The sequence below is a fragment of the Rhinolophus sinicus genome, chromosome 1 (genome assembly GCF_057876585.1).
Source record: "Rhinolophus sinicus isolate RSI-liver-muscle chromosome 1, RSI-T2T, whole genome shotgun sequence".
Classification (NCBI taxonomy): Eukaryota; Metazoa; Chordata; class Mammalia; order Chiroptera; family Rhinolophidae; genus Rhinolophus; species Rhinolophus sinicus.
This window is the reverse complement of record NC_142501.1, coordinates 127,249,414-127,393,592: the sequence shown is the minus strand read 5'-3', so window position 1 is coordinate 127,393,592 and position 144,179 is coordinate 127,249,414. Positions and strand designations below refer to the sequence as shown.

Genomic DNA, 144,179 nt, shown 5'->3' with positions numbered 1-144,179 from the left:
TTAGTGTTTGTATGGTATATCTTTTTCCCCCTGTATTTTTCCATTTCCTGTGTCCTTTTAAAGTCTCTTGTAAACAGCATTCTAGTTAAAGTGTGTCTCTTGTAAACAGCATATAATCAGTCCTTTAAAAAAAAAAATTGGCAAATGAGCTCCACAAAGAAAATAGGTGATAATTGCCAGATAACCTCAAAACTGGAATTCCAACTCATCTATTTCTCTTTGTTTCCACAACTCTCCTATATCTTTAAATATATAATTTTGTAAAATTTCAGGATTTTTCTGGTTATCGCAGTGAGAATACTGGATTACTCTGACCTACTACATCCTGCCATGAAGTGCAAGTCTCTGAGTCTTTGTCATTTCATAGCAAGTTTAACTATTTACAGTTAATGTGATGACTCTTTTATGTGTTCTAACTTCTTATCTCTTATTGAAGATTTATTGCTTTGTGGATATTTTTCACTTTACTTTTTGATAGATTTATCTTTTTAATGTAGACACTGTTTGCCCCAGGTGTCACATGGCTCCTTGATACCTTGAAACCAAACCAAACCAATGACCCTCTCTACTACATTCAATGAGAAATGTAACGTCCTCTCCAAGATTTTGGCAAATTGATAGGCATTTAATAGTGAATATTAATAGTGAATTTTGCTTCTGATTGTGTCTTCTGCCCTCAGTATCTCTTGAGGTACTTCCTATAGCTGTGCGATCCACCACAGCTTTACTTTGGCCCAGGTGTGTTCTCTGTTCCATTTTCTTTTATTTCCTTTCAACCTCCACATCACTCCAAACCTTATACTAAGCTTTTAAGTACGTCCAAACCTTCTGCAAAGTTTTCACTGAAGACTTGAGGTGATGAAGGGATGAAGAATTATGGCAGCACAAGAAACGTAACATGGAATGAGGCAAATCTTTTCTTAAAAGTTCTTTGATCACCCTGACATTAGAGATTTCTTATGAGCCACGTTTATCCACAGGTGACTATTCTCTCACCATGTAAAGTTGACTTCTTTCTCTCTTTGGGCCTTTACCTTTACATATGTAACATTTTAGCACTTCACTCCTATTCAAGTCTATTTACCTTTATAGATCCCAAAACTCATTAACATACTATGCTAGAAAAGGGGCTTATTTCCAGACCTTTTGCTTACCAGCTCCAAAGTATTTGTATGTGATTTTAAAGTTCAGTCTTTCCTTCAAACTTTCTCTATATGTTGAAAGGGCCAATGTAAAGACTTTTTCCCCCTTTTGACATAACTTAGGCTATAAATATTTTTATCTCTTTATATTCCTATGTTTGTTCTATAGGAGGTTGCCTTTCAATAATATTTTAGCTTAAATTCTTGATCACAATCAAACAAGAAATCACATCTATTTATTGTCCTTCCTTCATGTAAAACAAGATATTTAACAGCCTTTTACTTCATATCCCTCAGCTCCAAATTAGTGTTAAAGTAAGCTAAGCTTTTAGATCCAAATTGCCAATATTATTTTTTTACATTGTGTTTATTACCTTACAAGTTACATTTATCAGTCTTCCCAGGAGTAGCAGCCTAAAAATATTAGGATCAACCCTCTCTTCTCCCACTGCTCTTTTATAATTGTCAAACTTTATTTTGTAGAAAGCAGTTAAATATTGATATAGATTTCTCTGTTGTGTATTTATTTGGTTATTTCAACAGGAATTTGAAAGGGGAGGGGTAATTACCTGCATGCTTAAAAGCAGAAGTTACCTACATCCTGAACTAGAGATCCGTTCATTTACTTTTACAGAGGCAAGGTTTCCTATTGAAATGCATTCCTGAAATAATTTCATGTCAAAATTTTAAATATAAGTCCGTGCTCTCTCCTTTAATCCTACCTAATTTACTTCTTGAACTTTCTCTCCCCAACACTGACTTTCCCATTACACTCGTAGGCCACCATCCCAATACTTGCCTAGTAAGAGTTTATTCAGGGAATGCAAATTTATTTTAATATTCACCCCAGTCTGTTTTCTATTTAAAAATGCCTACTACATTCCCATTGTATACCATAGAATTTATTCCTAAAGTTCTGTTTAAAATTAATTGTTTTTGTAAATGAAATGCACCAGTAGAGCTGTTATTTATATTTAAGGGAAGCTTTCAGTGAACCATTTTGCAAAGTAAAGAATTTTTATGCAATGTGAATAAACTCCTATCCCAACCCATTTTCACCTCCTTGTCCCACTAACAACAAAAAAAAATCTGTTTTATAAATTTGGATTTCTGAATAGCAAACAGGGCTTACCATATTTCATTTAAAAATCAAATATACACATTTACAGACTGTACCATGGTACTCTCATCCGTATAAATAATTATGCATTCTCTCTAGTTGAGAACTTACTATTTCTTTTCACTGCTTTCACTTTCTCTTTTCTTTATTTTTTTCCCCCAGACTGTACAGATGCTTAAGGGGAGTTGAAATGAGAGACAAGAAAGATTAAAGAGAAATAATGTTCTTTCTCTGTAAATGTTACAAACCTCTTAAGTTTTCTTCCTGGACTCAAAGCTCCTTTAACTTTGTTCTGTCATTAGTATTTGCCTCTCAGAGATAAAACAAATGTGTTAAGTAGCCTGTACAGATTTTTATGTTTGTTGCTTTCTCTCGGCAATGAAGCCAGCAGCCTAGGAAAATCAATTTATTTGCTGGAGTTTAACTTTCTGGCAAAAACCACCACTCCAACACGAATGTCCATTCCTATTTCAGGAATTTCTTTGCATGGTACTTTTCCTAGCACTGCACTCTTGATATAGTTAGTAATGATGACTGTTATGGGGACGAAGTTTCCAAAAATGAGAAAAACTTGCAGTGAAAGATAAGCTTTTGCAGTTGTCCAAGAAACACAATAAAGTGGTGTTATTGAGCCGTGGTGCTTGCTAATAAGACCTGCTTCTGATGATTAAGGGAGAGTGTTCAGTAAGCTTCATGCTGAAGTAATTAGCGGAATTTTTGATTATATTCTGACAAGTTCAATACAGAGTTGTTTGGTTACTTTCTACAGTCTCAACACACATGGAAAACACATGTGGCATGGATTGGAGTTTGTTCTACTTCAGAGGTGTTGATAAAATATTTTTTAAAATGTAATTCACAAGCCTGTAACATTCCTCAACCCTATACGATGTCAACCCACCTCCTAGTCTAAGGGTGAAGTCTTTGCAGACTTCAGAACCCCATTGCTACCAGGCTGTCTGTGCCACCCCAAACCAATACCACCCTGCCCCAGGCCTGACCTTGGCCTCAACCCAGGCTATGCTGGGACCTGGCTCAGCAAAGGAAAGCTCTGCATTCCAGAGAGAGAAGACTCCAGGCTGGGGCCCACTCGTTCTCTTCTGCTTCTAGCTTTCCCAAAGGTTCTGTGATCCTAGAACCCAAACACCAGGCTGCCAGCAGAATTCAGTTTTAAATCTGAGAAGGCAGCACATACACGACTATTGAACATAGAGTAAATAAAATTACCGTGTCCTTGTGATTCCTCCCTCTCAATATTTCTCACATGTCTTGTACGCAACCATTATCACTATCAATCTCTTAACCTTAGCCCCCATCATCTCTACCTTGGATTAATGCAATAATCTTCTAGAACATCTTTTGCCTCCAGTATTTGTTTCTTCAAAACATTCTTCTACTGCAGCCAAAGTAATATTTCTGAAAGGCAAATGTGATCCTTTTCTTCCTTCCTCAAAGACCTTCACTGGCTCTTTGGGTCTTCAACATTCCAATCAAATTCTTTGGCATGGCTTGAATGGGATGACCATAGCATTTTTTTTTCTTTCTCCAAACCATTACTGTTGAGAGTGAAGGAGGGGAGAGGGTGAGGGCTATGCTGAGACAGCAGGTGTAAATAGAGACTATCCAAGGTAAATTGGGACATAGGGTCTCCCAGAGCACAGAGAACATTCATGAGCCAATCCCTGTTCATCTCTCCTACCTCACCTCCCACCCCTTCCCCGTTTTTGTACATGCTGTTCTCACTGCTTTGAATTCTCCTTTCCACACACGCCTTCGCCTGGATGGCTCTGATTGTTCCTCTAGGTCTCTGCTTAGAATCCTCTTCTTCTAGGAACCATCCCTCAACCTCTTAAGACCACGTTAAGTGCTCCATTTTGGGCACTCTCTCTTCCCTTGTGCTGACTATAGCCTTAGCAGCGACCATGCCCTATGGTTTACTTGTTTTTCTCCCTCCATAGATTGCTAAACTCCTTGCAAACGGAGATCTTAGTGTTGGTTGGCTTTCAATATGTATGGTATGGAGTGAATGTTTGTGTCCCCCCCAAATTCATATGTTGAAATCCTAACCCCCAAGGTGATGGCATTAGCAGGTGGGGACTTTAAGGTCATGAGAGTGAAGTCCTCGTGAATGGGATTAGTGCCCTTATAATGGAGACCTCGTTCACTTCTTCCACCATGTGAGGAAACGAAGACAATTGTCTATGAACCTGGAATCAGGTCCTCACCAGACACCAAATATGCTGGTGCCTCAATCTTGGACTACTCAGCCTCTAGAACTGTGAAAAACATTTTTTTTTCCTGTGTTTACAAGCCTAACCTCACCCCGATCCATGGTATCCTGTTATAGCAGCATGACTGGACTAAAACATAGAAGATGAGTGAATTTATGAACTCCGAGGGCCCCTGGAACTGAGGAGGTGGAGCTCTGGAGAGGTTTGGGGAGATGGCATTTGAACTGGACTCTGAAGCCTGAGGGAAGTGGAGGCACAGCCGGAGTGCCTGAGAAGGGCTCCTGGGTACACAGCACACCCCTGACTTGGGATAACTTTGCTCTGAAGTTCTGGCACAAGATAAATCATTATCTTTAGTGGCTGAAAGAAAAATGTAATTTAAAATGCAATGAATAAGGGGGAGAGAGCAGTGCCTGGAAGGGAGCTGAGTGGAGCTTCTGGGGTGTTGCTGATATTCTTTTCTGTGAGCTAGGTGCTGATGACACAGATGTGTTCAGTTTGAGAAAATTCATTGAACTGAGAGAAGCACTTCTCTGCACGCATATTATTAAAAAGTTCAAAAATAAGAGGAATACATTCTCTCTAAATCCCTTTTCCAAACTTGGGAATCGCAGGGTGTTAAGCACAAGAAGTCCAGCCCTCATCCTGCCCCCACCTCAGCCACAGCATGAATCTGGAAAGCCTTCCATAGGGCTAAATGTATCCACCACCACAGTATTAGATTTTGGTGATGTGGGCCCCACAACTGAGTAAATCAAAATGAACCCGCTTGCTAATTGCTTAGGTGCAAGTTCAATGTTTCTAAGATATGCCTTCGTTTCTGTTAATTGCGCATGTGTTTCCAATGAAAATTCCAAATGTGTATTTGAGCGCTCCACCCTTTTGGGGATGTTCACAAACATGCTCCAATATACCCTGTGTGTGTGTGTTAACATTCAATTTGAAACACACACTGCCCAGACATGCATATTTATGGCTGGGCCTCTCTCTTCAGTCTGCCTGGGCCCCCCTTGTATCCCCCATTTTTGTTTTCCTGGAGGCAGCCTTGTCTAGGGATGCCTGGGATTTTCGTTGGCTCATCCCTGTGGTCCTAAAATGACACCGGCTGCTGACATCCAGTGGCTGCCTGGCTTCATTACAGATGTGTATTCTGTCTTGTGATGCTGGACTTGATCCTTTCTAAAGGAAGCCCTGCCTGGAGCTGCATAAACGACCCTACCACAGACAGAGAGTAATAGCTGCTTCTTTGTCGTGAGTGTAGGTTCTGCCAGGCCTTGATGGTTTCATCCTGCCAGACATAGAGGAACAAGTGGAAGCCTGCAGACCCCAGCCTGATTCAGGGCAGAGGACAGAGCACATCCCTTAAATGCTGCCTTCTAGGTATCCCTCCCCTTCCCCCTCTCCCTTCCTGCCCCCTCCGCCTCACCTCTCCCTTCCTCCACCTTAAAGGCCTAATGGGTAATCATTTCCTGACAGAAAACTCAACTTGAATTGTGAAACAGAAGCCATTTTAAAAGAAATCGGCTCCACATTTTATTATTTTTCCAGGGAAAACAGGTTTTGCCTTTCCCCAGGCCTCCATGCCCTGGTAGGATATGAGTTGTGACAGGCCTGAAACACATTCAGAACAGTAAACGTGAACCCCGGCCGCAGCACCCTAATTTAAACCGGGGGCATTCTAGGCAGGCAGTGTTTACCGCTACTCTGAGCACAAGTGGCTTCGTTTCTGAGGAAATCATTCCTTTTGAATCCGAGACTGAGAGAGGGAGAAAGAAAATATAAGAAGGAAAAAAGTTTGGTTTCAATATGTGAAATTGGTTCCCCTGGGGGGAACTTTAATTCTTGTCAAATGTTTAGGGAGAATGCAGAAAGGAAATTTTCCACATTTGCAGATGCATTCCATCAGGCTCCAACTCCAAGTGTCTGTGTAAAAACTCTCACTCCCGTTCGAGGTGCTTCTGAAGAGAAAGAGCTCTGTGGTCCTGGGAAAGGGGAATAAAGGGACCCCTGGCAAAATGACCAAGTGGCTGTGCAGCCACAGCCAGCAAGATGAGCCTTTTCCTGTTAGGAGGAGGGGACTGAGGTGGGCCCAAGATGGGGCAGAGGCTGGCACTCAAGAGAGGAGCGGCCCCATCCCAAGACAGACTCGGCTGAGAAAACTCTTCCCGTAAAATTGCCTTCACCTTCATTCTGGCTGCGCAGACTCTAAGGTCTCGGGGGCCCATGCGCCAGGAGGTGGGCCAGACAGGAGACCTTGACACCCTCAGAAAAGGGGGTCAGAATGCAGTGTCCTCCCCTGATCCAGCTGGGCCATATAGACAGAGCCATGGTTATTGCCATCAAAAACACATTTCCCAACCTTGTTTCTAAAATCCATTGTCCTTGGGCTAGAACAGTCAGGAATTCTAATTCTAACAGGCAACTGCAGGCACTTCTGAGCATAGCTGGTGTTTTGAAGAGGAAGGGGAGACTTGGTGGGGAGAGCTGGCGACTCCGCCAATGAGATGGAAGTGCTACAGACATTCCCTCTACAAAAATAAATCACCCCACCGGTAGGTAAATATTTTGTAGATAAACAAAGGCTGTGACAGCCCCAGAGTTTAAATTGAGATGGGCTAAGAAGCGAGATTCTATTAGATCCCTTTTCCACAATACAGACGGGCCCTCAACTTTGGAGGAGCTCAAAGAGTTTTGTGGGCCACAACTCTGGGCATGGTCTCCAGGGAGAGCTGGCTTCTCTTAGGCTTTTAGGTGCACTCAGGTGATCACCCTGCCTATTTTACCTCTCACGTCATTGCCTTGACCTCTAGACTGAGGTATGACCCTGTCCTTCCCATATACCTGTCTCTATAAACTGTTGTTTATATGTTTAAAGCCTATCTTTCAAGTTGTACTGGCAACTCCCGAGAGCAGGGTTTGCTCACCTCTGAACCCCCAGTGCCTATCTCGGACTGGTACATAATAGGTGCTTAAAGACTCCTTGCTGAATGAATGAATGAGTAAATGAGCCCTCCTGCTTGCTGCTAATGAAGAAGAGTGTTGGGAAAATAAATGAGAAAAAAGAAGAGGTAGAGGTTTTTAAAACCCCTATTGGTATAAGTTGGCTTAGCATGGTTTAGAAAAGAGCTTTAAAGACAAAACTCCCATGAGGCCATTTTCAATACTGGCTAAAAGAAGTCTGGCCTGGAGGATTCCCTTTGAGTAACAGGATGTCTGTCCGCCATGTTGGGGTGTGAAGTTTGGGGAGTTGGTTGCATGAGGAAAGTTGCCAGAGTCAGAGACAAGGAGAATGTGAGAAGCTTTAGAGACTAAGCAACATCCCAGGAGATGTGATTACACCAGTTATTGGTATTGCCACAAATTCCCCTTCCTCACTCTTTTGGGTGGAGATGCAGAGGGCTGCCATTAAAATGCAGGTTTAGCTTTGAAGAACACCTAGCAGAAACTTAGGGGATGGGTCAGATAAATTATTTGATGGTCAACAAAAGGCATCTTGGTATCTGAACAAAGAAGAAAAAGGTCCCAAAAGGGAAAGCAAAGAGGATGCCATCAGCAAAGGCAACAAAGCAGATAGATTCGTGAGAAGGGTATTTAGAAAAGAAAGCTGTCACTGCACTGCCAACAGACATTTCTACATGAGATTTAGTTCTATTTTTTATAGCATCTCCAGATTGATATTTGTGGAAACCACAGTGGACACTCTATGCAATGATTTCAGCAAAACATATGAGGTCTGACAATTAAGTTCACGAACTTGCCACTGTGCACTTATATTGGTAACACTGTACAAACAGCTCAGTAAGGTTTCATAACCTTGGTATATCAGTGTCTCACAGCTGTGTTCGTGTCGACGTGTGGTGGTGTCTTGCTGAGTGGCGTTCATTATTGTTGTTGCATGTTTTTGTGTGCTGTCGTGAGAATGTCTGAGCTTGAATTCGAGCAATGAATAAACATTTAAATTTCCTGTTAAACTTGGCAAGAGTGGAAGTGAAATCAGGGATATGTTAGCCCAAATCTATGGGAATAATGCCATGAAGAAAGCGGCAGTGTATAAATGGATTAAACATTTTTCTGAGGGGAGAGAAGGCGTCACTGATGAAGAGAGGTCAGGGCAGCCAGTAATGAGCAGAACTGATGAAAACATTGCAAAAATTCATCGAATTCTGCATCAAAACTGTCGGTTGACTGAGAAGCATAGCAGACCAAGCAAACATCGATAGAGAAACAGTTAAGAGAATCTTAACTGAAAATCTTGGCATGAGAAAGGTGTGTGCAAAAATGGTCCCAAAGGAGCTCACCGATGAACAAAAGCAAAGGAGAGTCAAAGTTTGCCAAGACATTTTGGACAGGCAAGATGATGTTGGGGCCATATTATCACTGGTGATGAAACATGGGTGTACCAATACGACCCTGAAACAAAGCATCAAAGTGCACAATGGAAATCAGCCAATTCTCCATGACCAAAAAAGTTCCGTCAGTCCAAATTAAGACTCAAAATGATGTTGCTAACCTTTTTTTGACATCAGAGGGATTTTTCATTATGAATTTGTACCAACTGGACAAACCGTTAACCAAGTTTACCATCTGCAGCTGCTGAAAAGTCTGCATGAAAAAGTTAGATGAAAACGACCTGAACTTTTCGCCAACAATTCATGGCTCTTGTATTACAATTATTACCAGCTCACATGGCACTGTCTGGCAGGGAGTTTTTAGCCAGTAAACAAATAACTGTATTGGATCACCCTCCCTACTCACCTGATCTGGCCCCAGTGACTTCTTTCTTTACCCCAAGATAAAGGAAATATGAAAGGAAGACATTTTGATGACATTCAGGACATCAAGTGTAATACGATGACAGCTCTGATGGTCATTCCAGAAAAAGAGTTCCAAAATTGCTTTGAAGGGTGGACTAGGTGCTGGTGTAGGTGCATAGCTTCCCAAGGGGAGTTTTTCAAAGGTTATCTTAGTGGTATACAGCAATGAGGTATGTAGGTAGCACTTCTTCCTAGGATGAGTTCGCAAACTTAATTGTCACACCTCGAATGACAAAACATCCAATAATATTTTATAGAAAGTATGGTGAAATAGGGGCTGGGTGATAACAAGGCTAGCTGGATTTGATATTGGTGAACAATTGAACTTGAAGTGGATTAATGGTCTGATAACATCTAGAAAGTTGTTTCTAAACTTAACTTTTATATCGATGACTTTTATGAAGACAGTAAATGTTAACGATTCAAGAGAAAAAAAAATCAAGAGAGATAGCTAGTGCCATGGGTTATAGGCTAAATATTCAAAATGTCATCAACAACCTCAAATATTGGCTAAATCTTGATGGGCTAAACCTTAACACAGAAAAAAAGTAGTCTTACATTTAGTCTCCTAAAAATAACTCACAGAACATCATGGAAGAGACTTAGGTTGGTATAAATTCATAAGAAAAAGATCGGAGAATTCAGAATAACTAAAAGGTAAGCAGAAGAGGAAGGCTGATTAAAGAGAGTTCCAAAAAACATAAGAAATGACTGAAAAAATAGGATGTGTTGCTTGGAAAAGAAAGTTTGGGGAAATGTGAGTGTTCTCTTCAAATATTTAAAGAACTGTCTATCAAGAAGAAGGAGTTGGTGCAGAAGTAAGTCAGCAGTGACAGGGAGAGAGACTTTTGCAGCAAGAGAATGAAAAACTTCCTAGTCTACTGTGAAAGGTTCTTGGTGGTAAGGTAGCCTAACATCTTCAATGACTTCCAAAGTTCCTGTCAGCCTTTTGATTCTGGGTCACTTTTTTTTTAATCCCTTTCCCTGCCTCAGTCTTGGCGAGGACACACATCATTAGGTCGTTGAGTTTTCTTTGTGAATCACTCATAGAACAAGCAGTTGCTCTGCCATGTCATAAAATATTTTTCCACTTAAGGACACAAAAGAATTTGTTGTGAACACAGAGAATCCTGACGTGCTGTCCTCTTGCCAGCAGTCCCAGAAATTGTCTGAAAGAAAAAGAGTCAGAGGAGGGAGGAGAGAGAGGGTTGTTTCCATACCCTTCACACACAGGGCTGCTCTGGGCAGGTCTTATTCAATCCGTCTGGCTGGTCTCATGAAATATTCTATTTTGTACCTTCTGGGGCTGTTGAAGAGGCAGAGTGGAGATTTATAACAACAGTTGTTCATTCCAGCCCAACTGGTTTGGCACAGGGAGGAGCTATGTTTTTCAGAACAGCTTTTCAACATTCCTACATGAGCTGAAATGCATGAAAATTTCAGTTTTGAAACAACCAGATGTTTTTGTCAGGGAAGAAATAGATGACCTAAAGGAGAAGGGGGAAGATAAACTTGGGGGTCTGGGAAGAAAATGGTATGGCAGGGAGTCCATGTCTCTCACAAGTCCTACCAGGCACTCACCATGATTAACCTACTTGTACAAAAGCCAGAACCCACTCAGCATTTTCCATCCCAAAGTTCCCATTTGGGCTACAATACTGCTAAAGGTCTGGGAGTTAAAGAAGTTCACCATCTTCCACTGCAGACACTGAGAAGAGGGAAGGTAGATGGCCGGATGCAGAACCCCTCATGGCAGAGCTGGCCCAGATGCTGCAGATACACAGCAAGCTGCAGAAAGTAGTAGAAATAACACTCAACATAGAAATCAGGGCCCTGGGTTTCTCAGCCATGAATTTGTCATCTCCTTGAGCCCTAGTCACATGATTTGTAAAACAAGGGGCTTCGAACAGGTGATCCCTAATGTCTTTTTAGCCCCTGGATTCAATGTATCTCTGAATCTTCTCTTCCTTAAACATAGATAATACATTTAAATTGATCATAAGAAAATAACTTTTCCATTACCAGTTATAAGATAAAAAAAAAAAAAAAAGGAAAATGTTCTTGTCAATAAAGGTGGCATTTCCTAATTTGAAAAGCATAATTACTTTGGTAGAGTCATTGAATTAAATCTTCGTTATTGTGACCATAGTCACAGATTTTTTGAAATTGTCTTGATTTCGGATATTCTGACCGGCTATCACACCATGAGTTCTGGTTTTCAGTTAAGAAAATTTTGGTCAGATACTTATAAATACTGGTGGGGAAAAGGAGAGAGTCTGGAGAGCATAGAGTTTCTATTTCATATGACTATTTTTATCCTGAGCATAAGGTTATCTTTTCAGTTCTTCACAAATTTCTGGATGAGACTTTTTTAAAGTTCTTGAGCAGGAGAAGCCCAGGAGTCACACATCTCCTCCCCTCTGGTCTCCAGAAGTTCTGACTCCTCATCAGCGTGTTTAAGACGCTGAGATACACCAAGTATTTATCTGCTGCTACAGCCAAGAGCCAAGAGCTCCGGGCATCCTCACTGACGTTCCTTGGTGGTCTGGCACCTGCTACTATTTCTACTCTTGCTACCTCTTTCCTGTGCTTTACAAAATCCTGCCTGGTTATAAGAGGAAAAAAGACTTTGAAAAGTGGGTGAAGCTGTGAATGATTTGGACAGAGAGCACTGAAAATGTCTATCTTCATTTGTACCAGCCGTCTGCCCTCCTGGTTTGACTTCTAGAGCCACACATCAAACTCCAGTACTGCCCTTTGCCTGACGAGCCCCGGCTCCTATGCTTTCCAAGTGCTACCAATACCTGGGTGATTTGTTTAACATTACTCTTGTAAAGTTACTGCCTCTCCTAGAGCCGCGTCAGCATGCCTCCCTCTTCTTCAGAGACAGCCAAGAGAAACTATTAAAATTGTGTTTGAAATTACACATTCTCCGCTCTCCTTGACAGAGGAGCTTTGCAAAGCTCGTTAAGAGAGCTGGAGAAAATTCCACAGCACATTTCTGGGTTTATGGTTATTATTTTGCATGTGCCGCTGAGCTAATAGAATGTGACTTTGGACATCCATGATCCAAGGGAAAATGGCTGCCTAAGTCTGGAGGCTTTACTACCAGAACAGCAATGATGGCTACCATTTTGGCTATTCACTCCCATCTGTTCTACTTGCAGACTCCTTGAAAGAGATGAGAGCCAAGTAGACAAAGAGAAAGAGGAAAGGAATAAATTAGGCAGATTTTGGAATGAGTCCTTTTTCTTCCCTGCGCCTTTGTTCCTTCCCCCCTCCCCAGTCCCTTGCCCTTTCAAATGTTGGATGGGCTGATTTAAGCTTATTTTACAGCTTTTCTCTGACTCTGAAACTGAGCTCTACCAGAGCCGGACTCTGAGACTAGTAAATAATCTCCCAGAGAAATCTCGCTAAGTGGAAGCAGCCTGTTTAGTTCCATTTTCTCCTCCAGTTACCATCGATGACCTCCAGACATCTCAATTTCTTACATAACCCTTGAGCAAGCAAAGCCACCACTCCATTGCCTCTATTGGAAAGAATGTTGCGCTTGACCTTCTCCCTTGCTGGTGTGTGAGCATGACAACGTGTGAACCAGCTCAGCTCAGATCAAGAACCACCATATTAAAAGTTCACATACAGACCTCATGTTTTCATATGTTCTCCAGAAGATTTGAATGCCTGGTGAATGTATTGCTAAACAGACACATTAGAAGTGAAGTTCTCTACCACCTCACTGAAACTGATCTTTTACTATAAAAACAATGGAGCCCAGTGACGTTTGCATCAAGCAAAATGTGAAAAAACTCCATTTGACCTTAGGCCATGTAAATAACTTTAACAAGTGAAAGCTAAAACATACTAAGTCCATCTAACAAGAAACATATATTGAGAAATCCAGCATGTGGGAGGACTTCAGTAGAATTTTAAAAATTTGTTTAAAATGGGAACTAAACAGCTCAGAAGTACATAATTTCCAGTGTCATATACATTTGTAAAGCAAAAAATGGAAGACTTATACCTAGTGCTATGAATGTAACTTCATCTTGAAAGAAGAGTTTAGAGAACACATGTCATTCTTTTCTTCCTATTTATCTGTGCCCTCAGTTCTTGACTTGAGATACCATTGTGAATTAGCCAGCTGTCCCCAGAAGGATGAACGCCATAGTTTTCTTTTCATTCAGGTTGAATTCAGATTCTCTCAATCTAAAGAAGGTGGAAGAGAAAGAAAATAGTCTTATCCTATTAGATGAATATATCTATTGATAAAATAAATGCTAAATTCTTAACAGGACAGTATATAACCAACACCAAAAGGATTCTTTATTCTTCAAAAATTTAAGCACAATTTCAGGTCACAGAGTTAAAAAACAATTTCCAAAAGACAATTTCAAAACTACATCCATCTGTCTGAAAAGACCTCATTTCCAAAACCCTGTTGTAAGCTTTTTTGTTTCCCTGGATATGTTTTTCTTTCTGTTTCAACTTTTACCTAAAGCAAGGACCAATCTTCACTCACAAGAATAGCTCAGGGAAATTTTTCATATCAGAGTATTTTCTCTTCTGGATTTCTAAGCACCTTTACTCACAAAACGGGAGTTTTTGCTTGTGATAATCACTGCCTACAGAAATATGACCCTTTTACCTGAAACTGTGTGCTTTTCAGATTAACATTAACTTTATATTCAATTAATTGTTCAAAGTTCACAGGGTTTGAACAATCCTCTTCATTTATCCATTGCTACCAAGGAGAAGGAAGCCCCGAGCATTGCAACCCCATAACCCCTAAAAGGGACATTGTTCTTTGTATTTAAGAGGCCCGTGGGACACTTGGTGTCCTGAGAGTTTGGGAGCATCTGATACATGGCACACAGCACAATACTCAGATGCAATACTCAGATACTCTAGTGGACTATCCTCTGTCCAACTGGAGGACGGCAATTGGCTCAAGAGGAGCTCATGGATCATTCTTGCAGCTGGAACGTGAACTACTGGTTCAGAGAACTAGCATTTTCTCACTGGCCAAAACTGAAGTCTCTTTCTGATTCAGAACAAGAAATCCTTTCCTCGAAACGTACAGGTGATCAGGGCGTGGAGGACAGGATTGGGTCCCCTCAGTGCTTCATTCACTAAGAGACAGAGACAGCTGAAAATAAGGCCCGCCCACACATTACCAGAGCCCTGAGAATGAGGAACAATTTTCCCAGTTGGGAGCATCTGAAACCTCAAGCAACTCTTCAATCTCTAGGCTCCATTTAAGTTTGCTTTCCATATGGCCCCGCTCTGAAAGCTAAAAAGGGGCAGAGAAACTTGCTGAGCTTCAAAGGGCTCTTACAACCACCACTGTCAGGGGCTGATTTAAATAAAGAGGAAACTCACAGAAGAAATTTCCTTTGAAGTGCATACAGGATGTAAAGAGAAACAAAAAACGTACCTGGCAGAGTCTGGCTGGGTTCTGATTTGTCTGTTTCTTTTTGAAAAGCACGCGGCTCAGGAAGGAGCTGGCCGCGCCCCACGTCCCTGCTCCCCATTACAGATACTGGGGGTCACTGTGCCCTCCAGCCTGTCATGAGGCCTGTGTGTGGCAGGGGCAGGTGTGGGGGTGGGGGGTGCAGAAAGGACACAGTGCTGAGTTCCACTTCAATCACACATGCATACCCCTCTGACAAATAGAAAAGAACAAAAGTGTAGGAAAGGACATTTTTTAAGTATTGGTGCTGGAAACAAACAATTGGAGGGGCAGGGGGAACAAATGTAGGTTGGAAAAAAATAAGCTTATTTGGTGAGGACAGTTTCTTAATGCTTTTCAAAAAGGAGAGAGAGAAGGAAAGAAAGGGCAAAAGTCAGTGAATTCAAGTATGACGGGTGAAACTGAAGTGCGCTGGGCTTGGAAAATCTCGGCAGCTATTCTGGGCCACTCACTCCCATATGATTTCCCTGCTCTCACTATGTTATCTTCTTAGAGCCAGGATCATTACCAAATTAACACCAAATTGTCAAGTGGAAAACTCTCCCACGCTTCAGATGATATCTACAAATTCCATGTCACCAGGGAAGACCCCCTGGATTTCTCCACTAGACCAGTCTCCTGTTAAAATCTGTCCACCAATTTTCTGTAGCCCCATGGAAGAAGGGGGTGTCCGCTACTGTTGATCCTTCGCCAGCACAGTGCTCTGGCACACTCCTTCACTCATTCGACGAATGTTCACTATGCTCCTTCTATGTAATGGGATCTGTGCCAGGCACTGGGATACTGTGGGGCACAAGACAGAAAAAGCCTTCTTTGCTCTACAGCATTTGATTTTAGGGGTGGATGGACAACGTGGCGAAAGGTGGTCAAAAGGCACAAACTTCCTCTTATAAAATAAGTCATGGGGATGTAACGTCTAGCATGGCGGCTATAGTTAATAATACCGTATTGCATATCTGAAAGATGCTAAGAGAGCAGATCTGAAAAGTCCTCATCACAAGACGTAAAAAGGAAAAAAATTGTTCACTGTATGGTGATGGATGTTAACTACACTTATTGTAATCATTGCATAAATGTATACGAATATTGAATCATGTTGACACCTAAAACTAATATAGGGTTATATGTCCATTATCCTTCAGTTAATAAATAAATAAATTCAATGATAGAGATAGGGATGGGAGAAAAAAAGACAATATGTAAGTAAACAATTAAATGAACAAGAGAACTTCAGATACTGTTAAGTTCCATGAAGAAAATAAAAGAGGGTGATATGCTTCTGAACTTCTGAATGCAGCCCTGGGTGAGAGGGTGGGGGTAGGAGGCCATCGGATGGAGTTGTCGGAGAGGTGATGTTTGAGCAGAGACGAGAGTGGCAGGATGTGGCCAGATCAGCAAAGATCTTGGTGATAGAAGATTCCACACAGTATATATTTCCTTAAATAACAGTGAGTTGGGCATGTTCATGGAAGAGAAAGAAAATTACTATGGCTGAAACTTAGTGGAATCTGAGAAGAGAAGCAGGAGATGGGGTGGGAAGAAAGGTATGGAAGATTGTGTGGGATATGTAGGTCCATGACAAGGAATCTGAGTCTTGTTATGAGCTCATGGGAAATCACCAGAGAGCTTAAACGGAGCAAGATATCGGCATAATTTTAAAGGCTTTTTTCCCCCTAATCACTGACTTGTATAAGGGGTTTATGGACAGTGTAATAAAAAATAGGGACATCCTAGTTCATGGATTGAAAAATCACAACATCAAGGGCCGTTGTGTGGTTAGTAGGGGATCTTCATGGCAACCACTTCATTTGAGGGATTTTTGGAGCAAGTTAGGCAGAAATCCTGATGGTTAGAGCGATCCTACTGATGTAGGATATTTCTTTGTACCCAGGTCGTACTCTTGTGAAGCTGAAGAATGGATACACGGACCAGGGAGAGTCAACGAGTTGCAAGAGAGGATAGTTTACTGAAGCAAGAGAAAAGTTCCAGCTCCCGAGCGGAAGAGGGTACCCGAAGCTGGGATGCCCACTAGCTAAGGCAAAAGCTTTTACTTTTATATTTCTATTTCTACCCGGGAGGGGAATATTGGAATGCTGGTGCCTACCAGTATGATGTTTATCAGATCCGCTCTGCTGCTCCAGCCTGGGGAGACTTTTGAAATGTTCTGATTGCCCCAAAGCATGATTAAGGTTTTTGCCCTGTAGGAACAGGTTATCTTGAGGCTTGGAAGATATGGTCAGTTCAGTTTCTGCTCAGTCTACCAGGGAATTCCTAACTACCTGATGTCATACTAACTAACCTGTCTCATTACAGGAACCTGGAGTCCAGATTTAGTGACTCTGGCCCAGCCATTTGAGGGTATCCCCACTGCAGCTTGACTGTAACTTAAAACAGAAAATGGTGGGGAGAAGGAGGAGGAAGAAGTGGTTTCTTTAGTTGCAATTATTTGATTTGCTCCCTACCTGCAAGGCTGAATTTGCCAATTAAATTTGGTTATTTTCTTCAGCAAGGAAATTTATTTCAATCCTGGTTCACCTAGCAGGATTGTGTGTAGAGGGGGCAGCTATAGTTAGTGTTATACACCATTGCTTCTCAATGTGTTACCCCCAAAGTACGTCAGCACCCATGGATCCGTGAAGGAGATCCCTAGGAAAGCAGCCTGTCCATTGGAGGCTAAGGCTATGTTAAATATTATGTCGATTTATCTTCTTATTCCATAATATACCTAGGTTTGGTCTCAAATTTAGAGATGATCATGTTTTAAAATATTTTATCAATTAAATGATTTTACTTTTCACTCATAATTTTCTAGTTAACAATAACAACAAAATCCAACCCTCCAGGAGGTCTTAGGTGACCTGACACATCGTTAGTGACCCCGAGGTGCCTGCTGTCCAGTGTGAAAGGTGAGGTCCAGCACCACTCCCTCACGCCCTCCTCAGGCCCCAAGAATTAGGTCCATATACCAAAAAGGTAGTACATGGAGGCTGGGCCTGAGAGGGGGATGTGGGAAGGGAGGAGCTAAGAATCCCACCCAGGTTCCAGAATATGCCTGGATTTTAAGCTAGTGCTCAAGTCCTGTGTGACATATGTCTCTCAAGGGTTAACCCCTAAACTTCCTGCAGGACACTTGGGGCCCGGACTAATTCCAAGTCTTATAACTACTCCTAAACCCATCAGACTGACCTCTCTCCTTGCTTACTTCTGATGAAATGCCGTGAGCTAAGTGTTAGAAGAAGAAAACCAAAGTATCCCACACCTTCTTATGTTGATTTGGATGAATGGTCCATGAAGTTCACATCGGTTTTTCTGTTTTGCAAAATCAATGCAATTTCTCACTTGCCGAGCCAATGCCACCATCCCAGCCAAATCAGCCATCAACTGTTATCTTTTCTCAGCTTCAAATAATGAAGTAATCTTGTTTTCCTGAAATGTCTTGAAAAGGTTATTTCCAGGCTGACACTCTGCTTGCCAGCTTTTATTTAGAAACACATTTTTTATGTATTCACTTCAATTCTCTGGAACAGAAAAGGGCCAAGAAAGAGTCAGTAAAGCAGCGGCTGAGGTTACTACTCATCCGTTAATCCCTGGGCCCTGATTAAACCAGAGCCATGCAAACACAGCCTTTGTAGGCCCTGCCACTGGCCAGACCCTCTTTTCAAAAGGGACCTTGTTGCCCTGGAGGGTTTAGAGTTGAAAAGGAAAGCTTTTCAAAGCCATCAGAAAATGAAAATCAATCTAAGTGCATCCATGGAGCACAAGAGTGTCAGAATTCATAATTAGGGGTCATAAATCTTTTTGCAATGGAGCAAAAATAAATAAGCTTGTGGGAGCACAAATCTAAAGGCAACGGGCGTATACACACTCCAAATGTCAGCTTGAATTTATTTCTCCACTTGGAAAGGGGAGACTTTGAAAGCTGGCTGCCAGTCTGGAGGGAGCCTCCTCGACTCTTCTTCTGGCCCAGACAAAGGTTTGAATGTTGTAGGGAGAAACCCAAAGAATAACACAGGAAGCTTTTGACTTCTTACATTGAAAAAAAGTTCTTTGGGAGGGAGAAGGGGAGGAGAAAAAAGAGAAAGAGAACAAATCTCTTCTATAGTAATCTCTTTTGTATAATAACCCAAAATGTTTGGCGCATTAAAACCAAATTGCAAAAAAACAAAAGTCTGATTTACAGTATGTTTTTTGACACATCTGGAGAAGGTTTAGCAAAGACATTCACAAACCATTTTAACTGCATTGAGAACCTTGCTAGGACAACAAAGATATGTATATAAGTATGCACATATGTATTCACACAACTCAGAGTGCAGAAGTCTGAGTACATAATCATCTCCCTCGTGAATGGAAACATCATTATAGCATTCAAATTGGAGGGGATCAATAGTAATGGAATTTCCTGCGAGTTCCACATGGAAAAAGGGTCACCGAAAACAGTACCTGTGGAACTGATTACTTGTCATTAGACTCAGCAGCATGAAAATAAACTTTTCCCCTCTCTTCTGCTGTCACTCACTTTCAGGCATCCAAACAGAAAACTTCAGATTAGCAAAGTAAAAGGGCCACTCCAGGCAAATGCCCGCGCTCTGAAAAGACGTCTTCTGTGGCAGTCTTTCAGCAGGAGAGCCAGGGTTAGACATTCATGAGCTGAGTCACCTTCGCACATCGAAGCAACCCATCTGTTGGGTTATACAGGAAGCTTGCTGCGGGTTAGTCACCTAAGGCTCAGTCACTCAGGCCCCTGCGATCACCTCTGAGCTTTTGTGACTCAGTTTCCCTCATCTATAAAATAAGACCTTTCCTTCCTACCGAATCATATTTTTTTATGTTTAAGATAAAATCGTTAAGATATTGAGAGCACTTTTAAAGCATAAAGTGCCTTAAATATACAATAAATGTATTGTTCCCAAGTTATTGTAGACAGCCTGAGCAGAGGGGGGAGGGTAGAGGGCAGGTAACTGCCTGAACAGAATAGTAAGCTTTTTCAGTTTCTCGAGGCCAATATGAGATGGAAAGTGGTATGTGGAGGAAGGAACAGGTGATCTGCTCTGGATTTCATGCCACCAGCTGGGGGTGGGGGTGGAGTTTGGGGGCATCTGCAAGCTTGCCTGATAGCATCCTGCTTCTTCCCTGTAGGAAACTCAGAAGAAACCTGACTTGCCAGATTTGCAACTTCACTTTTCAGAGCCATCTGTCTCCCACTGACAACAAAAGCTAAGAAGTTGACTGGCATTTGGAATTATTCTTTGGGGAGGAAAATACCTGAGCCTTTTGCTATACTTTCTATCATTTCAGAAGACAGAGCCCATCAACTTAATACAGAACCACATATATGCTATTTTTTCCTATGCATACATACATTTTCCCTTAAAGGAAGCACTTTACAACTTCTCTTTGGCATATTAAATTGCCAGCATCACTACTCTTATGCTTTGGGGCCATTATTAAGTAAAATAAGGGTGACGTGAACACCGGCACTGTGATACCATGACAGTCAATCTAATAACTGAGATGGCTACTAAGTCACTCATGGATGGGAACATCTACAGTGTGGAGACGCTGACAGAGGGAAGGATTTATGTCACGGGCATGATGGAGCGGGGCAGCAAGATTGAAAACTTATGAATTGTTTACTTCTGGAATTTTCCATTCAATATTTTTGGACTGCAACTGAATGCGGGCAACTGAAACTGCAGAAAGCAAAAGAACGGATAAGGGGAGAGTACTGTATTAACAGCATGGTACAAGCAGAGGCTTGCCCTCTTGAGCCTGTGTCATGAGAAGAACAAGGGTGGTTCAACAATCCCAGGAAAATGGGAAACACCTGGAATACACTGAGCCACTGAAATCATCAGAACGGCCTCAGCTGACCAGCTAACCAGCAGATGCGTGATCCAGAACAACAATTTACTTCTTTATGTCACCCTATGTTGGGATGGCACGTTATGCAGCATTTTAGCCCCTTGACTGATATTAGTCCCCATAGAAAGTAGAACAGGTTATAAATTACGAGTGGGAGCCTGATGTTTGGTGTGTAATACAGGATATTTTAAAGCTTCGAAATTTGGAAATTGTATTTTATCAGCGTGACTTGATTGATCCTCAATGACATTCAGTTGTCATCCCAGATTCCCTCAATAACTGAGACACTAAGTGTAAACCGGAGAGAAGAAAACTAGGGTGCCAAAACAATGTATACACATTTTAAGAAAGGAAAACTGTATTAAAACTGTAATACTCAATATATACCAATAACAAAAGATGAACACAAGTCACGTTTGATTTCTGCAATTACAAGAGGGGCTCAAAGTGGTTACCATCAGTATCCAGACACTTCTGATTACAGCGAACTACTGCTTGAGCAACGTTGACCTAAATGTCCAGTTGTATGCATTTTTGGGGCACCACCAGTATTTTTTTGAATTCCCACCATTTTTACTACAGAAATGTTCATACCCAAAAGAAAGATTAATGAACCCTCATAAACCATTACCCAGCTTCAACATTCATCAGCATTTTACAAAATTTTTTGCTGCTACCCTACCCACTGTTTCCTTGAAAATTCAATCTATTAAATTCCAGGTCCACTGGGATCTATCTTTGGTGAGTTCCTAGAGTCAATTAGAGTAGGAAAGATTCTCTTTCTAGCAAAGGTTCTTAAATTTGAGTTCAAGGAGTCATGTATCTTCAAAAATTTATGTACAATTTGTGTATGTACATATTGTGTGGAGGAAGTCCATGGTTTCCATCAGATTCAGAAGGTACGTTCTACTTTTCTGTACAAAAAACATCAGCCATGTTTGCCTGTTCTCTCCCGACCTTGCCAGATGCCAGCATCTCTCACCCTCTACAGGCAACAACAGAAAGCATATCCATATGAGGGATCAAATCACCTCAGCCCAAGGAGAACCGCAGACTCTCCAGATGGGCAGATCAGTGACTTGCTTATGTAGGCACAGAAATAAGAAGTGTCAGCTTTAATTTTACAGTACTAGAAGTCACAATCCTTTAAATGGTCAAGAAGAACAACTCTGCCTTTCAGTGAAAATGTCTTGGGTGGCTTAAGGGTTCAATTTCTAAATCTCGCCTGTCTAACAACTTCAGATGCCCCTGCAAGCCCGCTTCATCAGCAGAGAAGTACCTCAGGTAGATAGACTGAGCCTGGGCCAGTGGCTCTTCCATTTTAGAGAATATTCGAATCACCTAGAAGACTTTCAAATTAATATTCCTGGGTCTCATTCCATACTTACTGAATTGGCACCTCTGAAATCTGCATTTTTAACAAGGTCCGCAGACCGTACACCAAGAAACACTGGCTGAGGATCGCCCAGGTCTAGAGCAACTATCTGAAGCTGAAAGTAAGTCTTTTCTTGAATTCATATTTCCTTTCAGTCTGTAAATGGGGGTGGATTTTTTAAAAAGCCTTTAAACTCTCCACCAGCCTAGAAAGCTGTGATTTCTAAGATTTCCAATTTCCTTTAGGGCCTGTGCACCTTTACTAATTTGTAGGACTGCTGTTCCACTGGGCTGGTTTGAAAGGTTTAGGAGAATTCTCATCAACCCAAACTGAGGAGACCCAGTCAGAGTCAGGGGCGCCCAAAAGTTATTCAGGCTACACAGGTGGCAGTGGCAGGCATGGAACAGTCAAGCATATTTGAATTTCTAAACCAGTTCTTCCCAGGAGAAATGTCACATAAGTACTGGGAGCTCCAGAAGTTCTCTTCAAGTACAAAAGGGAACAAGAATGTAATGAGAATCACAGAGCCAAAGGACAGTAAATACAGCCACCCTCCCCCTCCATGTTCAACATCAAGGCCACTGGTGCAATGTGGGTTTCATTAATGGCTCAAAGACAATATTTCTCAGAGTTATAAGTTCAAGATGTTATTGAAAAACCCATATTGTGTTTTTTATTCCCACCTACCACCTCCCCCAGGGTTTTCTTAAATCATTAAAAAAAACAAAAAAACTTTTTAACATGGTTCCACCCAAGTGGTCATATTTCTAAGGGTCTGGGGCAATCCTCACTGGGGCCAGTGAAACTCAAAACGGTTTGGTAGAAGGATGATGCTATTTCCTCTGCCTCTCAGGGGGAGAGGGGGAAAAGCTGTGAAACCGTTAAGTATATAAGCAGGATCGTGTGGGTGGCCCCAGAGAGGGACACCTGTTTTGCTACTAAATGCGAGATTACAAACACAATTTTTCCATAATACTATCCTGCCCGAAGCTCAGCCAGCACTACAAAGCCAAGGGGATTTCTAGAGAAATTTAGAGCAAGATCCCACAAGGTCTGGATGGCAGGTTGGCTCAGTGGTTGGAGCGCAGGGCTCATAACACCAAGGTCGCCAGTTGGATTCCCACATAGGCCAGTGCGCTGCGCCCTCCATAACTAGATTGAAGACACTGACTTGACATGGAGCGGATGGGTCCTGGAAAAACACACTGTTCCTCAATATTCCCCATTAAAATTAAAAAAAAAAAAAAAAAAAAAAGATCCCCCAAGGTCCTAATGGTGCAATTGCAGGAAAGAGCCACTGCATTGAAAGAAAAAGTCTATGGACATTCTTTTTCATAGATGCAGACTATTCTATGAGATGGCTATACTGGTTATTGGTGGACATTTAAGTGTTTCCATTTTTTCTCTATTATAAATAATGTCACAATAGATAAATAAATATATGAGGCTGGACAACTAAGTCCGCGAACTTTCCACTGTGCACTTACATGGTGGAAAGATCTCGAAATTAATTGTCTGACCTCATGTTAATATATACTACAACCATGCTTTGATTTCTGGAGAACGGATTTCTACAATGGATTAAGAGTACTTACAAGCCTGGACATTGAACATTTCATAAATACTGCCATGTTCTTTTCAAAAATGATACTAACAAGTCTTATTCCCATCAGAAGTAGATACAAGTGCCTGTTTTCTCACACTTCTGTGATCAGAGTTGCTTCTTTTCAGCCCCACTGTGATGAGCATAAAATGATTGTTTACATTTTTGTGAGTCAGGTTGAGCGTACTGTATATATTTATTGGTCATCTCATAAGTATTTTCTCTTCCATGAATGCCTTTGTCATAGTAAATTCTTTTTCTTATGAATTTGTAGAAGCTGAATTACATTTACACTTGGTCTTGCACATATGTTAATAATGTTTTTCTCCCAGACTTGTTTGTCTTTTAACTTTGTTCTTAATCTTGTCCTTAGACAGACACAGATTTTTAATTTTTAGGTAGTCAACTCTTTATAGATTCTGCATTTCCTAAAGGCTTACCCCCCCAACGTTATAAAATATATATCTTAAATTTTATCCTAAAATATTTACAGCTTAAAAGATCAAGAACTTTAACTCATCCATCTTAAATTTATTTTTGTGTCTATTATGTGAAGTTCAGGCCTCATTTTAGATACTTCTGATATACAAAGCCAATCACAACAATGACATCTAGAAAACATCACCCTACTCTCTGGTGAATGCCATGTGGTCACATATTACATCCCCATGAACCTGTTTCTGAACTCTCTATTTTTTTTTTTCAATTTCTATGACTGTGCTATGCTTTTATTATATTTTCATACTAAATTTTAATATTCTCTATTTTTCCTATAATTTTGGGGCAACTCTTGCATATCTATTTTTACACAAAAACTTTACTTTGTCTATTAAAAAAAAAACTATCCACTGGAATTCTGATTGGAATTGCATCTTATGTAGTAATTTAAACCTTCCCATCAAGAAACATGGTAGGTCTTTCCATTTATTCAATTGGCCGTTGCCCTTTGACAACACTATTGTCTATTGCCCTTTAACACTATTTTATATATCTTCATTTGGGTTCTTAGTCCACAATCAGAACTACGTTGTTAATATGAATGAAATTTTGTCATGCAGGCAATCATAGTTATTCGCAGATTCTATATTTGCAAATACACCTACTTGCTAAAATGTATTTGTAACTTGCTGCACTTTCAGAGACATGTGCAAGGTGGCAACACCGTTGAGTCACCTGATGTTCAAATTGCAGCTGAGGTTGACTAAGGCAATGCTCTGCCTTTTTGTTTCAGCTTTCACAGTGTAAACGAGGGTCTCTTGCGTGGTATATTTGGTGCCATGTTGTTTGTATTTTTGTGCTTTTGGTTGGTGATTTTACTGTTTAAAATGGCCCCCAAGCATAGTGCTGAAGTGCTGCCCACTGTGCCTAGGTGTAAAAAGAACGTGATGTGCCTTAGGGAGAAAACATGTGAATTAGAAAAGCTTTATTCAGGCATGAGTTGGCTGTGAGTTCAATGTTAGTGAATCAACAATATATATTAAACAAGGCATCTCTAAGCAGAAACACACATAAAACAAGATTATGTATTGACTGTGTGATGAAAACATTATGACCAGATGCTTGCAGGAACCTAACCTATCCGCGATCTTTATATCGCATTTTGATAGTAAGATTATGCTAATGTCATTAAATTAAGTAGTAACCTTTGCATCCTTTATATGGTCTGGGATAATTTAAATACATGAATTCCTTTCTTTGGGACAATCTGTAGTCAAGGCTGAACATTCACTCTATTCTATTTTCCAACCCAATTACATCCAGCCATATTATCAGAGGTTCTTCAACATTAAGATATTCCAATAATGTGTTTGTAGTAAATCTTTCATTATTTAAATTAAATAATAAATTTCCAATAATATAAAATTGCTTCAAATTTGCATATAAAACCTCTCCCATTGTGAATTTCCTCCTGAGATAGTAAAATTTGAAGATTAAATCCCAGAGATCAAAATTCTTAAATTACAGTCCAAAATATTTAATATCCCCAAACTTTCACCTTTGTGAGTTAAAAATCCAAAGAAATTGAAGTTTAATATTCCTCTTCCGCCCTAATGTCTGATTTTGCTCAGCATCACTAGACGGTCCTCGATGTTTGTGTAGAGTGAGTGTTGCTCATCGCGGCACACTGGGCTGCCCGCTGGGAGAGTGTAGTTCACTGCGGACCACAGAAGTTAAACTAGCCTCTCAGACACTCTACCTTTAAAAAGTCCAGTGTGTTCAAAGAAAGGTAGGAACATCACAACGTTGGCTTTACAGCTACGAAATTTAGGGAGCAAGCCAATGTGCAGACCCTAAGTGCAATTATCCTAGATAAAATTATGTTCTCAGAACCCCATACTTACTGTTGCCAAAGTCTAAATGAAAAACTCATTGGTGTCTGAAAGGAGGAGATAATGGAGAACACCTTGATTCAATTCCCCAGGATACTGCTTAGTCTATATCAATTGTCCACAACCTGGGAATTTAAACTTCATCAGAAGAAATCTTCCATTAAGAGGTTAAATTTAGGACCATGCATTAACATATCTAGGGGGAAAAGCTACTATGTCTACTTGGTCCCCTTTCAGAAAGTGGCCTTTTTGAAAATGCTGTTTTTACTAATGTTTCTACAGTGATGCAGTTCCAGGCACTAAGTTTTATTTGAAGAGCTTTCATTTCCCATCTGGCATAGTCAGTCATCTTAATTCCTCATTTTCCTTTGGGTAACCCGGTGTTGTGATGAACACGGCGCTGTCCAGGACGTATTTGGCCTTCTTGTGTGAACGGGCATTTTCAAGGCTGTGTTATAGTAGCTCCTCTATGGAAGCCTGGGAAAATTGCCTGTCAGGGATGGTTTCTCTTTCACTCCCCATGTCTGTTTCAACTAAAAGACCAAAGCCACTTTTGACAACTGTGTTTGGTCTCCTAGAGCCCTAGTGAAGACCATTCTTCTACATGGGCTGCTTCTCAATACCATATACTGTGCAATTTGGATGCTGGGCATCTAAAGCTATGTTAAAAGCATATGTGTTTGATCCACCTGCTATAGGATAGCCAGATAAAACTCAACACGCTCAGGTAAATATGAATTTAAAATCAACAAGAGATACTTTTTAGTATACCCCCCAAATTGCATGGGATAAAACCTAAATATTAAAAAAATTAGTTTTGCTTATTTGAAATTCAAATTTAATGAGCATCCTATAGTTTTATTTGCCTAATCTAGAACTAATTGGAAACCACATGGTGAGGGTGACTCTTCTTCCTGAAGACAAACACTTAAATTCAGAATTGGCCCCTCCACACTTTCCTTCTTGGCCCTGAATGGAAAAAGACATTTGAAGCCACTGACAGCCTGGTAGCCACTTTAACCTAGAACTTCACTAGTGGTCTGTAGAGTAGGCAGAACTCAGCTCCCTCACAGTTTAAGAGCAGAAAATATTGTTCTAACCACCCATGCCTGAGGAGTTCTAATTCCACCTCAATGTTTCCTGAAGACTTTGGTTCCAGTGAGAATCAAGGTCATGTTGCCACAGACTTACTGTTAAATCCTCCTTTTACCACAGCCTCAATACACCTGCTGTCTGGCTCACATACCAATGGCACTAGGTAAACTCAGCCTTGAAAGAAATTGTACAACTGCTTGTCTGCATAAAAAGTGCCCCATGTCTGTGAATAAAACCACTCAAAGTGCAGTAATCTGCCACAGGATAATGTCACATGACAGTCTCTTGAAAAACTTGAGCTTTTAATATCCCACCCAGTCTGTGCTAACACTGACTTAATGGGACTTCCAGAGTAAGAACTAAAAGGTGGGAGAAGAAAAAGTATCTATTCATTACAAAAGAAATAAAAGTTAAAGAAGTTCAATACATATATGTAAAAATACTCAATTTCATTTATAATTTTTTTTTCAAACTAAAGAAAGGAGTGTTTGGGGCCTATATATTTGGCAAAAATTTTAAAGATTTTATAGCACCTGGTATTATCAAGAGTGTGAGAAAATGGCTACTGACATATAGTCTTGGTGAGTATAAATTTGTATGGCCTTGTTGGACAGTAAAAACTGCATAAAAGAGGTATGTTTATAATAAAAATTAGATTTTGCTAAATGCCAACTAATAAGGACTAATAATTATGGCACTGTCTTTTGATAAGCAGAATGAGAGAGATTGTATACAATTATGAGGAAATGTCTGTGATACCTTAAGCTAAAAAAAAGGAAAATTGCAGAATAGAGTGTATAGTATGTTCCCATTTCATTTCTTTAAATTATCTGCATTGATAGACTTGATAGACAGATACACGCGTACCGAGGAAATGAGGACAGGTAAAGGTACTTTTTCTCAAATTTGAAGCAAATGTATGTCCCAATTAATTGCAGCCTTTCAAGACAATTTCTTATGATAACATAGACAATGTGTGGGGGGGCCACCTAGCCCATTTTAATCTCCAACCTTGGTCTTCCTTGAGTTGTCATAAGGAACAATTCACTCAGAGTCTGAACAATTTCCCTCAGGAGAGGACGTAACCAGGTTTTATGGGGCCTAAGTATATATAATTTGAGGGTCCCCTTTAATTTAAAAAATGTTAAAATACCTTACTGGTACAAATGTTGAAAATCATTTGACCATGTACACACACTGTGAGGGCACCTCCCATGGCCAAGGCTGTAGGAGGCCCAGAGCTCAATCTCATCCCCAATCTCAGCAGGGTATGGCTGGTGCTTAGTCTAAGGGGAAGGGTGAAGTGGGAAGCCTCATCTTGTTGCACACTCCAAGTGCACGGCTAGGCAAGGGTGGTTGGTGGCTAGCCATCAAATTCACTGCCCCTCCTGGAGAAAGGGAGAGGTTGTCGCCCCACCACAAGCCAGGTGATGGTAGCTGCATGGAGAAACACTCAAAGAGATCAGGGGTGTCGGCACCCAGCTGGAAGATTCTGAGGGCAGGAGGCATTCTGCATCACCTACATGACACACAGAGCACAGAGGCTTCAGGGGGCAGCAGACCAGTAGTCTACACTTTCACTCTTTGGGGTAGGTTAGTAAGAATGAGTCCCGTGGGCGAAGGGGTGCTGTGGCAGCAGCTGCGCATGAGAGAGCTTGAAAGGACTCCACCCAAGGGGGTTTCCAAGCTGGATGAGGATACTAAAGAAAGAAGTAGGGGGTGTCACGCCAGGAAAGCAGGAAATAGGGTGAAGATGGAAGGGGCTAGCCAGAGAGTATCATAGTGTGGGGCAGAGGTCCCCACAGACCGCCTAATATGCCCCCCAAAGAGCCAGCATTTGGAGGTCTACATGACAGAGGGCAATTTGACATTGCAGACAGAGAACTATACACAGTACTGTCTATGCGTTTGCACACAGAGCTTTGCTCCTTTTACTCTCATCCCCTCTCCCCATTCCTTGTCCCACCTCCACTCAGGAATACATTTGTGATGGGGAAATGGGAGATCAAGATGGAGTGTGAATGAAAGCACAGACCCCACTGCAGACTCCTGAACCAGGCCTCGTGGGGGAAGAGGAAGGAGAAGAGAAGCTGGGGACTGGAGACGAGGTTGAAGTTTGCTGTTACACTGGACTGGACTTTCAATATCTGAAAATGGGACAGTTCTCACAGCCCAAAGTGAACTGAAGGCCATGGAATTTGCCAGAATTTCCATCAATGAGCAAGGAAAGGGAGATCAGAAAGAGCTTGTTTAAAGGCAGTGGTGAAACAAAACTAATGCTGATTGTACCCCCACTCCATTCAATGTGTTAAATAAGTCAGTTACTCAGGATATATTTCTCATTTGATTTTTTTTTTACTTTGTAAGACTGTTACAATGGAGGACCTACCTACTTCATCATTAGTAACACCATGCACTAAGATGGTGATTCATAATAGAATTTGCAATTCACAAACATGACACGTGATCCCCTTGACTCACATTCAGAGTTCTGAAAACCATCAACACAACTTTTTAAAAGTTCCCTTTCATTCTATCCCTTGATTTCTATCCCTTCCGTCTCTTCCTAATAGAAACAACCAAATATGTAATCATAATTGACACTGATTTCTTTCTGGTTTGCTTTCAGCTGAATGACGTGGAAGCCTGAGCATCTCTAGGGCAATAAACGTATGATTGAACTTTAGTGCTAGCCAAAACTTCCGTATAAAAGTCTCAAAAGTCACACAATTTCCAAATATCTATAAACAATATTTAAAATTTATGAATAAATTATCTCTTCCTTTTAGCCGAGTTTACATAAACTTTCCTGTTTAGTAATAATATGCCTTGACTCTCTTAAAAATTTCTTACCATTTTACTTTTCATATCAATGTGACACTATTTCACCAGTCACGCAATCGATGCTGTTTTCACAAGCTGACATATTTGTCCCCTTCAGTGCCACCCTCAAAACATCTAAATGCATCACTACTCCCCCACCAAGATACTTTCATTCAGCAAACAATTGTTTGCACAATTATTTAAGGCAAGTATAGACATTGGGGATATAACAGCAAACAAGAGCAAGTCCTTAGCTTTACGGGACTTCCATTATATGGGGAGTTAGTCAACAATAAAATGAGAGATATAATTGTCAGGATTCTCCAGAGAAAGAGAACCCATAGAATAAATAGATACATACATACATACATACATACATACATATACATACATACATATATACTTACATAGAATTATAAGAAATTGGCTCACACAATTATGGAGATTGGCAAATCCAAAATCTGCAGAGCCAATGTTCCCCCAGTTTGAGTCTGAAGACAGTAGGCTGCTGTAGAACAATGAAGAGCCAATGTTCCAATTTGAAGGCCATCAGGCAGGAGATTTCGCTCTTAATTGGGCGATGGTCAGGCTTTTGTTCTAGTCAGGCCTTCCACTGACTAGATGAGGGCCACCCAAGTTATGCAGAACAGTGTTCTTTACTCAGTCTACCACTGTAGATGTTAATCTCATCCCAAAACACCCAGAATAATGTTTGACCAAATATATGAGCACCTCATGGCCCAGTCAAGTTAACACATAAAATTAACCATCACAAGAAATAAATAAACAAGTTGAAAAATAAATAAGATGTTTTAAATGCTGTTAAACAACAGAGAACATAAACCTAGCAGTCTTATCGCAGAGTGATATGAGAGAAAGTGGCCTGGGAAAGAAAGAGGTTAGTATAGACATGTATTTAAGTTATAATACTTTCTCAAACTAAATATCAGTATCCAAATGCCATCTTGTGGCTGATTATTCACATTAGGTTTCATTTATCTGGTGCCATTCATCTTCACATCTGTTAAAATATGTTAAAATGTTGTTTGGAGTTAATGGAATTGCCTTCTTAAGGCTTCAGGGTTTTTGCTCCTATTTCACTTGTATTATTAGCAGCAATTTCATGCTTGATGGGTTCAGGATACTAGCTGCCATGCAGTTTCACTCCAAGTTCAAATGCCTTGTTTGCTTGTAGTATATTTAATTCAAGTACACCGTAAAATAAAATATTCATGGTCAGTGTACATAAGGATACCATAACAGAAATATTTATACATTTAAACTAACATATACAATCATTTTACAACCCCTATGTTTAGTGCAACAATAACATCATTACATAGAATAAACAGGACTCAATCATTTCCCAAAATCCAGGTCTCTATAAATAGTTTGCATTCTTGGCCCAATGTTATAGTCTTTGCTTGGTATTTATGTAGTCTAATAAAAGACTTGTTATAAAAAGGCCTTGGGCATGGCCCATAACCCATGGTTTAGCATGAAGACATATTTTCATTATTGTGTAGATCAAATCTTCACATTCTTTTCACACACACACACACACACACACACACACCGCTGTTTCTATGTGCATTGTTCAGAAGACCCACTGAAATCAAGAAAATTAATTGCTGGCTTTCTCTTTAATAAACAAATGTATCAAATCAACACCTGGTACATCTTAAACTTATACAATGTTATATGTCAATTATATCTCAATAAAATAAAAATTTAAAAAATTCTACAAAGCAGAAATGTTTATTAAAAATGAAATTACACTAAAGACCATTTATAACATATGTAAAAGGTCCAGCTACTACAATGTAAATACTCATGCATATTAGTTTTCTGTTGCTCCACAGCACAGTACTACAAACTTAGACGCTTAAAATGACACCCCTTTATTAGTTCACAGTTCTGTATGTCGGAAGTCTGGCATGGTGAGACAGGGTTCTCTGCTGAGGTTATCACAAGGCTGAAATCAAGGTATCAGCCAGGCTGAATTCTCAGAGGAGGCTCTGGGGAAGAATCAGTGTCCAAGCTCATTCTTATTGTGAGCAGAATTTAGTTCATTGCAGTTGGAGGATTTAAATGGCACGTCAGTCAAATCCTTTAAATGGCATGTCAGTCAAATCCTTTGATTCTCTGAAGACTTGGATTACTGTAACAAGCTGGAGAAAGCATTTCTGCTGTTAGAGAGTTCATATGATCAAATTGGGCCCACCCAGACAAATCACTCTTTCGATTAACTCAAAATCAACTGATTATTAACCTTAATTATATCTGTAAAATCCCTTTTGCAACATTAAGTGACATAATCACAGGTGTAACACCAGGGGACAGAGATAATTAGGGCCATCTTATACTTCTTACCACACATTGTGTCCAGCACCCAAGTAACAAGATGGAAATAATACCAATCCTGTGTGGGTACTTGCCTGATCTCATCCCCTTGCTACTATCCTGAATTCTGGGCCTAGCCTCCGTTGCTTTCCTTTATCCTTTGCCACATGTACATGTAACACTAAGCAATATAGCATTCCATAGTCCATGATTTCAAACTAGGTCTAGATGAAATAATATGAAAATAACCTTAATGGTAAAGAATGATTTTTTTCCCAACAATCATGCTAGAATTACTGAATATCCACATGCAAAAAAAAAAAAAAAAAAAAATTTGTCCCATACCTTGTACAATATACAAAAATTAATTCAAAATGGAACAGAGATCTAAATGTAAAGCCTAAAATTATAAAACTTTTAGAAAAAAAAATATAAAAGGAAATGTACATGGCCTTAGGTTAAGATTTCTTAAACATGGTACCAAAAGTACAGTCCACATAAATACAAATTGATAAATTAGGCTTCATCAAAACTGAAAACTTCTGCTCTTCAAAAACACTTTCAAGAGCATAAAAAGACATGCTACAGACTAGGAAAAATATATTTGCAAATCATCTATCTGATAAAGGACTTATACCTAGAATGTATAAAGAAGTACCAAAACAATAATAATTTCTAAAAATCTCAAAATCTCAAAAGAAATTTCAACAGACACTTCACCAAAGAAGATATATAGATGGCAACTAGACACATGAAAAGATGCTTATCCTCATTAGTTAATAGGGATACCATTACTCACCTACTAAAATGGCTAAACTTAAAAAGTTGAATAAAAAAAATTGTGATATTTCCATGCAATGGAATACTATCTGCCAAAGAAAGAAATGGCCTATTGATTCATGCAACAACATGAATGAATCTCAAAATAATTATGCTGAATGAAAGAAGCCAGACAACAAAAGTACATAGCATGATTCCATTTGTATAAATCTCTAGACAATGCAATCTAATTTATTGGGACAGACAGCAGATCGGTGGTTGCTTACGTGAATGGATACACAACATGTGATGTATACACCCAGTGGAGTATTATTCAGCCTTGAGAGAGAAGGAAATTGGGACACATATTACAGCATGAATGAATCCTGAGGACATTAATGGTAGGTGAAATAAACCAGTCCCAGAAAGAGACACACTGTATGGTTCCACTTACAAGAGGTATCTAATGTAGTCAAATTCATAGAAACAGAAAGTAGTAGGATGATTACCAGTGACTGTGGGGAGGAGGACAAAAGGAGTTAGTTAGTGGGTATAGATTTTCAGATTTGCAAGATGAAAATGTTCTGGAGATCCGTGTCACAACAATGCTAATACACATAACTACTGAACTATATATACATTTAAAAATTTTATATTATGTGTTATTACCATATAAACCATTTACTAAATAAATGTTTAAAAGGGTATCATGCTAAACGTAGCCTTTTCTTGCTGACATTACTCAATAATTATTCATAACGTTATCTGTAACTGTAGTTATATTCACTGTTGCAAAATATTATTTCCTTTCTTTCTACTTTCTTTGGTCTATTTTCACAGTTCATTTTGCCTGACATTAATTTTCAGCATTTATTTTTTAAATTTATGCATTAATGGCTATAAGTTTTCCTCAATATATGTTTTAATGTGGTAAAGACAATATACCATCCATATGTTTTAAAATGAAGTAGTTCTTTGTTGTTTAAAACATTTTCTAATTTTCATTATGACTTTTTCTTTGACCCATGGGTTCCTCAAAAGTATAATTTTAAAATTCCAATTACATTATTATTTTTCTAGTTACTTTTTTGTTTAGTATGTTCAGCTTAATTCTTTGTGTTCAGAGAACCACAATATATGGGTCATTTAAAAAGTGTTCGTGTAATTGAAAAGAATGTCATTCATTTTTGAGTACTTTCAAATTTTATTCCTGATTTCATATTAAGCCATGAGTTTTTTAGAAGTGTAGATTGTTTAACTCTCCAATAATGGAAAATTTTAATACTTTCTTTTTGTCATTAAATTCTAATAAAATTATATTTTGGTCAGTATAATACCTATTCTATAAAATGTTGAGATTTGCTTTATGACTTAGAAAATGATGAATTTTTATAACTGCTAAATGTGTCCATTCAATCAAGCTTCTTGCCTCATTCAAATCTGTATTTTTGACTGATAATTTTTGTTTTTAACATCTCAACAATTAGATGTTTGCTAAATTCCCTACTATAACATTTGGATTTTTCAATTTCTTCCTGTAATTTTATCAATTTTTATATATTCAAATTAATTTATTAGGTATACACGTTTAGAATTTTCAAGTAATTTTTATATCTTCTTGGTGAATTGAACATTTATCATTATATAATAAACCTCTATATCCCTAATGATGCTTTTTATTTTAAAATACACATTTTATATTTTTTTATATTAATTTAATATTAATTAATAAGCAATGCCAGCTTTCTTTTAATTAGCATTTACCTAATATATATTTTACATCATCTTACTTTCTACTTCTATATAGCCTTCTGTGTTAAGGTTGTCTTATGCTTCAGCACATAACTGGATTTTTTAAAATCCATTCCATTAATCTCTATTTTTGCACTGATAGTTTTTAGTTCATTTATATTGATCATGGTTACTGATATGTTTGGACTTGTTTTAATCATCTTTTTACATCCAATTTTCTTGCTTTTTCTATATTCTTTTTCATTTCTTATTTTTTTTAAACTTGGTCTCTGTAACTTCCTCTGTATTAGTTTCCTAGGGCTGTTATAACAAAGTACCACAAACTGGATGGCTTAAAACAACAGAAAAACACAGTTTCACTGTCCTGGAGGCTAGAAGTCTGAAACCAATGTGTTGGCAGGGCCATGTTCCTTCTGGAGGCTCTGAGGGACAATCTGTTCCATGCCTCTTCTGGCTTTGGTGGTAGCTGGTAATGGAGTTCCTTGGAACTATAGCTGCATCACTCCCATCTCTGCCTCGTTTTCACATGGCCTTCTTCCTTGTACGTCTGTGCACCCAAATCTCCCCTTCTTATAAAGACACCAGTCGTTGGATTTAGGTCCCACCCTCATCTAGTAAGACTTCATCTGAATCCGATTACAGCCACAAAGAGCCTATTTCCAAATAAGATCATATTCACTGTGGGGTACTGGGGGTTAGAACTTGACCATATGTTTTGAGGGGGTACAGTTCAACCCACAACACCCCCTTACAAGATTAGAACTTTAACACACTTTTGTGTTCCTTTCTCTCCCTTCATATGTTGTCATTTTGATATTGTGATCTCTTAGAATTTGAATCCTTGGATAGTATGTATATACTTTATTTTGCTTATACTTTTTTATTTTCTGTTTTATTGTGCAGTGTTTATTTTTACAGTTATTTGATCATTCTAACTTTCCATATTTATTTGTAGCATCTCCTAGATTTGTTCCTCTTCATATTTGAGTACTTTCTCTAAAACTCTGGATTTTTGTGTAATGATCCTACTGAGGCTTTGTGTGTCTGAGATTGTTTCATTAAGGTCTGACACATAAATGGAAATTCAGCAGGATATAAAATTCTGAATTCAAAGTTTTGTCCTTAAGTGAATCGAAACATTACTGTCTTTTTATATCTATGTTAGTAATATAAGCATATGAAACAGAAGCACAAAAACAATAGTATTTGTTTGAAGGTTACCTGTTTTTCTTTGTGAGATGTCAAAATTGTATTTGGTTTTGGTGTTCTTAAATTACACTGTCCTATGTCTAGGCTTTTTGTTTTCTCTCTGATATTTACGGACACTTTGTAATCTGAAGTTTTTCATATTTCTTAATTCTGGGGAAAGTTTCGCATTGCTTTTCCAAATATGTTTTCATTATTATTTCTCTCTCCTTTTAGAATCATTTTTTCTGTAGAAGTTGGCACATCTACTTCTATCTTCCACATATCTTAATTTTTCCATTTTCTTTCTTTTCCTCTCCTATTTTCTTCTTTAGAGAGTTTCTCAATATGTTCTAACTCATCAGTTGGTTCTCCAAGCTATATCCGTTCTACGATTTATACTATCTATTATGTTTATTTCAATTATTTTCTTTTTCACACCTAATATTTATACTAGATTTATGTTTTTGTGCTTTTGTTTCATATGCTTATATTGTCCATTTGTGTCTTTTAATATAAGTTCATTTAAATATCTTGGGCCATTTGGTTCGAATACTTCCAGGGATCTCTGGTTTATTGTTTTTCATTTGAGATTATTGCACTGCATAATTATTATTCTGGCTAATGAAATCATATTACCCCAGGGGTATCTTATAATGGATGTTAGACAAGGGCTGAAAACCCTGCAGAAGCCCACACCCTGGATCTATCATCACAAGTTTTTTTGTTTGTTTGTTTTTTAAAGATTTTATTGGGGAAGGGGCACAGGAATTTATTGGGGAACAGTGTGTATTTTTCACAGTGTGTATTTTTCCAGGATTTTTTCCAAGTTGTTGTCCTTTCAATCTTAGTTGTGGAGGGTGCCGTTCAACTTCAAGTTGTTGTCAAGTTGTTGTCCTTTCAGTCTTAGTTGTGGAGGGCGCAGCTCAGCTCCAGGTCCAGTTGCTGTTGCTAGTTGTAGGGGGCACAGCCCACCATCACTTGCGGGAAATCGAACTGGCAACCTTGTGGTTGAGAGCCCACTGGCCCATGTGGGAATTGAACCGGCAGACTTTGGAATTAGGAGCACAGAGCTCCAACCGCCTGAGCCACCGGGCCGGCCCTATCATCACAAGTTTTGAGTGCAAGGAGTGAGCAGGGATGAGCCTTAGGGTGGAAAGTCCCAGGCATCATAAAACTAAAGTTAGTTACCCTCCTTTGTCACCATGTGACACCTTCAGGTCAGGTCAGGCCTTTTGCATGTTAAAATCACTTGGTAAGGTCTGAAAATGCTGATGCCCAGCCCAACATCCCAGACCAATTAAATCAAAATCCCTGGGGATCTTAAGATCGGGAGACTAACCCATTTCAGACTTCTGGCACCCAGAACTGTAAAGAATAAATCTGGGTTATTTTAAGCTGCTAAATTTGTGGTTATATTTGTTACAACAGCAATAGGAAACTAATACAGTTTGGCTTTCACCTTTTACTTTGATCACTCCTCTACATTTGTTACAAGAAGCGCATTGTAATTTTTGTAGTTAAAAAATAGTAACGAGGAAAAAGGATTATTTCTGATGTTTAAAATGATCTTTGTACCTTATTTTTTAACATGTATATGTATTCCATGTTCAAAAATAAAATATTTATATTTTAAAAACAAGCAGAAAAATGCAGATTTGTGTTGTTAGCCTGGGACCATTCAGCAGTCGGAAGTATATACCTAGGAGTCACATGGGTATTGTGGGCCAAACAGCCCAGGAACTTTGCCTTCAGTAACGTTGTTTTTAATGTTATTGTTTTTCATTTGTTCGGTACCATGTTCCTGGGGGCAGTATAGCATCCTAGTGGTGTATAAAGGCCTACTAAGGAGACAGGGCTGGGATTTCAATTTGTTTCTCTGCAGCAGTGCTAACCAGAAATTTAATGATGAAAAAAAATTAGCATTGGCTTCCTGTTTAGTGAGGATATTTGTAGCTTCCTTTCTACTCTTCCCTTTGCCACTATTGATCCAAAACTGTGGAAATAACCCCAAGTGAATTTGACCTGGTTTCTTCCCTGGTCTATTTTTTATCTTAAGAACTCAGCTCCTAAAGATTAGGGAAATCCCAGGTGAGACCACACCTTTTGAAGAAGCCACTGGATGATAGGAACATAGTGGGAGGAACCACATGATTTTCCTTCCATCCCCACCATTTATAGACTCTAACAACTCCTTGATCTGCAGCATGAAGATGCGACTAGGGTGCCAGCCTCTCCAATGTTCCACCAATGCTTCCAGACCTGGCCCTTAGTGTTGTTCCCACCCCCAGCCCCACCTGAATGTCCTTTTCTTACTCCCAAAATACTGCACAGCTATCTCAGAAAAGGAAAAGACCTATGACTCTCCACATCTTTCTTCACGTGATAAAAACTGTAATGTATGTAGCAGAACACCATGACATTTGTATAAGGTAGTTGACATTTTCCTAAATTCAAGACTTCTCTTATTTTACCCCCCAAATCTTATATTTTCAGTCTTTCTTTAGAGAGTGGTTTGGGAGTCAAGAATTTGAATCAGTAATATGTAATCTTGCTCTTACATGTTCCTATTCCTGGCTTATCTACATTTTCTAATTTTCCTAAAATGACTTTAAACTGTTTGTGCTATTTAAGTATAAATTTCACCTGTTCACTTAAAAATAAATGTCATTAAATTTAATCCTAGTACTTTCCAATCAGTCAATTCTTGCAACAAATATTTGAGCTTATAAAATGTTCTAGGGTGACATTAACTCAGTTATAATTGTCTGTTTAAATAGAGCCTCTTTTGTTTCTTTTACTTAATTAGTATGACAATTATAGGGCCAACCAGAATGCACTTCTGCTCAGGAGAATATAGGTGAAAATGATACAATTAATAAGTTTTGATTTTACTCTGAGGCATTCTCTTTGAGTCTTTTCAATCCAAAGCTATTATAACCAGGATGAAAACATCAGCATTTAGATTAACAGCTGGATTTTGTTTTAAATATTTCCTTGATTATAATCTATTTAATTTTTTTGCAGTTTAAGGGATTTTTGTGATTATTATTGGTCTCCAGAGAAAAATCCCTTACTTGTGTTTCTTATAAGACAATCTTGTGTTTCTGGGATGCAAAGCTGAAAAATATGGTGGCATTGCTCTGGAAAGCTGCCTTCTTATTTTGCTCTTCTTAAATTTTGCACCCAAGCAATCCCTCTCTTTTAGGAATAGGTCTTCAACAACAACAATAAAAATGTCAAATCTCACTAAATCATGCAGAAACAGAAGTCGTCAAAACTGGACGAAGCCCAGTGAATCTTGGGGGAAATATTAAAAAAAAAAAAGGCAAGTAAATTCTGTTAGGGTGTTTACCTCCTCTTGAAACTTAGAAAGATCTTAGTCCTTAGCAATATGAGAACTACATGAACCCTAGATGTTGATTTTTCTTACTGTTCTGCTTTTTGAGAGACTGTGGAAACAAAGCCCACTTATAACCAGCATAGCAACAGCTCTCAGAGAGCCAAGGGGGAGCTTTATCATTTTCTTCTTCCTCTCTCTCTCTCTCTCTCTCTCTCTCTCTCTCTCTCTCTCTTTCTTTTTTCTTTTTTTTATTTTAATTAAAGCTTATTGGGGTAAAAATGGTTGGAGCTTTCAATAGAGACCAATTCTGACTTTAGGACTCCATATACAACTCAGACCAAACCCTTCAAACTGTAGAGACTCAGAAAAGTATCCTGGACCTAGCCCCATTTTGACCAAAAGAAAAAGAAAAAAGCAACTATAATATCAAGGTATGATGCCAATGATAAGGTGACTCTGGGTGTCCATGTAATGTAAATGAAAAAAAGGAAGTAGAAAAAAGGAACCAGTCGCTATATGCTGAAATTAGGTCATCCTGGGATGATGCTACGGTCATATCCATATATTTGCTCCTTTCTGTATCTGTTCTTTTGCTTATGTGCCCTTTCTTGGGAGCACAATGCTGTGGAAAGAACACTGGCCAGATCCACAATAAACACAAAAAAACCTCTGCTTTCAATGCAGAGAATGGATAGATAGCATCCTTTGCTAATAAGTGTTTAATTCTATCAACAGCTCGTTATTAAATATGGGCTCTATCATCAGATTTCACTGTTTCAGAAAGATGCATCTGTTATATACACAGACAAGCAGGCCACCCATCCAACACGAAAGCTATACCGTACGCATTGTGCAGGCAGAGAGCCTACCCCATTCTACAGCTAAATGGCAAAACTCTGCCATGTGGTTCTCATCAAAGACCTCAAAAGTGCATTTCACATCATAATCTAAAGAGACGACCCTAGATTAAATGCAGGCCCAACACATATACATTTCAGGATTCGGTAGAGGTATTTCAATTGTATAACATGTGTAGTCATTTCTGGTACATAAATTGGATTTTTACAGGCTCTCACAGAATCCATAAAGAAGCCTACCTACATTTTATATTCTGACAATACTTTGTATAAATGTTGACATTTATCCTTTGAATTGTGTTAATTTGGTGGTACAGCTTCTGCATCCCTGTAGGATAACTTTGAGATATTAGTGTTGAGGAGCATCAGGGAGCAAGGAAAGGAGGGATAGTGGGAGTGGTGGGAGTGTGGAGGTGGAGGAAGTGGAAAGACCAACAGCAAAGGGCAGAGAGACAACTAGAACATCGACCTCAAACCGAAGATGCTTCCTCCTTAACTGCTCCCGAGTCCACTCAGTGCTGTGCCTCACCAGCTCAGAAGCAGACACCTCTTAGCCTCCTAAGGGAGGCAGAATAATGATCCCCCAAAAGTGTCCACATTTTATTTCTCAGAACCAGTGAATATGTCACCTTACATGGCAAAAGGGACTTGCAGAATTGACTTAGTTAAGGGTCTCGAGGTGGAGAGATAATCCTAGCTTATCTGAGTGGGCGCAATGTAATCCCAAGGGTCCTTGTAAGAGAAGGGAAGGGGGTCAGACTCAGAGAAGGAGATGTTAAGACAGAAGCAAAGGTCAGAGAGAGAGAAAGATTTGAAGACACTGCACTCTTGGCTCTGAAGATGGAGTAAAGGGCCATGAACTAAGGAATGCAGGCAACCTTTAGAAACCAGAAAAAAACCAAGGAAATGGATTCTACCCAGAGCCTCAATGGAAATGGATTCTACCCAGAGCTTCAATGGAAATGGATTCTACCCAGGGCCTCACTGGAAATGGATTCTACCCTGGGCCTCAATGGAACTGGATTCTACCCAAAGCCTCAATGGAAATGGATTCTACCCAGAGCCTCCAGAAGGAACATGGCCTAGTTGACACCTTGATTTTAGGATGTCTGACCTCCAGAACAATAAGAGAATACATCTGCATTGTTGTAACTAAGTTTTTGGTAATTTGCTACTGCAGCAATAGGAAACTAATATGTCTCTCTACCCCAGTGAAACGTTACTGATTTATAACTCCTTTCCTTCAAATCTTGATAGCCCTTCTAGACTTCAAAGTGTGTGTGTGTGTGTGTGTGTGTGTCTGTGTGTGTGTGTCTGTGTGTGTGTGTTTAATATGCTGAAAGTATATTCCTCTAAATAAATTATTAGTTCTGGTATGAAAGATACTCAGGGCTAAAAACACTGGAGCCTCAGAAATGGGGCAGTATTCTACACATATTTCAGCTAATAAGGATGGGTGACCTCCATCCACAAGATAACCACTTACAGTCAGAAAAGCCCACATTCATGTACATCCTCCTTGTCTTTTCTGCACAATCTTGAGAATCAATATTCACTTCTAGGAAAACAAGAATTCTCAACTTGCTGAAGAAATACTTTTCACCTAAAAGCACTGAAATAGAAATCCCTCCTCATAAATATAAACATATATCCAAAACCCACCAAGTACCTGAGGAAAATCAAAGTGAAAAAGAACTAACACTTGAGGTAACAGAATTTACAAAGAAGACCGACCAAAGGAAACTACAAACTAATCATTAGTAGTACCCTCAGAGAGATGAGAGGATATCACAACAACAAAAAATTGGTATGAAAAAGTGATCAGAGTGGTTGGACAACAGAAACAATTCCCCAACTCCACACAAAAAGATCTCAGTATATGAGTTGAATTGCATAATGCAAGTTAGTGAAGATTAAATTGTAACCTAGAAATGCAGTTGAGGGAGTCTTCTGGAATACAGTGCAGAACAAAAAAGTAATGAATTATGAGAAAAATGTTAAGGGACAAAGAAAATAGATATGAGTCCACTGAAAATCTAGCAGTTGTCAGGGAAAGGCATATCATATATATCTAATTGAAATTTTTGACAAGGGTAAAGTTACTTTGATGTCTAAGAAGAAATAAAGGAAAAAAGAAAAATAAAGGAAGAAGGGAGGGGGAAGAGAGGGAGATAGAGAGAGAAAGAGGAAGGAAAAAGTTCAGAACATGCTAGCTGCAAAAATATTTAAGTAGACCAGCATATGACTACACATACGCAGGAATTCCACATGGCAATATTATCTCTGTAGTAAAATAATTTTAAACTTAGAATTCCAATACAAAACTAAACCATCAAGTTATTTTGAAGGCAAAGAAATACATATTTTCCAATTACAAAGATTCTGAAAGTTCACTAGACTATGTACGTCACTAACAGCAAAAAAAAAAAATGTTATTGTGGAATTCAGGAAATAAGGAAAAGTGAAGAAATGGGTAAAATCATTAAATTTTTATTCTAATGGTTTTGAAGCATAATACAACTTCAGAAACCATTTCTCTAAAAGTAGAGGAACCATGGTTTTACAACAATAAAAATCTGAAACTACAATTTCACGTTTTTCAGAAAGTAAATTCAATGGGTAGACAATGAGGGGTAATGAAATATACCAAAATCCCTGACAGTTGAGGTTATGAGAGGCAGGTAAAAAAGATGGATTGTCAATGTTGATAGAAAAATAAAGTGTTACCAATTTAAAGAAGAATAATAAGATGTGTAACTTTCAAACAATGGCATTTTTTTACAGAAATAGAAAAAAACAATCTTAAAATGTATATGGAACCACAAAAGATTCTGAATAGCAAAAGCAATCCTAAGAAAGAAGAACAAAGCAGGAGGCATCACACTTCCTGAGTTCAAGCTATATTATAAGGCATTAGTAATCAAAATAGTGTGGTACTGACATAAAAACAGGCATATCGGCCAATGGAACAGAATAAAGAGCCCAGAAATAAGCTGAAGCATATACAGTCAACTAACATATTACAAGGGAGCCAAGAACACTCAATGGAGAAGACAGTCTCTTTAAAAAATGGTGTTGGGAAAACGGAACAGCCACATTTTACAGAATGAAACTAGATCCCTATCTTACGCCACTCACAAAAATGGACTCAATATTGATTAATGATTAAAATATAAAACTCCTAGATGAAAACATCAAGAGTAAGCTTTGATGGGTCTTGGTGATGGTTTTCTGGATTTGATACCAAAAGCACAATTAACTAAACAAAACATAAGTAGCACTATGTCAAACTAAAAAGCTTCTGCACAGCAAAAGAAACCATCAACAAAATGAAAAGGCAAACTACAGAAAGGAAAAAATTATTTGCAAACCATACATCTGATAAGAGGTTAATATCTAAAATATGCAAAGAATTCATACAACTCAATTGTAAAAAAAAAGAAAAAGAAAAAATCTAATTTAAAAATGGACAAACGATCTGAACACTGTTCTGAAAAAGATATATGAATGGCCAATAGGTACATGAAAAACTGCTCACTATCACTAATCATTAGAGAAATACAAATCAAAGCCTCAATGAGATATCACCCCAGGCCTATTAGAATGGCCATCATCAAAAAGTCAAGATTACAAATGCTTGCAAGGATGTGGACAAAAACAGAACCCTTGGGCACTGTTAGTAGGAATGTAAAGTAGTACAGCTACTATGGAAAAACAGCATGGAGATTCCTCAAAATTTTTGAAATAGGACTACCACATCATCCAGCAGTTCCACTTATGAGTACATATTTAAAGGAAACAACACAAACTTCAAAAGATAGTTGCACCCCCATGTTTATTGCAGCATTATGTGCAATAGCCAAGACATGGAAATAACGTAAGTGTCCATCGATGGATGAATAAATACATTATTTATTCATTCATCCATCAATGGACACGTTTTTTCTATGTTTTGTCTATTATACATAATTCAATGATAACAAAGAAGGAAATCCTGCAATTTGCAACAACATAGATGGACTTTGAAAGTATTATGCTAAGTGAAATAAGTCATACAAAGAAAGATAAATATTACATCATCTCACTTACATGTGAAATCTGAAAAACAGAACAGATTGGTGGTTGCCAGAACTGGGGGTCCAGGAATTGGGTGAAGGTGGTTAAAAGGTACAAACCCAGTTATAAGTAAATTCTGGGGCTGTAATGTGCAGCATGGTGACTATAGCTAACAATATTATATTGTATGCTTGAAAGTTACTAAGAGTAGATCTTAAAAGTTCTCATCACAGGAAAAAACATTGCAACTCTGTGAGGTGATAAATGTTAACTAAAATTTAATGTGCAATACACATTTTGCAATATACAAATATCAAATCATTATGTTGTACACCTTAAATACATGCTACATGTCAATTATATCTCAATAAAACTGTGAGTAGGGAGGGACAAAATTGTTTTCAAAGTGGTTGTAAAAATCTTACATTCTCAAATTTGCCCCAGAAGTAGTAAGCCCTTATTATTCTTATAATCTCTGCAGAATCTGGAGATGCTCCCTTTCATTCCTAATATTAATGTTCTCCATTTTTTTTTTTTGTTATCAGTCTTGCTAAGGGTTTACCAAATTTATTCATCTTTTTCAAGTTTCATTCTAAGAATGAAATATAGTATTTGATAATTTTCTCTAGATTTGTCTGTTTCCTATTTCATTTATCTTTTTCTTATTATTATTGCTTCCCTTCTACTTAGTATTAATTCATTCCTTTTTCTAATTTAAAGTGGAAGGTTAGATTGCTGATTTCAAACATTCCTTATTTATTATTCATTTAAAGCTAAACATTTCTCTCTAAGCTACATGAGGTAACATCCCACAAATCTTAATATATTGTGTTTTCATTATCTTTCAGTTTGAAGTATTTTCCAATTTTTTTCTTGTAATTTCTTTTTTGACTCATGGGCTCTATAGAAGCTGGAAATTTTCTAGTTACAGATTTCTGCTTTTATTCTATTGAGGTCTAAGAACATTTCATTCTTTTGAAATGTATTGAGACTTGTTTCATGGCCCCGCATATCATCTATTTTTGTGAATATTCCATGTTTTTTCTGCAGTTCTTGAGACAGTGTTTTATAAAAGGGGTTGCTACTGCTGTTCAATTTTTTAATGCCACTCTGATATACTTTAAAAAATCAATTTCTGAGAGAGGGTGTTAAAATCTCTCGATATGGTTGTACATTTATGTAGTTCTCCCCTTGGTTTTGTTAGTCTTAGCTTCATATATTTGGAAGCTCTGTTTTAGATGCATACACATTTATGATTCTTATGGTTTCCTAACTGGCCTTATCATTATTAAGCAGTCCTCTTTATCTTTTTTATTTATATTCTTTGTTTTGAAGTCTACATTTTTATTTAATATAGATCACTTGCTTCTTTACCTCAGCATTTAATGGCATATGGTTTACGTTCAACAAATATAAAGATTGTTAATTTATCCAGTCTGATTACCACTGCTTTTTAATTAGTGCTTAGTTTCTTTATTTTGAAAGTAATTTTCAGTATGATTAGGTTTGGGTCTATTACATTGTGAATTGTTTTCTGGTTTTGCATCTTGTTGTTGTTTTTCTCTTCCTCCTTTTAGGTTAATCTGATATTTTGAATATTCTATTTTAATTCCTCTGTTGCCTTCTTAGTTCTACCTATTTGTACTATTGATTTCAATTTTATGAGATACAAAGAGTTATGGAGATGAATGGTGGTGGTTGCACAACATTATAAATGTACTAAATACCACCGAACTGTAACTTAAAAATACTTAAGATGGTAAATTTTGTTATATGTCTTTCATCACAATCAAAAAAATTATAAAAAGAGAAGAGATGCTCAACTTTTCTTATAATCAAATAAAAAAACAAAAAGCTAGAGATAAAAAACACTATAATAGAAATTAATAATGACTCTGATGTGCTCATTAGTAGAATGGATATGGCTGACAAAATAATCACTAGGTTTCAGGATATGTCAACAGAATCTTCCTAAACACAAGAGCAAAGAGAAAAAAGATTGAAAAAAAAAAAAGAAACAATATTCAAGAACTGTGGAACAAACACAAAAGTTATAACATACACATAATGGAACTACTAGAAGGCAAAGAGAGGAAGGTACAGAAGAAATATTTGAAACAATAATAACTGAGAATATCCCCCAAATTAAAGTAAAACACCAAACCACAAGACCAGGAAGCTCAGAAAACACAAAGCAGGATTAATGCAAACAAAACAAAACAAAAAACCTACACCTATCATTTTTGCATTTTCAAACTGCAAAAAAATCAAAGATACAATCTTGAAAGGTGCCAGAATAAAAATAAACTTACCTGTAAAGGAGCAAAGATAAGAATTACATCAAACTTCTCCTCAGCAACAATACAAGCAAGAAGAGAGGGAAATAAAAATTTTTAAATGTTGAGAGAAGAAGAAAAAAAACAATCCTTAAGTCTGTTTCCTGTGAAAGTATCCTTTAAAAGTGAAGGAGAAACAGACTTTCCCAGACAAACAAAAATTGAGGGAATTTGTTGCAAGTAAACCTGCCATGCAAGAAATGTTAAAAGAAGTTCTTTAGACAGAAGGAAAACAATATAGGTCTAAAACTCAGACGGAAATGAAGAGCGAGCACTGGAGAATGAATTAAGATAAAATAAAAGCTTTTGTTATTCTTTTCTTTCAACAATGCATTTGATTATGTATGCTTTTGTGTATGATTATGTATTGCTTATATATAAGTGCAATGAATCACATCAGTGATAGAAGGCATGAAGGGGAAGAATTAGGAATATTTTGTTTTTATAAGGAACTTGTACCACCTATTAAGCAGTATAGTGTTATTCAAAAGTGGACTTGGATTAGTAGTAATTGTGTATTGCAAAATCTAGGGCAACCACTAAAAAAAGTTTAAAAAGAAGTATAATTGATAAGCTAAGAAAGACAATGGAATCATGTAAAATGCTTAATTAAACCCACAAAAGAAAGAAAAAGAGTGGAAGACAAAAAAAAAGAAAGAAAGAACAAGGGCAACAAATAGAAAATAGTAGCAAATATAGTAGATATTAATCAAACTATATCAATAACCACTTTGAACATCAATGATCTAAATGTCCCAATTAATAAACAGAGATTGTCATAGCGGATAAAAAATAAGACCCAACTATAAGTTGCCTTCAAGTAACCCTCTTTAAAGACACATATAGATTGAAAGTGAAGGAATGGAGAAATACAAACCATGTTAATGCTAATCAAAAGCAAGAGTAGGTATATTAATTTCATACAGAGCAGACATCAGAGCAAGGAGAATTATCATGGATAAACAGGGGCATTAGATAATGATAAAGGGATGAATTCTCTAAGACATAACAACTCCAATGTGCATGCATCAAAATGCATAAGGCAAAAACTGATAGAACTGCAAGGAGAAATAGATGAATCTATCCACGATTATAGTTTGAGATTTCAATATCCCTGTGTCAAATATGGACAGACCCAGTGGGCAGAAAATCAGGAAGGACATAGTTGAACTCAACAGCACCATCAAACAACTGGATATAATTGATATCTATAGACAACTTCATCCAACAACAGCAGAACATATATTCTTCTCAAATTTACCTACATTCACCAAAATACATTCCAGGCCATAAAACATATCATAACGAATTTGAAAGAACAGAAATCATGCATGTTCTCAGACAACACTGGAATTAAACTAGACATCAATAATAGAAAAAATAGCTGGTGTGGGATGATGATAGTGGGGGTTGTGCAGATGTGGGGTAGGGGTTATATGTGAACTCTGTTCTTTTTCCTCAATCTTCCTAATCTTGAACCTTCCAATCTTGCAATCTTGAACCTAATGCTGCTACAAAAAATGAAGTCTATTAAAAAAGTAAAAGATGATATAGGAACATTTGTGACAATATGGATGGACCTTGAGAGTATAATGCTAAATGAAATAAGTCAGACAGAAAAAGCAGAGAACCATATGATTTCACTGATATGTGGTATATAAACCAAAAACAACAAAAGAACAAGACAAACAAATGAGAAACAAAAACTCATAGACAAAAACAATAGTTTAGTGGTTACCAGACGGTAAGGGGGGAGGGGGGTGGGAGATGAGGGTAAGGGGCAACAAATATATGGTGATGGAAGAACTGACTCTGGGTGGTGCACACACAATGGGATTTATAGATGATGTAATACAGAATTGTACACCTGAAATCTATGTAATTTTACTAACAATCGTCACCCCAATAAACTTAAAAAAAAAAAAAAAAAGCACTGTCAGTAACCACAAGATTGCCATGGGGTTATTAAAGTTAATTTGGGGAATATAATCAATAATGTTGTAAAGATTTTGTAGGGTATCCAATGGACACTTGTCTTGTTAGGGAGACCACCTCAGGGAAGATGTAGATGCCTGATCACTGCACTGTACACCTGAAGCTGAAGAATAATGAATGTCAACTAGTGTGTGTGTGTGTATATATATATATATATATATATATATATACACACACATACATACACATATATGTGTATATATATAAACTTATATATATGTATATATATACATGTATATATATACATACATATATATGTATGCATATGTATGTGTGTGTATATATATATATGTTATTTATATAGTTACAAAAAGCGGAGTACAGCATTAGGAATAGAGCAGTGGAAATGTAATGGCTGTGTGCGATGTCAGAGGGATAGCGGATGTGGGGAGGGAGGGTTGACAGTGTGAGGGATATAAATGATAAATGTCTATTACATTGTTTTGTGCATCTGAAACTAATAAAAAAAAGAAGTTAAATAAATTCAGTCCCATTTGTAAAAAAAATTATTGAAAATATAAATAAAAACAGGATCAGTATTAAAAAAAAGGGAAATAAATCAATATAGAAGCAAAAATTAAACACATAGAACATTACCAAAAAAATGAACGTTATCGAAAAAATATTTTTAAAGTGGGACGTATGATCAAGAACATTAGCTGAAAAGACTTTCTGAACCTTCTAAAAATGACTCTAACATTATAAACATATATTTATATCAAGCATGTCTGTCATTACTCAGTCCAGAAATAGTGTCATTTAAGCAAAATAAGCAGAGAAAGAGAGGCAGTGCCAGATTCTGATGAAGAATACAATGACAGGATTGTCTTATAATTTGAAACATTTGGAGAAGAAAACCTATTAGAATTAAATGTATTCAATATACTGGAGTCAAAATCATCGAACAATTTAGTTTTAAAAGTTTGGTGGAAAATGAAGTGCAATTTTAAATCCTTTAACTGAGTGTTTCCAGAAAACAGTTCTCTCCTCAAAAAGGAAGCCTAATATAATCTCATCTTTAAGCTCTAACATGATTTTAAAGCAAAAATATAAAAGTAAATAAATCACTTTAAAGCCTTAAATTAACCCAGTTGTACAAAATATCGGTTGCATCCTTATTATATCTGTAATGGCTCTATTCAATCCCCTGAAACTTCTCTTTAAAAAGATAAAGGCATATCATAGGAAGGAAGAAATCCTGTCCTGTAAAATGCAAGTTCACTTATGCTTCCATTGTCTCCACATTCAGCCAAGTGAATCTCAGTGGATGCTCAAGTCTGTTGACTTCAGCATAAGTAGGCCCTTTCAGAACAAAAAGACTTGAGTCTAATAAAAAATGTGACCCCTGACTGAACTTGGCCAGTAAAAAAAGACAAAGGAGAGAAAGAGAGAGAGGTGGAGAGGGAGAAAGATAGACCAACAGAAAGAGAAGAAAGGTGGGACACACACAAAATCACATCCTGTAAAAATTCTCAGTTGGACCGGTTCTAAGGCTTTGAACACCACTTTCACTGTAGGATTTCTCAGATAACTGAAGAGCTGCTGCCACCTCATGGAGAAATGAAAGATCTTGTTTAGAAGTATTGATTGTTCAATCACATTTATATCCTGCCTTTTCTCTTTTATTGGACTATGAAAATTACAAACATTTCTAATAGAAAATGCTCATTCTTTTTGATATACAATTTTACCTTAAAAATAACTAAAATTCCATTTTTGATGACCATCGTATTATACAGCACATGCATATGAAAGGAATAAAATATAGAACCTCACTTTACTATTACGTGGATTTAGATATACTATCACTCAAATTGTCCCCCAAACCCGACTGTGCAGAGAAATAGTCTGACATGACAGGCGACAATTCTGCCCTGAACATACACTTTACAAATCTAATAAGGAAATTTCAAAATCTGGAGAATAGCAAGGTTGAAGTTGGTCTTGATGCTCCATGTCCAGCTTCCCTGTAACATCCTGACTGAAAAAAATAAAAAATCTGGTATTTTTTGTATTGCTGTCTTTCCAGTTTCAGGTCTCATCTCAAGCCATGTAATCCCAGCAATTGAAACGGGGAAACTCAAGGCCCTTTCAGAATAGAACAAATTCTCTTCCAAGGAACATTCTTATCTTAATGGCAGAAAACAACCTTTTTCTGCAGAATATTCTATAATGTGAATTTTGATCCAGAAAAAAATAACCACAATGTCTAAATGTAATTTTTTATGGTCTGTCTCATCCCACTAGGATATAAATTCCATGCAAGTTGGGAATTTATCTGCCTAGTTCTAGATTGTAGACAATTACAAATATTTCTGTGAATGAGAAAATTAACATTGGCTTACATAGTGACTATTTTTTTTCACTAGCAACTGTATCTTCATTGCATTTCCATGTTTATGAAAACATCTGATGCCATATGGAGGGAAATTTCCCTACACATCCACAAAATAAGATTGGTTTTCTTTTCAATTTAAATCAAAGAGGATCTAAAATTCAATAAAGTTTTAGAAATTACTGAATTTATTTCAATCTGTTTTCAAATACTAATCTAGGAACCATAATACTTATCGAGTCAAGACCCAATCTTTTTTTTGTTTGTTTGGTTTTAGGAGCACAAAACAATAGACATTTATCATTTATATCCCCCCCAGTGTCAACCCCCCTCCACACAGCCACTATCCCTCTGACATCGAACACAGCCATTACACCGTCTCTATTCCTAATGCTGTACTCCGCTTCTTGTAACTATATACATACATACATCCATATATATATATATATATATATATATATATATATATATATCCACACACACACATATATATGTACACATGTATATATATACACATGTATATATATACACATATATATAAACTTGTAGTTGACATTCATTATTGTTCAGCTTCAGCTTCAGGTGTACAGCGCAGTGATCAGGCATCTACATCATCCCTGAGGTGGTCTCCCTAACGAGACAAGTGTCCATCGGATACCCTACCAAATCTTTACATTATTGATTACATTCCCCAAATTAACTTTTCTAACCCTGTGGCCATCTTGTGGTTACTGACAGTGATTTCTAATCCCCTCATCTTGTCCATTATCCCCATACCCACCCCCACCTAGCATCCCTCAGTTTTTCCTCTGTCTCTGAAACTGTTTAATTAGTTCATTTATTCTTTTCTTTAGCTTCCACATGTAAGTGAGATCATATGGTATTTGTCTTTCTCTGTCTGACTTATTTCACTTAACATAATGTTCTCTAGGTCCATCCATGTTGTTGCAAATGGTAAGATTTCTTTCTTCTTTATGGCTGCGTAATACTCCATTGTATAAATGTACCACAGTTTCTTAATTCAGTTGTCTACTAATGGGCATTTCAGTTGTTTCCATGTCTTGGCTATTGTGTATAGTGCTGCAATAAACATAGGGGTGCATAAATGTTTTTGAATTAGAGTTTTGGATTTCTCCGGATACCTAGGAGTGTAATTGCTGGATCATAAGGTAGTTCCATTTTCAGATTTTTGAGATACCTCCGTACTGTTTTCCATAGTGGCTGCACCAATCTGCAATCCCACCAACAGTGCACAAGGGTTCCCTTTTCTCCACATCCTCGCCAGCACTTGTTGTTTGTTGATTTATAGATAGCCATTTTGACTGGGGTGACGTGGTATCTCATTGTGGTTTTTATTTGCATTTCTCTGATGGTTAGTGAGGTTGAGCATTTTTTCATGTCAAGACCCATTCTTGAAAAAGCTTTTTTCCCTCAGCTTTAGTGAGGTATAATTGACAAATAAAATTGTAAGATATTTGAAGTGTACATTGTATACACATACATTGTCAAAGGATTGCTCCCATCCAGAATGACATAACTAAGGTGTAATTTATACAGATGACATTTATCACTGGAGATTGAAATGGAATTTCCAATAGTTGCATGTTTATCATTTGGAACTAAGTGAATTTTGGTATTTCCATATCCTTCCCTTTAAATGCTTCAACCAGGTTCTCTTCTCCATCAAATTTGTGTTTAAAAGTAAGCTTTTCACAATTTTGTTCACCTTTTTTTGATCCCATTCCCACCCTGTACTGTTTTTGGGCTCATGCTTAAACAGACCTTAATACAGTTTGAAAACAAATCTGAATTCCTATATTTTGCATATTGTTTAAATCTTTCCAAAGTTGGGAGAGAAAATCTAAAGATAAGTCTGCTTTTATCACCAAGACTGGTTTATACAGAAATGGAGTAAATCTCCAAAAATAAATTTTACACACACACACACAACTTCAATGGGTGTTCATCATGTTATTCTTTATAACATATCTACATTATCTATATTCTTTTAAAAAGATGAAAAAATTTTAATGAAGTAACAATACATGGCTGCAATATTGTCAAATTAAGCAAAATTCAAGGCCCAAACTAATTAAAGACAAAAAGGGAGTATTGTGTAATAAAAGACACAATCATAAAGAATATATACATCGTGTTCCTGTATAGACTAAATAACATAAAGCTAAAACTTCTAGACCTATAAGAACTTGATAAACATGTATTGCAATAAAACCATTAATACAACTATTTCAGAATTTGACAGCTCATGTGGACAAAATAACAATGTTATAGAAAATGTGAACGATACATGTTTTAATAGATGCATCTGTACAATTTTATTTTCTATAAATATGTATATATTAAATTTCTTATATCCATGAAGTATTTAAAAAAATCAATCACAACCCCAACTGTTATTTATTATCTGTGTGATCTTGGGAAACTTTCTTAACCTTTCTGAACTTCTATTTCGTTCTCTGTAAAATAAAAAGTGTCACACCTACTCACTGTATTCTTGTGAAGGTTTAATCATTTTTTTTTCTAGTTCTCTTAGAAACATCTTTAGTACATGTGCCTTTATACAGTGTATTCTATGCAGCGTGGTGTACACGCATTTGAAGATTTACAGTGTATTCTATACAGCATGGTGTACACGCATTTGAAGATTTAATGATTAATACGAGTGAAAGCTAAGCACAGGACCTGGCACCTCTGAGACAGTAAATTACAGTATTTTGTCTTCCTGTAATTATATTTCTTCTTGGTTTCCATCTTCGCTGACTTGAGTACAAGTACTTTTTTAGTCCATCTTCATATTCGTATCACAGCTCTCTCCTACTTAGAAAAAATTCAGATGCTCCAAACTGGCAACCCCAACATACCACAACATAGCATGCCAGACGAATTGCTCTTGCCCTTGGCTGACCTGAGCTATCCAAACGCAAATGTAAAACAAGTAATGATAAATATGAACAAACCAACCAGAAAAAAAAAAAAAAATCAAATTCTTGGCCACCACGAAAACCTTAATGAATTCCAAAAAGTACAGATTTTATACTCCACATTCTCTAGCCATAATTGAATTGTAAACCAGAAGTTTACAACACGAAATAATAACATAACGGGGAAAAAAGAAAACAAAACAAAGTCCTCACAATATAAAATTAAGACACACTCTTCAAAATACTTTCTACCTAAAGGCATAACTGAAACATAATACAAATAAAAAGAGCACTTGACATCAAAATATCTTAACACAGCTAAACTGTATGCAGTAGAAAATAGTCTAAATGCTTCCATTACTAAAAAAAAATAAAATAAAAGAGAATGACAATAAACTAAGTATGCAACTAAAGAACACTTTTAAAAATTATAATAAATCAAAAGAAAGTCATAGAGAATTAAGAATCAAGGTTGATGACCCAGCTCCCACAACTCCTTGACACATCCGTCTACACACACAACCTGAACAAATTATGTATAGCCGTATCACTACTCAGTAATCAAACGAAAGAACTGTTGATACACACAACAACTTGGAAGCATCACAGTATATGATTCCATTTATGTAACATTCTTGAAAGGACAAAATTATATACATGGAGAACAAACTGGTTGCTGGGGTTTAGGAAAGGTGGATGAAAGGGGGAGGCATGACTATAAATGGACAGAACAAGACAGATCTTTGTGGTGATGGAAGTGTTCTGTATCTTGAGTATGGTGGAGATTACACTAATCTGCATGTGATAAAAGGATAGAAATACACTCGCACACATGCATTGGACCAATGTCGATCTCCTGGTTTTAATTCATACTATAGCTTTGTAGGATGTAACCATGGGGTGAAGGGTACATGGCTGTATTATCTTTGCAACTTCTTGCAAACGTATAATTATTCCAAAATAAAAGGTATTAAAAAGGAATACAAATTTTAAAGTAGAAGTAAAAAAATCTTGTTCTTTCAAAATACAAACAGATTAAACCCCCAACAAGTCCGACCAAGAGAGAAAATGAAAATGTAGTTAGGAAAAAGAAATAAGGTATAACCCCCAACTACAGAAGACATTAAGACACTTGATATATTCAATGGCAGTAAATTTGAAATTTTAGAGTAAACTGTTCTAGAATGGGGCACTTTTCTAGGTAAGGCTTCCATGGATGGCTACACAGTTTGTGCTCATTGAATCCATTACCATTAAAACTCCCTCTCATAAGACACAATGGAATCCTAGAGGTCTGGGGTGGGAGGCTACAATTGTACGTATGAACTGTTTTTTTCTAGGTGTAGAAGACAGATTTCAATTTACAAGACCCAGTCTATGTCTTCATGTAGTTTATAAATGCAAAAGTCACAAACACATGAGTAGTTAAATACAGTAAAATATTTTTTAAAATACAACTCAGACAAGTAAGATATATTTCAAGAATGTAAGGATGATTTTGCAACAGAAAATCTTCAACATAATTCATTATTTTAAACCAAGCAAACAACGAAACCATTTGCTTATGTCAATAGGTGGCAAAAAAAAAAGAAAAAATTGAAAAAAATTCAGCTACCATTCCAAGTAAGATTGAAATAAAATATTAAAAGAATTAAGCTAAATATTCTAAAATAGTAAAGACTATTTCTTGAAATAAAAGAAAAAAAGCAAATCAAACATTAAAAAGCAAAATACTGTCATCAAATCAGGATCAGACAAAATTATTTTTACTCACAGATATTATTTTGAACTTAGAAAGTAAGAACCACTAAGAGAGATTAGTGTTAATATCAAATTTGGTAAAATACTGTTTATAAGACTATATAAACTAATTTTTCTCTATTACAGAGAAAAATAAGAAATGGAAATGAAAAAAAACCTTAATACACTATAGTAAAAATGATAAAATGTCTAGGAACGCATTAACAAATATAGCTAGAGGGTGTATATGAAAGAGATCCTAATATTTTATTGAAGGACATAAAACAACTGAATAAATGGAAACACATGCCATGTCTCCAGATTGGAAGACTTTTTAAAATGTCACTTTATAAATTAATATATACATTTAATGCAGCTCCTGTCAGAATTCCAAAGGACTTTATTATGTAAATGGATAAAATGATTGCCAAAATGTGAAAAAAAAGAACCCAGTAAGAACTTGAATTACAGTATGTATATATATATATATATATATATATATATATATATATATATATATAACCAAAATGGTTATGATTTTGGCAGGACTTCATTGGTGAAACAGACTAGAATCTAGAAATAATTCAACTGTATACCTATTGATTGAAGAAACATCCATGATCCATTTACAATACATGTACATATACAATCCAAATACATAATTTGTTCCTTATTAGGGTAATTAAAAAAGAAAAAAAAAAATGTTGTTTGTGTGTGAGAGAGATGATAGGGGGCAGAACTGAGAATAGGACTTAACGTTACTATTGGAAATGTACACGTATACAAAACAACATTAACTAAAAGGCACTTAAGCAAACTTTATACATAATCAGAAACATTACTGGTTCCTAAATACGAAACAAAAAGCTAGCAACAAACAGTAAAATTTAAAGCCCCATAACTTAACAGAAGTTGACTACCCTTTTCCCCCCTCCAACCTGATAGATGTTTCCATTTTGGGCGGGGGGGGGGGGGGAGGAGGGAATCAGAGATTCCTGGGTAAATCCATGTTCTTTTTGGCCCCAAGTCTTAGCCAATAGATTGACTTAGCCAAGCCATTTCTATTCTCTTCTCTCAACATTCATAGATAAAACCAAGGGTGAAGTCTACAGTTGATTTATCTCAGAATAGCTTGGGTCAGAACTAGTAAAATGTCTTCTGAAAACTGACGAAATGCTTTTACCCCATATCCAACGAGGGAAAATACAGGAAAGACAAAAAACTTCCTAAGTATGACTGTTAAACAACAAACAAAACAAACAAAGAAACAAAAACTCATAGACAGACAACAGTTTAGTGGTTACCAGAGGGTAAGGAGGTGGGGAGTGGTAAAATGGAAAGGGGATCAAATATATAGTGATGGAAGGAGAACTGATTCTGGGTGAACACAGAATGCAATTGTGGCGATCCAGCCGCCACGAGTCGATCAGTACCTGAAAGAGGGAGTGGGAATGACAAAAGACACACAAATGATGATGCGATCGATCGGACTCCAGTGATGCTGAAGCACCGAGTTTATTTCCCTTCACCAATTTATACAGTTTGTGTACGTGCAGTTTAACAATCACAAAAATGCATTACCTCATTAACAGTAAATCTTTAACTTTTTTCACAGAAACTACAAAATCACTGAAACTCCCAAAGATGATTATCCCATGACAGAATCTACCAATTATCCTGATTGCCATCAGTCTTCTGTGTCCTGGAACTGACCATTCCCACCTCATACCTCAGCAGCTTGTAAGCACCCTCCAGGTGCGAGCAAAGACAATGCCTCAGGAGCAAAAACCGGTTAAACATTAACCGAGCCATTCCATTAAGGCTTAAGGTCAGCTGTAACCTTGGCTCCCCACATGCAATATATAGATGATGTATTATAAAAACGTACACTTGAAACCTGTAGAATTTTACTAACCAATGTCACCCCAATAAACTTAATAAATAAAAAAAGAACCCAAGGGCCTCCCGCGGGTCCTCTGGTCCACGTCTGCATCCGGGTACCGAGCCTCCCCCAGCGGGCAGGTGCCGAGGAAGCAGTGACCCAGAGAGAGGCGGGAGCGTACTGTTGCCAATGTCCCACCAACCACTTAACTGCCTCACTGAAAAGGGGGACAGCCCCAATGAAACCACAGGAAATGGGCCCCCCAAACTGGCTCACCCAAACCTGGACACATTCACCCCAGAGGAGCTGCTGCGGCAAATGAAGAAGCTCTTGGAGAACCATCAGCTGAAAGAAGCCATTCAAGCTGAATGCCCAAGCTCTGAGAGGACGATTTGAGGAGCTTTCAGCCTGGACAGAGAAACAGAAAGAACACCTTTTTTTTGAGATCCAGAGCAAAGAAGCCAAAGAACGACTAACAATTTTGAGTCATGAAAATGAAAAATTGAAGGAAGAACTTGGGAAACTAAAAGGGAAAACAGAAAGGTCATTCCAGGACCCCCCTGGGGACCCCAAAGCAGTAGCAGAACAGGAAATGGAACAGCTAAAGATCCAGGTGGCACGCCTTCAAGCTGAAATGGCAGATCTGCTGGGCCAATTACAGCAATTCAATTGAGTTGAATTACAACTCAAGCTGAACTCAAAAGGCCACTCTGAAGACTTCTTTGTTGAAATTAGGATGGCTGAACAAGCAGCATCTTAAGAAAACATAGACCCGTTAAATGACCATGATGACGCTTCCACAAGTAACATGGAGGTCAGAATTCACGTCTGGAATCTGAACTCTCCAAAGTGAAAACTTCTCGAGATTCTTTGAAAATAGAATGGGAAGAATGTAAGTGCCTCTATCTAGAGGAATTAAAACTTAGAACATCATTGGAAAACAAACTAAACAAGACTAGTGACAGGCTGGCAGAGATGAGAACCCAGCTTCTCATGAAGGCACCACAAAACACTTTACTCAGCACCGCTCCTAGGCCAGTCCTGCAGCTCCCCTGTGTTGGAAGGCTAAATGATTGGTTCTGACCTCAGGAAATCTCGCTCCAAGAGAACAGTTGGTGATTCCTACATCAACCCCACAGACTTCTAATAATGGCACGTTGACCAACTTGATGAAGGAGCAGCAGGAGTTGGTGGAAAGCATAACTAGAAATGTAGAAGAAGTTGATGCTGAACTTGAATCTGAATACCGTTAACTTTGCTATAATATCTAGTGATGATCTAGTTTTGAATGCATCACAAGAATATATATCATTTTTGAGTAAGAACTATATGATCTGAAATATAAATAGTACAACTTTACTGGGCTGTTTACATAGCATTTTCCTTCTTTCCCATTAAACATATGGCATGTGAAAATCCTTATTGAAGGAAAATATTTTCATTTCATATGTGTATATGAAAATCTATGTAGTATTCAAACTGTGTTTCTTGGCGTCTAACTAGCTTTGCAGCAGATTTTGTGGATGAAAACAAGCAGTATTAAGTTTTACATACTCATACTGCCCAAATACCAGCTGTTTATACAACACCCAAACAACCAAGTTGTCATTAATACTTCAGTGGTGTAAACTGATAGCTTTTTTTGAATTTTCCAATATTTATCACTGTGTATAAACCTAAAGATTTTGACAGACATCATTTTGATATCTGCTGTTATGGCTACGATCAATGTTTGGATGTATTACAATTGTTATAGTGCCATAAATCTGATTATATTAATATATAATTTTAAACACTGATTCAAAAAGCTGTCCTCTTAGAGAAATAAAATTTGTCTAAGGCTTTTCAAAAATAAAAGGAACAAAGGGACAGAAGCATAATTTTTGAATACTGAGAAGACTTACCATCTAGAGAAGACTTACAAACTAGAGGATGTTTCCAGTTCGCGTGAAAATCAGTTAGAAAAAATATACACTAAACTGTCTTTTAAGATATTATGGAGATGAGGTAGATCTGTACCATCCCACAGGTAGAGTATAGAGTGATATAAGGATGCTATTAAAGCTATAGGGCCAGTCCCACACTTTGTACAGAATCACATATATTAAGTATGCAAACTATAATGAATCAAAATTAAATCCAATTCCACTGCACTCAATGAGAAAGTCAACACCAAGTGTGAATTTGTAGATGGCAATTAAGTACTTGAAATGAAAATACCCCCCGATTTCGATTTTGAACCAAAGACTGTTCTAGGTTTATTTTATTTTCTCAAGTCCAATTACAAATAGGAAGTTAAGGTGCTGTAAGTCCAACTTTGTACTATTCTAAGTCAGAGATTTTCATTCTACCCTGAGAAGGTAAAAGAACCAAGAGACAAGCTACCTTAATTTTTAGGACAAATGACTCACACAGTTGATTTACATCGATGGGATTTACTCTATAACCAAAAAATCTGAACTACTTCTACTATTCATAAAAAAGAGAGACTAAGAAACAGGGAAACTTTCTCACCCCTGCTGCGTTAAAACAGAGCTAGTAACTAGCCACAGCAAAGACAGCAGTGGTTAAGAGCATGGACTCAGAAGTGAAGACGCCTTGACTGGAATCCAGCTCCATCACTGATTAGCTATGTGATCTTTGGGAAGTTACCTAACATGTTTTATTATTCTCATCTTTAAAATGGGCATAATAGGAGTGCCAACCAATCTGTTAAGGCTGCTGTGAAGTTCCATGATAATCCAGCACTTAGAACAGCACCTCTCACCAAGGAAGCTTTCAATAAATACTATTTGTCTTAATATAAATTGAATAGTTATTTATTTGTTTAGGTCTGTACCAGTACTCCTAAAACTCAAACCACTATGCCCTAATTTGGTCTAATGTGCACCATCTACAGAAGGTACTTTATAAAATGACTTCAAATGATTGGAAAAGAAAAATTAACAAAATCCTCAGTTATTTAAGTGGCAAACTTTGGATAGTACAACTACTTCACTTAGAAAACCTCCACTATGAAACAAATAAGCTTGCAACAAAATAGTAAAGTGAAAACCATAGAATATAATAGAACTTGAATAACCCTATTTAACACTACATAACTATAACAGATGTTCCTCAGCTGATGAAAATAATAGGGAAATGTATAATACTTCCTGAACAAATGCATCTAGGGAAAGCAGGCTATATTTATTCAAAAACTATAAAAGATTGTGATATAAATCAAACAAAATTAATTTTTAAAAGTTAAATGACTCATATGTATCCAAATTCTGACCAAATCAAGACAACAAATGAATGCACAGATAGGTTATTAAATAGCCCAAGGAGCAAAAAGCAATAAACAGAAATGTCTTGTTAATACAGACACTACATAAATATGCAAATCTACAGTTTTAACATAATACAAACTAATCGTAAATACAAGTGTTGGCTACCTTTCTCCAACACTAAAGTACTAAATGTTTTATACTTGGTAAAAACATACATACTATATAAAACTTTACTCACATGTGATGTAGTCCAACAAGTGTGAACCAAGCGCGAAGATGGACATTTCAGAAAGAATACAATTTGAAGTAAATCCATTATCACATGTATTGCAAAGGTAACTCACAAAAATGTTTATCATTTGCAACTGTATACAGAGAACAAACTGCCCAGAAATATCAGGGGTATTATAGTGTCCTGCCTGAAGGGAACATTACTCATTTGGGGGTTTAAATAGCAGAGATCAATGTAAATTAAATAACATGTGAGTGAAAAAAATATACAGTGTACAACAGCAAGAGGTTAGCAAAATGAATACTGTGGAAAAGATGTATTAGTCTGTACCGGTTGGTTTTGATAAACTATTGACTACTTGTTACAGTAAATAACCAAGACTTTCATTGCAATAGTATTCTCACACACACATAAAAATCTGGAAGCAATAAATATGCCTTTCTCAAACTGTCATTTAGTGTTTGTTTTTTTCCCAACCCTCAAAACACAGATACAGGTTTCTGAATATCAAGAAGCCATTTATGGAAGTCATAAGATACAGATATTCATAAACATTACACAGGCTACAGTTGAGGTACTAGACAAACACTACCAATGTTTACGGAAAAAGCTGTTGGTTTTAAAAGTGGCAAGTTCTAACATGAGCCACATCAATCCATTATTCATGTCCTCCCGCAACCAAAATGGGGGAAAACCTTATTGCCATTCTGCTGAACACCACATAACTAAAAATGCTGCACAAAGGGTCATGAATCCACGTAAATGTCACAGAATTAAAACTCCAATTAAGCAACTGAGCTACTCATTGAAGTAAATTAAAAAGTAAGACCAAACTTCTATAACGTATTAATGCTATTTTAGAAGCATCATCAGAACAAAGAGATTTAATTATAAATTGGTCTGGACTACACACTGTAAAGAGAATTTTAATTAGTAGTAAAAGAATCTGTCAGCAAACATCCTAGAAAAGCTGTGGAATCATGCTCTTTGTTATTCCTGAAGAAATTTGCCAGGTTTGAGAATACCCAGTGGTTCTAGGAGTTCTACATACCAATTAATTCACTAATTGATAGGAGTATTTAAGAGAAAAGAAGACCAAAAGTAGACCTTGTTATCAACATATACTAGATAGGTGGATATTTTTTAATCACATGATAAATGTAAAATCACAAAATCAAATGTTCTTATAAACATACACCTATGGTATGTTACATAAAAAACTGTAGACTGCAAACTGTGCATGCTTACCATAACATTTTACCTGGGAAAGCCAATGAGTGGGATTTCTTGCAAATATTTACTGTCATGATACAAAACAAATATGTGCAAACTGCAAGGTCCCTAAAATAGCAGTTAGTATACAGTAGGATGAGTTTATATACAGAAAGATGTCACTATCTGATGAAATATGCAAGAGATGGTGTTTCCCAGAGTTTATAACACAGAACAATAACCTCCACAGGCTCCTCCATGGCCTTCTTCCCTGTGTGACAGTTTCACTCCTTTATTCTGGTTCTCACTTTCCCACAGTCCAGGTGTCTGAATGATCTTTTCCACAAGTTCCTCAAAGGCACACTGTACACCATCACAGGTTTTTGCACTTGCCTCTAAAATTCAAGGAAAAATGTCATTGTATATTCTTTTCTGGTCTACTCCTATGTCTTTCTGGGAAATTATTATGGCATAACTATCAGATGACAGTATATAAAGAGCCAAGTCAACAATTCCCCCCCCCCCATAGGTTTAATATGTGAATTTCCCCCAACTCTCAAAATTGAGCTTTGTAAATTCTATCCATACGAATAGTGGTATGTAAGCCCAAGAATTGTGATAGAACTGTAAATTGTAAAGTCCTTCTCAAATATTTTGCCCAAGTTCTTGACTTAATTTTTCAATTAGTTCTTAAAACTAGCCCCCGAAGCAGGTATTATTCCTATTTTAGAACAAGGAAATTGAGCTACAGTTAATCTGGTGGTTCTATGCCTGCAACCAAGCAGCTATACAGGTGGTTGGATAAATGATATACAACCATGGACACTGCTCCCATTTTAAATTTATGCTCATGAAACTCATGTGGACACTTCATCCTGCTCCCCAATCCTACAGTTTCCTAGTGATTACCTTTTTCACTACCTAAGATGACTGTTTTATTCCTTCATCTTCAATCTCCTCTACTTCGTCTGATGATCGAGTGTTATGTTAAGAGAAACAGAAGCAATTTGGCAAGAACTACTGACGATCCCACTAATAGATTTACCAACCCACCTGCAGACGTAGCCTCATGCTTTACCTTAACTCATGTTACAATGGATGAATTCTCCCTGCTATCTCAGGCCATCCCTTTTTCTAGGGCATGGGATCCCACCCCTTCTCATTAACTGAAGGATCATGTGCACTCTCTATTGGGTCATACCAACCAGCTTAAAAGCCTACCCAAATTATTGTCCATCCTATTAACCAACCAACCAACCAACCAACCAACCAACCAACCAACCAACCAACCAACCAAACAACTTGCCCTCCAGTCCACATATTCTTCTAGCAGCCACCCAGTTTCTCTGCTATCTTTCAAAGCAAAATTGTAAAGAGATATCTACATAAGCTGTTTCCACTTTATTATCTCGCATTCTTTCTTCAAACTACTCTAATTAGGCTTTTGTTCCCACCACTCCATTGAAACTATTCTTTTGAAGACCACCCACAACCTCTGCCTTCTTCAGTCCAATGTCATTTTATTTGACATCGTGCAGCATGTGATACAGCTGATCACCTTCTTTAAATACTTTGTTCACTTGACTTCCAGGCCACTGAACACTTCTGAGACTCCTCCTCTCACTGGCATGTCATTCACAGTCTTATTTGCTGGCAACTCCTCTTTCCGCTGACCTCTAATTGTTGGAGCACACCAGGATTCAATCTTCAGCACTTTTCTATAGTTTTTCCTATAGTGATCACCCCGATCCCACGACATTAAATGGTACTTAAATGCCAATGACCAGCATGTCCACTGTTATCTGAAAGACAGCTCATTCTTATGTTTAAGCAGAATTCTTGATTCCCTACTCTCTTACTCAAACCTGTTCTTATCTCAATCTTCCACAGCCAGCTAACGGCAGCACAATCCATCTCGTTTCGCATGCCAAAAACCCAAAGTTATCCTTGATTCTTCTCTTTCCTTAGTCTCCACACCCAATTTATCACCACTGCCTGTCAGCTTTACCGTCAAAGTATCTCGCAATCTGCCAACTTTCCACCTCCCACTGCTCACGTAGTCACAACCCCCCGCATCATCCATCTGGGCCACTGTAATAGAATAACTAGCCGATTGCTTCTGCTTCTCATGGACCATTTCCTACACAACTGGGTCATTGTGTTTTTTTTAAAGAACATCAGATCACAGCATTATTCCCTTATTTTCCACCACACTTGGAATAAAATCCATTTCTTTAGCATATCCTGTGAGGTCCAACATGACCTTTTTAAATCTCATCTCCCATCATCACCACCCTTTCCCTCCACACACACTGCCCCAGCTCACAAGCTTTGTTCCTGTTTCTTAACTACATTAAACTGGTTTCTACCTCTGGAAATACTTGCTATTCTCTCAGCCTGAGATGTTCTCCCTCTAGATGTTTACATGAGGGATTCTTGCTCAAACGGCAGTGCCCTGAAGAACTTTCCCTAGTCAGCTCCCACGCTGGTCGTCCTCTCTCTCCTTACAATGTTTTATTTCTTTCATAGCACTACTTACTTTTTAAACTCTGTTTCCTGTACTAGAATATAAGCTCCATGAGGGCAAAAGGTTTGTTCATTTTGTTCACTATTCAATATCCTGTGTTCAATAAATAGTAAATAAACTAACGTATAGAAATGAAGGACACCCAGCAAGTAAGCAGTAGGGACAGTACTTGGTTCCTAAAATTCCCTATACCTTTCACTTACACTGCCGGGTTCTAGCTATACATGGTGTACTCCCACATCCATTTCCTGATTCCTTAGGTTCTGGCACCAGGAACAGCGACACTGGTCATTCCCAAAGCTGACAATCAACCAGAGTGTTTTTATATACTGTCTTCCAGACCTTCTTTCAGACCTGTGATAAGGCCCAAGGGCCTGTAATTTTCAAAAGCTCCCCAGGTGTTTCTGATATGGGCGAAAGGTCGGCAAACTTTTCTAGAGGAGAGGTTAGCAAACATTTTTGTATAGGGCCTGATAGTAAAGATTTTAGGCTTCAGATACCACGTGGTTTCTGTTGTAACTATTGAACTTTGCCATGAAGCCACAGACAATATGTAGGTGACTGGGCATGCTGTGTTCCAATACAACGGTGGGGCCAGAATTGGTCCATGCTGTACTTTGCCAAGCTCTGCTCTACCACACTTCTGAAATATTAATGTGCACACAAATCACATGAAGATCTTGTTAAAATGCAGATTCTAATTCAGAAAATCTGGGTTAGGGTTCGAGATGAAGCATTTCTAGCAAGCTCCCTGCCGATGCCACTGCTGCTAGCACATGGACCAGCAAGGAACAACTTGACAGTGAGAGCCTGGCTTTACTGATGCCTTATGTCCTGAAAGGAACGATTTGACTGTGTTCTGTATGTTTACATAATGTGATCCTATATACATTTTTTTTAATAGAAGGAAAAATAAAGAACCTGATTCTATAGTAAGATTTTATAGCATGGGACAACTATTAACTAAATACATATATTTTATGATTCATAAAGAAAAAATTCAGTAGAAACTCAATTTCTAAATTCCTCCTTAATAATAAAAGGATAAATATTCACACACCTACCAATAAATAACATGGAATGCTTTCGTGCAAATTTCAGGCCTTCTTTTCTATCGACTTCACGGTTTTCCTAAAAGATAAATGCAAAGATTAAGAAAAGCTACCAAAATATACAGCCAAAATGCCAAGTGTCTAACTTCTTACCTTATCAATTTTATTTCCAACTAGCATGTTTACTATGTCATTTCTCGTGCAGTATGTTTCCAATTCATTTAACCAATTATCCAGTTTAACAAAGGTATCTCTTCGGGTGACATCATAAACTAAAGTAAAAAGAGTCATTTATTAAATAAGCATTTAAAATAGGACAGAATGGCATTGTATTTCTGATATGTAAATAGAAACTAATGTTACTACATAGGCAAGTCAGTAGGTTTTAAGCCTTCCATGCTTAACAATCAGTGTCTACTGACCCAGATGGAAGAAACAAGTGCATAAAGAAAACAAACGCATACATTTACATGCACACACACACACTTTAATTTTATTAACACACTGTGAGAGAAATGAAATTATGCCCTGTGCAGTAACTGAAAATTAATTTAAGCAAAACAGCTGTTGCCATTCCTAACCAAAAAATGGTTTGTTCTAAAACCAATGTGTTTAGATCCAAATCTGTAGCAAAATACAAAAAAATTTCATATGAATTTAAACATTTATTAACTTGTTAATTTTTTCCTTACAAGAATCAGAATTTTCAACTTTGAAAAACTATGTAAAGTTAGTAGATGGAATCCTGTTGTCTTCCTGTTATCACTTTCATCTTATTCTGATTATAATAAAGAGCTTTATTAATTTACAATATTTTCTAAACTTAGGAGATACCAAAACCAAAACAATAATAGATGCTGTAAATTAACAGAAATAAAACCAAAGCATCACAAGTCATGACATAAAAAAAGAATTTTCCCTATAACTGATCAATATCCATGTTAAACAGTTTTCCAGGAGCACTAACAACAAGCACTTTCCAACAAAGTACACTGAGAATCCACATTTGGTTTTTAAATTTTGTGTGATTCTCAATCAATAGTGTTAAATTTTGTGGTTATGAATCAAGTGTTAAGTGCTTCATGCTATTCTTCAGACTGATAAAACAGGTTCCACTAAGCAACACTCTTCTTTTATAAAGTGCAGCAAATATATTAACATGATGCTCACTGAAGATCAGTTTCTGGTAATACTCTAACACGGACCAACTATTAAACCTCACTTATGGCCTCATCGACATGTGCTTTAAAACCAGATAAATCAGTCTGACCTTTATTTTTTTAATTGCTAGACAAAGGGCTGAAAAGAAATCCTAAAAGTTTAAATATTCATTAATTAAATGAAGTTAATACAACTTCAAGTTATATAAAAGTAGCCCTAGAGAAAAATAAAACAAAAACTTACTGACCTTCGAAGACAAGGAAAATCAGAAACTCTAATAATGCACAATGTTTTTAAAACAGTGTATTAAAGTAAAAACTTACCTAATATAACACCCTGTGCACCTCTATAATAGCTGGGAGTTAATGTTCTGAACCTCTCTTGACCAGCAGTATCCTAAAAGTGACAATCAATTACTATTAAATAAAACAAAATATAAATGACAGAGTAGAAAGTCAAACAGCATTATTAAAAATATCAATGCAGCTCATCTAAAACTTGAAATTTTAATAAGACGTGTTCTCTTACAAGTGTTACATTAAATAAAATTAAATACTGACTCATCTCTAAAAAACTGCAACTACCGTGTTTCTCTGAAAATAAGACCTAGCCGGACCATCAACTCTAATGCGTCTTTTGGAGCAAAAATTAATATAAGACCCGGTCTTATTTTAAAATAAGACCGGGTCTTATATAATATAAAACATAATATAATATAATATAATATAATATAATATAATATAATATAATACCAGGTCTTATATTAATTTTTGCTCCAAAAGACGCATTAGAGCTGATGGTCTGGCTAGGTCTTATTTTCGGGGAAACACAGTAAGTAAAGGTTTTCTATCACTTTGGATTTAGATTTTTATCACATAGGAAACCCATTTCATTGAAAGCCATGGTTCTCAACTCTGGCTGCACAATGAAATTTCCTGGGAAATGAAAAATACTGATGCCTGTTATTGCACTTCACAGATGTTGCCTTCTTTACAAATTCCAGGTAAGACCCTCTACCAGCAAAAAGATTACGATTCACTTTACTGTGATACTAGCTTTATTGTGGTGATCTGGAACAAAACTCACAGTATCTCTGAGCTGTGCTTACATATGGTATGAGGTAGGGGTCTAACTTCATTCCTTTGCACGTGGCTATCCAGTTGTTGAAAGACTATTGGAATCCCCATAGAACTAACTGCCTTGGCACCCTTGCTAAAGGCCCCTGATTCTTACTGAATCTTGCTTTTAGGACATGGGGCTGTCATTGGAAAGATCACCTTGTCTTTTTTTTTTTTTTTCCACTCAGCCCATGTTTGGCTTGACCATTTTTACAGCTGGCTTTCGGTTCTCCACCTGCTATCTCCCCTTTTACCTGTCTCAACAATACTGGGTCATATCACTCTCTGATGTTCAGCAGTCTTTCTTGGTGCATGTTCTAGTTTCACACTCTATTCCTTGGGGGAGGGCAATACCAGTCATTTTTTCCCGAGGAAACTGAGTCACATAGAAGTGGAATAACTTGCCTGTTACACAGAAACAGGACTAGACCTTTGGTCTTCTGACTTCCAGCCTTTCAAGGGGTCTTTAGTCACTTATACTGTAATGTCACTATCTAGGCCAACTGATGGCAGGCTAAATTTTAATTCTAAAAATACAGTTGGCTAATATTTTTATTTTTTAATTCTGAAAAAGGGCCTAGTAATGATCTGTTACCTTTTAAAAAAAAGAGAGAGAGAGAGAGAGAGAAGAAAGAAAAGCAAAATACTAATGCCTGTATCCAACCCCCAAAGATTCTGACTTAACTGGTCTAGGGAATGACAGAATTTTTAAGATCCTCCCAGGGATTCTAACATGGAATCAAGGTTGAGAACCACTAATTTAAAGAGATACAAGGAGTGTTTTATTTTAGGAAAACAAACTTAGCTTGAAAGTGCTTTCTATGTATCTTCTTTTAGGATAATGCATAAAACCAAATAAGATTTCATGAGGAAGGGACCTCATCTGCTTAATCATCAGTTTAACCCCAGTGCGTGGAGAAAACTGATCAATTTTTGTTTAAAAAAAGAACAAACTAATTAACAAGCCTCTGCTTCTGGGCCTGGTTCCCTCTGTTTTCTTTCTACCATCCTTGGACTACGGATTCAAGGTACCTAAGATTATGCAAAGCAGCAGTTGGCAATCTGCTGTCTCAGCCCACTACCTGTTTTATTATGTAAGGTTTTATTAAAGTCTTATTGAAACACAGCCAGACCCATTCACTTATACACTGCTATATGGCCCACCTTAGGGTTGCACTAAATATTTACTATCAAGTCTTTTAAGAAAAAGTTTGCAGTCTACAAATGTAAAGTAACCTGAAAAAAAGTAAGTATGTATATCAAATGTCAATTTAGCGACCAGTCCCATGTTTGTAAAACGTGAGTTTAGCTATGGGGCAAACAGAAGCTCTTTTAGATATAAAAAGTGTTAATAACCTCTAAGAGGTTTTTAAGATTGGAGAGGAATTTTAAACCAGCAGTCACATGATGCAGCAATACCTAGTTTCTTTGCCTGACCAATGCAGAGAATGCTTTAAGAAAATAACAATAGGTAGAGAGTGTCTGAGGTAATGTATAGACCAATAAAAGAAAACTTAGGAAATGAAATTTCAACATAGACTATTCTGTACATCCACTACTCTTCCACAGATAAGCTTACATAAATGCAGAATGTCCTTACTTCCAGATTCTCACCACTACAAAAACTGCTCCCCAACCCCTGCCATGTTGAAGTGAAAAAGTAACAAAATCAAAATTAAATTTTCTAAACATAAATTTATGAGATAATAAATATTTCTCTCTTTAGAAAAATTTTCTTTGCCTCAAAGTGTCTTACAAAATCTGCCTCTGGCATTTAAAATTATTCGATTTGTGTGTTTACTCAAAACAGTAATACATATTAAAAGCTGCATAAAGTGGTGGACTTCCTATCTAAAGCAGATTATCATTCAGGCAATATGATACAGGTCAGGGCAAGGACCAAGCATGAACTATTTTTCGCCCAAGACCTTTTGTTACAATGGGAAAAAAGCCATTTTATTTGCATAGTGACAATACCCACACTTTAATAAATTAATTTCCAAAACTAGCAAAAAGCATTTGAATATAAATTTTGTTCCCTTTGGTCTTTACTGAGATCAACTTCAATAACTGCTTTGATGAAGCACAACATAAAAATCAGAACTGCCAACTCCTGTTAAATATACAAAAAGCCCAATGTTTTCAAAGTAAAGATCAAAGCAAAAAATGTTTCACTGTTAAAATATCGCACATGATGTACATTTTCATGTGAATATTTAATTAGGGCAGATGTTTACAGTCTTGACATTTTTTGATTTACCTACAAAAATGTTTAAGTAGGTATGATAATATGGGCAAAAAACACTGTGCCTTAGTACTAGACCAGGATTTGTAACAACTCTAAAATTTATATGCTTAAATAGTCAGAAGTTATATTTTTCCTTGTGTTTGTTTTCAATACAGGAATATGTTGTAAGCGTAATGACATCTTTGTAACACAAAAGCAGCAGAGCTCATTATCTTTATCCTGTGGTTTTATTCTCTGATGAGAGAAGAGAGAAAAGATTTTTGAAGACAGAGATGTATAAAGGGTTAGAAAGGATCTAGGCTACATAATAGAAAGTGGGAGTAAGGGAAGGATACAGAGAAAAACAACCTCAGAGGTGCCAAGTAGTAGTTCATGATATGTATGCAGCACTTTCAGTAGGCTTTGGGGCGGGGCTACGCTTGATTATTCCATTTGACTGATCCTAGAGGAGCTTCTCCGTAGGAGAGGAACTGATTTTATTGACATAAATAAAACCATAGAAGAACTAGAAGAAACTATGGGTTCACATATTTCTAATACTGAATGAGAAGGTCTTCCTAAATATGACATGACACCCAGATACCATGAGAAAAGAACTGATCTGACCACATAAACACTAAAACCTTGGTATGGCAAGAACATCTCCCCTAACACTTCACTCCCCACACAAACACGCTCATCAAAACAAGATTTGAAGGTAAATGACAAACTGAAAAAAAAAAAAACGTCAGTAGCATACAACATAGTATTTTACACATACACATACACACACACACACACACACACACACACAAAACACACACAAGAACATTAACATATATTCATCTTAAATAGGATTTAAAAATAAAAAAATTAGCATTTGACAAAAACCTAGTATTTTAACATTTGAAAAACATGAATCATGAATGATAATATAAAATGAACAAAGGATATAAAAACTCATTTAAAATATAATTAATAAATATGAGTTTTTTCGACCTGTTTCGTATGTATCAATGTTAAATCTTCACATTCTTTGAACCAACAATTCTACTTCTAGGTGAACATCCTAAAGTACCTGGCCAGGGACACACAGGATGTTTTATAAAGCAGGATGCCCATCAGGGCAGCTGATCTTTGTGAAATACTAATAACAATGTAAATATCTTTCCCTAAGGGGTGACTAAAGTAAGGTATAGCCATAAGATGGAATACAGGTGGTCACTTAAACTGATGTGCCTCTACACTCATTGACACAGAAAAATGTACACAGTGTGTAAAGTGTGTGGGTGAAGGGCAAACAGGTGAAAAAACATAAGATACAATCCTTTCTTCTGTAAAATTGCACATACATTATGTGTAACAGTAGGCACATGCTTAGGTATGTTAATAGATGTTAACTAAAATGTAGACATTGGTTAAAGATAAACTTTCTTTTCTATTTTGTATTATTCAATGATCCTTTTTAGAATGAGTGTGTATTATCCTTATAGTCGGGGAAACATCTCTTTAAAAAATAATTATAGGTCTATGATAAAGATGTCACTTCAGTAATACCTGCCACCCTTTTTATTAGGCAGAAACTATAAAGTAAATAAAAAACAAAGGAACCAACAAACAAAAAACTTCTCGTACGAAAGATCTCATGACAACCATCAAGCCTCAGATCCTACTCTAATCTGTACGTTTTACAAAGTAGTACCAAGGGCAGAAACAGACAATAAATCAACCATAAAAAGTATATGGAAAATCAGGCCCCTACGTAAGTACAGAAAGCAGCCAGCGTTCTTAAACTGTTCAATATATTTCACTATGACCTAGTCCAACATTTTTCAAATTGCTTTCTGTTGGGCATTACAGTTCTGATTGATACTAAAGGTTTTTGGGGGAGAGGAGCAAATAGGCTACCAATCACGTAAAGTATTATATGTTAGAAAAAATTAACAGGAAGAAACATTAGACACACTCCTTATTTCGGATAAAACGTTTGTTAGGAATAGTGTGCCATTCAGAGAATGCTAGGAAGATGAATGCGATCATACAAGGAATAAACACTTGGGGTTTCGATCTGTAACTGATGCCCAGACAGCGCTTAGTATTTACCCACCACTGTGAAGTATGTCTCAATTTGATGACTGCTGACCAGTTCTAACATTGTTTATCATGTTACAAAAAAGATTTATATATTTAATTATAGTATATATAGAAATGAGATACCTAAAATGGTACGTTTTATAAATCATGTATGTAATATATATTTAATATATTAGTAATCATATTTAAAGATAGATATAGAGACATGATAGATAGACAGACAGATAGATGAAAGAAAGGGAGGGAGGGACGAAGGAGAAAGACAGAGAAGGGCACACAGACGGACACTGAGCATCTGGGGTGTTTGTGACAGTTAATGCTACCTAATCGGCATTACCATGAAGGGGTCTAGATAGCCGGGCAATGTGGGTCACATGACCAGGTTCACAGGCAAATGAAAAGCAAAGAAGCCAGTATAGAAAGACTGGGCATCAGTACTGAAAAATAAATCTGAAGTTGGCAAACTCAAAATTTATAAATATTTATACTAACAAACATGAAAAACATTATTTTCTAAGTATCACTTCATTCTCTTTCTCCCCGACAACGGCCTTTAGTGTTAGTTCAGTCTAACTTGCATTTTTAAACTTTAAAGAAATACATTCAGTAACAATGATTCTCTCTGGCAGCCAAGATAATTATTTTTCATACTTTGTTCTGTTTTAAAATATTCTGAAGTGATAACATTTTTTTTTTAATTTATAAAAATTTATTTTTCAATTACTGTTGACATACAATATTATACTAGTTTCAGGTGTACAAAAAAAACACACAGAGTGGTTAGACATTTATGTAACTCACAAAGTGATAACCCCAGCAAGTATACTACCCATCTGACACTGTACACAGTTATTACAGTATTACTGACTTATATTCCCTATGCTGTACTATACATCCCCATGACTATTTTTCCCCCAATTATAGTTGACATTCAATATTATTTTATATTAGTTTAAGGTGTACAGCACAGTGGTTAGACATTTGTATAATTTATGAAGTGATCCCCCTGATAAGTCTAGTATTCACATGACACTATACATAGTTTTTACAGTATTATTGACTATATTTCCTATGCTGTACTTTACATCCCGTGACTATTTTGTAACTACCAATATGTACTTCTCAAGCCTTTCACCTTTGTCACCCAGCCCCTCAACCCCCTCCCATCTGGTAACCATCATTTTGGTATGGAAGCAATCGAAATGCCCATCAATAGATGAATGGAAAAAGAAATTGTGGTACATTTATACAATGGACTATTGCTCTGCCATAAAAAAGAACGAAATCTTATCATTTATGACAACATGGATGGACCTAGAGGGTATTATGCTAAGTGACATAAGTCAGACTGAGAAAGACAAATACCATATGATATCATTTACACGTGGAATATAAAGAACAGAATAAAGGGATGATATATTTTTAAAATTTAAGTAAAACAAGCCTCTGCTTAATTACCCAACTATAAGATATAACTATTTCTTATCCTTTAATGAACATCAAATCTCCTAAAAGTTATTTAATACAAATTGTTCATTCACCTCTAATACTACATATACATCTTTGCTTCTTTAAAAAGTACATTAACATTTATACAAATGCATTTTAGAAACTCTTACCCATATTGCAAGTTTAGCCTTATTTCCATCCACTGAAATTGTTTTCACCTTAAAGTCAACACCTTGAAAAAAAAAACATTTTGATAAGAATCTCAGTAAAATATAGTTTCAAAATCAATTACCAAGCAAACCAGAAAACAGAGAAGCCACATTATCAAATACCCAAATTCACAGTTATGGATGTGAAGATAAAAAAACCCAAAAATGTCAGTAAAGTTCAGCAGCTTAGGATTTAATCCAGATAAATGAAAACCAGATGCCTGTAGAATTCAAACACTCACCTACCTGTACTTCTTGAAAAAATAAAAATTTTACTGAAAAAATAAAATTCAATGAAAGGTGGTGATGGACTACGCACATTAAAAGCCAAGAGCTAAAATTCACGGTGCCAAAGTAGACAAGACTATCTATGGATGATTCCGGATGGAGCCAATTTTTCAGGGGCTCTCTAAGCATCTACACACCATTATTAAGAGTGTTGTCCACAGCCAACCAACCCCCTAATTCAGATTCTGACTGTAGGCAACCGGGAGGACTGATAAAAATATAAAATGGCCGTTCACCTCGTGTCTTATGAATTCTTTGTTTTTATCCTATAAAACAGTTTTATAGCCTCATCAATGATCACTTGCTACTGCACAAATTCGAAAAGAGAATTTACACTCAGAAACATTTGTGCCCAACCCTCTAAGAATCTTCAGAAGTGACAGAGGGGTGCTCAAAGTTCTGTGAAACTCTTCTGTTAGTACTAATTTATGTAAAGAGAAGAAGTTTTAAGAAGTCACATAAGAGTTTACTACAGTAACCCCCCAAGAAGCCTCTCCTTTACCAGGAAAACCAGTTGACACATGCCATCTGGCTTAAATGAACAGTAACTGCCCACAGTATCAAAAATAATACGCAGTTTACCCACTGGCCAGAGGGAAAACTTTAGCTCAAGAAGCTTGGAAAGAAACTTTCAAAAGATCTTATTAGCTTGTCACAATTAATTCAGAAAGCCAGAACTAAGATGAATGTGCAGCGCCCTCATACACTAAATGCTTAGAACACCTGTCACCAATATGGAAATATATTAGTAACTCCAAGACTATTTCTGATGATACATTACATATACAAATTAGATAATAAAATTACATTTCAAAATGTGCATTTTGCAGGTCTTTCTGTAAGCCAAAGATTAAGAGGAAAAACAAGTTTGGTCTTTGTGCTACAGTAATAAAGGAGTTGATAAAGCCATGCCTAGAATGATAGGCATCCATTAATTAGTTAAAGGGCAGTGTCAATTACACAGTCCAACGTAACCCGCAAAGTTTCTCTGCAGCCAACAAAACAAAGAAAAAAAATCCCATGTATTAAATAATCTTGTATTCACCAGGTATAGATTAAAAAAAACAATGCACCATCTATATAAAGATATGAAATTATTTACATTTTACTCATATTGCCTTAAAAAACAAAACCTAAGAAAATTTGGATACAGGAAATGGTTCTGACTCAGTACAGGTACTAAATGAAGGCCACTGGCAAACATTACATAGAGACAGCCTGTCATACATATTCTACAGTTAAATTCTCAAGGTTTTTCAGAGAGTAAAAAACTTTATTTTCTTAATAAACCCAGACAACACACTCAAGAACAATCTGACCTTTTTCTAGCTACCAGCAATTAGTTTATCCACAAAAAGAAACTCATTGCTCCCAGATCGTTTGTTTTCTTCCCCTCCCCGATCCTTTCTCTTTTATAATTTCCTGGTTTTTGCCTGTTTGTGGACATCTAATGACTGTCACTGTCATTGTTACAATTTGCATGTCGATAACTGTCACCAAGTTATTCTTTTAATATATTAGACCTGAAAGCTACAGAGAACACACACCCTCAGGAAACACTGGAGTCCTACCTTCCAAGCGAACAGACCTGGGTAGCCTGAAGGGGCACCTCGTCTGGCCTCAGACTCCGTGAGCCCCCATTCCCCAGCCATCTTCCCTTATTTCCTCTGGAGACTCAAGTGCGGACTGACACTCAGCTCTTTAGCTCGCACATGCTCAAACAGCCTCTTCATCAACCCTGGTCCTTCCATCCCGCCAGTGGCTGTTAATTTGTCTTCCTTGGTGAAGGCAGTGGGAATCTTTTAGATAAATTTGATCTTGCCAACTACAAGATTTGAGTAAACTATTTTTTTCCTCATTACTCTTTGTTTTCATGGATCTCAAAACTCTGTGACAGATTTTTAGTCAAGTTGTTTCCATTAAAAAGTACTAATTTTAAAAACTAATAACTTAAAAACTGCCACACACAAAAAAACAAATGGTCCACAAAACATTCTCCTTTCCCTCTGAAAATGTTATGATGCATTGTAATCATTAGTCAGTCTTTTACTATTACACTTAAACAGCCAACTGAGACAAACAGCTCTGAGACCGTTCTTCCACCACTGATTAAGACAGGGCTGGCAGGTATTGGGGATAAGATTCATTTAACTTTCTGAGCTTTCTGGGCAGACTTGGTGACCTTGCCAGCTCCAGCTGCCTTCTTGTCCACTGCTCTAATGACACCCACAGCAACTGTCTGTTCTCGGGTCATGAACAGCAAAACGACCCACAGGAGGGTTGTCAGAGAAGCTCTCAACACACAGGGGTTGCCAGGAACCATGTCAACGATGGCAGCATCTCCAGATTTCAAAAACTTGGGGCCACCTTCCAGCTTTTTCCCTGAACGACGTTCAATCTTCTCCTTCAGCTCAGCAAATTTGCAGGCATGTGAGCTGTGTGACAATCAAGCGCAGGTGTATATCTGGCACTGATTTGGCCTGGATGGTTCAGGATACTCACCTGAGCAGTGAAGCCAGCTGCCTCCATTGGTGGGTCACTTTTGCTGTCACCAGCCACATTGCCACGATGAACATCTTTGACAGACATTCTTGACATTGAAGCCCACATTGTCCCCAGGAAGAGCTTCACTCAAAGCTTCATGGTGCATTTCAACAGACTTTACTTCAGTTGTAACATTGACTGGAGCCAAGGTGACCACCATGCCGGGTGTGAGAACACCGGTGTCCACTTGGCCCACAGGGACAGGACCACTACCACCAATTTTGTAGACATCCTGGAGGGGCAGACACAAAGGCTTGTCAGTTGGACGAGTTGGTGGCAGGATGCAATCCAGAGCTTCAAGTAGCGTAGTTCCACTGGCACTGCCATCTTTACGAGTGACTTTCCATCCCTTGAACCAAGGCATGTTAGCACTTGGCTCCAGCATGTTGTCAGCATTTCAACCAGAAATTTGCACAAACGCTAGTGTGTCAGGGGGGTAGCCAATTTTCTTAATGTAGGTGCTGACTCTCTTAATGATTTCCTTGTATCTCTTCTGGCTGTAAGGAGGCCCAGGGGAATCGATTTTGTTAACACCAACAATTAGTTGTTTCACACCCAGTGTGTAAGCCAGAAGGGCACGCTCACGGGTCTGCTTCACATTCACCAGCACCAGCAGCAACAATCAGGACAGCACGGTCAGCCTGGGATGTGCCTGTAATCGTGTTTTTGATAAAGTCTGTGTCCTGGGGCATCTGTGATGGTCACATAATACTTGCTGGTCTCGAATTCCCACAGGGAGGTATCAGTGGTGACACCACGCTCACATTCAGCTTTCAGTTTACCCAAGACCCAGGCAGACTGGAGGAGCCCTTTCCCATCTCAGCAGCCTCCTTCTCAAATTTTTTGGTGGTTCCTTTGTCCATCCCACCACATTTGTAGATCAGATGACCAGCAGTGGTAGACTTGCCGGGACCTACGAGTCCAATGACAATGATGTTGACGTGTGTCTTTTCCTTCCCCATTTTGGATTCGATTTAGCGGTTTTCACTACACCTGTGTTCCGGCGGCAAACCCGTTGCAAAAAAGCTACACTATCTTTTCAACCTCCTCATGTGGATGACAAGGATCTCATAACAGAAGCAGACCATCTAGGAAAAAACATTCCTATGTTTCTCCTCTACTACAACACTGAACACTTCTGTGACCAGAAATGTGTGGGGTTTTCCCACAACAAGCAATTCTCCAACTCTCCAGGGACAATAGCCAGGTGTCCGTCCGACAATTCAATTCTGATACCACCCAGGCCTGATACTATCTACCTGGAGCTAGAATCAGATCCCACCATGTAAGGGCTCAGTCCCGTAAGACTGTCACACCTACCAATTCAGATGCCAATCACAAATCCAGATTGTTACCTGTGCTTCTGGCAAACTGGCTATAAATCAGAGGTTCCCATGATCCCCTCCTCTACTCGATTAATTTGCTAGAGCAGCTCAGTGAACTCAGGAAAACAGTTCACTTACTAGATTATCGTTATAGAAGGATACAACCAGGAACAGCCTGAGGGAAGGCATGCACAGGGCCAGGCTTGAGGGAAGGAGCACAGTGCTGCCCTGTCCCCTCCAAGCTCTCCATCCTCCCAGCACCGACACGCCTTCCCCAACATGGAAGCTTTTCCCCTCAGATCAAGAACAAAGCAAAAATGCCTACTCTCACCACTTCTATTTTACAGAGTACTAGAAGTTCTAGCCAAAACAATTAGGAAAGAAAAAGGAAAGAAAGGCATCCAAATAGGAAAGGAAGTAAAATTATGTCTGTTCAAACACTCTTATATGTAGAAAATCCTAATGATTCTACTAATACTACTACTACTACTACTACTACTACTACTACACACACACACACACACACACACACACAAAGAACTAACAAATGATTTCAGCAAAGTTGTAGGATACAAAATCAACACACAAATATCAGTTGCATGTCTATCTATACACTAGCAATGAATAATGATAATAAAAAATTTAAAAACCATTCCATTTACAGTAACATCAAAAAGAATAAAATACTCAGGAATAAATTTAACCAAGGAGGTTTAAGACTTATACACTGAAAACTACAAACACTGCTGAAAGAAAATAAGACAAAAATAAGTGGAAAGACATGCTGTGTTCATGAGTTTGAAGACTTAATATTGATAAGATGACAACACTACCCAAAGCAATCTATAGATTCAACACAACCCCCGTAAAAATTCCAATAGTTTTTTTTTGCAGAAATGTTAATAAAATGACTTTCAGACTCCATCTATGGAAGGGGACTGGAAACCCAACCTTGTGATTAGATGGTTGGAACCCAACCTCTGGAGGGGGAGAGGGGCTGGAGGTTGACTCAATTACCGATGGCCAATGACTTAATCAGTCATGCCTAGGTAATGAAACCTCCACAAAAAACCGAAAAGGAAGGATCAGACAGCACTCAGGTTGGTGGAACATGGGAACTGGGGGAGAGCGGCGTGCTTGAAGAGGACATGGAAGCTCTGGGCCCCTTCCCTATGCTTTGCCCTATGCATCTCTTCCATCAGCCTGTTCCTGATTTATAGCCTTTTATAATAAACCAGTGATGCAGTAAAATGTTTCCCTGAGTTCTGTGAGCTGCCCTAGCAAATTAATCAAACCTGAGAAACTTGAGGGATTTATAGCCAGTCAGTCAGGAGCACAGGTGACAACCTGGGATGTCAACTGGCATCTGAAGTGGGGGATGGCAAGATGGGAGAGGGCAGTCCTGTAGTACTGAACCCTTAACCTGTGGGATCTTACACGATCTCTGGTTAGATCGTGTCAGAATTGACCCAGCTGGTGTCTTGAGAACTGGTGGCATGGGAACTTCTCCCCCCCCCCCCCCCCAAGGAATTGGAATTAGGTCCAGGAACTCAAAAGAAACGGATAAACAAAATGTGGTACATACATAGAAAGAATGGAACATTATTCCACCATAAAATGGAATGAAATTCTGACATATGCTACAACATGGAAGAACCTTAAACATACCACGCTAAGTGAAATAAGGCAGTCACAAAAGGACAAATATTGTATTAGTATGATGCTACTTATGAGTTACCAAGACTACACAAATTCAGAGACAGAAAACAGAATAAAGTTTACCAGGGGCTGAGGGGAGAGTGGAGTAGGAGTTATTGTTTAACTAGTACAAGAGTTCCTGTTAGAGGTGATAAAAGTTCTGGAAATGAACAGTGGTGATGGTTGCAAAACAATGTGAATGTACTTAATACCACTGAATTGCACATTTAAAAACAGTTAAAATTGTAAATTTTATGTTATCTATATAAAACTTCTAGAAGAAAACAAAGGAGAAAAATCACTGTAACCTTCTGTTAAAGTTACAAAACTGAAATCACCATCCATAAAGAAAAAAAACGATAAACTGGATTTCAAAATAAAAAGCTTCTGCTCTTAGAAATATCTTGTTAACGACAAGAGGAGCCACAGACTGGGAGGAAAATATTTGCAAAGTATAAATAATCTAATAAGGGACTTATATGCAGACTATATAAAGAACTCACAATTTCAACAATGAGTAAAGAAAAAACCCAATTAAGAAATGAACAGAAGATTTGAACGGACACTTCACACACACACACACACACATACACACACACACACACACACCACATATAATAATGCCATATAAGCCCTTTAAAAGATGTTCAACATCATTAGTCATTAGAGAATGCAAATTAAATCACAATGAGATACCAATACACACCTATTAGAACGTTTAAAATTTAAAAGGCTTATCATACTAAGTAAGTATAATAGGTGAGGATGTGCAGAAACAGGAACTTTCACATACTGCTGATGGTAATGTAAAATGATACTTTATTAAAAAATGGCCAAACTGTTTTTCAAAGTTAAACAGGCATTTGCCATTTAATCCAGCAATCCCATTATTGAGTATTTACTCTAGAGAAATACAAAATTAATATCCATATAACATCCTGTACTTGAATGTTTATAACCAGTCGATTCATAATCACCCCAAACCGGAAACAACCCAAATGTCTTACAACAGGTAAATGTTATCAACTCTGAAACATCCACACAATGGAATATAACTCTAATAAAAAGGAACAAACAACTGACGTACAACAACTTGCATGATGCTCAAAGGCATTATGCTAAGTGAAAAAACTCAGTCAGAAAAGGTTACATACTACATTATGCCATTTATATGACATTCTAAGACAAAACTGCAGCAAAGAGGACCGACCAGTAGTTGCCAGGGGTTAAAGGCAGGGGAACGTGTGACTAACAAGGGAGATAATATTATTAGGTCCTTTTCTGGGATGATGAAAACTGTCTGGCATCCCAATTGTGATGGTAATAGTATAACAATATACATTGTTATAATACATAAGTGATTAAGTTAAAATTCAAATAACCGTATACCAAACACAAATCAATTTTACTGTATGATTTTGTTTTTAAATACTGCAATCAACATGTAATGTGTTAGGAACATAATAGGTCAAAATTATTTTCTGAGAGAATAAATTATCAGAGAACATGTATCATTTCTGCTTCTTTTAAATTTAAGATTTATTTTGTTGTCAAGTTCAAGACTGATTTTTTGAAATTGTTTCAGGGGCTTTTAAAGTAACAAAGTTCTTTACTCAAAAGATTTGTTGATTGTGTTTATTCTATTTCCCTATGGCCTTATTTGTGTCTTTTGGATCTATCTAATTATGAAAGACATAACAAATCTAATAACTATTTTAATCAAATTCTTCTCTTATGTTATGAACAGATTTTGCATATATGTTTATGACTGTTATGGCTGCTCTGTTAATTAACTGGACCTTTCATAATTACATAATATCCTATTTTATTCTATCCAATGCATTAACCTTAAATTCTACCCCAACTTACATTGTATTACCACCTCTGCTTTTGTATTGTTTACATTTGCCTGGCCCATCTTTTCATTTTCAACCTTTCCTTATTTGTTTTAAGTGCTCTTCAACTACATCTGACATCAGAATTATTAGAATATCCATTCATATTTAGTTAACTGATATATTTAACTGTTGCTTCTCTCTTATGTTTAGCATTTCTCACATTTTGTTCAAATCTGCATTTGATCCTTCTTACTGTTGAGATGATGTGTTAAAAAAAATACCAAGTTAGAAATTAGGAGGCTGGGTTTAGTCTCAGCTCCTTTACTAGGTAAGGTCTAGATAGGTAAGTGTTAACCCCTTTAAGTCAATTTCCCCCTATTATCAAGGAATATAAAAATTCCTGCTTTACCTGCATTTTCAGTGTGGTTTTTCTGCGGCGGTGAGGGTTAAATAAATGACAGCAAGGAAAGTGGGCATCAAAAGAGGTACTATAAGGATCAAATACATGGTGATGGAAGGAGAACTGACTCTGGGTGGTGAATACACAATGGGATTTATAGATGATGTAATACAGAATTATACACCTGAAATCTATGTAATTTTACTAACAATTGTCACCCCAATAAACTTAAAAAAAAAAAAAAAAAAAAGGTACTATGAAAGTTTTAAGGATCCAATGGAGAACAAGATTATGAGGACCTAGAACCCAAAATCTGAGTTTACACACAATTTTAAAAGTATAAACAATAAAATGTGATAAATGCTCTGGTAACCCACAGGACAGGTTACACATGTTTTAAGAGTTGAGAAGGACTGAGAGTTGCGGAAGAGAGAAGATGTACCTTATAAAGATTAGAATCTGGGGGATAAAGAACACCCTGGCAGACCAGGGCTTTCTGCGGTGACTACTTAAAGAGGGAGAAAGCCTGTGATGCCTCCTGGTCTTACTGCAGATAGCAACGCAAGATAAAAGATTTTGGAGAGGAAGGAGGGTGTGGAGGAAGGTCTTGTCTGGCTGAATTGCGAAGCTCCAACTTGATGCCTGCTGGTGGACATGAGGCTGGAAAAGGGGTGAGTGGTCTTACTTCAAAAGGGAATAATTTCCAATAAATGAGAAATAAAATTAAGAAACACATTCCTAAATCAAAGATTTCACATATTCAAACTGAGAATTCAAACTATCCAGGCAGCAACGAAAATAAAACACACCACACCAAATCCTATGGAACACTGTAAAACTTGTTATTAGAGTATATCTTTATTAAAGAATAAGACTAAAAATAAATTAAAATTCACCTTAAGAAATTAACAAAATAAACCAAAAGAAAAGTAGAAAGGAGAGGGGGGAAAATAAAGTAATTCCTCAAATAATACAATAGACACATTCCTTAGAAAAGAGAGACAACAACAGTATACCAAAATTTACAAGTCAAGAAACAAGAGAGGAGCGTAAGTTCAGATGATGAAGAGTTTAAAAGAATATTAACTTAAGAGATAAGTTAACTAATTGCACTTAACTTACAAGTGCAACTAAAAGAGATAAGTTGAGATGCTTTCCCAGTTACACTTCCAAGACTGTCCTAAGAAATAGAAAATTTGAAGAGGTTAGAATGGTAAAGAAGGGAACAGGATCAGATTCACAGGTGAAATGTAATCTTTAAAGAACAGATTAATTCCAATAATATTGAAGCCAGTAAAGACAATTTAAAGAGTTGGAAAGTGCCTTCATTTTATAAACCAGTGCAACTTCAATACCAAATCCTGATTTTTAAAAATTACAAAAAAGCAGAGAGCATCTTATGTATAAAAATAGATGTAAAAATTCTAAATTAAATAGCCAGAAATATATCAAACAATATGAGTGAAGACTTATCTAGGAAAACAAGGATATTTCAGTATTAAAAAAAAGTCTATCAACCATTAATCAATGCTGAAAAAGCATATGAAAAAAATCACAACCTTTCCTAATAAAACCTTTAAGTAAAATAGAAAAAAGAAACTACTTAAATATGATGAAGGATTTGCCATTTGCCATTATTCTAACTAAAGAAATGCTAGTGCCATTTTTATCACTTTATTCCAAGTAAAGTGTTTAACTGAATGAAATTATATGAACAGAATAGTCACATTTTTCTTTGAATTGTCTCATATTTCCAAATATTTTTAACAAGCACGTTATGGCATCAAACAAGAATAAACTCACTACTTTCCATTTTAATTAAATTATATTTTAATAAGTAAGCCCAAACTATATGGTACATTATAGATGGAACAGATTTGGTCTCTGCCCTTAGAAGCCTACCAGGTAATATAAGGGCATAGTCATAGGTATTTTTTTTAAAGTTTACCAAGGGAGTGATAAGAATCACTGATATAATTCAACCAATAACAATCCAAATTTGTCTAACTTTAGTGGAAATGTATCACCCTTAAAAAACATTTTCAATATTTTAACAATTTTAAGTCTTATAAACAGATTAAGAAATAGGTTGTGAGCCGGTCTTAAATAGAGAACTGGTTTTAAAATTTTCTAATTTTTTAATTTGACAGAAGTTTTACTTACAGCACTTTTTTAATATTCACCAATTATCTAAAACAGAGTAAACTAAAAAAGAGAAACCTGAACATGAAGAAAATGTGGCCTATTTAACCAGATTACATATAGTGCAATTAATTTCTACAAGAATCTATTCTCCACAGTTAAATTTCAACCAATTCTATCTATGCATCTGATTAAGAACCTCAGGTCAGCAACTGTTTAAATACCATTATATGGCCTGGTCATAGCAGAAAAATAAATTTAATACCTTCTTTTTTTTTAAACACTCCCACGTAACAAACAAAAAAACTTGGTCAAAATATTCTTGCAATTTTGTGTGTGTTTGTGTATGTTATTTTGATATCTGAAATGTTATCTTGAATTATGTCTTTAAATATATAAATATCCTTTTCTAATTTCCATTTCTACCATTTTCTCTCTAATTAATTTTAACATTTTAATTCATTTTAGTAAATTTTACCCACTTTGCCATTTCTAGCTTCCTTGTCCTTTATTATATTTCCCAAGTCTCTATTAGACCTTGTGACTTCCAATTTCACGCTCATTTCAGTGATTTTGTTTTCTTATTTCTTTTTCTTTCCCCTCAATAAGCTTACGTTGCATTTGCTTACGTAGTCATACTATCGCCTCCCAAGCCTCTCATATCACCGCTTTGTGCTCTCAGAGGTAAATACTTTCATTAAGGTTTTTAAATCCATGACACAATGTTTTGTCATGATTTTCATCTTCTTTATAGCAATATTTTTTCTGGTGAGTATTCTTCATTTGTCCTTTCTGTTTCTGTTCTTTCTTCTTTTTTAATTCTTGAATGGCGGTAGTGGCCTTGAGCCAACTTCCTTTTGAATTTTTACCTTTGAAGGAAGTGGGGTTTTCCTGGACAAGCTATTTATAGGTGGGCCATGCTGGAAGTCATAATGGCTCCAGTTCTAAACCAGCTAAACTTTTTCTTGATTCAGGGTTTGACATGAAAATAATTTAGATTTTTTACTTCTCACCGGCCAATGGAGATAGGCGGCCTTGAGGTTTTCCCAATGCAAAGGCCCAGCTCCTCCCCTACCACTACAGACACAGACAAATACCCAAGTGGCTTGTTCCCATTAACTCCTGTTTGGCTTCGTCTCCCCAAATTCTTACAATCAAACCAAGTGCAGGAAGACTCCTGCCATTAGCTCAAGAAAGTGAATTTTCAGTTTGAACATTTAAAATCTTTGATTTAGGAATGTCTTTCTTAATTGTCAGGCCCCTTTTGTTGTTGTTGTTTTATTTCTTATTTATTGGGAATGATTCCCATTTGGAATGATTCCCATTTTGCTTTTGCAAACAAGGGTTTTGGGTTTTGCACCTCAAGGTGGGCCTCTCAACTTCATAAAGCATCTCTTGCTGGCGCTGAGCTCGGAAGCTGTGGCATCTTCTCCCTACCTCTCACAAGTAGCCTGCTTAACGTCCACTGCTTTTGGCAGCCACTCCACCTATTTTGTGGCCTGGGGTTTTAGCTGTCTTCTAGTTTAGTGGAATATAGGGTTTGTGTTTCAGTTTTTCCCTCTTTTTGTTGTTATTAGCTATGTAACTGCCAGAAAACAAAAGAAGAAATGCCAACTGTATAGTACCATCTTCAAACCCTAAATCCAAAACTAGCTTAAAATAATATTTTCTACAAGACAGAAATTTAAGTGTCTCATCATATTTCTGAAAGATAAAGGTGTGCTTTCCTTACTTAGTATTTTACTGTGATGTAAAATACTACTTTTCCACAAAACACTAATTTTCACAAGGCCATTAACAATTGAGCTAATTGTTTTTATTTTAAAAACTCGTGTGTATTGCTTATAAACTAAGGCAGAAAATAATCTGATGCCTAAATGTAAAAGATACTTTTCAGACCCATGGACCATTTGGGGAACAAATTTATATATATTCTCATCAGTGTGCCACAATCTTAATATTTGTTTTTAAAGCAGACAAAGTCTTTTTAGTCAAAAGGGCAACACAAGATCTATCATCTGCAAGGCCCCAGATTCTATTTCAGTTTGAAATGAAGTAGTATTATGTTATATATAAGATCATTCCCTTAGTAAAATTTTAACTCTAGGCAAGTTTATGTTCCTGCCAGTTACCATTCTTCCACTCCTCGCTATCCATTATCAAGCATATTCTGAGCAAAATGAAGTTTTACTAACAAAATTCTTAAAGAAGCAAATAGCAGCCAAATTAAAATGGATTTTGAGTTACTACTGTTTTAAATAATTCCCTTCCACACATATATAGAGTACATCTGTAAATGTTTACATGGCATACAAAAGCTAAGTAATATCTGATATAATTTATTAAACATTTAGAGCACTGAGTTTACGTTGATAGAAAAAAACAAAGAAGAGCTCTTCCTCACAGAATTCTAAATAAGAAATTTAGACAGAATGATGGATTTCAAAAATCACCATCTGACAACTACCAGTTGGAATGACAGGATGACCCCTTAACAGTGGACAAATCTGGTGTATGTCACCTTAAGTAACCAAAGTCCCATCACCAGTAATGATATAAACATGAACCACTCAGAGAAGCACTTTTTTTTGGTAGAATTCCTGCTAAAAATACATAACCTAAATCTAACCATGAGGATACACTGGACAAACGCAATTGAAGGATATTATATAAAATAACTGACCTATGTACATTCTTCAAAAATGTCAAGGCTATGGAAGACAAAGGAAGATCGAAGAACTGTTCAAATTAAAAGGGACTAAAGAGAAATGACAACTGAATTCAATGTGTGATCCTGGACTGGATCCTGGACCAAAAACAATTCTTTTTCTTTTACTACCTATAAGATATTAGTGGAACAACTGATGAAATCGGTCTGTATATAGAACTGTATCCATGTTCATTTAGGAAATACACAATAAAGTATTTAGAGGCTAAAAACATCACGTCTGCAATTTAATCTCAAACAATTGGAAAAAAACAAGAACCATGTGTATGTACAGAGAGAATGATAAAGCAAATCTGATAAATATTAACATTTAAGGAATTTGGATAGACAGGAATTCTTTGTACTACCTTTATAACTTTTCTCTAGGTACGAAATTATTTTAAAATGAAAACAACAACAACAACAACAAAAAAACAGACCCACAATAAATGAAAACAGTAAAGCCAGTTTAGAGTAACTATTTCCCCTAACAACGCTAGAGATCATCTTTACTACATTCTACTCATCAAATCACGAAATTTTAGAGCTGGAAGAAAAATGTACTACCTCTCACCAAAACTTCTCAAATGACATGAAGGCAATGATGTCAAATGCCTTGCTCAAGATCACCAGTTCAAGGCAGAGCCAGACCACTGTCCTGCTCTGACTCAGCTCTTTCAACTATTGCAAGCTGTTTCTTGATACCTCTATACTGTCACCTACTCCCTAAACATGATACCAAACTACTTAGCTCTATCTTCTCATCCAGTCTAAGAAATGAGTGTGGCAAACCATTCTCAGGCAATCTAAATTTCATTTTAAAAAGGCATTTAGGTGTCACTGCTCCTAACAATCTTTAATAACTAATATTGATAAGTATGTTGTGTTCCGAATTCATGCCAGATACTATAACAAATGCTAAAAATTAACACATGTATTGTTAGGCAGTGCTGTTAGGTCCACGATGATAGAAACCTAACCTGTATTACTCATCAATATAACCCCACCTCTTAGGACAGTGCCTGGCATACAATAAATATTCAGATAATTGGATATTGCTAAATCAAAGACAATCCACAGTACAGGAAAGAAACTGTTTGCAGATAATCGTAATATCCCGTGTTAACAAAGTGCCATGAGACAACAGATAAGTGAGTTATTTTTGCTTGGTGAGATCTAAAAAGGCTTCAGAAATGGAATGACGCCAAAGTTAAGCCTTGCAAGACAAACAAAATTTCAACAGACATGGAAGCAATGAAGTGGTGAGAGGAGGGTAAGGAGGAGTTAGAAAAACAGCCTGAAGGCAAGAAAATATTTGGCATTTCTATTAAATTTTTAAATAGGCTTACCTATTGTTGCTGCAAGTTCTGGATCAAAAGTATCATCTGTGAACCTCAAGAGCAGGCTAAAAGAGATGTTAAAAAGACACATTAGAAATTTGACTTTTTCTTTCTAATCATTTGATAACTGTGTTCATGATTGTTATATTTTGTAACGAATTAGATGCATCTAAGAATAGGATAAACGTCTGTTCCCAAAATATTGCCTCAGTGCAGGTATAGACAGAAGAATTATATTACTGGAGAGGCGATTAAAGAATCCCAAGAGCAAGAGTTTACTAGAAAACATATTTCCCATGCTCCCTTACACAATCCCCCAACTGTGACATGTAGTACTACCTCAGAGGGATGAAAAGATATACTACTAAAAAGTGAGGGCAGAAAGATCACATGAGGCCCAGGGTATATTCCGGCAAATGTTATGCCACATATGTGAAATCAAGTAGGTAACAGGGAGCTACCAAATGCTTTGAAAGAACAAAATGGCTAGAACTGCTCTATATTTTGAAAAGTTAATGCCAGCAAAAAAATGTAGGAAAATCAACAGGAGACAGCTGCCATGGTTACGGTGAGAGATTAACAAAGGCCTAAACCTAGGAAATGGTAAAGAAACTAAAAAGGAAGGGGTGAAATGAAAGCAAGACACCAGATTAGAAAGGTACTCTAAGATTTTCCATCTCCCAGAATTATTTTATTTAATGAGGCAGAAGTGTCAATTATTAGCAGCTGCTCAAAAATAAAGTCTAAGCCTTTGTTAAAGACCTAGATTTATAAAATTAATCAAGCTTCCCTCAGATTATATCTCCTAAAGTAGGACAAGACTGTTCTATTGACCTGTTTGCATTAATAAAATAAAGGCAATAGCTATTAGATGTCTGAGTTGCAGAAAAATATTTTTATGGGTTGTAATTATTGCTGTTATAGAGTTGTTGTTTTTTTTGTTTTTTTTGGTCAAGAGTATACTGTAAAACATAGGGCCTCCTGAGACTTCCCAAACCCAGTATCATTGATTTTATTGGAAGAATTAACTCTCCCTTTCTGTTTTGCTTTCCTGTGTTTACCACAAAAATAAAGTAGAACAGAGAATCAAATTGTAGATTTTTCTACTTAACATTGAACTCCCTTGACTATAACTATTTTTACTTACTTTCAACATGAGTCAGGTGAGAGTACTAATAAGAACCTTAAAAGACTACTTACAAAAATTTTCTTCTCTCCCCAACAGCAAACTTTAAATTAACAAAAGTGAAAACTTCACCAAAAATTTCAGTGACCCATAATTTAGGAAGAGAAAAGGTATATATCTGTACTTGGTCACCACAGAACATACTATTATAAAAACATAAGTTAACATAACTTCATGGGGTTGTAGTAGTAATAATAATACCTAAATAATACAAATAACAACAACAGTATTGGCTATTATTTACTAAACATGACAACAATGAGCCAGACACTGAGCCAGGGGTTTTTCTTACATAATTAATTGTTAATCTTTACAACAACTCTTGTCATCAATGATACTTTGTCAGGAAAGGCAGGAAATGGTATGGTGCAAAGCAACCAATTTTAATCCAGGCTCAGTAGAAGTCAGCAGATCTTTAGCCAGGGATACAATGGTAGCTCAAAATGTATTCTGAATTCTTTGCATGTATTTTTCTAGGCAGAGAGTCCATTTCCCTATTAGATATTGAAAGGAATCCACAACCTAAAAATGATTAAGAACCACAGCTCTACAGGATGTATATTTAAGCTTTCATATTTTCAGTTAAAGGAGCAAAATACTCTCCATGCAGAGCTATAGATGGAAGGAGTAACTACCATCATTCCACTAAGAGGAGACCAAATTTATAATAAACAGTGTGATTATAACTAATCTGCATTTCTTAATTTACAAATGAAATTAGCAAAGAAGGATGGGGATAAAAGGGCATAGGAGGGACAGCAATTTACATAACAGAAGATCTCTATAATCCTTTCCAGTTTCTGAAACACTGCAACTTCTTTTACTTCCCTATGGAATCAAGAATCTTACATATTAACATTAAACAGGGTTGGAAGGATTTCTATTCCAACCTCACTTTTCACATGAAGAAATGAAGGTCTAGTGTGTTCAAGTATCACACACAAGGTCACACCAGTGGCAGCACTAGTTTCATAATCCTGATCTTCTGGCTGATAACACACACGCTCATTACACTCTTAAGAATCTGAAATAAACTGGAAAAATAACTAACTAATATGAATTAGTTAAGATATTCTTTGTTGTGCAATGATTTCACAACACAAGTGATATCTCACTTCCACTAACTCTAGATCTGTAAAGAAACAGAAACAAACTATTAGTTAGAATAACCCTTTAAGATTATACCCATAACATATGTTTTTCTACTAACTTGTCTTAAAAAGCATAGGCTTCTATTTTAGTAGTCATTTATTCTCATCATATCCAGAAAGATACGTGTTCAAGGTTCTTTTCCATAGCATATTACATACACAATAATGTATATCTAGCTAGAAAAATAAGACAACATTCTCTTTAAATGCAATCTTCCTTGAAAGAGACAGCTACAGGTGTTCAAATTTTGCTGTGAGGTGATCACTCACCACTAAATACTGAGAAAAAGTCTGGAGCAGATTAGATCCAAAAAAATCTGAGAGGCAGGAACTAAGGAAATCGGTAAATCCACTTAATATATTTTACTTCTAAAGGAATAACCTCAATTATGTGAACACTGTACCTCCAATTAAACTTCCAGAAAACTTTAACATAACTTAACTAGTCATCCATACATTTACAAAAAGTGCCAACCAAACATGTATTGGGTTCAACCACATAAAATGATACACAACCATTACTGACTGAAAAAATCAGCAATTTCAGATGCCTTAACTTAAATGAGAGTCACATCTCAAGAAAAAAAGGTCACAAGGCTACGGAATTACTATTAACACAAAGCTAAATATATTAACTAACTTCTTAATCCTCAAATTGAATAGATGGTGATCATGAAATGATTTTATTCAGCCCTCTAAGTAACACACACACACAGATCGTACTATGTGGCTAGCCCATAGCGCTTCAATAATTTATTCCTCGTTATGTAAAATTCCCTTACTCCGAAATATATATTAACATTAAATGAGGAAAACTATGAAAATGTGTTGTCATACTTTAAAAATATATAAAATTTCAGAACATATTACAGAGTAAGATTTCAAATCCTTAAGTATCTAAAAAGGTAAAACTTTATGACGTGATCTGAAAGATAAGTTTACCAGAAGGTATAGCTAAAATGTGAAATTGCTTATAGCTCCTGGAATTTGAATATTGTTTAAAGATCAAGCAGCCTACAATATAACCTACTCATAATCAGACGGCAAGGAAAACTTTACCCAGAGAACTTTGTTGTAAGATCTGGATGAAATCACTACCCACTTGCAACACCCACCGAGCTCCGAGTCTTATTTTATATCCAGCTCTAAATATTGTCAATATTATTTCCCCCCAAGAAAGTGTCAAGAAAGAAAAGGCCCAATACTACTTTGTTCTCTTACTTCTGTATGATGTGGCAGAATGAGAAGTAATAATTACCCTTTATTTTCAAATTACCCAAATTTTCAAAGGAGGTCCGCAGCTTAAGCTCTAGCATCTTAGGCCAAAATGAATTATTCAAGTCGTCAGAAGACCAATAAGTTCTTTCAGAGCTGACTCATAAAACAAAACCAAAACAAAACAAAACATAAAAGAAGCGGCAACGGGGTGCACCAAAATAGGCCAGGAATGTGATTTAAGGAGTCACCAAACTTTCTGGGTAGAATACTGGGTATTTAGAGAAAGCCCGACAGAAATCCCAAAGTGGTCAAGTTACAGCTCTTACTTAACTCGAGGGGCGACAGGTAGCCCGAATCCCGAGGGGCCGAGACGAGGCCTCGGCGGCACTCGGCCCGAACACGCCCGCCACGCCCTAGGCTCCTCCGCCGCAGAACAGCCGGCCAAGTGGCGGCCCTCGGAATTCCTTTTTTTTTCTTGGTGCAACAGGGGGAAATAAATCCAAGGAACTCGGGTGCGGCAGAGGCCCTCAACCAGGCCGCTGCGGGTGTCAGGGGCCGCAGGACCGCGCGGCGCAGAGGCCCGGGAGGGCGCGAGCGGAGCCTGACCCAGACCCGCCCGAGGCCGGCGGCCGCCGTTTACCGTTCCCGTCGCGGCCCAGGAGACAGCGGCAACCGAGGCACAGAGGCCCGCCGCCCTCGTCACGGGCCCGCAGACCCGCCTCACCTGGACTTGCCCACGCCACTCTCGCCGATGATGAGGATCTTCAGGGTGGTCAGCACGTCCTCGTCCATCCTGACCCTACTCCACTCCGAGTAGGTTCTGCCTCTCAACCGTTCTGCCTCTCAACCGTTCACCAGGAAGAGCTATCCGCGCATGCGCGCTGCCCCGCAGCTGCCACCTTTTTGGTTTAGATTGCAGGAGCCGGGAAGGCCCATTTCCGCCTTGAGGTAGCTCTGCGTCTGCGCAAAACCGGAGTTCCAGACGTCGTTCCGGGGGACGGCCCCTCCCTTGCGCAAGCGCAGATGGGGAGAGCCGTGTGGATTTCACTGTTCATAGCCTTTTCCTCCTCCCCAGCTCTAACCTAACCTTGCTTGCTTCGGTGGTGTCCTTGGGAAAGCTGAGTTGGAGGAGTATCACGCTGTTTTATTTCAGCAGCTGCTCCTGACAGCTGCATTGTAGTGGGAAAAGCGTTGTGGTTGAAGCCAGACGACATTAAGTTTAGGTCCCAACTCTTCTGTAAAACCGCTTTATATTACCTAGCCTTCTGAGCCTGTTTCCAATAATACCTCTTAGAATTGTTATGAAGATTAAGTGAGTTAATCTGTGAAGACACTTTGTAAACTCAAGTGCTCTATAAAAGACGTGACTGGGTATTGTTCACTTCTTGGCGAATCCTCTGAGATTGAAGAGAACCCCTCACACCTCAGTTCATCTTCAAAGGGAGATGTAAACTTCAGGTAGATCAGGTGCATACAAACCTTTGGTGATGCAACTTCAAGAACTACTACACCACAACTACAGGAATTGTGTCTCCTTTACTAAGTTGTAAATCTTAGTGAAGTTACCAACTGTAATGCAGGGCGGCCTGCGGGGTCTCTGCTCCCGCTCCCCACATAAAAGCGCAGGACATGGTGAGGCCAAAAAGGAACACCCACGGAGCCATAGGTAGGGGCGTCATACCACTATATTCTCGCTGGCGACTGGGTTGGAGAAACAGGCAACAGGAGCCACACCATTCACGACCCTCACTGCACCGCTAGCAGGCTCAGCCACCATCTTCTTGCTAGCCCCCATTTTGCTGCTAGCATAGCCACAGGTTATATTAGTGGCCAATGGCTCACTGGTTACAGCTGATGGCCAACTAGCCACAGCTGATGGCCATCCAATCACAGTTGATGGCCATTTACTACCTGAGCCAGCACCTTTCCACGTGAGGGCGAGAGCCTGGAGACTAGCCGTCCCCACATTAGGGATGCACAAAACAAGGCCCAGCTGGCTAGGCAGTGTCTGGGGTGGCTCCTCGCCGGGGCCTGTCACCCTTGACAACATGGCAGAAGGTCACGGAGGTCCCGCCCCCGGCATGACTGTCCCACGTGTGCCACGGAGGCCCCGCCTGACTAATGGCGCAGCGAGCAGGGTCTCCTGCACGACACCAACCTATACACAATACCTAGCAAAATGCCTGATAACAAGACAAACAGTAAATAAAAATTAGTTCTTGTGTTTTATCTGCTTATACTTGCACCTAATGCCAGATCAATAGATATTTGATTAAACAATACAGGTTAATAAAATTAGCATAAAGTTAGAAATTAATTTTTTAAATACCTGGAAAAGCTCTTTCACTGGATGTTCAAATGGCTCCTTCACCTCTTTCAGGTCTTTGCTCAAATGTTGACTTCTTAATGAGGCCTTCCCTACCCATACTACTGAAATTTGCAAATCCTTTCAGCATTCCCTGTACCTCTTTGTATTATTTTTCTGCACAGCCCTTAACCACCCTCCAAAATACTAGATATTTTACTACTTTATTTGTTCATTGTCTAATCTTCTCTAAAAAGAAGAGAAGCTTCATGAAAGCAAGGGTTTTTGTCTGGTTTGTTATAGCCTCTATATTCCTGGCATATAATATGTGCTAAATAAATATTTGTTGAAGGAATTAATTGAATGAATGTTCTTGAGTCCATTCCTGGCTTTGGAAGATGATGTCAACCAGACAACCTTAACCTCTCATAAAATAGTTCTTGAAACCTCAATTAAGTGTATTCAGGCTATAGCATCAAGAGCTTATTCACGAGGTTCACATTATTGTCTGCTCTTCCTCTCTGGGGCAGTAATTCTAGAAGTGTCGTCCCCAAGTCCCTAGAGATCCCTTTCAGGGGATCTGCAAGATCAAACTATTTTCATAATTATTCAAGATGTTATTTCCTTTTTTCACACTTGTTCTCTGATACCACAGTGAAATTTTCCATAAATCGTGATAGCAAAACAGATTGAAGGCAGACCCAGATATGAGAATTCAGCTCTTTTCTATTAAGCCAGATGTTAGAGATTTGCAAAAATGTAGAATAATGCCACTCTTCTCACTAATTTTTGTTTTACAATAGTTGTTTTCATAAACACATAAATTAATGAGTTTATTTTTTAATGAATTAATACATATATTTAAATTTTTCTCCGTTTTAATTTCTAAGTAGATATTAATAGATATAGCCACACAATCAGTTCTTTCTAGTCCTCAGTAATTTGTCAGAAGATACAATAATTTGTACAGCCAAAAAGTTTGAGAACTGTTGTATGATACTATTCACACTAAGATTAAAAAATTAAAAATAAAATTCTAATAACAGGCCTGGATTTATTGATGCTGCGTGTCACATTGTCAACCTACGTTGGCAACACTATATTCTCTTAAATGTTCTCCTACCTCCTGACCATTTCTCAGTTTTTTGTGAGATCCTCACACTCATATTTTAAACATTTTTGTTCTTTGGTTTTTAGTCTGTATTTGTCTTCTTATTCTACGTACACATTGTCTTCTTGGACTTACATGACGTCTTCATCCCACTTAATTTGAAGAGTGCCAAAGTTACATCTCTGGCAGAGCTTTCTCTCCTGAGGTTCAGGCCAATTTATACAACTGCCAAGTCACCTCCATGTAGGTATGCCAGGTGAAGAATGCCAAGTGAAAATGACTGAACTTATTGTCTTTCCTTCTATACTAGGTTTTTTTTTCTTCCTGATTTCCTTTTTAACACCCATTTAACTTCCTTTCCCTTACTTCCCACACCAAACATTTAGTCCTTACAGTCCTACTCCTTAAGCATCCCAAAATGTATCCACTTTTTTTCATCTCTACCAACTGCTGTGGTTAGGGCTCATCATCATCTTTTTGCTGGATTACTTACCCATCAGCTGCCCAACTGGCCTTCCTGCCTCCATTCTTTTCTTCCTTCAGACCCCTTTGCCCTGCAGCCAAAGTGGTATTCTTAAGATGCAAATCTGGTTGAGTTATCCCCCCTTCCATATACTGCTCACTGCCCTGACAAGTGTTTATTACCTTATCACTAAGCCCTGATTATTCCTCCAACCTCATCTTTTGCACTCTATGTTCTGGCCAAATTAGACTTCTATCATATTTTCAATGAACCATGTTTTGCTTGCCTTCAGACCTTGCATGCTTCTGTCTGGAGCACTCATCTGTCCGCCATCCCTCCCATGCATGCACAAACTCACAAACACACTTTTGCTTGGGCAACTCCTACACATCCAACATGCTCCAGTTTTGGGATCCCTTTCTCTGTGACGGCTTCCCTGGCCTCCCAGGTCAGCATTATATATTCCTCTGATGTGTTCTCAAGGTGTTCTATGCACCCATTGTGGTATGTACCCCACAGTATTATAATGGTATGTTTAATTGTTTGTTCCCTCACCAGGGTGTGTGCTTTATTAAAGCAGAATTGATTAATGTCTTGTTCATTGTTCTGCCCTCAGCATCTAGTACAATGCCTAGCCTAGAGTAGTTGCTAAAAAATATTAATTAAAAAAACCTAAGTCAACCACGGGAATTTGAAACAGTAATCTCCTTGTTTATTTTTTGTTTATATAGGTTAGGATGTCTCTTTACTCTCTATATTGGACATTATGGGGGGGAAAAAAAACCTTCAATAACTCATAATGCACAACCATTACCAGATACTGCTAGAAAGGAAGTGAGCGTTTATGCACAGATAAGACAAAATAGTATATATTTTTGTGTGTGCTAAATGGGCAATACAGATAATAAATGCTCCAGAAATTCAGACAAGAGTAATTGGTCACTGAAGTTTAGGGCAACCAGAAAAGTCTTCGCAAAGGAAGTCGGTCTTGAAAGAAGGATACATTTTAGACAAGTACAAGAAAGGGGACAACTCTTCAAGCAGAATGAATTCAGTAAAAACCAAGGCATTATGATGATATGTAATGGATGATGTGTTAGATTGATATGTCTCGCTATGTATAGGAAGTAATTAGGGAAAGGGCAGGTGTAAAGGCACAGGGACGTCATGGAGTTCATTGGAAGATACGAACGTGGTGGTGGCACTGGGAACTGGAAATGGAAGGACATGTAAAAAGACATGAGGAATAAATGAAAGACACAGAGAAGAAAAGGGAAAGGAAAATATCAGGTATTTCTCTAATGTTTTAAGCCTCAGTGCCATGGATAAAAAAGAAAACTCATGACAGAAAGGAGGAAAATGGGCTAGGTTTCAACCATGTAGAATTTTATGGGAAGGTGGGCCTTGGAAACAAACATTTTCAGACCTCTTTTAGAGCTATCGTTCTAAAATTCAAGGCAAATAACAAGACACCAAAACAGCAGAATCAGGAAGATGACATTCCTCGTCAGTGATCTGACTGGGGTGCTCTGTTCCCCATATACATGATTGTCCTTAAATCCCTGGAAAAAAGAGTCATCCATTCTTAGGCTTCAGACATAAGTTACTGGCCTTTGTTTTCTGGATCCGTCTTTTAGCATCAATTCTTTCTGCCACATTCAGAAGATATGATCAGCTTGTAAGGGAATATCTAAGGCAAGATTCTTAAAACCTGAAGTTCAGGGTGACCTGTAAGCAAGCCCAGTATGGAAGAAGGGATTGTAATTAAGAAACATTTGGAGATGTGATGGGGAAGGCCTCCCTGAGTCTGTGTTATTCACAACGTGCCCACAGCAGTGGCCCCAGAAAAGGACAACAGAGGAGAAAAAAGATCAAATTGAAGCCACTGACTTTCTGCATTTTTCTGCTGTTCCTGTTAGCATCAATGGTGAAGAATAGAAATGCTGCTTGCAGAATTTACACGTTCTGAACAGGTACCAACATGAGTATTGTGACTCATGGCTTGTATACGGCTGCAGTGTCCAAGTTTAACAGGCCTTTGTGGCTGCAGTTCAGATGCTACTCGTGGGAAGAGTTCTACAGCATTCCTCTCCACCTCCGACCCACTCCCACCCCCACCCCCAGAGGTTCCAAAACCACATTCCAGTATCTCCTTGCTCTGTTGACATGCACAGAAGCTGGTTTGAAGTCAAGGAGGAGTTCATTTCATTGTTTACTTGTTTTGATAAAGCCCTGGAGACTTGGGAGAGATAGATGAAAGATAAAGTCCCTAGAAGAAGTAGTTGGTGTGCACTTTTGGCCCCTGGGGTGGGATTTTAGCCCTAGGATGAGAGAGATTAGCGTGAAGAGCTGGAGTATCAAATTAGGTTTCCTAGCTTGACACAAGTAGTGTTGTCTTCACGGCCCTTGGGACAGTTTAGCCCAGACTCTATTAAGTGGCTCCTACTACAGCCCAGCTCTCACTGGACTCTGGTAACACTATGTCTGGTTTCTTCTTCAAATCTAGAGTGAAAAAGGCTTCCAACTAAATTAATCTCTGAGTTTTTCCTATGTTGGTTATCCTAACCTGACCATGCTGCAGTCCCTTAGTCATAGTCTCTTGAGACACCTGAATTAAATTGTTTCCTTCTGGGACACTGATTGATACACCCGTTCTCTTTATAGTTTCATTGACATGAGCACCTAATATTATTCCCATTTTACATTTAAAGAAATGAAGTCACACAGAGTTAAAGTGAGGCCAGGGGATGAGAAGCTCTCCTGATACACTTTCATTACTCCTCATCATCACCATAACCAGGCACACTTTATCTAGATGTGGAAAAGTTTATTTCCCAGCACCCAATGGTATGAAGAGAAGTACCTACTAACTCATCTAGTTGTTTCCTAGTTTCATGTCTTAGCCACAAAGGAAGAGAAATTAACTTTAGAGAACACTGATTACATGGATATAAGTTCTATGCTATTCAAATATTTGCATTTTGTTCATTTTCACTACTAACTAGAACATCTTAGATATTTGGTGTTGATGCTGATACTTTCAGTTCAAAATGCCACGTGAACAGTTCGATATCTGATCTTAGGGTGGAATAGATGGACCACAATTCAAGGTAGGCAGTATATTTTCTTGAAGATATATTATAAGTGAATAATTAAAATTTGGAGTGAATGATAAGAAGAAGACCATGGTGACAATAGCCAACCACTTGGATTACTAAAAGCCAGCAAAGGATAAGCTAATGAAGGACCTCAATGGAAAATATAGTGTTAGAGGTAAGTATGGTTTCATTATAAAGTTAGCTGTGAATTACTAGTCAATGAGTATGAGAATCAAAAATAGAGATAAACCTGGCCTGGATATACTTGGAAGTCAAAATCATAGACTCATAAAACTACTGTCCTATAAGGATACTTGAGTTCTAGTCCTGGCTTTGCTATATACTGACTGTAACCTTTAATAAGTCACTCAGTCTTTCTTACATGTAGCCTCATGTAAAATAAAAGATTTGGGAGTGTGACATAATCAGAAATGTGTTATCTGTTCTCTGCCTGCAGTTCCTGACACAGAGCTCCTAAAACCCTTGTGATTTCCTGAATGATGTGAATGATAGAAGCCTCTTACACTGAGCTCCTAAATCCTTTGGAATTTCCTGGATGAAAGGAGTGTCTTTTGTTCTAAAAAGGCAACTCTTGGTGGGCTCCTGGATAGCTTTAGGATGGGGCTGGCCACCAGAAATAATATTCGTGGTTTCTGATTAAAAGATTCCCAATATCAAGCCAAGAAATTAATCAACATAAGGAGAATCCACACAAATGCCACATCAGGAGAGAGGAGTCAAAGCAAAACCAAAGAGATAGAAGAGAAGGTGAAGGACCAAAGGTGTGTACAAACAACCTAGATGAATTGGAGGGAGCAGGACAAGAAATGGTGAAATATAAGGGAGAAGAGAGAGCTGGCAGAGATTAAAAAAGGTGGGGGTGGCAAGAACCGAAGGCAGACAGATTCAGAATTAATCTCATCAACACCAAGTGATGGTCATCACAGTTCTTTGTTTCCAGGGTCTTAAAATTATATTACTGCCACAAGATCACATTTTTCAGTCCTCAAGCCTGGCCTCGAAAGGACAATAGCTGCAGGAAATTGTCTCTCAGGTCCCTCCGAATTCAGCATTTTACCAATCTTGATAATTGAGTTGAAGAGCGAAACAAAACAAGCACCTTCCCTTTGAAGAACCTATTGATCATGTTAGGAATGTATAAGTTGGAATAGGGGCTCAGTTGCTGTAATAAACGGACCTCAGAATACACTAGTTTAAATAAATATTTCTCTCCCACTTAATTGTTCAAAGATACCTCGGAAATGCAAGGTGGGTAGATGGCTATATTTCAGGTGGTCATCCAAACCCAGGCTGTAGGGTCAATTTGACAAACTCAACTTGTAGCTTCCACCTCTGGATCCCAGGTAGCTGATTCTGTTGTTGTTTCCCATCCAATAGAAAGGGGAGAAAAAGAAGTCCAGGGAAAGGAACTTAGCTTTAACTAAGTAATACAGGAATCCACACCTCTATGGCCCGAGGTTAATCATATGTCCACACTTACCTTTAGGGAGTCTGGAAAAATCTAATGCGCATCTTGGCAACCCTGTGCCCCTCTAACTCATGGGTTTCTACTATCAAAATGAAAAAAGGAAGAATGAATACTGAGGGACACAGACTAGTCTTCACTGTAAGATGCATCTCCAAGACAACTATGAATCAAAACGTTACTTTTTGAACCAGTGGCTATTTCCTCCTCCTGCTTAAATTTTTTTTAAAAATTATCATTTGGTAAAATTGATGTTTTTGGTGTATGGTTCTATGTATTCTAACACATGAATAAATGTGTGTAGCCACCACCACAATCAGGACACAAAACAGTTCCAGCTCTCTTCAAACTCCCTCACGCTACCTCTTTATAGTCACAGCTTTCCCCGACCCTAACCGTTGGCAACTATTGCTCTGTTTTTTATCACTAAAGTTTTGCCATTTTGAGAATGTCATATAAATAAAATCATAAGTATGTAGCCTTCTGAAACAAATTTCTTTTACTCAGAATAATGCCTTTAAGATAGATCCAAGTTATTGCATGTATCAATAGCTTTTTTTGTTTCCCATTTTCATGGCTAATCCTTCATGGTAAGGATGTAAGGCAGTTTGTTTATTCCTTATCCATTGAAGACATTTGCTTCCATTTTTGGAAATTATGACTAGAAGTTTCCTTCTATTCCAGGTTTCTGAATTTTTACTATAAATGGTTGTTGAATTTGGTCAAATGCTTTTTCTACATCAATTGATATGAACATGTGGCCTGTTAAGATAGTGAATTGTACTGAATAGTTTTTTACTATTAAACCAGCCTTACATTCCCATATAAACCCCAGTTAGTTTTGGCGTGCTAGTCTTTTTATACGTAATTGGACTCAATTGGCTAATATTTTCTTAAGTATTTCTGTGTCTATATTTATAGGAGATACTGGTCTATAGTTTTCTTTGTCTATAGTGTCTTTGTCTAGTTTTGGTTTCAAGGTAATGCTGGTCTCATAAAATGAGTTAGGAAGGGTTCTCGCTTCTATTTTCTGGAAGAGCTTGTAAAGAATTGACCTAAACTCAAACTTAACTCTTCCTTAAATATTTTGTAGAACTCACCAGTGAAATCATCTAAGCCTGGGGCTTTATCTTTTGGAAGATTATTTATTTTTGACTTAATTTCTTTAGAAATTGAGTAGAATTAATGTCATTTCTTCTTTACTTGTTTGGTAGAATTTACCAGTAAAACTATTTGAGGTTGGATATTTCTATTTCAGAAAATTTTTAACTGAGGGTTAGTTATGTAAAATAGTCATAGAACCACTCAGGTTATCTATTTCATCTTGGGTCAGTTTTAGTATGTGTTTTTTTAGGAATTAGTCCATTTTATCTAAGATCTTCAATTTATGTGAGTAGAGTAATTATCTTTTAATGTATCCAGGGTATGTAATGTTTTCTCCTCTTTTTTTCCCTGATATGTGTGACTTCACACTTTTTTTCTTTGTCACTCTTGCTGGAGGTTTATCAAAATTATTGATTTCTGTGTAGCTTGTATACAAAAAAACAGCTTTTAGCTTCATTGATTTTTCTCTAGTTTTTCTGTTTTTACTTTCACTGATATCTCTTCTTATCTTTATTTTTTCCTTCCTTCTGCTTGCTTTAGGTTTATTTTGTTCTTGCTTTTCTGGTTTCACATAATAAAGTTTGAGTTATTGATTTCAGATCTCTCTTCTAACATGAGCATTTAATGTTAGAAAATTCTTACTAAGCACTGATTTAGCAGTATCTCACAAATTTAGATGTGCTATATTCTTATTTTATTTCATTTGAAAACATTTTCTTTCCCTTGAAACTTGCCTTTCGATCCATGAATTATGTAAATGTCTGTGGATAAATTGCCAAGTGTTTGAAGATTTTTCTAGTACTGATTTATAGTTTGATTTCATATGGTCAGAGAACCATTTCTATGATTTCAACTAATTTAAATTTGTTAAGATTTGCTTTGTGAGCCAGTATGTGATCTACCTTGGCAAATGTCCCATGTACACTGGAAACTATTCTTCTGGTTTGGGTGGTGTGTTCTATAAATGTCAATTAGATCCAGTTGTTTGATAGTGTTGTTTAATTCTTTTATATGATTGCTGATCTTCTGCAATAATTATCTATTTCTCCTTTTACTTCTATCATTTTTTGCTTCATGTATTTTGAAGCTTCATTGTTAGATGTATGTAAAAGTAATAAATGGAGCCACTTTAAAATGAAGCCAGAGCTGCCATCACAGAGAAAATGTCTTGCACATCTGTCTTGCATATGTCTGAAACCTTTAGAATCTTAAAACAGGCCAAAATGGGTTTTGGACTAGGCCTGAGGCAATGTTGTGTCCCAAAGAACTGTTTGCAAATATAACAAGAAAGCAGATATTGTGACTACCGGAATGACGACTACAGGACTGGAAAATTTAAAAACTGTTTAGAATTAGTGTCATTATTGGTTATGTTATTTACACCAATAGAAATATCTTCCTTCTATTGATGTAATTGCTCCCCTTCTTTTTCTCATAAATACCCCTTGCCTTTGTCTGCTAATCGGAACATTATTTGGGCTTTTGCCTGAATCAGTGTTTCCCGAATAGCTATTTTTTTGTTTAATCTGAAATAAATGCTTGTTGCCTCTCACTTGGAAAGGTCTTTTATTTTTAGATTAATAATTTAAAATTATTTTATCTTCTAGATGAATTGAGACTCTTATTGTTTGTTATATAGTGTTCTTTTTTTCCCCTGGTAATTTCCTTTTTTTGAAGTGTACTTTGATAAACTTTAGCTATTCCAGTTCCCTTTTATTTTTATTTATTTTTTATTTTTTCCTCCTTTCTTCTGCCTTCCCCGCCCCCCCACTCCAGTTCAAGTCATTGTTCCTCAGTCTAGTTGTATAGGACACAGCTCCCTGTCCCATACTTGTATTATGAGCCTTTGCGCTCCCTCTGGCTGAGGCAGTCGGTAGCCAGTCATTGGTTGGCCATTCACAGCAGCGCACAGCAGCTCTCATCTGTTGCCGGCCACTCATGCTGAGCTCATGGAAGCACACAGCAGCCCATGGCAGTTCACGATGGTTGCCGGTCACTCATGCAGGCCACCAGCCACTCATGGTGGCACATGGTAGCCCGCAGCAGCACACAGCAGCCCCACGGCAGCACTCAGCAGCCCACAACAGCTCACGCTAACCTCCGGCTGCTCATGGCAGCCCAGCTCCAGCCCAGCTCCAGGGAGAGCTGTTGTTCACAATTTTAGCTGTAGAGGGTGCAGCTCACTGGTCCATGTGGGAATCGAACCGGTGACCTCGGAATTAGGAGAGAGCGTTCCAACCACCTGAGCCACCAGGCCGGAACTATTTTTTATTTCTTTTTAATTTTATTGGGGAATATTGGGGAACAGTGTGTTTCTCCAGGGCCCATCAGCTCCAAGTAGTTGTCCTTCAATCTAGTTGTGGAGGGAGCACCTCAGCTCCAAGTCCAGTCGCCGTTTTTCAATCTTTAGTTGCAGGAGCACAGCCCACCATCTCATGCAGGAATTGAACTGGCAACCTTGTTGTTGCGAACTCACGCTCTAACCAACTGAGCCATCTGCCACCCCTCTGGAAGCTCAGCAGCAACTCGTTGTCTTGAGTCTAGTTGTGGAGGGCGCAGCTCACTGTCCCATGTGGGAATCAAACCAACAACCCTGTTGTTCAGAGCTCAAGCTCTAACCAACTGAGCCATCTGGCCGCCTTCCCCCCCCCCCCCCCGCCCCCAGTTCCCTTTTAAAATTATGTCTTCCTGACAGAGCATTATATTTAAAGTGAGGTTCTTATAGACAGCATAGAGTTAGTTCAAGACATTTTTAAATCAATTTTGGCAATCTCTGTTTTTTTAATTGGTGTATTGAAATTGACATGTTTGGACTTACGTCTACAATTTTATTATTTAGTTTTTTCTTATTCCCTCTGCTTTTTATTCCTTTGTTCCCCCTTTCCTGACTTGTTTTGGGTTATTGAACATTTGTTAGTATCCCATTTTAATTCATCTATTTTCAAAATTATAAATTTTTGCATAGTTTTTAATGATTTTTCTAGGGGTACAATATACACACTTAACTTTCACAGCATCCTTAGAATCAGAGTTTTACCTCTTCAATGGGAAATATAGAAATCCTACAAATATGTAGATCCCAGTTACCTGTCCCTCTTATGTTCTAGTTATCTTATATATTACATCTTCATACATTGAAGTCCCCATCAGATATTGCTAAAAATTTTGTCTTCAAATATCAAACATATTTTAAAGAATTCAAGAGGAAACTAATAATCTCTTGTAGTTACGCAGATACTTATCATTTCTGTTGCTCTTCCTTAAGTCATCGTATTCCAAGTATTCTTATGGCATCATTCCTCTTCTGTCTGAAAAACTTCCTTTAGCAATTCCTTCATAAGTCTCCTGGCAATGAATACTCTTAGTTTTCTTAATCTGAGAATATTTCCTTATACCTTCCTAAAGGATATTTTTACCAGATACCCCATTTGGGGTTGACAGTTTGTTTCTTTCAGCACTTGAAAACTGTCTTACTTCTTACTAGCCTCCCAGGTTTCTGATGAGAAATTCATAGCCATTTGAATCATTGTCTTTCTATTGGCAATGAACCTTTTTCTCTGGCTGCTTTCCAGATTGTTTTTCAAATATATATTATACACACACACACACACACACACACACACACACACACACACACATATTAGTCATCATGTGTCTGAGAACGGATTTCCTTTGGTTTATTCTGTTAAGAGTTTGCTGATTTTCTTAAATCTGTAGGTTTATGTCTTTTGCCAAGTTTCAGAATTTTTAGCTATTTTTCTGCACCATTCTTTCTCCTCTCCTTTTGAGACCATGATGACATGAATGTTAGACCTTTTGCCATTGTCCCATAGGTACTTGAGTCTATGCTTTTTTTTTTTTTTTTTGGTATTTTGTTCTCTCTGTTGTTCAGGTTGGATAATTTCTATTGATCTATTTTCACATATACTGGGTCTTTACTCTGACATCTCTAATCTGCTGTTAATCCCATCCAATGAGTTTAAAAATTTCCATTATTGTATTTTTCAGTTCTAAAATGTCTATCTGCTTCTTCATATTATTTTTTTCTATGATTGTCTATTTATACATTCAAAAATATTTGTGGTTGCTTGCTAAAGCATTTAAAAATAGCTACTTTAACATCTGTGTCAAATAATTTCAAGAGCTGTGTCATCTCAGCATTGGAATCTGTTCACTGTCTTCCTGCATTGAAATTTTTCTGATTCTTTGTAAACTGAGTAATTTTGGATTATATTCTGGATTGAGCTGAGAGTCTGGCTTAATCCAGAGGATCAAGTTGTCAGGAGTTCTGTTTCCATATCTTGGCTCTGCTTTCTTCTCTTTGCATTCTGTTCTTGTTCAGGTTCCTCATTTATGATAGCTAGAAGGCCCCCAGTAGCTCTAGACCCATGTCCTAACCATTCAGCATCTCTTATAAAAAAAAGTGGAATTCTCTCTTCTGACAGTTCTAGAATTTCATCTCATTGAATCACGTACTCATTCATGAATTAAATCATTTTAACTGGGTGAGTGAGCTGATTAGCTGGCCACAATTTTGTGCTACCTCCTGGAACTGGTGGACAGGATATCAACTTTTCCCAAATGACATTAAGGAAAAAGTTTCCCAAGGACAATAGGAGAGTACTAACAAGAAGAGGAAATAGATTTGGGATAATTAGAAAAAAACACGTATCTACCACAATAAACCCTTCCACAGAGAATTGCCTGTATACCATGTCTATGATTATTTTAGAACAATGCCTGCTGTGCTCTACTATCTCTAAGTGAGAGTGACTTATAGAAAAATGTAAATCAGTTTCATTTAGGGATATAAATGAAATGTCAGAATATATAATTGAACAATATATAAAGGAATAAATTACCAAAATCAATCAAGGTATATCTTAGCATAAAATAATATAACAAAATCCATTAATATAATACATTGCATTAATAAGTTATGAGAAATAACAAAAAATAGGTGAAACTATAGCTAGTCCTTTTAAAATTAGGAACCAGAAAAGAAAATGATGCTCATTATTATCTTTATTATTTAATATTTTCAAAAATGCTAGTTAAAATATTAAGGGATAAAGCAAATATAAAAAGTATCATAAATAGAAAGAGGGAGAATTATTCTACCAATAAAAGACCAAAACTAACAAAAGTGGACAGATTCAGTCTAGTTTATCGACAAGGAGAACCTGATCTGAAGGACAAGGACATAGGTTTGCTTTGGAACAGGGACAGTGGGAATGTTAGTTACAGAGCCAGATTATTCTAAGAATGATCTCAGAACTAGAGAAAAAGAACAAGTCCCAGCCCCTAGGAAATGGGGCTAAAAGGAACAAAGCCAGAAGTAGGTTCTAGCCAGATGGCTTGTAGCCAAAGAGCACTGAGTCCTCAGGTTCTAGGTAGAACAGAGATAGGTAGGGACCCAGACTTGCCATGTGGTCTATTTACCAACATCTTTTGGTGCTGGAAGAGTAGATATACTTAATGTAAGCACACTTAGGTGAGAGCAGCAGGGCAAGAGATTTTGATGTGGTGCTGGGCTGGCTTATCATTGGTTCAGGGCTGTGAGAGGGTAGGCAGCTTATTCTTAAATAGGTACTCCTTTGACAATATAACTCGGTTGAGAATGGTATGGGGCAAGTCCTGACAATGCCCTCCATGTGTATTAAGGATTGTGAACGGCATATCATAAAATAAATCATTATGTTTTAAATACAATAATGAAAGACATTCTTTTGAAGTTGGAGCTTTTGACACGGTAGGTTATCCTTTGTTACTCCATAGGTCTAGCCCCATGAGTAAACTAGAGGGCCAGAAATTCCAAAACTCAAAAGATACCAGTCAAAGGGCCCAGTTTCAACTAAGAGGAAGTAAGTATACGCCACCCTTTCTCTCCCACTGAATGAAGCTATAAAACTCAGAAAGAATATATGGAGTAGCTACTTGAAGACTCTAAAAAGTAAATAGTAACATATGACTTGGGGAGGAAGACCAGAATTTTGAAATACCACTAAACTGGCAATGAGTTTACCATTTTCCCCCCTCTGATATCTCCTGGCCCCAGCTCAGTGCACTGGAAATGAACAATGGAGCACAGAAAGACAGAAGAAGTCCCCTGGTGGCAACTTGAGGAGCAGAAAATGTAACTTTTGAGTTCAGAGAGAGTGTGGAAATCTAGCCCCCTCTTTTTCTTTTCTTTGTTCTTCCATGCACCAGCCTCCAAGCAATCCTATGGTAGCAAAAGCAGCCAGTGGCAGCAGGAGCCTACAGCAGGCAAACTCTTTGGGAGAAAAACCTTTCTCTGTTTGGATCACACATTAGAAAGGGTAGAAAATGGATGCCCATGACTTTATTAATGGTTCCAGCTTTTACCAGGAGATGAGCTGTACTTAGAAGATTCAGACTTTTTAGAAAGAAAGTCTAAATGAATAAAAGACTGATAAATCATGAAGGAAGGCAAGAACTTTCACCGAATAGTGATACACAGTTGCCATGTTTATAGTATCCATGTGACTGTTCAAAGTATAAAAATGTGTATCCTAAGAATTATGTATAATAGTAAGTAAGAGCCATTCGTAATGTATTGCTCATTTGTAAGCTACTTGAAATTGTCCTAATGCATAGTGTCATACAAGTAATACAAGCATAAAGCATTAATGATCTTACCAAAATGAGGAAAAAAAAATTCACAAGGGCTTTCCCCTCTGTATTGTTTTAATATCAAAAATTTAAATATGCTGTTCTACTAGCGTTGTCTTCTAAGTGTCCAGTGTATTAGCACTTTCCTTGATGTGCTTAGGAGATGGATCCATGAATTCCTTAGACTTTCTGCTGGAGTTCATTTAAGGGTGTCTGATTATATGGTGAAGAGTAGACTGAAAAGACCTTTGGGTGACAATGTCATTATTTTCTCATTATGTTTTTAGGTTGATGATTAAGATACAGTTGTGTTTAAAACCAAATGGCATTAGTTATTAGGTTTACCAAACTGGAAACCTATCTTAGTTAATATTTTAGGAAATATGAATCCATAACAAAAGCCATAACTATTTTTACACTGGAGTGCTAGTTAACTTAGAGAGATGTAGAATTATTCACCATTTAATGGTGGTTATTAATGATGTTTATTTTCAGTATTTTTAATATGGGTAATTTTTTCACCTCCTCTTAAGAGGAATAATGTTTATTGATTAAAGATGGGAAATGGTTAAGACGCTAATTGTATTTCAGGTCTTTGACTATATTATGCATTGTATGATAGATTTCATTTTTCATGAAATGTCTTAGTTTTTCTATTTAAAAAATAGATGTATTAATGAAAAAAAAAAAAATCCTAAAAATGGGTCTTAGTGTAGTCACATCCTAGGTCTGTAGCTTCCTTGACAAAGATTAATCTTTAACTTAAGGGAGCCTGTCTATTGTCTTTTTGCCTCATACCCTTGGAATGCCAGAGTAAATCCTTTGTCCAGACCCCTCAGAGCACACACACTGCACCAGAGTACAAGACCACAGAACCCCTCATTGTTATCTTGTTCCCCGAATACCATCTCTATGTGCTGTAAAATATTAATTATTAACTATCCTGTACCCACCAATGTAAAAGAAGCATGTGTGTGTCTCTCAGTTTTGCTCTTTATCCAATCAAAAGATTTCCCTGCTTTGCTTTCTCCCACCCACTTAATCTACCACCAATGGATTGCATGTAAACTTCCTTAATTCTCCTTTGATTTTTAATGTATAAAATAAGCTGCAAAACTGCTATTCTCTAGAGCATTTTCTCAATCCTCAATCCAGGAAGTTGAGATTTTGCTTCCTGGCAATTGTCATAAGTTTGGCTCAAATAAATTCATCAAAATTCTCTACAGGCTTGGACATTTCTTCCATCAACAGTAGTTAGGCAATTGAGTTTGCATTACATTTTCAGTCACTTTGAAAATGTAATTAGAGTTGCCAGTATACTTAAAATTGAAATGGAAGGGAGCACCAAGGAGAGGTTGAGAAGTCGCAATGTTCTTCAACCCTTTAGAGACACCTGGAACTTTAAAATTTTTAATCAATACTGAATACCCCTTTATTGTAATTTTTCAGATGATTAATGTGCTGCGAGGGATAAGATCCACTGGAGTAGAAAATTGTACCACTTCAGGGTCTCAAATGTGTTGAGACAGTTAAAGTGTAAAATGGCGGTGTTGTTGATTCTGGGAGCAATATTTCACACGCAGTTAGTGTACGTGATAAGTGTCATCACTTGTCAGAATAGATAACATCCATGGAACCCAAGGGAAATTGGGGTTCTTGAGTGACTAGGAGAGAACCCACCTAGGAAAGACTGACGGGCTCTGAGAAATCCCGGGAACAGGACCTGGGAGGTTTCTCTCCCGTCTCAAACCCCTAAACCACAGCATTAACACAATCACTACATGTTCAATGACTTGTGTACAAATAATATAAGCAATTGTGGCTTGTGTGTGAACTTCTGATTGAATGCAACACAGTCATAAAAACAAGTTATTTACTGCATTGCTCTTGGTTAGAGAACATGCTGGCATATGTAAACTCTGTCATTAGAAAAGATTATACTGGTTGATAGAGGAAACAAAGAAGCTTTTGGAATGCTTCTAATATTCTCTATTGTTCTGGGCACTGGTTACACAGATGTGTTCAGTTTTTTAAAATTAATAAAGATGTACACGTATGCGCTTGAACTCTTCCGTATGTATTTTGTCCTTCAATATTTGTATTAAAAATAAAAAACTGACGAACCACTGCTTCTTTTCAAGATGTGTATGGGGGTGCGGCTAGATAATTGTTTTCAATGGGAAAATAAATGTCTCTGTTGAACTCTTCCACTTACAGAGCTTGGGAGGAGGAAAATGAGGTTGGGGTGAAGAAAGACAGAAATTGCAAAGTCTGCCAGCTCTTCAGTCTGCACAGGAGTGAGTCCCTGAGGAGATGCTTTTACTTTAGCAAAGTGACAAATGTGTTTTGGAATATGCAGTGGTGGACCCCAACCTGTGGAAGGAGTGGAGAGCTAATTACTCTGCCCTGTAAATGTGAAGAGAATCAAATTTCAGGAAGAGCTAAAGGCGAAAGGATCTACAGAATCAGGGAATAAGAGGGGATACCTGAGGGAGAGGACTGATTAAGCTGTGTGATGGCAGATTGAAGCCTGGGAAAAAGACAGCCAGAAAAAAAATGGGATGCATTCTACAGATGCAGTGGTAGAATGACTTTTAAGAAAAGGGGTATCTAATATTTAATTTCAAGTTGTTTATGTGGCTGTAATGAAATCTCTCTCCATTGCTCCAAATCCCCAGTAACATCTGCTACTCTAGCTCCCCGGCTCCCCGCCTGCTGTATCCTATTACAAACAAGCTAGGTGGAAGGGTAATGTAACTTACTAATCCAGAGAGAGAGTGTGTGGGTTGGTTTGGTTATTTTAATTGGGTTGTTGCAGAACAAGGAATTGAATTTTCTTTTAACAATGATACATGCCAGCAACTTAGTGATTTGGGGCCAATCTCTCCAATTATAAAATGGAAAAGTGTAAAAACTGACTTGAGGCCCTTATGAGAGAGCTAATTCTGACACGTAGATGATTATCTATTTTCATCTTCAAGTGTAAATGACCAGTGTCTCACTGGCGGCTGTGACGTGGGACAAAGAGTACTATAACTTGAAGTCAGAAGATCAGCTACATTTCTTGGAAAAGCTACTTAGTCTCTGTAAGCTTGTTTCCTCGTAGATAAAATGGAGGGAAATGATTCCCATGTAGAGATACACCGAGACCTAAATGGAAAAATGTATTTGAAGTAAGTCCTTTAGAAGATGACGTATAGTGAATAATAAATATTAACACCTTTCCTTCTTTCACTTATATAATATTGCATGTAGAAGTATTTTGTAAATTGCAAAGCCACAAAAAATTGTTAGTAAAATTAGTGACAAGTAAAATTTGTTAATTATTTGAAAAGCACATCCTTCATAAGAGCAAATTTTCAGAAGTGGAAATAGTATTATTGTGCAGTAAATTAAACTAATGGTTTTGGTGCAGTGATTTTCAACGGAGGTTGATTTTGCCTCCCTCAACCCCTGGGACATTTGGCAAGGTCTGGAGATATTTTTGATTGTCACAAATAGGAGACTGCTACTGGCATGTAGTGAGTGGAGGCCAGAGATGCTGCTAAATATCCTACAATGCACAGGACATTCTCCTACAATAAAGAACTATTCAGCTCATAACGTCAATAGCACTGTTGTAGAAAAACTCGTAGTAAGGCGAGTTAGTCTGGTTAGTCTTGGTTTCCAACTTTGCTGATGCCTAGACACATATTAACATTCTTTAACTTTAAAGTATTCCTTAGTCTGTGAACTCTCGTAAAAAAAAAAGAAAAAGAAAATTTCCTTCTAAAGTGACCCCTATGATTATATGCTCAAGCCTATAAATCATGCACCTGTAATGTCAGTACAAAGCTTGTGTTCAGCTCCAGAAAAGTCTAGAAAACACTGTCACCTCACATTCTTCTCCACATCCCACTGAAACACATATATTTTATAAAATGTTACCATTTTTGAAACCTGTACAGTCTTGCTTATCGCAAGCAATACTTAGTAAACAAAATTCCATTGTACTCAACTCATTTCATGATTCAACAATGTGGATGGAGCTCTTTCTGGTAGAGAAGGTGATGGCTTCAGAGTAAGAGCCCCCCTTCATACCAATCTTAACTCTTCATTTTAGAGATCAGAATGAGAGAACTCAGAGCTAGAAAGAAAAATTTGTTCAGAAACATTTCTGTTATTGTGCCATAATTCCCAGCTACGAATCTAACAGAAGGTGCAGCTAGTAACCCGGAGTAACTGAGCTGTTGGTGTGGCTCTGTTCAGCTTCTTCATCTCCCATTGTCCATGCCACAACTGCTGCCATCCTACCACTGGCTCTGTGATAGGGCTTGGGTGTCCAACAGTAAGTTCAGAGCTGGGTCAGGGGAAAAGAGGACGGGAAAGTGGGACGGAACAAGCAACACAGAGTAGTTCTAGAGTGCAGTAATAATGATCCTACAATTTACTCCAGGTTTTCACAACACATTATTCATTTGATCTTTTTAACAACCCAATGATGTAGGCAAGATAAGTCATTTTATCCATAGCTTGTGTGTGTCTTATATGCCATTGAGTGGGTACTGACTCTTGGCCACCCCATAAAGGAGTGATAGCCACAATGTCCCATGCTCAACAGCCCTGCTCAGCTCCTGTAGACTCATGCCTATGGCTTCTTTTATGGAGTCAGTCCATCTCACATTTGGCCTTCCTCTTTTCCTGCTGCCTTTTATTTTTTCCCAGCATTATTGTCTTTTCCAAAGAACCCTGCCTTCTCATGATGTGCCCGAAGTAAGACAGCGTCCGTTTCGTCACTTTGGCCTCCAGCAATGCTTCCCTAGTTTACAGATGAAAACAACAACAATACCAGACCTATAAAGTTTGAGTGCCTTGCTCTAAATCAGGCTGCTGTTCAGTGTCTAGGATTCAGATTTCCCATCTCTTACTTTAGAGTTCTGCACACTACAGCATACAAAAATATAAAGCTTACCTTATGATCCTTTCCTTCGAGTTCTCTTGATTTGCTTTGCTTATCTCAGTTGCAGGAGTGCAAAGGAGAACTGGAGAGACCGACCTGGCATAGTGGGGTCTACAAATTGCAGAAAAGGGACAGAAATCCTTCCCCAGAATAAAGGGATCTTAACTCACTGGTATTCCCCAAACCAAAAAGGACTAGCTCTACAAAAATCTTTGGGAAAATCATTCATTTCCCCAAATGTCATTTTCATACCATAATCAATCATGCTGGAAGGATTTTTTTTAATTAGCCTTTAAATAAAATAATGAATAATTTAGTTCTTGCCTTATTTTACCCTGTTACTCTAATTTAAACCATGTTACTGTGATTTAATGTGCCTTTCTTCAAGATAATTATTTTAAACATTTGAAGACAGCTTGTTCTAAATTAGCAATGTCACGACCTGAATGCATATATTTATTCCCTTCATTAACTCTCTTAGCTATTCATTCTCCCTTGAAAGGATCTTTCAGTTCCTTAACTTCCTCTTACTTGAATACTCAGTGTAATTGTTTTCATACAGAGCATACAGGTCTTTTTTGCTTTCTGGGAATGTGGAGCCACACTTGTTCCAGTTATAGGAAATTGTATTAATAAAGGTTTTGTGTGGGTATGTACGACTGTAATTTCAGTTTTATTTCTGTTTGTTTTCAGAGGAGTCAAAAATTTCATAACGAACTCATAGTACTATTTAAAGTCAGGAATGTTTAAATATAGAGCTACAAAATTATAGGTTATCTTTATAACTATGAAAAACAAAACCAGAAACGCAGTATTCCTGCAGCAGTATAGAGTACCAAACTTAATGTGTATCGTCTAACTTCTACAAATACAACTCAAAGTTACACTGTTATTCCTTTCTTCTACTGCATTTTGCAGATTCATACCTTCAAAGACATAGCAAAACTCTGAGTGAATAGGTGATTCATTTACTTCCTCCATAGTGAGACAGACTTTAGCTGGAAAAAAACAAAAAACAGAACTATTCTGTTCTGGTCTCATCTATTTCTAGGAGAAAATGGGGGACAGTTCTTTTAGGAATCACTATGAACTTACAAAACTTCCGCACGGATCAAGAAGGGCGAGAATGTCATGGGATGAAAATGATTTCCTTCAGCTCACCAGCTCTCCAGCATTTCAATCCTGGTCTATCTCTGAACTACACAATAATGACTTCTCTTTTTGTAACTGAATGCTTTTTTTCTCATCTTCAACCCACTTTTTAAAGACATAAATTTTTTAAAATTTTAAGCTAAAATTTTAGTGTTGCTTACAAATGACTGCTTCAGTGAAAAATAAGTTTATTAGGACCACATAAATCAAACCAAGAATCAGCCTCTCTCTCTCTCTCTCTCTCTCTCTCTCTCTCTCTCTCTCTCTCTCTTTTTCACTCTCACTCTCTCTCACACACACAGACACACACACAGGGGTGGGGGGAGAGAACAGAGAGAGAGAGAGAGAGAGAGAGAGAGAGAGAGAGAGAGAGAGAGAGAGATTACTCACATATAACATGTACGTGTAAAGTTTAACAAATAGCTTTTTCAAAAACCATGCCAGTGCACTGATCATGTAGGTCACAAGACAGAAAATTTCTAGCATAGTAGCAACCTATTTGTGCAGTCCTTCCTACTCCCAACCTCCCAACCCATGCCTCTCCGTTAGTGGTCACCCTTTATCCCAACTTCTATGCTAATAATTTCCTGCTTTCCTTTGTATTTTACCATATTATATGCATCCACAAATAATATGTTTAGTTTTGCCTGTTTTAAATTTTTAAGTGGAATAATATATTTAGTTTTGCTTTTTTTCTTTATTTATAAGATGCATCCACATTGTCTGCAGTTGTAATTCATCCAATTTTGTTGCTGTGTAAGATTCTACTTTATAAAAATGCCACAGTTTTACATTGTATATATACACAATGGAATACTATTCTGCCATAAGAGAAGATGAAATAGTGCCAGTTGTGACAACACAGATGGATCTTGAGATTGTTATGCTAAGTGAAGTAAGTCAGACAGAAAGACAAGAACCATATGACTTTAATCATATGTGTGATATAAAATTGAAAGCAACAAAGGAACAAGACAAACAAATAAAGAAACAAAAACTCATAGACAATAGTTTAGTGGTTACCAGAGGGTAAGGGGGCACGGGGATGGTAGAAGAGGATAAAGGAGGTCAAATATATGGTGATGGAAGGGGAACTGACTCTGGATGGTGAACACATAATGCAATGTATAGGTGATGTATTAAACCTATGTAGTTTTGTTGACCATTGTCACCCCAATAAATTTTAATTTAAAAAAATGCCACAGTTTATCCTTTCTGCCAATGATGACCATTTGGGTTGTTTTCCATTTTTGGTAATTGTATCAACAACACTGCTGTGAACATTCTTGTACATGTATCTAGGAAATAGTTAGGAGTGAATTTTCTGAATCAGAAAGTAGGTATATATTGAGCATTAACATATAGTGTTAAATCATCCCCCAGCAGTCATTGTACAAATTTAAACACTCATTCATTTTACAGCTGAGTTTTTGTAGTTCCACATTCTTGCCAGCTCTTGGTATTGTGATGCGAGGGGCCTGAGAGAAGAATCAGAATGTATTTTTCTAGGAGTAAATATTATTTACCTTCCTCTCCATTGTTCTTTTGCACATAATGCCTGATTTTTTTTAACTGTGCGTTAACACAGTGTCTGATTTAATATTAAGAATTCAAAGAAGCAAAATGTGAGCTATGGCTGAAAATAAAAGCAATAAGAGTCAATAAAAGCAAACCCAGCAATGGTCCAGATGTTGGGCTTATCAGGCAAGGACTTTAAAATAATGAATAGGTTAAAGGATGTAGTGGGCAAAAATATGGATACTGCATAAACAGATGAGCAATATTCACAGTGAGCTGAAAATTACGAAAAAGAAACAAATAGAAAGGTTAGAAATAAACTCATAACAGATGCGAGAATCATTTAATGGACTTTTCAGACTGGACATAGCAGAGAAAAAAAGCAGTGAACTTGTAGACCAGTCAATTAAAATGATCCAAATTAAACTAAAGGGGAGGGGTAAAAGCAGGTTAAAGATAGAGAATATGAGTTCTTTGGTTCAATAACAATAATGGCCTAACATTGTATATGTAATTAGAATCCCAGAAGGAGAGCAAACAAAGTGGAGCATAAGAAAAATTTGAAGAAATAGTGGTTGACAAATTTCAATTGATTAATGATATCAACTCACAGACTCAAGAATCTGAGTGGACCTCAAGCAGGATAAACAGAAAGAAAACTGCTCCAAGACACATCAGAGTCAAACCACTAAAAACCAAAGACAAAGAGCAGATGTTAAGAATATCCAGAGAGGGGAAAAATTACTTTCAGGAAAATAATGATAAGAATGATGGCTGAATTTTCCCAGAAACAACAAAGTCAAGAAAACACTAGAATCATATCTTCAAAGTTTTGAAAGGGGAAAAACAACTACCAAGCTAAAATTCTACATCCAGTGAAAATATCCTTCAAAAATGAAGGCAAGATAAAGACATTTTCAAACAGAGTACGGCTGAGAGAATTCATTGCCAACAGACTGTCACTGCAGGAAATGCTAACAAAAGATTTTTTAAACCGAAGGAAATGATACCAAGTAGAAGCAAGGATCTGCAGGTGAAATGCAGAGCACCAAAAAGTGTCAATATGTGGCTTTAGACCAACTCAGCATGAAAGATTGGCTTTGATACCCAACTCATAGTCACCGATACTTTGCCCTAAGGGAAGTGGCATGGGCAGTGGGGACTTTTCCTGCTAGAGTGTGGGCTCTCCAGCTGTGATAAAGAGTTGGCCACCATTGCTAGCTCTCATGTGATGTTTGTGTAAACGTAACTCCTACAGGCACTGTTCTTAGGGGCTTTTTCTTTTTCTTTCCTCTGGATTATGTAGTTCTTTAGTAAAAATCATTTTATATTGAAACATGTCATTACCTGCCAACAGTGTAGCAGGAGCTTTAGAATCTGAATAGATGTGGGGGGAAAAGAGCAGTGTGATGGGGCTGACTGTGCATAAGCGGAGAGGTGGTGTACGTTACTCTGACTAGCTTACAACGAGCTCATATGCAGAAGGAAGATGGCTGACTGCCTCTTTGGTGTTTTAGTCCAAGAGAGCTCCTCAATATCTGGGCAGGCAGTTGAGGTGAATCGAACCTTTTCCTGTCTTTATTCCTGTTATACCTGCTGCTTTAGTTCAGAAGTCACAGTATCTATGTGTGTGTGTGTGTGTGTGTGTGTGTGTGTGTGTGTGTATCTCCAAAATGTGTCCTTCAACCCACCTCTAGTGATAGAATGGTGGAATTATCTTTGAATTTTGCAAACTGTCTTTTTTTTCTCCTTTATTGTTTCCAGTTCTTGTCCTTTTGTGTATCTTCTCAGGTATTTTAATGGGAAAATTAGAGAAGTCATATCAGGTAAGTCTTGTCTGTTTCCTTTACAACTTCTTATTATTTAAATTCTCATATATATAAGAAAGTTGAAAGAATTCTACATGGAATGCCCATATACCCCCCCACCCCGATCTAGATTCTACCTGAAGTATTGCTTTTGCTTATTAATGATAAATTTTAGTTTTTGGACACACATTACAATAGATTGTAGTTTAATTTAAGAAGATTGTTATTATGCACATTCTCAGGACCTATGAGCATTTTACATTGGCTTTAAAATATTAATAATAAAAAATAATTAACCAGAGAAATAAAAACTGGAGTGTATATAATTGGGTGATAAATGATGTCTGCATTACGTTAATAAATGGAGAATTGAAGCAGTCATTTTAACTACTGATAATTTAAAATTTTTTCTGTGAGAGTTAGTTGAATAAAGTTTTATAACTATCTACCTCATTCCATAGATACAATTGGTTGATTTAAGGGAAAGGAGAAATAAGAGACCTTGGGCCCATCATGTCCCAAGTAAAAATTTACCTAAAATATAAATCAGTCTTACAATTCAAGAGATCTCCTCTTATAGATAATTTTTAAAGGATATTATATAGTCATATAATCTCATGCCAGATGATGAGGGCAAAAATGAGAAAATTCCTCTTGGCTTTGTGATTCATTACCTTCCAGTATTTTTATGATTTGGGAAAAGATAACAGCAGCGCAGCAAGTGGACGACTTCTTAAGAAGCCAACAGGATGACCTCAAAGTCCTTTAAAAAAAGTGCTTAAACTCCAATCTTCTTTAAAAGGGTGTTTATTTTACCAAAAACCTTGGTTGTAATATTCCTCCACTTTACATCCCCCCCCACCACCACCCTGTAATACAGCATTTTAAACATGCCAGCCAAGGGACCATAAAGCAATCTGACTCTTATATAACAATTCCCTGCCTATTATTACTATTTTTTTAAATTGCATTTCCTTGGCACACATTACAAAGAAGTTTTCCTACAGATCAAAACCTAAAGCTTGTGCTGCACCAATGTTCATTTCAATTTGAATCATCACCCACCTGGGCCCGACTCAGGCTGGCACTCAAAAGGGGAAAATCCTGCCTAAGTGCATTACAGCCTCTGGATCTGTCCCCTGCTCAGGTGCACAGAACCAGATGAACTGGGAGAGGTGACAAGGTAAATTTGACTGGAGATGAATTCTGGGAAGCAGGAAGGTATAAGGTAGCCCAAGCATTTGGCAAGGAGTAAGTAATTACTTTTCACGGGAACAGTTTGAGAAAGAACAAGGTTGCTCGTGATCCTGAATTGGTGACAGAGCTTGCTAAAGCTTTTTAACTAGAAATGCTTTCAAGCCAAGAATTTTCCTTCTGGAGAAGCTTAAGACCTGAAAACCAGCCATCTTTTGCTATTATGAAACTTCACAATATATAAAATTTTAAAACGAAGACTCATGTTTAAGAATTTACTTAAAATAAAAAGAAACTAGAATCGATCTGCTCTTTGCTTCTAGAGACCCCTTTCAACTCTTTCACATACTAAAGGTAGAATCCTTTTTCAAATTAACTTTCAGGAAAAGGAAGCATGGTTTTATTAGACAATTATTATTCTTTCCTTTTACCCATTGACCAGATTTTGCCAGGTGAGGAAAAGTGTTAGTTGGCTGAATCTTTCTAACTTTAAATACCTTTAGCTCTCTTAAGCCCCCAGGATATTGCTTTTTATGGACAGACATTAATTACTGCTACCAAAGGGCCAAACAACGTGGTGGGTCTCCTGCAAAGTTGGTGAGGAGGAGGTGTTGCATGCCTTATCTGAGCTTAGTCAAAAGCCCAGAAGTCTGGGAGACAATGTTGGCTGCTCTTGGAGGTTGTATTGATGTGACTGGAGAACCATGATAGTGTTTCCAGCTGCTCCATTTAGTGGCTGGATAGATTGGGATAAGTTACTTAATCGCTAAGGCCCATTTCCTCATCTGTAAAATGGGGCTAATAGCAATGCCTACATCATAGCACTATTTTGAGGATTAAATGATACAGCGAGAGCACAAAGTAAATGTTAAACATACGTTAGCCATTACTATCAGATGTCAGTGTGTGTGACTCATGTAATTGCACTAAGATCAATTTTTATTTGTGTCAGTGGGATTTCATTGTCAGCTTTACTCAAAAATATCATGTTTTTAAACGTCTTTCATGATTATGGAAAGATCATAAAAAAGAAATCGTGAACTGATAGCCAAGGCAGAGGGAGAATAGGGGTCCCCTGAAATTGTTGATCCCAATGTCCTTCCCAGTTCTTATCACCATTGAAAGATAGTTTTTTCTTGGATAAAGAGAAAGCACTCTTAGAAGCCTCTCTGGAACAAAATGTGTGTGTGTGTGTGTATTTAAGTTCCTCAATAACTACATTAAATTCTGCTTTGGGAATACATGTCATACAGAGAGAAATTAGTAGAAGGAAACATTTGGACTTAAAAAACGTCATAGGGACTTCATTAATGTGTGGCTATTTATCCCATTTATATTTATAAAGAGACCCCCTGAAATCACCCCAAAAGGTGACCCAAATAGGCTCAATGTGAAGATGCTTTTAATATGCCTCTAGTTTAGTTTCAAATAAATTCACAATAAGTGAAATTACAAAATTCAGTTTCTGTCTCCAGAGGATGGTTTTATTGCTTTTAAATCAATTTTGTTAAGTACATTTTCAAAGTAGAGGCTAGCATACCTAGTGATATTAAATAAAATTATTGGAAATTAAAAAAACGAGTTTCATTGAAAGATATGCAGATTCTTGGAAATTTTAGTTTTTTCTTTCATAATTTCTTTTTTCTAAAAGAGAAATGTAGAGTGACATCTGAAACGTGATGGTGTGTAGGATCTCCTTGATCTCTCCCCTTGAAGATACAATAAGTTGAACAGCTATAATTCAACAGAGGATTCCCTGTACAACACATAAACATGCCTGAGAGATCATGCATCAAAACATCTGAAGGGTGAATAGGGGAAAGGAAGAGAGGAGGGCAGGGAGAAAAGCAGAAACAGGGGCTACAGTCTCAGCTGGGAGCTCACTGTGGGTCTTGGGAGAGGGAAGGATTCAGGCTGCAGGTGCACTCTCTGGGCCCTGAGCAGTCCTGCCTGAGTGACCAGCATATCATACAACTGAACCCAGCAAGTGGGGCAGAGACCAAATACAGAAGTGCGATAGCTGTGTTCTAGTAGCCAGGCAGAAAAGAAAGCTGTGGTGCCTGGATGCTCCCACCCACCCTCCCCAAGCTATCAGCAGGCCCCAGAAGAAACTGAAACAGTAACTGTTGGGTCACAAAGCAGAATATCTACAGCCCTGAGAACTGGAGATAGAGTTGCTGAGTGGCAGATGCACACTGAGGCTAATCCCAGTGACAGGGGTGGAGATACCAAAGCGAGGCAGCTGAAGTCTGGCACTCACCATTACTGGGAGAAGAACAAAGCCACAAACATACCACCAGCCTCTCCTAGCCCACCCCGCCCCCACAATGGCTGCTGACCCCAGCAAGGACACCTGGAACAGACACCTCAGGCAGTACAACATTGCATCTGGCTGCAGGGGCAGCACTGGGATTTCAGGGACTCAGAACCCCATCACCCACCGCATCCTCCCACAGGGGTGGTGCCCTGAGATTGAGGTGACCTAATCACACAGGAGATGCCCACCTCCCCAGGGAATACAAGGTATTTTCCACCACCCAGCAGAGATCCAAGAAGCTGGAGCAGTGCAAAAGGAAATAAAACACTGTGCACCAGTGCCAACTACTAGAAAACAAAAGAAAGATCTCTTATCAACCTGTTACAGAGTTCACTACCATAAATGCCAAGGCAGAAAAATAATCAATAAAATACCGTAAACAACCAAGGTATAAGGCAGCTCAGAAAGAAAATGAAAAATTTCCAGAAAATAAACTTAAAGACGTGGAAATATGTGACTTAAATGACAGAGAATTCGTTTCTATGTATCTTTTGATCTCTCCTCTAATTTCTTCTTTGACTCAGTCGTTCTTTAAAAGTATGTTGTTTAATCTCCATGTATTTGTGTTTTTTCCTGCTTTCTTTTTGCAGTTGATATCCAATTTCAAAGCCTTGTGATCAGAGAATATGCTTGGTATGATTTCAATCTTCTTAAATTTGCTGAGGTTGATTTTATGTCCCAATATATGGTCTATCCTTGAGAATGTTCCGTGTACACTAGAAAAGAATGTATAGTCCGATGTTTTAGGATGAAGTACTCTATAAATGTCAATTATGTCCATTTCATCTAATGTGTCATTTAGGGCTGCTATTTTGTTATTTATTTTCTGTTTGGATGATCTCTCCATAGCTGTCAATGATGTATTTAAGTCCCCTAGTATAATTGTTTTTTGGTCAATTTCTCCCTTTAGTTCTGTTAGTAGTTGCTTGGTAAATTTCGGTGCTCCCTGATTGGGGGCATAAATAGTGATGACTGTTATGTTTTCTTGTTGTATAGTCCCCTTCACCATTATGAAATGACCATCTTTGTCTCTTGTTATCTTTTTCACCTCGAAGTCTGTTTCATCTGATATCATTATGGCTACACATGATTTTCTCTGGGTACCATTTGCTTGGAGTGTCAATTTCCACCCTTTCACTTTCAGTCTATGCTTGTCCTTGTAGCTGAGATGTGTCTCTTGGAAACAGCATAAGGTTGGTTTTCATTTTTGATCCAATCTGCTACTCTGTGCCTTTTTAGTGGTGAGTTCAGTCCATTTACATTTAGGGTGATTATTGATATGTGAGGGTTTCCTGTCATTCTATCTTTAGTTTTCTGGTAAGGCTGTGTCTCCATTGTTTCTTTGTCTTTTTGTTGTTGTCTATTATTTCTGTGTCGTGGTATTCTATGATGTTTCCCTCTGTTTCTTCTTTTATTACAGTACATATTTCAGTTCTGGATTTTATTCAGTGGTTACCCTTAAGTTTATGTAAAAGAAAGTTTGATATTTAGAGTATTCCATTTTCTTCAGCACGCCTACTTTCTCCATTCCCATATTCCGGTTCAGGCCTTTACTCTCCCCCTTTTTATGTTTTGGTTGCCACAAATTGTCCCTGTTGATGGTGGTCGAATAGCCTCCTTTAGTATTTCTTGTAGTGCAGGTCGTGTATTAGAAAATTCCTTCAGCTTCTGTATGTCTGGAAAGGTCTTCATTCCTCCTTCATATCTAAAGGATATCTTTGCTGGATATATTATTCTTGGCTCATGATTTCTCTCTTTCAATAGTTTGAATATTTGGTTCCACTCCCTCCTGGCTTGTAGAGTTTCTACTGAAAAATCTGATGATAATCTAATGGGCTTTCCTTTGTAAGTTACCGTCTTCTTTTCCCTGGCTGCCTTGAGGATTCTTTCTTTGTCGTTGATTTTAGACAGCTTCAATACAATGTGCCTTGGTGAAGGCCTGTTGGGATTGAGGTAATTAGGTGTTCTATTTGCTTCTTGGATTCGAGGGTCCAGTTCTGTCCACAAGTTTGGGAAGTTCTCATCAACAATTTGTTTAATATAATCTCTGTTCCCTTCTCTCTTTCTTCTCCTTCTGGTATGCCCATTATTCTTATATTGCTCTTTCTGATGGAGTCAGAAAGTTCTTGTAGAGTTCTTTCATTTCTTTTAAGTCTCATCTCTTTCTTCTTCCATCTGTGTAATTTCCAGGTTTCTATCTTCGATGTCACTGATTCTTTCCTCCATCTGGTCAACTCTACTACCTAAGCTGGTTATTTCGTTCTTAATTTCTTCTATTGAGTTCTTAATCTCCAGAAATTCTATTTGGTTCTTTTTTAAAATTTCAATCTCTTTCGTAAAATGCTCATGCTGTTCTTTGTGTTTCTGAGTTCATTTAACTGCCTGTCTGTGTTTTCTTGCATCTTGTTGAGTTTTTTCAGAACTGCAATCTTGAATTCTCTATCATTTAAGTCACATATTTCTGTATCTTTAAGTTCCTTTTCTGGAGACTTTTCACTTTCCTTCTGAGCTATCTTGTTGCCTTGGTTATTCACGGCAATTACTGATTTACAATTTTTCTTCCTAGACATCTACAGGAGTGGCTTCTGCAATGGGTTGATAGAAAGAGGTCTTTCTTTTGTTTTCCAGTACTTGTTGGTAGAATGTTTTATTTTTTCTCCGACTGCAGGCTTTTTTTTCTCTCTCACACGGTAGTGCTATGTTTTCTCTGCACTATTCCAGCTTCTCACACAATGGGGGGATTTCCTGGGAGACGGGCTTCTCCTCTGTTAATAGTTCACCTGGGTCACAGGGCGCAGTGTCCCGGTGGGTATGCGGAGAGCTTTTGAAGTTCCAAAGCTCTTCCTGCACCAGATTCAGAGCCCATATGTTTCAGCAGTTCTGTTTACTCCTGCAGGGATCTGCCCAGATAGGTGGGGCCAGGGGCGGGGTGAGTTGTGAGAGGTGGCCCAGAGCAATGGTGGTGACCACCACCACAGCCAGTCCTGCTTCCACAGCTCCCTCCCCTTTGCCGGAACTAGTTGGGCTGAGAATTTGTGTCTGTGGTCCATAGTTCTCAAAACAGCAAATATTCTATCCTTTTGATCTGACACTGCTACTGTTCTGCCTCCAGCACGGGGCAGGTGGGGGCGGGGCGAGCTCTGGGAAGGTAGGGAGGGGGCGGCTAGTCTCAGTGTCTAAGGCTTCCGTTCTCTGCTTGGCAGTGAGGGCTTAAACTACCATTTTCAGCCTTCTTCCCTCAGTCTTTTCTCCGAGGTGTCTGCCGTGAGCGTTGGGTTCTGCCGTGTTATATGCTGCCCCCTCAGCCCTGTGGGCCACAAGCGGAGCCCTAGCAGTCCGAGTTCTTCCCTCTCCCGCAGCTGTGGTAGTTCTGGGAAGCAGCGAGCTTGGAGCACTGAGCTAGGTCTGAGTCCTGCACCTGTGCAGCTCTGTCTCCGTACTTCTCCCTTCCCTCCTCCCCCCTGCTCTCGTGATTCGCCCACCTGTAGGTGAATTCAGTAGTGGGCCTCTTCATCTTACCTGTCTGCTGTACAGGGAGTGCTTTGTGGAGTTATCATTGTTCGATTAGTTGTAAATTCCAGGGAGCTTTACAGAGGCTTACCTTACGCCGCCATTTTGATCAACCTTTAAATGACAGAGAATTCAAGACTGCAGTTCTCAAACAAATTCAATGAGATGCAAGAAACTCAGATAGGGAGTTTAATGAACTCAGAAATAAAATCAATGAATAAAATGAACACCTTACCAAAAAGACTGAAAGTTTTAAAAATAACCAAATAGAATTTCTGGAGCTGAAGAACTTGATAAAAGAGATGAAGAATGAAATAGCAAGCTTGGGAAACAGAGCTGGCCAGATGGAGGAAAGAATTAGTGATATCAAAGATAGAAATCTGGAAATGATGCAGATGAAAGGAAAGAGAGACTTGAGAGTAGAAACAAGTAAAATAACTTAACAAGAACTATCTGATTCCATCAGAAAGAGCAATATAAAAATAATGGGTATACCAGAAGAGTGGGAAAAAGGATCAGAGAGCCTATTCAAACAAATAGTCAATGAGAACTTCACCGACCTATGGAAAGAACTGGATCCTCGAATCCAATAAGCAAACAGATACCTAATTATCTCAATCCAAAAGCTCCTCCTCCAAGGCATATTATAGTAAAACTGTCAAGAATTAATGACAAAGAAAGAATTCTCAAGGCAGCCAGGGAAAAGAAGGTGGTAATCTACAAAGGAAAGCCTATTAGGTTATCATCAATGTTTTCAGCATAAACTCTACAAGCTAGGAGGAAGTGCAATCAAATATTCAAAGTATTGAAAGAGAGAAACTACCAGCCAAGAATAATATATCTGGCAGTTATCCTTTAGATATGAAGGAGTAATAAAGACCTTTCCAGACATAGAGAAGCTTGTGAAATTTTCTACCACAAGGCCTGCTTTATAGGAAATACTGAAGGGGTTTATTCTATCTTGAAAAAAAAAAAAACAAGACAAAAGGAAATGGCCCTATTCAGATTAGGGCACTATGCACTTAAATATAATATAAAGGTTACAGGAGTAAAAACATAAAAAACAAAAATGAAAAGGACCATTTCTACTGCAACTTGGAAGTGAACTCATAGCATAAGTAGGGATAATTTGTGACAGCAAAAACTTAAAAGGGGAGGGGGTAAAAGTCTGAATTTGCAAAAGGAAATGGAGATAAGGTGCTTGCAAAAGAAAAAGGAATACTATATATATGAAACTTTCTTTTACGTAAACTTAATGGTTACCACACTCAAAAAAAACTTCCAGAACTGAGACACACAACATGAAAAAAGAGGAAACAGAGGAAAAAATTATAGAATACAACCAAACTAAAATAACAGACAGAAACACGAGGGCAAATAAACAATCGAGAAACTGAGCTACCAGAAAACGAAAGATAAAATGTATATAGGAAATTCTCATATAACAATAATCATCCTAAATGTAAATGGACTGAACTCACCACTAAAAAGGCACAGAGTAGCAGATTGGGTTAAAAAACAAAACCCAACCATATGCTGCCTTCAGGAGACATATCTCAGCTGCAAGGACAAATATAGACTTAAAGTGAAAGGGTGGAAAACTATACTCCAAGCAAATGGCATCCAGAGAAAAGTGGGTGTAGCCATATTTATATCTGATGAAATAGATTTCAAGATTTAAAAAAGGTAACGAGAGACAAAAATGGACATTTCATAATGACAAAGGGGACAACACATCAAAAATACATAACACTTATCAATACATGTGTTTCCGAACACGGAGCACTAAAATACATAAAGCAACTACTAACAGAACTAAAGGGAAAAACTGACAAAAACACAATTATAGTAGGGGACCCAAATATCTCATTGACAGTTATGGATAGATTATCTAAACAGAAAATCAATAAGTAAATATCAGCCTTAAATGATACATTAGATCAAATGGACATAATTTATATTTACAGAGCCTTTTATCCCAGAGCACCAGATTACACATTCTTCTTTAGTGCAAATGGAACATTCTCAAGAATACACCATATGTTCGGATACAAAACTTGACTCAACAAATTTAGGAAGACTGAAATAACTCCAAGCATATTCTCCAACCACAATGCTTTGAAATTGGAGATCAACTGAAGAAAGAAAGGAAAAACCACAAATATGTGAAAATTAAACAACATGCTACTAAAGATTGCATGGGTCAAAGAAGAAATAAAAGGAGAAATCAAAAGATAAAAACAAATGAGAATAAAAATACAATATGTCAAATCTATTGGGATACTGCCATAGCGATAAGAGGGAAATTTATATAATTACAGGACTATCTTAAGAAACAAGAAAAATCCCAAATAAACAGCATAATATTACATTTTAAAGAACTAGAAAAAGAAGAACAAATGAAGCCCCAAATCAGCAGAAGGTAAGAAATAGTAAAAATTAAAGCAGAAATAAATGAAATAAAGAATAAAAAGACAATAGGAAAAATTAATGCAACAAAAAGCTGGTTCTTTGAAAAGATTAATAAAATTGACAAACCCCTGGCTAGACTCACTAAAGTAAAAAGAGAAAAAACATAAATAAACAAAACAGAAATGAAAGAGAAGTTAAGACAGATACCAGAGAAACACAAAGGACCATACAACAATAATATGAAAAACTATATGCCATCAAATTTAATAACCTAGAAAAAAAATGGACAAGTTCTTAGAAATATATAACCTCCCTAGACTGAATCATGAAGAACTGGAAAATCTAGATAAACCAATCGACAGTAAGGAAATTGAAACAATCATCCCAAACCTCCCCAAAAGCAAAAGTTCAGGAGCAGATGCCTTCGCTAGTGAATTCTACCAAACATTCAAAGATGATTTAATACCTGTCCTCCTCTAACTCTTCCAAAAAATTAAGAAGAGGCAATACTTCCTAACCCATTTTATGAGGCCATCATTACCCTGATACCAAAACCTGGTAAGGATAACACACAAAAAAGAGAACTACAGACCAATATCTCTGATGAATACAGATGCAAAAATCCTACACAAAATACTAGCAAATAAAATACAACATTAAAAAGATTATAATCAAGATCAAGTGGAGTTTATTTCAGGGGCAAAAACATTGTTTAACATATGCAAATTAATCAATGTGATACACCACATAAACAAAATAAAGGATACAAAAATTATATGATCGTATCGGTAAATGCAGAAAAACATTTGACAAGATACAACATCCATTTATCACTCAAACCTTTAATAAAATGGGTATAGAAGGAAACTACCTCAAAATAATAAAGACCATATATTGTAAACCTTCAACTAATATCATATTTAATGGTAAAAAACTAAAAGCATTTCCTCTAAGTTGATGAACAAGACAAGGATGTCCCCTCTCACCACTGTTATTCATCGCAGTATTGGAAGTCCTAGTAAGGTAAATCAGACAAAAGAAAGAAATAAAAGGCATTCAAACTGGGAATGAAGAAGTCAAACTGTCACTTTTTGCAGATGACATGATTTTTTATATAGAAAACCCACCAAAAAACTGTTAGAAACAATAAAAAAAATACAGTAAAGTTACAGGGTACAAAATCAGTGTACAAAAATTCATTGCATTCCTGTATATTAACAATGACATTTCAGAAAAAGAAATGAAAAAAAACCAAACAAACAATTCCCTTTGTAATTGCAACAAGAAGAATGAAATACCTAGGAATAATCTTAACAAAGGATGTGAAGGACCTATAGACTGCAAACTTCAAAATGTTATTAAAAGACGTTGAAGAAGACACAAAAAAATTGAAAGATATTCTTTTTCATGGATTGAAAGAATCAACATAGTTAAAATGGCCATATTACCCAAAGCAATATACAGATTTAATGCAATCCCCATCAAAATCCCAATGGCATTTTTTAAAAAATAGAACAAAAAGTCATCAGATTTGTATGGAATCACCAAAGACCCCGAGTAGCCAAAGTAATCATGAGAAAATAGAACACACTGGAGGTATCAGACTCCCTGGCTTCAAATTATACTACAAAGTGACAATAATCAAAACAGCATGATACTGGCAGAAAAATGGACACAGACCAATGGAATAGAATTCAGGAAACAAATGTTTATTGAGCAATACTGGCATTCTGAGGGATAACTGGAAGGAATTAAATCATAAAACAGGCACGAAATGAAACTAAAACTGGATATTACACGAAACTATATGAAACTAAAACTGGATATTATTGCTTTAGAATTAGACGGCCCAGGTTCATATCCTAGCTCTTCTATTAATTAATAGTATGACCTTGAGAAAATTACCTAGGTCTCTCAATATCTCATTTGTGAAATGGGATAATAATAGTATCTACCTTATAATATTGTTCACAGAATTATATTAAATATATATGAAGAGCTTAGAGCCATACTTGGCAAAAGTGAGTTCTCAGCTTATATTAAGTTTTAATATTACTCTTCCTGAAATCCTTGAGTTATATCATAAGACAGAAGTCAGCAAACTTTTTCAGTAAAGAGCCACATAGAAAATATTTTTGGCTTTGGGAGACACATGGTCTCTATCACAACTACTCAATTCTGCCATGGGGGAAGCAGCCACAGATAATAGGAAGATGAATGAGCATCTCATGATTCAATAAAACTGTATTTGTGGACACTGAAACTTAAATTTCATATAATTTTCACGTATCACAAAATACTATTTTTTAACATTTATTTCTCAATCATTTTATTATGAAACACCACTGTTAGCTCCTGGGCCATACAAAACTAGGTGGTGGGCTGGATTTGGCCTGTGGCTTATCGTTTGCCAACCTATAGTTCCCCTCCCCGCACCATCACCATATGGTTTCCCTTTCTGGCTGTTTCACACCTTGACTCTACCATGCTACTGACAATCATGCTTCTTCTACTGACTATCAAAGCTTCCTGCATCCTTTCTTGTTCAGGTCTCCAGCTCCCTATCTTTGTCTTCCTCCACAGAAAAAAGCCAGAACTCAGTAATGACCTTTCCATGTCATTATGACACAAGTAAGTACATTCCCTCTTTGTCTCAGCCTCTACGCTCCAGACTGAGCTCTGTCCTCACCTTTGCAAACTTAAGGGACCAGGGAAAATGGCCACATGCATTGTAGAGGAAAGCGTGTTCTCAGTTTGGGAAATACACACATACAAATGTGATACTAATTGCTGCATAGTAGTCAATTGTTTGAGTCTATCCATTTGTTTAACTTGTCCCTTATTAATGAATATTCTTATTGTATTATTTCCAGGTTTCAGGTATTCACTGTTACAAAGAATGTTGCATTGTCTTATATAATCGTCAAATAACTCTATGAGATGGCAACAATTTAATCCCATTTTACAGATGAAGCAATAGAGACAGGCACAGGGAAATGAAATAACTTGCCTATTTTTGTGCAGGTAGTAAGCGGAAAAGGTAGAATTCTAATCCAGAGTGTACATTTTTCACTTCCTTCTGTTGTCTTTTTGCCAAAAGGGGGGAATATATCAATATTTATTTAACATGTTAAATAAGGTGTTAGTGGAGTGTTGCAGAATGTGCAAACTGGGAGCTTCAGCAGTGTCTGTAACATGCTATTTCCTCAGTTTAGGCCATGGATTCATCGGTGTTTATTTTTTATGCTTCTTCATTAACATTACTGTTACATATGACTTTTCATATGTACCATCTCTTGCACAATTAAAACTATAAAAAATCCTGATACTGGTATAAACATATGCAAGTAAAAAAAAACGTAAAGACATGTTCTTTAGATTGCTTTAAAATTTTTGACTTATTTCTTTTTGCATGGCTAGGGAAAGGAGAGATTGAAAGGGTGAATTAGGAATCCAGGGAGAGCAAATATCAACTTTGGTCACACAATAGCCTCCACACCATTTGTTTGTCTGGCACCACTATTCTAGGAACTGGTTCTTTTTCCCCAAAAGTCTTGCCTATAGAAGAAGATACTATGACCTCCACTTCCTGGATACAGATGATTGGACCAAGAGTGATCATGTGAGCCAGGATAGTATTACTATAGTAATTCATGTCCTGACTTCAGTCCATTGGTCTATAAGCAGGCACATGCCTCAGGCTAAGCAAATCAGTGTCCTTTTCCTACAATTTTTAGAACTGGAATTGGGAAACTATTAAGATTCAAACTCAGTTGTGCTAGTAGACTTTTGGAAAAAAATTCATTTGCATTCAAAGAGAAGGAAGCCAAGGCAGACAGAAAAACAGATGAGTCACGGGGAGTCTTATCACATTCAAAGCTTGGTTCTAGATGTTCCTGAAGCCCAGCTACACCCCAGACCTGCCAGAAGCTAAGCTGTTTTGTAAGAGTCCACAGTATGCATTTTAGAAGTTACTTTTTAGAAGTACTTTAAAACAAAAAGTTTCTTTCACTTTTTCCTGAGAGTTCTAATTTCTTTAACTCAATTAATTAGCAAGTGGTGTTGTAGGAATTATAAGGATAATAAGGACTGTTTCTGTGATGGTCACTGAGAGCTTAATAACTTATAGATGCAGGATAAGCATTTCTACTGAATAGCCAAAAGACAGTACAGTTAGCAAACCAAGAAACATATTCTGTTAGTCATCATTTAAAAACAGACAAAAGTCGCCAGAGTTGTAAAACTTCCTTTGCTAAACATAAAGAGGAGAAAAATATTTAGAGGCAGAATAGCAATAATAGATCTCAATCAACAGGAATAAGCCATTTAAATTCTTTTTTTTTAACTTCCTTAGTTTTTTTTTTAAGTTTTAGTTCAATTTTTTATTAGTTTCAGGTGTACAAAACAATGTAATAGTTAGACATTTCACCCCTCACAAAGTGATAACCCCTGCTCCCAATCTATTGCCCCTCTGACATCATATATATCTATTCCTCAGTTTTGTGTAAAATAAAGTAGGTGGGCCAGATAGCTGCCTAACTCCTTACCAGCTCAAAAATTCTTTATCTCTAAGGTTAAAAACATCAATAGCAATTCACAAATTTTTTAAAGTCCTGAACATATGACAAAGATTATTTCATATTGAATATAACTGTCAAAAGTGGAGGTCTTCAGGGACTTAGTTCCAACGATAAAATCAGACTAGGAGCCTCAGAATATTATTGGTAAATTAAAAAGTTTGAGTTGATGACAAATTGTTGCCAGGTATCAGAGGTGACTTGTGAAGTATAAGATATAGCCTGTGCTTTTTATATGCTAAAAATATATAGATATGTTCCATAAATATCCAAGAAAGCAAAATCAAATCCCTATCATTTTATTTCTGTATGGCTTTTGATTTAAAATTGCTACTCAGCTCAAGGTCCAATTCATATTTATTTTCATTTTAGAGTTTAGCTTATTATTCATTTAACACCAATGGTTCACTTTACTATGATTTTTTTTTTACTGTGACTTAGTATAATATGTATATGTAATTAGAGTAATAATTACAAAACATTTTTGACAAGCATGGAAAATAGCAGTTAATGTTTTCCATCTGCTACATGGTATGTCACCAAAAGACCATTGATCCTGCAGAATAAGGAAACACCGAAGCAAGTACACGACTTAAATCTAAATGTCTAATGAATTAATTTTGATCATCATACATTTTTATAAATGCTAACATATGTTTAAATTACCCATTATCAAAATTAGTGCCTGAATGTTGTCATTCCAGAGCTTCACTGTGGAAAGGTTTTATGCTTTTGCATTTATTTCTAAATATCTAATTCCTAAAATTAAAGTTAGAGTTCTGAAGTCTCTTCCTAGAACAGCTTCGTGGTGCTGCAAAGTCTTTTGTTTGGTAGACTAAAGTTCTCCAAAGAGTCAAAACCAAGAACTCTATCTAATTACGTCAAATTCAGACTATAAATTGTAGAAAGCGAATGCAGAACACTCCCAATTTCAATCTGCAGGCTTGGAAAGCATTACAAATTGTCTGTGTTCTAGGAAGTTACTCTAGCATGGCTCCATGTTGGGACCCATCTGTCCCCACCCCACCCCACCTCATCCTTTCCAGGGATTGTGTTGGAGGGAGAGAGCTCAATCAGGACGACACAGAAAAGTATAAGAAAGTCTTTCTAGGTGAGTCTATTTTACCAACCTGGAACAAAAATAGAGATCAGAAAGTCTTCTCATAACCAAAATAATTGTTCTAAATGTTGTAAATATTGGCAAGATTATTCTGTTGTTTACTGAGCTTTTATTGAGTACGTACAAAGTGCCAGCACTGCCCTAAACAACTTAGAGGCATGCACTCTACTTTTCCCATCTACCTTCCCAACATTACACACCTAAGACATTGCTGAGCACAGGTGCCTGACTATAGAGCCTGTGGCCCTAAGCAGCGCACAATGCTACCTCCAAATGACCAAATGTAGAGGGCTAAATTTATTAGTACAAACGACACAAACATAACTTTCTGTCTTCTTGTCCTAGGCTACCTTGTCAGGATGTAACTAAACAGCCTTCCCAGCCTGAGATTCCTTTAGCCTTCTATTAAAGTTTACAGACCCTGGCTTATCACCATCAGTATTGCATGTGTAAATTCCACACAGGGAAAATTTAAAGAAAAACCTAGCACTTAAATCACGTAGCCTCCCAACTGCAGTACTGGCAGAATCGGTACCCAGGAACCTGCTCTGCTCTGCCCTCACCACACTGCTAAGTCCAGGGTGAACTCCAGGGAGTCTATGGACGCCTGAAAATGGACAAAGCCTTGAACACATGCACACATGCACATTTTGCTCAAGAGAGGTCGTATGGCTTTTATCAGATATTCACATGCCAAAATATGAAGAACCACTGCATTAAAGTCTTTTAAAATGTAAAGTTGTAACTTCCCACATAATTTTACTATATAGGAAGAATGTTAATCCATAAAAGAAAACCTGGCCTGCTTGTTGTATTTCTTGTGGTAAAGTAATAAATTGGTATTTGCTTTTTTTTAACTTTTATTTATTTTTATTTTTTTAACTTGTATTAAATTTATTGTGGTGACATTTGTTAGTAAAATTATATAGGTTTCAAATGTACATTTCTATAATACATCAGCTGTATGAAGGTCTGACAATTAAGTTCGTGAACTTGTTGCTACAATAATGCTAACCTTTTTTTCATACCAGAGGGATTGTTCATTACCAACTGGACAGTTAGCCAAGCTTACTGTTTGGAAGTGCTGAAGAGGCTGTGTGAAAAGTTAGACGACCTGAACTTTTCACCAACAATTCATGGCTCTTGCATCAGGACAATGCACCAGCTCACATGGCACTGTCTGTGAGGGGGTTTTTAGCAAGTAAACAAATAACTGTATTGAAACACCCTCTCTATTCACCGGAGCTGGACCCCAATGACTTCTTTCTTTACCCAAAGATAAAGGAAATATTGAAAGGCAGGCATTTTGATGACATTCAGAACATCAAGGGTAATATAAAAGCTCTGATGGCCATCCCAGAAAAAGAGTTCCAAAATTGCTTTGAAGGGTGGACTAGGCGCTGGCATCAGTGCATAGCTTCCCAAGGGGAGTACTTTGAAGGTGACCATAGTGATATTCAGCAATGAGGTATGTAGCTCTTTTTCTAGGATGAGTTTGTGAACTTAATTGTCAGCCTCATATATCATACTGTGTGTTCACCACCCAGTGTCAGTTCTCCTTCCATCACCATATATTTGACCCCCTTTACTCTCTTCTATCTCCCCCTCCCCCCTTATTATCTGATAACCACCAAACACTTGCCTGTGTCTATGAGTTTTTGTTTGTTTGTTTGTCTTGTTCATTAATAAATTGGTATTGCGATTTATTCTAAAGCAAAGTTAGAGAAAAATTAAAAATATTTGTATTAAGGCTTCCAATGCACACATAATATGACTATGTTAGAAGAAGGAGCAACATTAAATTGACACAGAGGTAATTGTTTCATCAATAACATATGTACTAGATAGAGTCTCTCAGAAATCTTCCCTTCACTCATTCCCAAAGGAAAAAACAACAACAAATGACTTTTGTTTGAAATCCCTCCCTTCTTACAAGAGTCATAGCACTGAGTTTACGTCTTAGTGATTATCCTTTTTCAATATCTACATTTGAATTCAAATGCATTGTTACAACAGGATTTAAACAAATTGTGTATTGATAATTTGGTCCGATCACTTGAAATCTTTGATTAAAAGCACTTAATGTGTATTTTATTGTTGAAAAATAGACAATGTTCAGAGATTCAACTAATAATGACTTGAATCCTCAATATCATGATGCAAAATGGGGCAGAGAGTGTGAGAAAGAAGGGAAAATTGATGTAGAATGATATAAATTAGAGGAAAACTAAAGGTTATCTACGTAAGTATATTTTCCCTTAGTATAAAAACACATTACAGCAAAGAACTATACTAATCTTTCATTTTACCAGTCATGATTTCTCTTCTTTTATGTAGCAAATGAGCACACACCGTCTTTAGTGTAATAAGGAAATTGCTTTTGAACCATACAATGTGTGCTTTCACTGATTTTTGTGTTACAAAGAGTCAGGTATTTAGTCTGTTCTAAGAGTTAACAGATATAAGGATTTCACTTTTCAGGATGCAGGAAACAAAACAGAGCATTTATATTCCTGACATAGCATCAGTGTACAATTGAAGTGCTTGAATCTAGGCCTGTCAATACACTGTACTGAGTCGAATAATATTCATGTGGTATCCAGTAATTGTTGGGTTTGCTTTTGTAAATGTGCTTTAATTTTAATGGATTGCAGAGAAAAAGAAAGGCACTCTATGGCAGTCTATACAAGGAATGTTTTTCCTGAATGGGACTATAATATTTGGTCCCATGTAATATTTGTAGAGGAGCCACATAGGAAGAGATAGAATTATACATAGTTAGGGTATATCCTTTAATCTTGTCTTGGACACTTATTCCAGATGTCCAGAAACATTGTTAGGGAATTAAAATGACATTGATGAACAATCTAAGATTTTTCTTTTTCTTTACTATGCTGTTAGACCCACAATACCAAGCTCATAGATTTTAAGCTTCAGGTAGAGCAAAGTCAAGTGACTAGCAAATCAAGTAAGTGTCACTATCATAGCAAACATGTACAGTAGAAATATCAGTCTTAATCCAAAACCAAATGCAAAGGGGAGAGAGAGAGAGAGAGAGAGAGAGAGAGAGAGAGAGAGAGAGAGAGAGAGAAATCTACAAACAAAGTGGTTGATAGGAAAAACATGCAGAACATCAACAGGAAATCTTGGGCCAAGATTGGATTGAGACTCATGATAAAGCAGCCAAAGAATTTCTTTTAACCTTATTATAGAAACAGATATTAGAATTAGAACAGATATTAGGGCTCTCCTGACTTAAGAAAATGCGATCACGCATCTTCTTTTAAGAATTTGAGCACCGTAGGTATTCACCGTCTTTGAATACATGTTCTATTGTCAACGGAAACCACAGCAGAAATATACTTGTCCTTCTCACAATCCCCAAACTAGATTTTATTTATGGATAAAACCACCATTCTCTCTGATGGTGGTTTTGCATTCCTAATCACCTCCAGAAATCATATTTCTCTTAAATAGGCATCCTAATAAAAGTGTGTCAACACATTGACATAAACACACACCTTACTCTTCCTTAGCTTTTCATTCAGCCTCTGATCCAACAAATTTGAAATCATTTCTTTAAAGCTTCCTTTTATTACATTGTCCATAGTAACAAGACATCAGATATTCTTTCCTTTGTAACTTTCAGCAAATTTAATGGCATTATGTGTGAACTTCTGTTAGGTTTGGTTCACAAAAATGGAATAGGTATTGTAACTATAATACTTTAAATAAGAAGGTACTATAAAATTTCCAGATTATTAATTAAGTCAAATATTTTAATTCTCAAATTATTATTATTATTTAAAACAAAGGTATGTTTTTCCCAAAGTTATTGGCAAGTTAATTTGAATTGTCCCAGTTATTTAAATGATAATGCAGTGCAGAAATAAAATCAAGACCACACTTTTCTACCTCCCCTCTTATCCCAACTCTCTAGAAATGACAAGAAAAAAAATTAAAATCAATAACAGTGCTTGAAAACATTGGTGAACAAAAACTTTTGAGGAACCCTTAAGAAACAGAAAGTAGATATACCTGGCTGAGGAAATAGCCACAGCAGAAATACATAGGAAAAGGACTGTGAAACCTGGATGCTCTGCAGGTTTCTAAGCTCAGAGAACATGGATACTAGATGGACTGGTCCCTTTCCTCCTGCTCCAAAGACTCTCTCCCCCATTTTGTCAAAGAGCAGGCAGCTGAGGCATTTGCTCTGGATTGGAGAAGAGAGTGTGGGCAGTTAAGCTGGAGAGACAGGGCAATGCCCTTTGTGAATGGTGTCACCCAGCACTCCTCATCCAATAACACATCACATTCCTCCACCCCAATTTTGGAGACAAACCTCAGGCAAATAAAACATCCAAACCAAGGACTGCCAAATATGTGAGGAAAATCATAAAAGATGTGGTAAATTTCATTAACAGAACTAATAGCTGAGAAAAAAATGCTTAATAGAGCAAACAAAATGAGGCTTTAATAAAAATGAAATTAATATCCTCAGAAGGACATCATAACTATATATAAAAAACGACACAGGTAGGTATTACAACAAAGCAATTTTAGGTCTTAGAAATAAAAAATATTACTATTAAAATAAAACTCAATACACAGGCAGAGTGATAGGATGGACACAATTGAAGAGCATGTTAATAAGCTGGAAAATCACACTGACAACCTTACCCTAAATTCAGCACAACGGAATGAATGGTTGTGAAGATGAAATAAAAATTAAGCCTTGAGAGAAAGTCCCAGAAAGTCTCACATCCATCAGGTGGGAATTCCAAGAAGAAAAGAGAGAAAAGAAGACTGAGAAAAATAAATACATAAATAAAAGTAATGATAACAGAAGATATCCAAGAATATCAAGACATGTCTTCAGGGCCCACGGGTGGCTCAGTTGGTTAGAGCACGAGCTCAGGGAAACGGGGCTGCCGGTTGGATTCCCACATGGGCCAGCAAGCTGCGCCCTCTGCAACTAGAATAAAGTCAATGAGCTGCCACTCAGCTCGCAGGTGGCCAGATGGCTCAGTTGGTTGGAGCATGGGCTCTTAACCACAAGGTTGCCAGTTTGGCTCCCGCAAGGGATGGTGGGTTGCGTCTCTTGTAACTAACAACCGCAACTGGATCTGGAGCTGAGCTGCGCCCTCCACGACTGAGATTGAAAGGACAACAACTTGACTTGGAAAAGTCCCGGAAGTACACATTGTTCCCCCAAAAAAGTTCTGTTCCCTTTCCCTAATAAAATCTTAAAAAAAAGAAAAAAAGACACATCTTCAGATTTAAAGGGACTACTGAAAATTGAGCAAGATGTAAAACAACCATAGATATGTTCACGTCAAAATTAGAGAAGAATAATACCATATTTCCCTGAAAATAAGACATAACTGGAAAATAAGCCCTATCATGATTTTTCAGGATGCTCGTAATATAAGCCCTACCCCCAAAATAAGCCCCAGTTAAGATCGTCAGCCAGACAGACACATTTAGTAGATCCATTGCAACACACGACAGACATATTGAATTATAAAATAATAATATTAATATATAAATATAAATAAATATTATTTACATTAACTCTTAAAATAAATGATAATATAAATTATAATTAAGTATTTGTAAATACCCAAGGGGGCGCCTTTAGATGAGAGGTAAACGTCTATGTAAACAGATGAACTCAAGACTTATTGCGGAATGACCAATCGGAGTACAGACACAACGCAGGAATAACGAGCGCACTTGATAATGAACTGACGTGGTTGTGTCTAATATAAAACTTCATAATTCAATACGTCGTAACGAACGTACTTAATGCACTGGTGTGAAATAAAGAAACGTTTTCTGAATTTTGGTGACTGCAATTTTTTGTCACTTTTGTATGGACCATCATTCTTAACTGTCATTATTTTTGTTGCCACTCCTGTGTTGTAAATCTTCAATTAACACTTGATTTAATGGTAGATTTAAAGGGAATAATATTTTGACCCCCTGACAAGATGAGTACAAAAAGAAAGAGCTATTCCATCGAGTACAAGAAAGGAATCGTGGAGGACTCCCGAGGCAACAATCTTATGGCTTTCTACAAAGAGAAGAAGCTGGATCTCCAAATGTTCTTAAAATGGCGAGCAGAGTGCAATAACCTCAGTCAACAGGTGAACGAGGGAAATGCTAAGAAGCGCAAGTGTGGATCAGGTCGGCAACCATTATTTCCTGAGCTGGAAGACATCATCTGTGAATGGATTGCTGACAGGAGAACAAAGGCTTTGGTTGTGCACCGGGCTGATATTCAAGAATTAGCCCTTGCAATGGCACCCCAGTTAGAAATATCCCCAGAAGAATTCAAAGCATCACAACACTGGCTGGATGGCTTCCTTCAGCAATATGAACTGTCTCTAAGATCGACAACACTGTTCAAGCTGGAAGATACTGAAGTTATTAAACATGCACTTGCATTCAAGTCCTTCATTGATGGCATTGACTTTTCTAAATGCCAACTCTCCAACATGATTTCTATGGATGAAACTGCAGAGTTTATGGCCCAAATATCTCAAACAACAATTAATCAGAGGGGTACCATGTCAATCTACATTCCATCCATTGGTTATGAAAGTGCACGTGTTACCTGTATTTTGGCAATTCATCTGGATGGAAAGAAAGCCCAACTCTTATCATCACTGAGGGCAAGAAAGATAAGGTCGAATATGTTTCAGGCATTTATGTTCTTGAAACCGAAAAAGGCTGGTGCACACAAGCAGTTATAAGGAAGAGGGTCAATTTAATGCTGCCACTTATTTTGCGAGGTGGCCAAAGAGGTCTGCTAGTCTGGGATTTAGCCAACACTCACCGCACTAAAGACATGAAGAACTTCCTTGCAGAGAGAAGAATAGGTCAAATAATGATTCCCGCAGGAATGGCTGCCTATCTCCGGACTCTTGATATTGCAATAAACAAGCCATACAAGGACGATTTGCACATGGAAAGCAATGACTACATTGAAAATAGAATGGAGAGAAACCAGCGTGGAAACTTTGTGAAGCCTACCCTGCAAGAGGTTGTGACTTGGGTGAAGAATTCATGAGATAAAATCACTGACATCTGTTGCCAATGCACTACGAGCAGGCTACATGGACAAGAAGTGCTCATTTAAGGAGAGCTCTATTGCTGGACATGAGAGATTGAGGCCAATGGTTCTACAGGAAATGGAGTCGCAAGAAATTCAAGCTGGAATTTGGGGTTTAGAGAGTTATGATGATGTTCCAGATGACATGACTGTATTTGAATAAATGTAGATTTTTGTACATGAATAAATGAATAAATGTAGATTGTTGTACATGAAAAAATAAGACATCCCCTGAAAATAAGCCCTAATGCATCTGTTAGAACAAAAATTAATATAAGACCTGGTCTTATTTTCGGGGAAATAGGGTTTCTTAAAAGACTTCAGAGAAGAAAAATAATTATCTGCAAGAGCAAGAATCTGATTGATATTAGATTTTATTATAGCAATGCTAGATGCAAGAAGTCAATAGAGAAAATTTCAAAAGCAAATGAAAATAAATCTAAATCTAAATTTGAATCTAAACTAAAATATCCGCCAATAACAGGTAAATAGTGTATCCATGTTATGGGACATTATTCAGCAGTTAGATATAATACCATCTCTAGATATACTGTTAGCAAAAAAGCAGGTTACAGAAAAAAAATATATATATACACACATACATACATACACACGCATATATATTAGTCATTGTTCAACTAGAGAAACAGAATCAATAGGAAATACCAGAGGTGCCAAAAAAACATACACACATGACTTGTATTTATCTTTTGTTATCGGTATATATTGAGTATTACAATTTTAATACAGTTTTTCCTTTCTTAAATTGTGTATATTTTTTTTGGCACCCCCTGTATATATTATGAGCTTTATTTCCAAGAGCTGACTTATGCAATAGTCAGGGCTGGCTAAGCAAGTCTGAAAATCACAGGGCAGACCATCAGGAAGGAAACTGTCTAGAGCTGTCAGGCACAAACAGAAGCTGCTGTCCTCCGGCATAATTTCTTCAGGGAAAACTCAGCTCTGCTCTTAAGACCTTTCGAATAATTGAATCAGCACACCCAGATTATCTAGGATTATCTCCCTTCCTGAAAGCCAACTGGTTATGGACTTTAATCACATCTACAAAACTTGCCTTCACAATACCTAGATAAGTGTTTGACTGAATAACTGGGGACTACAGTCAAGTTGACACATATAAATAACCATTACAACCACATGTATTATGATTCATATGTATTGTTGCAGTGTGTGTGTGTGTGTGTGTGTGTGTGTGTGTGTGCGCGCGCGCGCAGATAAACAGAGTTCAGAAAGGATGCACACCTAATCACTTTTGTCCTCCTTGGTTCCTTTTAGTGTACCTCCTCTTCATTTCTCCTTCTCTCTGTGCTTCTCTTTTGAGGAGATTTAACTCTAGAAATTCTTGGTCCCCTAAGGACTCAGGAAGTACATGGATCTTCACCTAAGTAACTTCATCACCTGGAAATTTACTAATAACATGGAAAGTAGTCTAAGCTAATTGTCCAAGTTCTTGACTTAAAAGTCAATTCAGATTTTCTTCAACCACTTTGACTAGTTCTGCTGTTCTTCAAGAGAACATATCTAAGGGCACCTGCAGCTACTCAGTTATCTCCTGGATTTGGGCTTCTTCTGGGAGCATTACTCCAGTCTCCTTTGTTAGATTTGTTTGGATGCTTTCTCTCTCCTATTAATTATTAAATTGTTGCCCCCCTTTTAAAGTCCTATCTCAATAAGCTGTCAGTCTGGGTTTTTCTGTTTTTTCCTTTTTGTGTGTTGAGTATGGCCTTCAAGATTTCATTTTTCCTTTTCTGTCTATTGTGAGTCCCCCAAATTCCAACACTTCTACTAAGGAAATGTCTATTTTTCTTTTCCGTAAGCAGTCTCCAGTTTGTCTTGTGCTGTTTCCTGACCCATCTTTTTGGGTACTGCTACACTACAGGAAATGAGGATTCATTTTATTGCATAAAAAGAATTTAATGAAGATGAAGGATAAAGCAACTAGTACCCCAAAGAGCTTACCAGTCTTTGTGAACCTGACCCAGTCATTAGGAATCCGTGCTCTCTTGTTTTTGAGCAAGAAACCCCAGTGCATAAGACTCTGCTTGCGTCACAGTTTCTACAGTTCCATTAGACCAAGGAAGTCACAGGGCCAAACTCAGAGTCACTGTGGGAGGGAACCACGAAAAGTCATAACTACCTGGAGCCATGATTCATTGGAAGCCTTCAGTATAAGAGTCTACCACCCCACCATAATATTTACATGTACTTTAACAATATGGTTCTCCTCCCCCAACACTGTATATATTGTCAATTCTTGCTGCTGTCACTATTAATACCTCCCTCAGTTTCTTTCCTAATTATCCATGTTTCAGTTTTAGAGACTCTTCTCAATGCATGATGCAATTTATTAAATCTTTAGATTTTAGCCTAGACAAGGATAACTGAGTGACTTCATATTGCTCTGTGACAGATTATTATATAAGTTATGTGGAACAGCTATCCTGTTTTAATTCCCAACAAGGAACAAAGGAAAAGGGAAAGAAAAGCTAAGGTGGGGCTGATGAAAAGATGCAAAAAGATACCTTGTATCTCAGAACACTCCCTTAGGCATCTGAACAGACCCTAAATGATCTACAGAATACATTTCAGCCATTATGTCTGCTGTATTTTAATTATATAATTTCTAGAGCTATAAAGACAAACAGGACCACCTAAGTAGTGAGAATAGTCAGATGCTCTCACAGTTCAATTGAAAGTTCCTTGTTTTTGCCACCACTGCCTCTACTCTCTCCCGCTTTGACTAACATTAGAGTGTTCTGAGTACCAAACACAGGGCTGCAGAAGACACAGTCTTTGTCTCTGAAGAGCTCATGGTCAAAGAGTTCATGTAAGAACTCTTATAAGACATATAAGACAATGGTATTACTAAAATACAGCTAAAATAGAGACATCTTATAAATAATAGTGGGTAACTTCCCTTTATTTATACCAAACTCCATTTTGCTAACCTGATAGAATGGGACTTAGAAAAGGAGAAAGGGGAGAAGAGAAAAAAATGGGGCACAAGGGCAGCTTGAGAAAGACTGTGGGACAGAAGAAAAGTGGAATATACATAGTGACAGGAAATAAAGAAAAGATGGGTGACTGAACACCAAATAATGCTTTGCCTACTCAATTTTATCTAAACTGAATGTGGATAAGAAGTAGACAAAATTTTAAGTTCTAAACTATATTGTTTAATTCCCTAATGCCCTTCCCCTTCTCATAGAGAAGGCATTTTCTAAAGTATAGAGGACACTATCCTGAAAAAGTGGACACCATTCTCAGATTAAAGGCCAGAAGGATTGTCTACATCGAAAGGAAGAACCTTAAGAGATATGCTTAATCAGAAACCATGTCACCCCTAGGCCTTGTTACAACTGCACGTGAGCTCTGAAACCTACATGAAAGAGTTTCACAACTCAAAATAGCAGAATATTTGGTCTGTTTTTACTTTTTAGGCATTTTAAGAACACCAAATTCCTTTTATGGAATGATACAGGAAAACTGGCAAGAATAATTAATGGCAATATTTTTGATTGACATTCTAGACCCACATAAACATGAATAATGTAGATAGATTAATAAAATAACCTAAAATTGATCACCTAGAATAAGGAGACAAGGTGAAGTCTACTCTTGAAGCACAAACATTTTTCTATAGAATTTAACCCTTTGCAGTGACAGATTTGTGAGCAATTGTAGACACTTAGTGGTTGTGCTTTGAGGGGGAAAGATATGCTGATGTTATGCTAAAGAAATATCATAATGATGGTCAGTAAGAGGCCCTGTGTTTGGATTTGCTCCATTAGAGAGTACTTGTGAACACCCTCATTCCAACACTTCATATTAAATACCTAGGAGACCAACTGAGACATTCTCCCATAATTTGGATATAGCTCGACAAATGGAATTCATAAATCAGTTACCCCGTCTTCAGACTTCAAATCTGATACAGATGCCATGAGTTTTACAGCACATAGATGATAAATTCAAGAAGTAGCTATAACTAGGTCTTTCAACATGCAAATGAAGGAAAAAAGGAATCTTCAGTCCAATTTACTGTAAGTTTTAAAATAGAAAACTGATGCCATCTTGTGGTTATTTTAGTAAGCTCACTCTTTAAACAATGACTTCTGAAAAGCCAACATACAAAATCTCCCATTTCTTTCTCCTTTAAAATATTGTTAAAAATATTTTCCCTAAAAACTCTTAGACTCAGTGCTCTTACAATCTGGAGATTTCATGAAAATTCTTATTTCTACCCACATAAAAACACAGCTGCTATTACATTAATGCTAAGTGATTGCTAATCATGAACAAAGTGCAAAGCAATTTTCAAAATTCTAGGAACTGCACACAAGCTGTCTTTTAAGAGCTCAGTTATGTGCATGTTAAAAGTTAGGTGAGTGTTTTCATTAAGATGGTTGTACGCCACAGGGGTCACTCCACCCTGGAGACTGGAATAGACCAAAGAAAAACGAAAAATGAGCAAAGTTTACAAAAACACTGGAGACTGGATAAACTACCAT

At 37.3% G+C, this 144,179-nt stretch overlaps 1 protein-coding gene and 1 long non-coding RNA gene across 4 annotated transcripts; both read right to left on the bottom strand.

The window, feature by feature from the left end:
• Nucleotides 1–31,492: 31,492 nt before the first annotated feature.
• RAB18 (RAB18, member RAS oncogene family) lies at nucleotides 31,493–92,733 on the bottom strand. Of its 3 annotated transcripts, none has more exons than XM_019731536.3 (8): nucleotides 92,508–92,728; nucleotides 88,238–88,293; nucleotides 73,908–73,969; nucleotides 67,173–67,245; nucleotides 65,842–65,960; nucleotides 65,701–65,767; nucleotides 62,352–62,504; nucleotides 31,493–32,039 (listed from the first exon to the last, which is right to left on the bottom strand). In XM_019731536.3, the coding sequence occupies exons 1-8, from the start codon at nucleotides 92,573–92,575 to the stop codon at nucleotides 31,993–31,995; spliced, it is 645 nt and encodes a 214-aa protein (XP_019587095.1). In that variant the 5' UTR covers nucleotides 92,576–92,728; the 3' UTR covers nucleotides 31,493–31,992. The 3 variants fall into 3 exon arrangements, with proteins under 3 accessions (XP_019587095.1, XP_074180858.1, XP_019587096.1); XM_074324757.2 differs by lacking the exon at nucleotides 31,493–32,039 and adding an exon at nucleotides 33,290–33,309; XM_019731537.3 differs by lacking the exon at nucleotides 31,493–32,039 and having other exon boundaries at nucleotides 56,988–62,504; nucleotides 92,508–92,733.
• Nucleotides 92,734–110,765: 18,032 nt separating this feature from the next.
• Nucleotides 110,766–117,444, bottom strand: LOC148759266 (uncharacterized). Its single transcript, XR_016018287.1, has 2 exons — nucleotides 111,982–117,444; nucleotides 110,766–111,133 (listed from the first exon to the last, which is right to left on the bottom strand). It is a non-coding gene; the product is annotated as an uncharacterized LOC148759266 (long non-coding RNA).
• Between the last annotated feature and the right edge of the window lie 26,735 nt (nucleotides 117,445–144,179).

Bases quoted from the DNA above. Each gene is read 5' to 3' on its own strand.
- RAB18 (XM_019731536.3), bottom strand. From the start codon at position 92,575: ATGGACGAGGACGTGCTGACCACCCTGAAGATCCTCATCATCGGCGAG. The intron at 88,294-92,507 runs GTGAGGCGGGTC...CATCTCTTTTAG, and splicing joins AGTGGCGTGGGCAAGTCCAG to CCTGCTCTTGAGGTTCACAG. The intron at 73,970-88,237 runs GTAAGCCTATTT...TTTTTTTTCAAG, and splicing joins AGAACTTGCAGCAACAATAG to GTGTTGACTTTAAGGTGAAA.